Here is a 121,867-nt window from a genome sequence, read left to right on the forward strand (position 1 = left end):
TTTTTAAATTAATACATGCTTTTTTAAATGTACATGGAATTTAAAACAAATGCACTGCACACACAGAAATATCATCATATATTTACATAATTTGTGTGGGAAATGTTATGAAGCTGAGTTTTATCATGTAATTTTCTTTTTATCAGTGTAGTTTTCCATGCTGCATGTTTTAGGCCCATCGACATGTGACTGATCAGATTAAGGAAGGTGAGATCATGCCTGTGCCAGTGTGTTTAATCTGCTGAGTCCCATGCTGAGAAGCATTTCACAGTATGCTGGTAGAAGACAAATCACCAAAAGAACAAAACACTGTGGCTTCCTGTATGCAAAAAACAAAAAAAACAAATGTTATTTCACAGGGCTGACACAGACGGACAAACCTTCATGCTCACATTCACACCTGGAGGCAATTTAGAGTCATCAGTTAACTGATAAAACACATGCAAACTCCACTCAGGAGGGTTTCAACCAGGCCGTAGCCTCTGGCTCTGAAAAGTGAAGCCAGTGCACGTAAGGTTAAACCTCCATTCTTTATAATCGCCAGCAGGGGGCGACTCCACTAAATGCAAAAATTAAATTATCTAGAACACTATGAGAATATCAGCCTACTTCTCACTTGAATTATAACTTCAGCAAACATTTTCTAAATTAGTTTATGGTCTCAATTACTAGTTAAAGTCTTCTTCAATGCAGCATGATGTTCATTTTATATATGATGGTCTCATTAGAGTAAAATAGATGATAAATCATGGGTATCTTGTGATGGAAAAGAAGTTACCATGGCACACTTTTGTCCAATTTTGATCCTTTCACTATGTTTTTAAGTTAATTGTAACATTTTGGTAAAAATTTTGGTAAAATGTCCTTTTTATCATTCAATGTACAGAAGAAATTCCACAGTCGACAATCTAAATTACTGCTGCACCTTGCTAACCAATCTTGCTAGTTAGCGCTAGCATCAGTAGGTGTTGACTAATACCTTTTCAACCAAAGCAGTTTTTTCTTTTCTTTTCTTTCTTTTATATTTGACCCTCCCAAAGCAGTTTCAGGGCTGGTTCCCAGCGTTTTCTCGTGCTGCTTCGCAGTTGGTTCAACTTTTGAACCAGCTCTACAAGTCTCTACAACACATCTGTGCTGCTCATTATGATCACTATGGACGCTGAGCACATCTTATTAACACTGAACGGAAAATGTTAATGTTGGATCTTGTTATAAGCTAACGCTAGCCCGCTAATGCTAGCACGGCTGCTTTAGTTGGTTTCTCTTGACGGCAGCAAGTTGGTCGTTGTTCAGATAACCCCGCCCCCAGCGCCTGACATAAACACTTTGCGGTTCAACACCAACAAAGAGTTGGTGCCACTCTGGAACCAGTTTCCCAGCTGGGAGCCAGTTCTTTGGTGGTGGAAAAATAAAGAACCAGTACGCAATTGGGCACCGCTGGAAACCGGCTTGGTTGAAAAGGGTTTAAGATCCAGAGGTGGTTTGCAAGTTGAACCAACTGCAAACCAGCACTAGCACCGGCTCCAAAACCGGCCCTGAAACAGCTTTGGTTGAAAAGGGGTATGTCCTCCTACTCTTGCCCCACCCTCTTGTCCAAAAATGGTCACTTCTGTCTCACACTGCAAAAAAGGTGTGTCTAAAAACAAGATAAAAACACTAAATCTGAGGGAAATGATCTTGCTGCATGGACAGATAATTTCACTTGACAAGATTTCTTAAATTAAGATTGATAAATCCAGAAATAAGCATGTTGAACACTTAAAATAAGAAATTAACTCTTACAAAAAGATAAATTATCTAAGACTTCTAACTCTAAAGTTTTTTTTTTTTTTATCTTGGTAAGAAACAAATCATTTGCAGTGCAGAAAAACAAGCCTAAACCTAACCATAGTCCACAAAGACTTCACAGCCCCAATCTGCTTTCACCTTAAATCAGCATTGCAGGTTTTCCTGGAGTCACCAGTCATCCAGGGAATCAAAGGTGTAGGAATGAGCCCCATGAACTCTAGGTCCCAGCTGACGTGACTCTGCCTGATGACTGCAGAGTCCCTGGTCTTCCCCTGCTGAAGTTGGATGACATACTTAAATGCAGGATCCTGGCCTGGAACAGGTTGAACACGTTATTCTTCAGTTTGCCTGGGAGACATCAGAGCGGCTCTTCACTGCATTAAATGTCTTATGACACAGTACAGAAATAAAAGAGTCTCCCTCTTCTTCATAAAGTGTTTATTTAGATAAAATACAGCAAAAAAGAATCCAGCTCTAAAGAATATCTTCAGTATGAATTGTCTTTTTCCTGTAAGAGTGCATTCACAACATTTGACTTCTTCTCCGGTTCTCTCTGTTTCTCATGTGCGAGTCACATGTTACTAGGAATCTGATTTTATAATCCATTCAAAGGCAGCACATCCTGTCACATGACATGAAACAGTGGGAGACTCATAGTAACACTTGCCTTAAAGTTTGTCCCTAGGGGACCTTTATTTATATCATCTTATGGATATTATACCACATCCTTTATTCTTCAAAGTCCTTCAATTCAATTATATTAATTTAAATGTTCTTCTCTTAAAAACAATACAATAAAATGAGCTCAAAACAGCAATAAAAATATAGTAGTGTTATTAATGATACCTGGCCACTTTATTATTCCCTTGAGCTTATTGTGGATGTTGAGGACATAGTTTTTATGCTCAGTAGTTGCCACACAGTAACTTTTGATCATTGATGGCTGTACGCCCCTCAGGGCAGATTTGATCTTCTGTTCATAATAGAACAAACTCGTCCATGCTGCTGCTGGTGTCCACTCGCCTCCGTTCACTCTTTCTCTGGATATAAGTGATATTGTTTGTGGGTTTACTGGTTCCCTCCTCTTCCTTCTGGCTTTTTCCTTCTGCAAATATAAACATTGGGTACGTCTGTGCAGATGTGGAGAGAGCCTACAGGAGAGAAACCAATAGTTTTACAAATATTCATCATTTTATAAAGTTGCATCATCATGCGTTTGCAACAAAATATATCCATGCACTAATATGCTGAATATACTACCCTGCTCTACAAAGTCTAACTGCAGTAACTACATTTTTGGACAAAATTGAGTTATAACTAAAAATGAACTCCTTTACGTCTGTTTCATCTTGTGAAAAAGTTTTAGGTTTCAATTTTGCTTTATTTCAGAGAAATAATTATATAAAAACCACAAAATCCAACTCAAAACCAAGCAGTAATTGTACTTACCACAGTCTGCTTTGGATATATATACTAATTTAAACATGAAAAAAATAGAAATGCTAAGTTTATTTGATCGGGAAATTATTATCTAGATAGTGATGAAGTAAAAAAGTGAGATAAAATTATTTTAAGACTAAAATATAACATTTCTTTACAATATTAAGTCTAAAATACGGACATCTTTGAACAGAGTTGTTAAACACTTTTAAATACACTGATGACAAAATAAATTTGAAAATGTTTATTCACTGAAAACAAAATATAAAAGCTGAAAGAAAACAACAGCCTTGTTGTTACTGCACTTTGTTTTTGCTTTACTCTTAGAACCTTTTACAGTGATGCAGTAACTACTTTTTAGGGCCAAAAGGTCAAATAAATCATCATGATTTTTTTTTTATTTCATCTGGACATATGTAGACTGTAATTTTGTAATATACATGGTAATTGTATTTATGTTTATAATATTTATATATATATATATATATATATATATATATAGTAATTTATAATATACATGTATAGGTATTCACAATGTAATATAAATTGTTTATAGTATATGTATATATATAATTATTTATAATATTTGTATGTGACTATACTGATTATTCATATATGTATGTATATACTGACCCGTTAAGGGGTAGGACTAGATACGTTTTTTTACTTCTTCCTACCCCCTTTCGAGCCTGCAGAAAGTGTCTGTTTCTTTTCAATTTTTTTGTGTAGTTACTGCAGTTAGACTTTGTAGGGCAGAATACAGCAGCATATTTTCAAGGCAATTGATCCATGAATAGAGACCTTAAATGACCCAACCACATACCTCATTAACAACTGTGCACAGTGACTCAAAGTCCTTTTGGCCTTTAGCATAGAATCCTATGGTACAGCTGGGGTCCATGCGAGAGACAGCCATCTTCCTGGGATACTTACAGTGAAACGACTGCAAACAATGTAGAGAGGAGCCAAAAGTAATGAGCAGTGGTGGAAAGTAACGGAGTACAATTTTGAGGTACTTGTACTAGTATTTCCATTTAATGTAACTTTATACTTCTACTTCACTACATTTCAAGGCGAATATTGTACTTTTTTACTTCACAACATTTAGCTGACAGCTTTAGTTAGTTTTAGTCAGGTAGAGATTTAACATAAAAAACATGACACATTTGAAGTGATTAGACTCTTTTTTTCCCCTTTTTCTTAAAAAAAAATAGACCTCATTACAGTATATTAAGTAGTTAAAGCCCTACCTTGAGAAAATAAATGCATTGATAATAATAATAATCCAATAATGTATTAATAATATATATTTGGAATATATAAAACAAACTGTGTGGAATCATTCTGCATAACGAGTACTCTTACTTTTTGATACTTTACGTCCATTTTGATGCTGAAACTTTTGTGCTTTTACTTCAGTAAATTTTGAATGCAGGACTTTTACTTGTAATGGAGTAATTTCACAGTGTGGTATTAGTACTTTTACTTCAGTAAAGGATCTGAATACTTTTTCCACCACTGCCAATATGATACCTTAGCTTTTGATTCCCATCCTTGAGAATTATTCTGAAGCCAGCATATGCAAATATTGGTGGCACATTTTTATGTGAACCTAATTAATAGATTTTTTAGACCATTTTGCCATGGCACAACAAGCTGTAAGTTTTGAATGCAGGACTTTTACTTGTAATGGAGTAATTTCACAGTGTGGTATTAGTACTAGAACTAGCAAGTGGTCTAAATACTTTTTTCCACCACTGGTTATGAGTAATAATCAGAAAAAGGTCTCCTTAGATTTAAGATAATTTGCATGTAGGTGAATGTTATCATTTCAACATTAATACTTTATAACAACTTTATACTAAGTCAGCTGTAACACCAGCTGATGCCATTGAAAGTACATGGAAACTAGTCAGCAAGCAACCAGAGACCAGTGACTAAATAGTAGTTGAATTAGTTGTTGAGATATAGAGATAAAATAAAAGAATAAACGGTTGAAATAGTAAGCTAAAAGTAATAGACAAATTATTGAATTAGGTAACTAAAAGTAATGAAAAAATTGTTGAAATAGAGAGATAAATAGATAAAAGATAAATGGTTGACATAGTTAGCTGAAACATAATGGATAAATAGATTCAATATAGAGCTAAAGAAAAAAAAAAGGTTGGTATAGTTCACTTTAAATAACAGGTAAATGGTTGGTAATAGATAACTGGTTGACAGAGCTTAAAATAATGAATAAATTGTTAAAATATCTTAAACAAAAAGAGACAAATCGTTAAAATAGTTAGCAAATGACTATAGATAAACAATTGAAATAGCTTTAAACATGGATTAATGTTAAAAACGTCCATCTTTTGACATATGGAGTGCGACTGTCAAGTTACTACAAGCACTAAAGTTCAACCGAATGAAAAAATATACAAATAATATCTAATTATAGAACAGGTTTATAGTAAATAGTGTTTAACCAGTGGAACCGACGGTTTACATGACTGAGCACATCTGTCTCAAGAGGAAACGACAGAAAGCAGAAAGAAGAAGAGAACGCTTCCTCGTACCTCCAAGGGAAAGTTCTCCTTAGTGATATCCACTGTGGGCTGACAGTAGTGAGGGTCCAGGTACAGCAGGTGGTCCTCTACAGGTACAGGAGAAGAAGTGAAAGGACTGACATCAAACAGCTGAGCACAATAATGATGATGTACAGTGTGCTGCACATACCCTGGAAGCCGACGAAGAACAAAGAGTGCTTCGGTTTGCCTCCAATGATCCCGATGCAGCATTGTAATGTCAAGAGTTTCTACAGGAAACAGTGAGGAATGGGTTGTTGTTCTTTGTACTGGAAAGACACTTATTGTTTGCTATTGTTTGTTCTGTTATGAGCCGGCCTGTCACGATAATTACCATATCGACTTATCGTTCAATATGTAAAATGGACACAATGGTTTTTCCTCTGGACTCGTTAATTGTTGTTTACATGCGTGTTTGTTTACTTAAGCCATCAACATTTTCGGCAGTCGCACTGTCCCTCTGCTGTCTGTCACACACAGACACACACACAGACACACACACAGACACACACGCACGCTGCCTCTTAGCCATGCCACTCTTATCATGGACGCATCATAACAGACTTTTTGTGCTTTTCTAGTAATAAAAGGCTACACTGCTTTTATTTTATGTTTAAATGAGTAAATATATGCAAAGCAGAAGGCAGTAAGGGCAATTACTGCGGTCTGCTTTGGTTTTAAGTTGGATTTTGTATTTACTGCAATTTTTATATCATTATTTCTCTGAAATAAAGCAAAATTGAAATCTAAAACTTTGTCACAAGATAAAATAGACATCAAGGAGCTCATTTTTAGTTAAAACTCAATTTCGACCAAAAATGTAGTTACTGCAGTTAGACTTGGTAGGGCAGTATTGTAAAATGTCATTAAAATAAGACACCAGATATTTACTTGAATTAGGGCTCTGTGTACGATAATTACTATATCGACTTATCGTTCAATATGTAAAATGGACACGGTAGTTTTTCCTCTGGACTCGTTAATTGTTGTTTACATGCATGTTTGTTTACTTAAGCCATCAACATTTTCGGCAGTCGCGCTGTCCCTCTGCTGTCTGTCACACACAGACACACACACAGACACACACGCACGCACACTGCCTCTTAGCCATGCCACTCTTATCATGGATGCAGTACTTCAAATGTTTGACAGTAATAGGAATTGCCAAAAAAATCTCCCAAACAGCTGTTTATATATTATTTATAATATATTACAATATTATATTTATTCTCTGACTCTGTTTACAGAGCCAGAGTCTATTTTATAGTAGATTGTAGTTTATTTATTTATAATTTATTTATCTAGGATATTCTAATATTTCTTTTCCACATTTCGATTCCATTTTTTAATATTCTTGAGATTTAAAAATGCATTGCTGTGGAAAAGGATGTACTCAACGATATGATCGTTTATCGTGATAGTTTCTGGGAAAATATATCGTCCTAAAGAATGTGTTCTCGTGACAGGCCTAGTTATGAGTTACTTTATAGGTTATATGTTAAATGTTATTGCATGCAGAGTGGAGGGACTGCGTTGAATGTTTACTTTGACACAAGTGATGTAAGAGGGATTGAGATCTTGTCCTCCGAGTCGCACAGGAACAAGGATGATGAGGGACTTCCAGCACTGAGGGGCAGGCCGCTCACACAGCCTCTTCACATCCTCCAAGTAAACTGAGCACAATGGAGGAAAGAGACAGAGAGAAAAAAGCTGCATTTGCCATGTCCATCAGAGGAGAGAGCTAATTCACTGATGAAAGAAATGACTCACCGGTGCAATCTTGTGCAACATACACGACTAGATTGGGAAGGTCTGCTGATGCTGCCACCGCTTTCCTGAAACAACATGAAATCTACTGTAGGAGGTTTTATCTTGATAAAAGTGGTTTAGAATAATTAATCAATCAATCAATCAATCACACTTTATTTGTATAGCACTTTTCATACAAGAGAGATGCAACACAAAGTGTTTTACATAAAAAAGGAGAAAGTAATAATAATAATAATAATAACAATAATAATAATGATAATAACAATAACCCCACCACATCCCCAACCCTCCACCCCTGAACCTCCATCCACCCAAAAAACGCTGGAGGCAGGTTAGAAATTAATAAGATAAAAAATAAAGTAAGGTAAGATAAAATAAAATAGGATTAAAATAAATAAAAGTAAATAATAATAACAATAAAAACGTTTTTTTAAAAAGCTAGATAAAAAAGATAAAACAATAAATAAATAATTAAGAAATAGAGCGTAAGAAAAAAAAAAAAAAATAATAAATAAATAAATATATATATATATATATATATATATATATATATGAAAATAGAGAAATAAACAGTAGCAAATAAATAAATAAATGAGAAGATGTTATAACACTAAGATGCAGGAGAAATTTTTTTTCTAAAAATGGTTCAGGTAAAAGCCAAATTAAATATGCCTTGAGGTCTCACCGGAGGATATGTGCCACAATGGAAGGTCCGTACCAGTCCCCAGCCTTCTTCCCTGAGCTTTTGCCCAGCTCCACCAGCTGGTGGATCCCAAACGGGGCTGAGGGATGGTCCGCAAACCACGACACCACCCGTCTGTGTGTAGCCTCCATCGGCCTGTCCAGCAGGGAACCCAGGCTCAGTTTTCGACTCCTCTTACTCGACCCTTCCTTTACATCCAGACCGTGCTCTGCACTGTCTGTGGAGCGACTCACCAGCAGGTCCATGTCATCTTTGACTGCATGGTGGCTCACTGACCAAGTCCAACCTCAAATGATACAAAGAAAGTACGATGAGTATTCTGCCCCACAAAGTCTAACTGCAGTAACTACGAAAAGGGTAAAACGGAGAAAAACTGCTTTAAAGTTTTTTTTAATGTGTTTTAACTGGCCAGCCAAATGGATGATAGGTAGGTAAATGATATGACATTTAATTCTATCTGTATTGATGATGTCATTTTTATGCTCAAAAATTATGATCAGACGATTTATTTGACCATTTGACCCCAAAAATGTAATTATTGCACTCTGGTTTTGCATTACTATTAAAACCTTTTACAGCAGTGAAAAACAGAGTGCTGTAACTACAATGTTGTTGTCTTCTTTCAGCTTTTATAATTTGTTTGCAGTGAAGAAACATTTTCAAATTGATTTTGTTGTATTTAACCCATTTAAGGCGGGAAAGCATTATCGCATTTCTACCATTAAAACCGGGAGCGCTGTTGCGTTACTCTACCATTAAGGCCGGGAAAGCGGATACGTCGTTTTGTAGTATTTGTAGTTTTTTTCCACCTATTTTCGGTCTCTTGGCCAATGAAATGCATCAGAATCATGATCAGAATACATGCGGGAGTGTCGCAATGCAACATGGGACTTTTCCAGAACTTTGAAATCATGGCTGACGGAAGGGATCTTGATGAAAACAGCACCGATGATTATATTGCTGATCCGGACTTTGAACCCTCGGAAACAATCGACCGGGATTTATGGATGAGGAATATGTTTTTAGACGACATATTTTCACCGAAGAACAGACAGATTTGTGGCCATTTGGAGATAATAACAATAATAATACTAATTGATTGTGATGATGATATAAGAAATCAAGACTGTTTATGTCTTATATTACTTAATACGTCGTTGAGTACCCTGAAAAGTGCAATATATTAAAAAATGTATTATTAGTATTATTATTATTTTTTTTATTACAGTAGGCTAATGAGAACTATGTCTATTTCTTCCAATGGTCATATCATGTTTGCATCTTGCTAATGGGCATGTATTTGTATTATGCATAGGATTTTTATTCAGTCAAATGTAACATTTGCTGGGTGAAAGCCACGGGTATAAGCTCTCAAATACTTTTTGAATTTCTATCTGCTACAGAGGCTGAAAAATCTTCTGTTGAATTTCCAGAAAAACTTCAGGTTTAAGGGGGTTCTTTCAAAATCGGCCAGAGGTTTTCCAGGCATTTTTTCCAGACGTTTTAGGCCTTAATGGGTTAAAAGTGTTGAACAAATCTATTCAAAGATTTGTGTATTTTAGACTTAATATTATAAAGTAATGTTATATTTTAGTCTTAATATAATTTTATCTCACTTTTTTTTACTTCATCACTATCCAGATAATAATTTCCCTATAAAATAAACTTATAATTTCTAATATTCTTGTCTTCACTATTCAACACAATGAAGAAATACAAGGCTACACTGCTTTTGTTTTATGTTTAAATGAGTAAATATATGCAAAGCAGAAGGCAGTAAGGGCAATTACTGCGGTCTGCTTTGGTTTTAAGTTGGATTTTGTAGTTACTGCAATTTTTATATCATTATTTCTCTGAAATAAAGAAAAAATGAAATCTAAAACTTTGTCACAAGATAAAACAGACATCAAGGAGGTCATTTTTAGTTAAAACTCAATTTCGACCAAAAATGTAGTTACTGCAGTTAGACTTGGTAGGGCAGTATTGTAAAATGTCATTAAAATAATAATATAATAATAATATTTACTTGAATTAGTGCTCTGTGTAAACAGCTTGCAGTGCAATCAAAGGTTAGCTGAATATTTATATTCTTGTGACTGTTTGTCTCAGCCAAGTCATTTATGGGTTTCAAGTTGTGTTGAGGAGTGCAGATTTTAATGTTTTTTACAGTATCTAGTTGGTGCAAACGGTTCATTATTATTTTTATTTTTAATTTTAATTTTAATTCAATTCAACTTGTACAGAGTCTTACACATTCACAATTCTTGCTGGTTATACCACAAAACAAGACAAATAAAAAAAAAAAAGAAAGCAAGAATACAATGTACAAGCAAATTTAATATACAAAATATACAGTAATTCAAACATAACAATATATGTGTAGCAGGGAACCAGGAGAGTTACAATAGGACCTGAAACTTTTGACCTAAAGTCAGTTCTACATGGGTTAATAAACTCAACCCATCCTTTCCAGCATTTTTCAAATATATCACTCTTGAGTCTCAAGGTGAACGTCCATTAAACTGATCTACTAACACTGGTGACTCTTGGTGCAACCAGTGAACCAAGACAATTTAGACAACATGTTAGGATTCAATTAGTAATAATACATTTGTAAGGCGGTAGCTAAATAATCATAATGAGCGAAAAAAGTAAACCCAAATAAACTTGACCTGCTAAAAGCCCTTAGACTGTACAAACATGGAGGACAGTATCTGACTTAATCTGACAATATTGGACAATTTTCAGCTTTTTAACTTGAGAAATGACATTGCAGTGTGTCTGTGTGTCATCACCTGGTGGCATGAGGTGCAGCAGCAGGCCTTGTGCCAGCAGCATCTGCCCCGTGCGTAACACACAACCCCAGCCGCTGTCGGTGGTCAGGGAGCAGCCGGCCAGCTGAGAGAAACCCCGTCTATACGTCAACCACAGCAGAGACGCAAAACAGCGGCGGAAACGCTCCCTCTCCCCTGAAACAGAGACAGACAGTCCCCTTGCTTTTAGAATCACATGAGAGAGACAATTTTAAAAGACACGAGGGCTCCGCTGCTCACCGTGATCCTTCAGGTCGTACGACTGTCCAAACATAATCACAGGAGAGCTCTTGCTGAATTTGGATTTCTGCTTCAAAGACCAGCCTGAAACATTAAAGGACAAACCGTTTAATGTCACAGAAGCAGAGGAAAGCAAACACATCTGACAATATGAAACAGTAAAACACACCATATTTGACACTGTTCCATGCCGAGATCAACTTTGACTTGAGTTGGCCTCTGTCCTCTGTGTCCTGGTCTGTCCTGCTCACATCCAGGCCCTGAGGACACGCCGACTCAGTGGACAAGAAGAGCCAGTCATCCATTGGGTCATCTGCAGGGGACTGGCCCTCACAGCGAGCCGATGGCGGGTTCATAACAACCAGAGAAGAGTGAGCGTGAGGAATTGCTCCTTATCTCCATAGCGGCCTGCAGAGACAAAGAAAGAACTTCAAACAGCTTTATGTGACGCAAAAAGACCTGGATGGACCATGCAGCAAATTCTATTAGTTTGTCTTCAGCTCCTGGAACTGATGGGTTATTCTTAACCGCACAGCAAAGTCAATTATTCTTCAGGACAGTAAGTAAAGAGTGAAACCATGTGACTGCATCTTGTGACTCGAGGAATTTCAGAAATGCCAGTTTAGCTGCAGCAGGAGGTACTGGTAGTCGTTCTCACCCACATCTGGCTGCTCCCTGTTAAAACCTCATATAGGTACATACAACAGGCACATATGTGTTCACTGACATGTGCAGTTACATGTTAAGTATATTGTCAGGGGTTGATGGTACTTAGATCTTCTTTTACTCAACTAAAAATACCCAAACAAGCCTACTTTAAAACAAGTAAAAGTGGAAACATTCAAAGCAACTACACAACACAGTCTCAAATTAAAACAGATGCTTCTATATGACCTACATATGACCATCCGTGAGAAGACTGGCTGTAAAATCAGATTAAACAATTTGCAGGCTGGAAGAGTCTATCTTTACATTTGCCCAGGAAAATGTGTCACATCACAGTTATTAGTGAGTTATTACTTGAATTTCCCCCATTATAAATAAAGTATCTATCTATCTATTAGAGGTTGGGGGGAAAAATCGGTACAGCATAGTATCGGGATATTTTGCGTGGAAACATTATATTGATTCATGGCCACCAAGTAACGATATTTAGCATTCCAACCGTCACTAATTTTGCCATTTTTGTTTTTTTTCCTGGAGGCTGTAGCGGGAAAATACTGGAGATACTGGCATCATATGACACTAAGGAACCTATAGGCACCATGTGAAGTTGACGAAATAATGCTGCAAAGTCTGGCTTTTTAAAAAAAGTTTTCATTCAAAAAAATTCAGAGCAGTGAAGCTTAAAGTTGAGTAAAGTTTGATAAAATGCTGCAGTTGTTGTCGTCCATACATGTTTGATATCAGTTCAGTTCAGTTTGACTGAATACTTTGTTGGTCAGTCTGTGGGTTTGATCTCATTGTGGAGAAATAAAAAGGCTGAAGTGAGATGAATAGACTGACAGTTTTGTCTTAATTGACAAAACAATTCTTGATTTAATTTCATTTTGTGGACACAAAATGCAGTTAAATTGCAATATACTGCAGCGCAATATACTATATATACGATACTCACCATATCACAAAATGCTTAAAATCGCATTTTGCAACAAAATTGTATTAGGATTAAATCGTATCGTGGGTTCTCTGCCACCTCTACCATCTCGCTATCTATCTATGTCTCTATCTATCAATCATGGTCATGAATAGATTATTGGCTCATAGATATACATCCTACAGCTGTGTTTGAAAAAAAAATAAGTTGCATCCTTTCTGCTTCCAGGACAAATGCACGCACTAACCTAATCAAGAGCTTTACGAAACAAGGTGGTGGTGCACAGGGAAACACTACCGCCTTTGTCCACAAGGGGCGCCAAAATTAACACAAGATGAAGAGTTTCTCATATTACTTAACCTGTTACTATTCAGAAGTCCCTTGGGCGGGCTGGTGGAATGATAGGATACGCCGTATTTTTTTCCCCGGAGGCCGTATCGGGCTCAATATTAGGAGTATACTAAATATAATGATATCATATGAAACTAGAATTTAAGGAATCTATTAGAGGTGTGCCATATCGTATTGTTCACGATAATATTGGTATATTTTTATTATGGTTAAAAAAAATGCATATCATGATATTGGCAACATTCCTACTTCTTGATGTAGTGGCGTAAGACAATTAAAGTTGTTTTAATCACAAAAAGCTACTAACTCTCCGTCGCTAAACACATGGAGCTTTCAAAATAAGAGCACAGTGTGTTAACAGAATCCACCACAGAACTTACAAGAAGACTGTCAAAATAAGATGCCTTAAATAAAACATACAAGAACTTTTATTCTCCTTTACAAAATGTCATTAAAATATGCCCCCGAAATCCCTAAATGGTTATTTTTATTATTTGCTCATACTCAAGAGTCAAGAGTACATTATTTTGTATTTGGCAACTGTTGGGATTTACACTTCACACTACATTTTAGATTTTTATTTATTCATACAGACTAAAAAAAAATCCTATTTTATATATCTTCTTTAAGTATTTCATAATATCGTGAAAAATAATCGTTATCGCAAAAAAAAAGCACGTCAGGCTACCATGTAGGGAAAAAGCGCTGCAGTTAGGCTTTTTTGGCGATTTTCAAAGTGGTCATGTGACCTCTGACGTCATGCTATCTGAATGAAAATAGGTACTCTGTGTTGCCAAAAGTCTCCTCTTTACATACATGACGTTATGCTGAAATGTTCCATTTCCGCCTACTGTTTGTGAATATTTGTGCATATTGAGGTCCCTAAACAGACTTTGAATCACATATACTGGGTATGACTGGAAAACTGAGATTCTTGTGGATTCAGTGAGCCCAGTTTTATTCATGTGGGATGATGTTAGTCATCAGTTCATTGCAATGAGGTCATTTTGTGAATCTCAACCTCAGCTCTCCTAGGTATATTGACAATAACATGGTTTCTCAGCAGTTTGTAAACAGAAGTGCTCGTCATCCAATCGCTGAAAACACAGAATTCTCCAAAATGACCAAAGTTTTTTGAGCCCTATTCCCAATTCTTCTATGTTGTTCCAATGTTATATTCTGGAGGGTTTTTCTGACGATTTTTATCCATTCGCGATATGAATAAAATAGCATTATTGAGCATCAAATGTGTGTAGCAAATGGCATCAACCCAAAAATTGCTGCAACAACTTATGGGACATAGTTGAACATGGACTGGACTCGAGAAAGCGTCCCCTAATGTTATGACCCTTTATACACAATAATAGGCTTAAAATAAATTAATAATTAATTAATTAAGTCATTTTTATCAGATGTTTTCGACTAGAACAACTTGACACACAGTGATGTGCTGTATCTCAAATTCGTCTTCAGGTTCACAGCTTTCAGATGATGTTCACCACTGTCGTGGCAATTTTAACAACTGCACTAAGTTAATGGGTGAGCTGGCCAAACAGAAAGCACTCAATACTCAGTTCACCAAGTTTTATTAGCACATTCGTATTCCGTACATCGCACAATTCCGAATGGCTATTTTACAATACAACAAAGTCCCGTACACCGCTCAACTTGTGACTGTTGCACTTTTCAGCAAGACTCAATGCGGCCCTATCTTCCTGCCCTATACATCACATCAGGACAGACCCCACTGTCCCCCACGTTCCCCTCAGTCAAGGTGTTATCAGAGTTGAGTTCAAAGAGTGAGTTCCCAGAAGGCTTTGTGTCTTGAATACCAAGTAGGTCGCCGCCTACTTCCCACCATGTGGGAACTGTCCCACCATGCAGGAAACACCAAATTTCCTTCACACCACTTCTATGTGACATTTATTGTTGACCTGCTATCTCCCCCTAAACATCCACTGCCCGCAACCACCAAAAAGATCTTGAAAAATAACAACAGGTTAATTATTATCAGCAAGATGTATCCTACTTTAAACATGACAATTCAAAGTACTTATCCTACACATTAAATGGCCCCAGTGAGAGAAAAGTTTTTTCTATATATATATTCAGATTTATGTTTTGGAATTTTCTCCTATATTTTTATTGTTTCTATCAGTTTTTATGTCTTTGCCCAAATAATTATTAAATTTATTAAACTCCATTAGAGGGTTAAAGGGTGAATCTCTGGCGATACCTCACACACATCTAAAACCTGGCAAAATACTTGAACTAAATACTTTTTTTTTTTTTGTCACACTCCAGGCCAAGAACTATGTTTTGTGACGCTGTTAAAACTCTGATCCTTGCCTTTATCATCTGACCTTGTCTCATACTTTGTAGCACAATTTATGTGTGAAAAACAAACCCTGAAGCCCTCCTCTGCTCCGGTGGCCCTCTGTTATCCATCTCCTCTCACGTCATTGAAATGACAATACTCGGCACTTTCATTTAACTTTACAACATTGTTGAACTGAGCCCTTCTTTGTGTCACTTTGTTCTCTTTTCAGAATCAACTCACAAAAGGTCAAGTCAGTAGATGACAAACTACAGGATACCAACTACAGAATAGTGATTGTTTCATGTAAAATCATAATCTGAAAACTATAAACTATAGCTATCAAATACATGAAGTGGAGTTAAAACTGTTATATTTCTCTCTAAAATATAGTAAAATAGGACTATACTGCCCTACAAAACCTAACTACAGTAACTACGCAAGGGAAACTAAGAAAAACTGCTTTAAAGTTTTTTTTTTACGTTTTTTTAACTGGCATGCCAAATTAGTTATTAGTAGATAAGTGATATGACACTTATTTCTACATTTATTGATGATGAGTGCAGTAATTACAATGTTGTTGTCTTCTTTCAGCTTTTATATTTTATTTTCAGTGAATAAACATTTCCAAACTGATTGCGTGTGTATTTCAAAGTGTTTAACAACTCTACTCAAATATTTGCATATTTTAGACTTAATATTATAAAAATGTGTTATATTTTAGTCTGAATATAATTTTATCTCACTTTTTTTACTTAATTACTATTAATGTCCTTATCAAATAAACTTATAATTTCTAATATTCTTGTCCTCACAGTCAAAGCAAAGTAATTTCTCTGAAATAAAGCAAAATTGAAATCTAAAACTTTGTCACAAGATAAAACAGTCATCAAGGAGTTAAATTTTTAGTTATAACTTAATTTTGACCAAAACTGTAGTTACTGCAGTTAGGCTTTGTAGGGCAGTATAAAGTGGCATAGAATGGAAATAGTCAAGTAAAAATTGTGCTGAACTACAGTACTTTAGCAAATCTTGTTCCACTCAGTGAAACATATTCGAAAATACCTTTCCATGTCATAAATATCACACATATGTCAATAACACATATGAAATAATAATGAGAAAAGTCCATAACAATCTATGTGTGGTAAAATATTGTACTGTTAGCAGTGGTGGAATGTAACTAGTACATTCATTACTAGTACTAACTAGTGCTTGTACTTTACTTGAGTATTTCCATTTGACGTTACTTTATACTACTACTCCACTACATTTAGCTGACAGCTTTAGTTACTTTTCAGGTCGAATTTAACATAAAAAAAAAACATGATGAATTTAAAATGATTAGAATTTTTTATTTTTATTTAAACCTCATAACAATATATTAAGTAGTTAATGAGCCCTATCTTTATAAGATTAAAGTGCATCAATACAAATAATCTAATATATATACATATATATATATATATATATATATATATATATATATACAAACAATTTAAGTGGGTCCATTCTATACTTTTATTTTTGATACTTCAAGTACATTTTGATGCTGATACTTTTGTACTTTTACTTCAGTAAGTTTTGAATGCAGGACTTTTACTTGTAGTGGAGTAATTTCACAGTGTGGTATTAGTACTTTTACTGAAGTAAGGGATCTGAATACTTTCTCCACCACTGATTTTTGTTAACTGCAACAATTATTTGATTAATCGAACAATAATCGATTATGAAATTAATCATCAACTATTATGATAATCGAATAATTGGTTTGAGCAGTTTTTTAAAGACAAAAGTCCAAATTCTCTGATTTCAGCTTCTTCAATGTGAATATTTCTGGTTTCTTTTTTCCTTTATGACAATAAACTGAATATCTCTTTGGTTTGTGGACAAAACAAGAGATTTGAGGACGTCATCTTGTGGTTTGGGAAACACTGATTGATATTTTTCAACATTTTATTGACCAAACAACTAATCGATGAATCGTTTAAATAATCTACAGATTAATCGATAATAATAATAATAATAATAATAATCGTTGCAGCTCTAGAATATTCATCTATATTTTAGCTCACATCTCAGCCCTCATTCATGTTACTTTCACTCGTACTACACACATTACACTGCATGCTTCATAATACTGACAGAATATAAATCATTGGCAATTCTGTCAATCATTTCATCATGTTAAGTTACTTATAAAGATAAAATGTGACATTTAAATCACTTCTGGTTAGACAACATAGGAGGAAATGGTGGCCATTTGTCCTCTTTGACACACAAGATTAGTTACGCGATTAAAAAAGCAAGCATGCAACATTATTATTTTACATGAATTTAAAAGCAGAAACTGCGTGCACACTGTACAAAGTCAACTGCAGTAACTATGAAAAGGGTAAAACTGAGAAAACCAATTTAAAGTGTTTTAACTGGCCAGCCGAATGGGTTATAGGTAGATAAGTGATATGACACTTATTTCTACATGAATTGATTTCATTTTTATGTTAAGAAATCATGACGATTTATTTGACATTTGACCCCAAAAATGTAGTTACTGCACTCTGGTTTTGCATTACTTAGAGCATTTTACAGCAAAACCAGAGTAAAGTAACTACAATGTTGTTTTAAAAGTGTTTAACAACTCTATTCAAAGATTTGTGTATTTTAGACTTAATATTATAAAGTAATGTTACATTTTTGTCGTAATATAATTTCAACTCAGCTTTTTACTTCATCACTATCAAGATAATAATCTCCCTATCAAATAAACGTATAATTTCTACTATTCTTGTCTTCACTATTCAACACAATAAAGAAATACAATACTACACAGTGGATTTTGTACTAGTGGATTTTTGTGTAGTTACTGCAATTATTACATTATAATTTATCTGAAATAAAGCAAAATTGAATTCTAAAACGTTGTCACCAGATAAAACAGACATCAAGGAGTTCATTTTTAGTTATAACTCAATTTTGACCAAATATGTAGTTCCTGCAGGTAGGCTTTGTAGGGCAGAGTTATAAACATGATATGTAGGTTTCTCTGCGTCACACATACAAAACCGTTGACGTTAGTTTAAAGTGTGCCGTGTGCAGAAGCATAAACTGTATAATTCACAAACATAAATCTGGATTACTACGTAATATTTATAACATAAGTACTAAAAACGTTACAAGCAAAAGTCTTATTCGTCTGCGAATTCTGCTTTCTCACTTCAGCCTCTAACATTAGTCAACCAACTTCAGAGTCCGTCCACTCACTGCAGCCAAAGTAACTACCATACTTTATGGCATTATTAACGCATGACATTCATATTTTACCTGCATGTGGACGTCGTCATGTTGTCTCCTTTGTTGAGAGCGAGTCACTGAGTGAGTTTCACTGCAGATGCTCGTCTCTTTTCGTTTCTTTGGTATCTAAATAATCTCTCCGCTCGCTCTACAGAGAGGCAGCAGCGGAACGCACTTCCTGTTTATACCGGTCACCACTTTCCACTGGTGTGATTGGTCAACAGGGGACCAATCACAACCAGCCGAAAGAGCTGAATCTAAATATCAAAAATTAAATAAATAAATAAATAAATGGACTGCCTATTTTCCAGCATCAATAATATATCACAAATAAAATGATATATTAATTATATATTATATATCAACAGAGGGCCAAGAATAACGAGCTGAAAGAGTTTAAACTAAATCTTAATACACAATTAAATAAATAAATAAATAACTTTGTAATTTAATGCTTAATTTTCAGCATCAATAATATATCACAAATAAAATCATACATTAAATAATAAATGCATTTGTATATTTTTTGTTAATTCATGAAATTATATGTATTTATATTTTTTTACACATTTATATTTATTCATTACTATACTAATGTATTTATTTACACATGTTTTTATCTACAATAATTTAAACATTTTATTTACTTATTTGTTTATACTTTAATTTACCCATTATGCTGTTTTTTTAAATTAAAAATAAATAAATAACTACAAGAAAATGAAAAAGGTCATACAAAAGGAGTGTTTTCTTTGTATTTTATTACATTTCTGCACTATAGGTTTTTTTGCATTGGTTTTCACAACAGCGGCTATTTACAGCATCAATAATATATAACACATAAAATTATATATTAAATATTAAATGTATTTGTATATTTATTTTTTTATTCATAAAATTATTTGTACACATTTATTTTTATTTATTCGTACACTGATGTATTTATTCACAATGTTTTCATCTACACGATAATTGAAACATTTTATTTATTTATTTGTTTGTACTTTCATTAATCAATAGCATAGTTTTGGAGGGTTTTATATCCTTCTGGGTGATAATTTTATACCCATTATGGTGTTTTTAAAAAATCTAAAATACAAAAAATACATGAAAATAAAATGGTCATACAAAATAGGCGTTTAACTGTATTTTATTACCTTTCTGCACTATAGTTTTTTTGCATTGTTTTTAACAGGGCTAGGGTTAATTCCCACCATCAATGATATATCACAAATAAAACTAAATATTAAATATCAAATGTATTTGTATATTTATTTGTTTATACATTAAATTATATATATTTATATTTTCACACATTTATATTTATTCATTAGTATACTAATGTATTTATTCAAACATATTTTTATCTACACAATATTTTAGACATTTGATTTATTTATTCGTATATACTTTCATTTATCAATAGCATTGTGGAGGGTTTTATATCCTTCTGGGTGATCATTTAATACCCATTATGCTGTTTTTACCTAAAATAAATAAATACATGAAAATAAAAAAAGGTCATACAAAATTAGTGTTTCTCTGTATTTTATTACATTTCTGCACTCTAGGCTTTTTTGCATTGGTTTTCACAACAGTGGCTAGTAAATATGTAGCAATGTCATAGACAACAACAGTCAGAGATAGTTGTTGCTGAAATAAAATTAAAAAAAGTCAAACACTTGGACAAAGATGGACATGACAGCAATATCACAACTACAGACATATGGAATGAGCTTCAAAACTGCACACAGTGTGGTCGCCACACAGATTTGGTAGATTTCTCAGTCTAAATGTAAAATGTATAAATAACTAATTTCAGTAGTAAAGCAGAAATTCACAAACTGATGACATGAAAAAAACATTTGAATGAATAAAAAAGAATAATAAATAGAACAAATAGAAAAATAATAAAATAAATATACAAGCAAATAAAAATATTTGACACAAATTAAAGTGCAATTTTCTTACATCACACACAAAAACACAGATCCAAACATTGGGTTAATGCCTGATGACCACTACATCCTAAAGCAGGGGTCGGCAACCTTTACCAACAGAAGAGCCATTGTTGGCCAAAATAAGATAAAAATTGTCGGAATTGACCTTGTTTTGAATAAAAATAAAATCGTCTCCTGAGTCTAAATTAGCCTACCAACATGACCAATTGGTCAAAATGAGCATTTATTGATATGATTTTGGAGTTTGGAATCGAAAGCTAGACCTCAAAGCTAGACTTACAGTTGGCAAAATGTATAGGTTAAAGCTTTTTAAGATTTTTGTATGCTAAGATGCACATTTTGGGTGACTAATATGTTTTTAAAAAATGCTTTATTGCCTATATAAGCTTCACTTTCTACAACTGAAGAATACAAATTGCTTTGGGCCTACACCAATGATAAATGAAAATCAAAATGTACATTTTTTTTGTTTTGTTTTTTGTCACATCCACTTGGAGCCACTGCAGATGGCCTGCTGCAGGTTGCCGTAGGTTGCCTACCCCTGTCCTAAAGGATACTTTCAAGCTCAGACTGAAATTGATCTAAACTTGTCTGCCAACAAAATAATGAAGCATCAGAATTATGGTGTATGAAATGAAAAGATCCCCAGGTAAATTTACAGCTATCTCAGGACTTTTGGTGTAAATCTAAGACAGGTCTATCAAGATCATTTTTCTGTAACACACAAGAACAACAAGACCTCACCACTAAGATGCTCTCGACATATCTACTCCCGGCTTTGTATATAGTCTACTACTGTATCACTGACAAGAGTGCGCCGTTTTATGAAACTGGGCACCGTTGGATTGCATATTATTACACATTTAATTGTAAACAAAAAAATCACATCATCCATAAATAAACAGACTGGCACTTTCCTTCACACGTAACATTACACAATATACATCTGCATAAACAGAAAAGAGTGAGTGAAGGAGCAATTCTATCCTACTCTCTTATAAGTCTGTGTGCTTCTCTACACACTTTGCCTCCTTACCAGACACACTATTCACTTAACAGCCTAAAATATATAATTGCACATTTCACTATGATGAATGGAGACAACGTTTAAAAAAAAAAGTATTTGCTCGGCTTATTGCAACCCTTTCCTCTGTCTTCTCTTCTCGTCCGGAGCACAATGTAAACTTAGTAATTGGGGACACCAGAAAAAAAAAGTGTCATTATGAGCACATTGCATAGTGTCCCTGTGCAAGTTCATCTAATCTTCCAATTCCACCAAAAATTCAGCCCTTAAACAGATCTAAAGCACACCAGCTGATTCAACCATTTTTAGTATCTTGGTCCAGTTTCCAGTATGTTTGTTGGATTCTTCACTACATGTACAAGCCTGAACTTGTTAAGTAACTGAAATGCAGCTGAACTAAATGATGGCACTGAAGCTGATCTGAAATGCGAGTAATGCCCAGTTATAACATAATCCTGCTTGTTTACACACAGTTTGCCTGTTGAAAAGTTGTTCACAGTGTTTACCACCAGGTCTGCTTTATATTTTTCATCTTCTTTTTAAATATTCTTCCATTTTCCATGTACAGTGTTGGACATGCATTAAGACATATGCATTTTTTCCTATATACAACCATAGACTGTATAAAAAATGAATGACGTGTCTCCACTTTCTCCCACTGTATAAAATGAAGCCAAAATATCCCAAGTAGGTCTATCTGTGGGTCCACAGTACGACAGGACATGACTACTCCAAGACACAGTTTGTGTAAATGACCTTCAGCAGGGTTGTTAGTGGTGTATTTGTATTTTATAGCTTGTTTTTTATGTTTGTATATTTTGTAGGTGTTTTGCAATGTTTTGATGCTTTTATTTTGAAAAGGTGCCATCTAGTGTAAAATGGGGGCTTTTATTTTGAAACGTGACAGGAAATAAAAAGGTAGAACGGTAAAATGAAGAACGAACTGAGTGCTTCGTAATCCAAAAGTTGATATAAAGTAACACTAAGGCTTCTATAGCGCCTGACTTCTGTCATGTTTGTTAATGTTAAAACTACTTGGTTAGGATTAGTCAAAATCGTGGTTTGAATTTAAATAAATATGTTATATCTGAAGTTATCTCCAGTCGTGTGTCATGTAGTAAAGTGGGTGTGTTGTTGAACCTGCAAGATTGCAGTTAGACCCTTTTCCCAGATACAGTAAGGCCGGCCAATTAGACATAATTTGATTCATTCATCAGGTTCAATAAAGTCTAGAAGAGCGGTACAATTAAATAATTTAATCCCCATATAAGTTAGAGGAGTGCTAAACCAGAAGTAGCCGGCTCAGGCTAAGTAAGTCTATCTGTGTGTTCACAGTACTACAGGATATTCTTACCACATGACACCGCCTCTAAACCGCCACAGATTGGTTAGGTGACAAAACTACTTAGTTAGGTTTAGGGACGAATACTACTTGGTTAGGTTGAGGAAAAAACAGTTGTTGTAATTATAAAAATTAAAGTTATCCCTGTGTCTAGTAGTAAAGTGGGCATGTCGTGTAGCCTGCAAGACTGCAGTTAGACTCTTGTTGCTCAGCCGGTGGAAGGCCCTAGTGCGCTTGTGGGCCCCCATAAAGAGCCATAGAAGATATAATATTTTTATGCAAAGACATCCAAATTTTTCAGCTTCATGCGCCACTGAGAAGCTTTCATAAGCACAGTAATGAGCTGCAGTACCACCTGAAGCACTCACCCTACCCAGTCAGAGCACAATTGTAAATCATGATGACGCTGTCCTTGTTTTATAGCATCAAATAACGAGTTAAAACTTAGCAGAATAGCACCTACCAATAATGACAGAAGTCTTCTTTGGGGGAAAATGTGTTTGACATGTACTTTGAGTTTTTAATTTAGCCCTTCTGCTAACACGGAGGGGGTAGATGTTATGACCTGTACTGCAGCCGGCCACCAGGGGGCGAACAAGATGTTTTGGCTTTACTTATGGGGAGCTATCAGGCCAAGTTTTTTTACAGTCTATGTATACAACACATTGAACATACAGTACATACTACATTATGATACCACATTTTCCAACATGGCTGATGCATCTTTGTTCACATCTTATGTGTCTACATGTCACATGTCATCTATTTGGTGTTATTTCTTCAGGCATTTATGTCTCCGCTCCTTTCAAAGTCATGTTAATTCACGATATGTCAGTGTGATGCTACAGTAGAAGGCATTACATGGGAGAGTCTCTCTGAAGCTCTCTTATCACGAGTGATGTTTGGAGCTGCGACTGTTTCCTTTATCAGACTGAGCCGTGGCAGGGCTCGCTGCTGTCTGAGCCCCGCGGCGCCCGCCCCCAGACGACGCCTCTGCTTTTCCTGCTGCGCTTCCTCGCTTCTCTTCACTCGACTTGGAGCCGTCTTTGACCTTTGCCCCCTCTTGCGAGCCCACTTTCATAGGCCCGAGCACTGTTTTGGCCACGCTCGTGAGCTGGTTGACAAAGCTGCCTTTATCCCCTGGAGACATGGGGCGAGACTTGCTGTTGCAAGGCGAGGCGGCGTTAGAGGGGGGCGACATGGGATTCTCTTCCAGGACCTCCAGGTGTGGCCTCTCCTCCTTAGCTCCGCGATAACTGCTTGATACCTTCTCCATTTTGGATCTGGCAGCAGGGGGCACATGAGCTGTAGCGTGGAGGGGAACTGGCGGGGCGGGTCCTTTGACCTTAGTGCTCTCAGTTGCTTTATCGCTGCCTCCTTTCTCTCCCGGCTCCGTTCCTTTACGTGGCTTGGACTGCTCTGCAGATGATACTTTCTGTGTGTTTCCTTTGTCTGAACCTGCAGCAGGTTTCACTTTCTCCTCAGTCTTCTCCTGAGGTTTAGCTGTAGGTCCACTATCTGTCTGTACAGCCTGCTGCTTACTGTCTTGTTGTTGCAGGCCCTTTGATATCCCGGGACTAGAGCCTTTCTCACTGGGTTTACTCTTTGAGACTGCTGCTTCAGAACTTGAAGTACTTACTTTTTGAGGCTTGTCCCCTTGGCTAGGCTTGGCCTCTGTAGTGGATGAAGCCGGTACTGGACTAGACTTCACTGCAGCTACACTTGCATTAAGCTTTATAGTCTCAGAAGTGGATGTTTGACGCGATGCTTCAGTAGTCTTGGCCTCAGCTTTAGTAGCCGTGCTCTCAGTTTGCGACCTGCTGAGCTCAGACGCTGAGGTCTGGGTATCTTTCTCCCTGAGCAGAGTGTCACGGCTGAGCGGTGACTCCTGCCTTCCCAGCCTCCTAACAGGCTTCAGGCCTCCAATCTCCCCTCCCATAGGCGGAGAGGGGGAGGAGGATGATGAAGGGGATGGAGGAGCAGGTCCGTTCTCTCCTTCCATCTCTAGCAGGCTCTGTAGACTGTGCTCACAGTGGAAGGACTCTCTCCTGTAGTCCCCGTGCGACACCTCCAGGCTATGCTTCCGCAACGACACCCCGCCTGTCAGAGGAGAAGGAGACGATGATGACGAGGAGGAGGAAGGCAGAATCGGCGCCCCAAGCTTTTCCGCCGACTGCACCCGCTGCAGCAGGGGCGACCTGGGCGGCTCTGCGCTTTTGGGACGAGGGCGGGCGACGGGCGGCGAGGAGTGCAGCTTGGCAGGAAACATCTGCGTGGTGTTGGAGCTTCCGACCGTGTGGCCGCTGAGAGGTGGAGGAGAGGAGGTGGTGGGGGAGGGGGTGTGAGCCAAGGGCGATAGAGGGATGTTGCCGGCAGATTTGCAGCGTGCAGAGCGGTACTGGCGGTGCAGTTTGGGAGACAGGCCGTGCAGGGAGCTGGGCCTCATGTGGTGGGAGGCTGCTGGGGAGTTGGGGGTACTAGAGGCTGGGGAGCTGCTCTGGGAGGAGGTGCCTGAAGAGAGGAGAGAGGAGGGAAGCTTCACATCACATTATGTCAACATAGGATTTTAATTTTGTTTAGAACTTATATTTTCAAACTGAATTTCACTTATGTATGTAAGCTCAGTGGCTTCTTTTAAATCTCTTCTAAAAACTCACTTTTATCGATTGGCCTCTTAATTTCCTTTTATTATCGTTGTATGATTACCTTTTAGATTAGATTCAACTTTATTGTGCACATGTCACAAGTACAAAGCAACGAACTAATCTAACCAGAAGTGCTTAAGCAGTAATTAAGTGGATCATATTGCAATATATACAGGAATGAATTGTATAAAAATGCAGTATATATAGGTATAGATTATATAATAAATAAATAAAAATAAATAAATGCAGATCTAACTGTACATTAGTGCAAGTATATATAAGTATATATATATATATATATATATATATACATAGTAGTGTGAATGGTGATTTAAAATTTTAAATTTTTTAAGTCCAATGTCATTTCTTTTTGTGGTTTTATTTTGTTGCTGTCAGTTAATTGTATTTGATATGTTTTTTATTTCTGTCATACAGCACCTTTTAACTCGTTTTTGAAAGGTGCTATATAAATAAAGTTATTATTATTATTATTATGTATGGAAGCTCTAAGAAGCAAGAGTGAAGAAATATTCTGGTGATACATTTTCTAGGTCTGATCCATTACTTTGTTTTTGGGAGAAATAATATTTTAAAAGTCTAGGAAACAAACATAGAAGTGCAGAAACCCTTAGAGCCAAGCTAGGAAAAAATATATGCAGTCTAAGCTAAACCTTTTTTCTCTCCTGACGTTTCGGACTTAAGAACAGGTGAAATCATTTTTCTAAGTTCTCTTTCTTCATCGGTAAAACAGATTTAAGTGTTGGTTGTTGTAATACTCATTTTGGCCACAGGAGGCTAAATTATACCATTACCTCATGTTCTAAACAGGACTAAAAGCAATCTTCCAGGTGAATTTCTAACTTCTGCACACACTCTAAACACAAAGTTGTAGATTTAGAGAAAGAAGTTACAATTACTGATTACTTTTAAGGCCCTTAATGGACATCAGTCCATACTTTGAGATCCTCGGTTTGAAAAGTGCTCTATAAATAAAGATTATTATTATTATTATTATTATTATTAATAATATTAATAATATTAATAATAATAATAATAATAATAATAATAATAATAAAATTATGTATTATTATTATTATTATTATTAATAATAATATTATTTATAATAATAATAATAATAATTACGTTATGTATCAAAAGTTTGCCGAAATGAGTATTACAGCAACAAATAGACAGAAGACTAAAAAAATAATGTAAAAAAACCTGCTATAACTTTTTTTCCACCTCTTTTATCTGCCTGCTAAACAGGTGGGCAAAAAAGATTAAGAAACATAGAAATATTATCCTGACAACACTTGTTTTTAAGTTATAAATACAATAGAGAAAACTTAGATCAGAATTTAAGGATTACAAGCCTTTTTTCTTTTTCTCAGCCTCGTTTTCACACCTATCAGAAAGTCAAACTATGTACAAACAAACACATGTATTCTGGGCCTTCCATACTAACCCAGATAAGTGGATTCAGTGAGATTGGAGCGGTAACTCTGAGTGGGTGAGCGGGCGGAGAGGCTGTGGGTGGGGGAGCCTGGGAGGCTGTCTCCAGATGACAGAGAGCGGTTTAAAGAGGAGAGGCTCCGGCTGGTGTGGAGCAGGTTCGACTGCTTGGTGATTTTCCTGAACAGTGAGCTGCGCTTCTTCCTGAAAACATAAAAAAATAATACAGTGAGGAGAATAACGGCATTTAAAATATGACAGATGATGTACTCATGTTATGTATGATGTACTGATAAACGCACTCTTGTCCCTCCTTGGCTCCTGCCCTCTTGCTTCGCCGCGCCATCTTGGATTTATAGCTTGACTTCCGGGCTGGACCCACTTTTATAGAGGTGTTTTCAAATGGAGTTGTTGTCACTGTCACCTTGCTTCCACTCTGTAGATTATAAAAATATATATTACTGCATATGAATCCTATTATTATTAGGGCCGGGACTCGATTAAAAAAATGAATCTAATTAATTAGATGCTTTGTATTTAATTAATCGAAATTAATCACATTTTAATCGCATATAAATATATAATATCACATGGATTTTTAGTATAACATTGAATAGTGACTGAATACATAAGCTTAAGCAACAAATATATTGTTTATTTTTGTTCAAGTCCAACAGACCAGTGCAATTTTTGCCATTAAGTGTAGCTACCACACTCAAAATGCATCAATTTTTAACGTGTTAATTTTTGTGTAATAAATTCATCTTAATTAACGCTTTAAAGTCCCAGCCCAAATTATTATTAAGCAATTCATATTTGAGCCATCCTGTAAAAAGTCTTGTCATGTACGTATTAGTTAGTTTAGTAGGTAGGTAGGTAGGTAGGTAGGTAGGTAGCAAACTCACCTTCAGGATGAGCTCCACCACCTCTGTATGGACCAGACCATGGACTGACTCCCCGTTTACATGAGTGATGAGGTCACCAGCACTAAGTCCAGCCTCCTGGGCGGGACCTCCGTCCTCCACATGCTGTGAATAAAACAAAGGACTTAACGAAGCGTTTAAAAAACCTATTTCCATGTTAAAGTTCTAATGAGGGCTAATAGGGCAAACGCAAACATCAACAGAAACATCTAGGTTTTTCTAGGTCTGAATTTGATACTAGAGTTGTGAATAAGCAGAGGCCCCACGATACGATTTTATCATGAAACTTGAGTCACGATACGATATTATTGCGATTTTAAGCATTTTGCGATATGCTGAGTATTGTGATACAATATATTGCGATTCAACTGTTTAAATACATTTTGTGTCCACAAAATTAAATTCAATCAAGAATTGTTTTGTCAAATAAGAGAAAATTCTCAGTCTATTCATCTCACTTCAGTCTTTTTATTTCTCACAATGAGAGTCAAACCCACAGACTGACCAACAAAGTATTCAGTCAAACTGAACTGAACTGATATCAAACATGTATGGATGACAACAACTGCAGCATTTTATCAAACTTTACTCAACTTTAAGCTTCACTGCTCTGAATAGTTTCGATATGGCTGTGTCTCTGAAATAATGTTGCGACAGAGGCACATAATTGGGTTCCAGTGTCTTTAGCATCTTGCTAAAACCATCGTAACTTTGCAGCCTTATTTCGACAACTTCCCGACACGATAACCTGACACATGGTGCCTATAAATTCCCTAGATCTAATTTAATATGATACCAGTATCTCAAGTTTATTCCTAAAAGCCCACTACGGCCTCCGCAAAAAAAAAAGGGGAAAATATTGACGCCAAATAAACGCTAAATATCGATACTTAGCCGACATGAATAGATGTACTATTGCCACACAAAATATCCCATTACTATACTGTATCGATTTTTTACCCCATGTCTATTTGATACCATAGGTGGTGTTCCACAAGGTTTCATACTTGGTCTGCTCCTTTTTTCATTATACATGCTTCCCCTCATCCACAATACATGACAACGCAATTTTAAACTTCACAGCTATGCAGATGACACACAACTGTACATATTGCGAGCACCTGATGACCCCGATAGCTGAAAATGTGTAAGACATTATAGTTAGAATGTGAAACAACATTTTGAAAAATAAATGAGGACAAAGCTTTAGTTTGATCTCATTTAGTTGGCTATTAAAAGAAAGTTTATTCTTTGCTCTGCTTCCTTACCCAGACCATGTGATGTACGCTGTAAACATCACTGTCTCCTATGTAGACTCTGATGGCTCGAAGAGTGAAGCCATACTTCTTCCCTGATCGGTGGATGGTGATTGGAGAATGCAGGACGTTGACCACTGGAGAGTAATCTCTGCTGGGGGAGGAGTCACGGGAGGACGGGTTGGACGAGAGGGAGCGAGGAGACATGGGGCTCGCCAGCGGAGAGGCGACATGTTGCTCCACTGAGGACAGAGGGACAGAGTTCAGGTTACACTACAGGATTTATTTCTCAGTTCATTTTATAAAGTCATATAACCAGTGCATTTACCTGCAGGAATGATGACAGACAAAGCAGTAGCAGAAGCAGATTTGATCACTTTGGTTCCTGGTCGTGAGTTACGTTTCTCTCCTTCAGAGAGCTGATGGTGGCGAACCCTCCGCAGCACCAGGTCAGTGGTGGCCCCTCGGGGCCCCTGTGGGTCTGGAAGGCCCAGAACAGTAGCACTGCCTGGTAGAGGCAACGATGCATCAGCAGGTCTCAAAATTTTGTCTGTGACATGGGAGAGACATGAAACCCAAGAGTAAATTAATGCTCTTGTAATAAACTGCAATAAAATCACAGATTGTATAAAAGAAGTGGCTGTAGCCTCCAAGGAAGCCAATGTGTAAGTGCCTTAAACCTGCATTATTTCTTATGGCTAGCAGGGGGAAACTCCAATGGTTGCAAAAGGAGCCAGACTGTACAGAAGTCTCTGAGAAAATACCATATTTCTTACTAAATGTACTACTGCAGTTTCTCACTACTGTCTCTCTCACTATCGTCTCCTCTCACTATCGTCTCCTCTCACTATCGTCTCCTCCCACTATCGTCTCCTCCCACTATCGTCTCCTCTCAGTATCGTCTCCTCCCACTATCGTCTCCTCTCACTATCGCCTCCTCTCACTATCGCCTCCTCCCACTATCGTCTCCTCCCACTATCGTCTCCTCTCACTATTGTCTCCTCTCACTATCGTCTCCTCCCACTATCGTCTCCTCCAGACTGACGATTCCAGACTGCACTTTGAAAGGGCACGGATATCACACTTTCGCGGGATCACTATGAACGCCCTAAGGCGAAAACCCGGCACGCATCTTTTCCGGTGCGGGACCGCACTATTTAATAGGCTTTTATTTTAACCCCGTTTTATTTAGAATCCCAAGTAATACTACAGTTAATGTAGATTGTGGATGCACCTTGCTAACCAAGCTAGCTAGGGCTAGCGTTAGTTGTTAACTTAGCATCCTCTTCCTCCACACTCTTTTCCACGATTGTCCATATGGTCACTTCTGGCGACGACCAAAATTGCCAATGGGTGACACTGATGTAGTCACAACAGTGACTACATCCACTATTTTATACAGTCTATGGATCAAATACAGGTAAGGGTCACACATCAAACTGTTCAGTGACGTTGTGTTTCCTAATCCATTCTTACCTCCAGCTGCAAGCCCATTGCTGTCTTTAAGGAGTGTTTTCAGATCACCTTGAGAGGTGATGGCTCCTTCCAGGGAGGCCCCTCTGGCCTTCACTGGAGGCTGCCTGCTGGAAACAGGCAGTTCAGAGTCGACCTCCAGAGGGGAGGCCAGGCGCTGTGTATCTATGAGAGCAGAGAAGCGTCTTCGGGCTCCAGACGGCGGGCTGGAGTCGCTCTCCATGAAGGAGGACTCGGAGCAGGATAAACGCTTCCTGAGAAAAAAGGAAAAGGTCATAGGTATGACGTTTTTCTCAATGAATCACAATATCTGATAGTCATCCTCTGGCGTCTGAGTTTTCGGCAGTTTTTGAATACTTTTGATTTTGCCCTTCATGAAAAATGTTTACTATACCCATATTTGGGGTCCATTTTTTCTTCACCTATATGACAGGACAATTATTTTTTCCATTTAACCTACTTTATCAACATATTGAGCCCAAAAATACACAAAAATCATGAAATCCGAGTTTAAAAATTATACTATTTACTTCAATAAAAACCACAAATATCCTCAATGAACTGTTTTGGAACTTGAAAATGTAAACATAGGATGCATATATGAACATATAAAAAGGTAAAAATGTAAACATAATAAAACTATATACAAAAAAAGTCCCATAAAAACGCCTAAATTTTTTGGCGTTTTTTGTTCTTGTTAGCTGCAACTCTTCAAAAACAAACTATGTGCCAAATTACATATTATCATTATTATCTTATTGTCATATATTTGGTTTTACATGACTTGGGAATGTCAATGTTGAATGTTTTTTTTGTTAAACTTCACAAGAACTGATCATGACGCCATGATCATAGACCCCAGAGGGTTAAATACACACACACTCTCTGGCTAGACAGACTGTTATTGTATTATTAGGTTAAAAAAACAGATCTATTTCAACCTCGTTTGGCAGTAAACAATTCATTTTCCACTATATTTTGTGGGCTGCACCCACATCTCAGGCGATCCAGTTCTCCAGCTCTTGTCCCTGAGGGTGAGGCTACCCAGGCTTTCTCTCTTGGCCACTCGATCCTCCCTGGGGACCTTGTGCTCCCGTAGAGTCACGCCATGTGGTTTATGCTCCAGCTGGGACAGATGCTCCATACTGCTGTACACCTGCAGGCCCACACAACAAGCCGGTCAACACTGGTTTGTTATGTGGCAGCTTTATAAGCCTCAAACATTCTCTATATCGATGAAAAGAGAAGCAGGGAGTTTATATGTGATGTGACTGTCTGCTCTGACCTTGCTGAAGCGAGGGGAGCAGGAGGAGAAGCGATGGATCTCCACGGGCTCGTCGTCGTTGGTGTCATCCTCATCGTACGACTGCACATGATGGTAGCGCTCAGATCGAGCTGATGAGAAAAGGTAACAAGATATCTTAGTTTCACTATAGGCCAATAATCAGTGAACACATTTTTTGGTACATTTTTTCTTGCTACTGATCTCATGTATCATAATAACACCCATTAATAATAGCTACTGGCTGTAAGTGCCAGCAGAAGCACTTTTAATACACAAAATATAATTTTAGTTGATTTAACCCTTTGATGCACAACATGGGTTTACATGTACATGGGAGTTTTTATGTTCTATATCTATACAATTTATTAATTTCATCATTCAGTATTCCAGGTTTCCCTCAATTATCTTGTTAACTTTGATCATTATGCATCCTGATTTTTTGTTTTCATTTCTTACTTTTTGAATAAAACCCTTTTTGTATCACTACGCTTCTAATGCACAACATGGGTCAAAAATGACCCATATCCATTTTCAATGTTATTTCATGTATGGCTGAGTGTTTCTATGATACATCCTTGAAATAAATGTATTTTATCATTTATTGTTCCAAGTATTCAGTAAATGTCTTGTTTTTGTTTAGCATAAATTCAACATTGTTTTTACATAAAGATCGATTGTAATCAAAAACAAGGTATGCAAGGAATACTTGGACTATTGATATTGATTGATTTCAAAAGATAGAGCAAAGAAACACACAGCCAGACTGAAATAACATGGGCAATTAGAAGGGCTTACCATATGTTGTGCATCAAAGGGTTAATAACTTCATAATAATAAATAAGTTAGTAATAAATAAGTTAATACATTTAAGGAAATAAAAAAATAGTTATGTTCATATTTGTAGAATTAATATTAAAAGTAGCAGAACTATTGTTTTCTACAAAAGCCGGGAACGGCCATGTATTTTTTTAATTTTTATGTACTGTTATCTTGTGACAACAAATGATTTTTTGGTTATCTCAATATAACAAAGATAATTTTCTCATGATAACGAATTAAATAAATAGATATAAGGTCTGATGGAATCATATTGTGAAGAGACTGCCACATGGCTACTTAATGTTTGCGTTGATGGTTCCATTTGGCTACTTAATATTCACGTGAAGTGATCATGGGGTCTGCAGGCAGAGTAAACCTACCTAATGTGTATGTGATGCACCTGGATGCAAGAATGAGATAAACACTGCCTACTGTATGTCCGCATGTGTAAAAGTACGTACAGTGCTGGGGACAGGCTGTCAGCAGCTCACTTTAAGTTTAATTGCACTTACAGTTGGAAGAAAAAGTATGTGAACCCTTTGAAATTACCTAGTTTTCTGTCTCAGTCCCAAGTATAGACAAACAAAACGTGCTTTACCTAATACCACACAAACAATTATAATAATTCATGTTTTTATTGAACACATCCATTAAACATTCAAAGTGATGGTGGAAAAAGTAAGTGAACCCTTGATTTAATAACTGGTCGAACCTCCTTTAGCAGTAATAACCTCAACCAAACACTTCTGATAGCTGCTGATCAGACCTGAACAAGGTTCAGGAGGAATTTTGCACCATTTTTCCTACAGAACTGCTTCAGCTCAGCCATTATGGATAGGATGTCTGGTGGGAACAGCTCTCTGGAGGTCATTCCACAGCAGCTCTATTGGATTGAGTTCTGGGCTCCGATTGGACCACTCCAAAAGGTAGATTTACTTTTTTGAAGTAATTCTATAGTAGATTTACTTTGATGTTTCAGGTCATTGTCCTGCTGCATCACCCAACTTCAAATCTCATTTCATTGTTAGGACTCCAAATTTGCCAATTCCTTACTCCAATTAGCTCTTAATAGAGTCATTAGCCAAATGGTTCACTTACTTTTTCCACCATCACTTTGAATGTTTAATGGATGTATTCAATAAAGACATGAAATATTATAATTGTTTGTGTGGTATTAGGTTAAGCACATTGTGTTTGTCTGTACTTGGGACTTATATGCAGATCAGATCACATTTTATGACAAATTAATGCAGAAAACTCTGTAATTGCAAAGGGTTCACATACTTTTTCTTGCCATTGTATAGGCTATATTGTAACGTAAGTTGTCAAAGAGTTATTTCTGTTGTTTGTTTCCTGATGGTGCAGCGTTTCCATGAAGGTTTATTTTGATCCCCTCCATGCGGCCAATGAGGCAGTGTTTTATTTTCTTTTTTTTCTCTTATTACTGTTTTAATTATGTTCATGTGATAGGCGCATCCTTGCCATTGTAGCGCATATTTTACTCACTTAAGCTGTAAGCATTTAATTCATGTATTGTGTACATATTATTGTAATTGTTATGAGAATGTTTTGTATTTATGTGTTTTATTTTAGTTTTCTCGGCTCAATTAACGCCCGTAAACAGAATCCACGTTGAGTTTGTCTGTACATCTCAAGGAAAGTCATAATGACATTTGCTCATATGAGACAAAAGCAGACAGATACATAAAAGCTGTAAACTCTTCTACTTTAACAGCAGTTACTGGGGCAACATGGGAGGCTTAATGAGGGTGTTTGTGGCAAAGAAGTTGATGATTCAGAGCACCCTGAGCTGTTTTGATGAATAAGATTTTCCTAAGCTCAAAGGGATCAGTGGTCCGTGTCTGGAATCCCCAGCAGTATACTTACTGTCAAAATAACTAGTGTCTTCCTCCGACTCTAGGTGAGGAATGAACTCTGCCTTCTGTCTCAGCAGGCTGTTCCAGTTCACCTCTGTAAAGAATGAGTGCTGCTTCACTTCAAAAGCACCACCTAGAGGGCAGAGAAAAGGAGAGGGGGGAGACAAAGATAGACAGGTAATAACTGCAGCCCGTAAGCAAGCAGAGGCACTTTGAGCCAGACAGAAGTTGACTTATTTGGGTAAACTGAATCTGTGAGCCTACAGGCTGCATGACAGTCTTTGTTCTAGGTCAGTGATTCCCAAACACGGGTACTTGTACCCCTCGGGGTTCTTCTGTAGTTACCAGGGGGCAGGGGTTGATATAGTATTCAGATCCTTTACTTAAGTAAAAGTACTAATATCACAGTGTGAAATTTCTGTACTACAAGTAAAAGTCCTGCATTCAAAACATACTGAAGTAAAAGTACCAGTATCAAAATGTACTTAAAGTATCAAAAGTAAAAGTACTCGTTATGCAGAATGAACCCACTCAGATTGTTTTATACACTCCACAACAATTAGATTATTAATATTGATGCATTTATTATTGACGTTATTTAACTATTTAATACATTGTTACGTGGTTTCATTTATAAACATGTGTAATCATTTTAAATTTGTATATTTCTTCAAGTTAAATCTCAACCTGAAAAGTAACTAGAGGTGTCAGCTAAATGTAGTGGAGTAAATAGTACAATATTTGCCTCAAAATAAAGTACAAAAGTATCTGCATCAAAATGTAGTACCTAAAGTAAAAATACTTACTTTGCAGAATGACCGCACTCAGATTGTTCTATTTATTCCAAATATATTATTAGATTATATGTATTGATGCATTTATGTAAGCAGCATTTCATTTTGTAAAGACAGGGCTCACTTTTACTACTTAATATACTGTTATGAAGTTTAATAAAAAAAAAACACTTTTAATGATCATGTTTTTTATGATAAATCTCGACCTGAAAAGTAATTAAAGCTGTCAGCTAAATGTAGTGGAGTAAAAAGTACAATATTTGCCTCGAAATGTAGTGAAGTAGAAATATAAAGTTACATAAAATGGAAATAAATAAGTTAAGAAGTACAGGTACAAGTAGAAGTACAAGTACCTCAAAATTTTACTTTAATTATCACTACTTGATGGCCATGAATCGATACAATATTGCCATGCAAAATATTGCGATAATATGCTGTTTTGATTTTCCCCCCACCTCTATCAGAGACCAGGAATAAAAGTAAAAAATAACTGGTTGGAAACCGCTAATTTTCTGCAGCAAAGATACACAGAGCGCCTCTTCGGCCAATCAGCACCTACGTTTTTTTGGGTAACATTTGTTGCCACCCAGTTGCCATAGCGCTTCAGCCAATCAGCACTTCCGTTCCAGCCTCATCCATGGTCAAGCCAGTCTAACTTCTTCCTCTGTTTCGTGGCGAGTGGCAACCGGGTGGCAACACATGTTACAAAAGAAAACGGAGGTGCTGATTGGCCGAAGAGGCGCTCTGTGTATCTGCACTTGATTGCTCTGCCTCAACTACCGGCAGAAAATTGTAATTGAATTTTGCGAACTGAATTTGAAATGTGAGAACTGAATGTTCAGTTCCAAACTAATAAATTCAATTTCAAATTACAATTCAGATTCAAGTATTCAATGCAATGATTCAAATTGAACAATACAAATTAAAATGATGTGATTCAAATTCAGTTTTTTAATGCAATTACTCAAATTAAACAATTCAAATTCAAATATAAATAATTCAATGCATCAAATGACTGACCTGTGCCGAGTCGAACCAGTGGATTGGTCTGCAGAAGGGAGGAGATCAGGTGCTGGGCGTCAACAGGGAGAGCCTCATCCCCTTCTGGCCACACGATGTCATCTACAGGACACAGCAGAAGCAGAGAGAGAGAGAGGACATGAGGAACACACTACTGGTGAAGGGGTGAGGAAAGTGTGTCAATTAATACTAGTTCAGCTGAGACCTCTGACCTGTAATGACCTGCCCAAACAGTTCCTCTGTCGTGTCTCCAAAGAAAGGCACACAGCCCACCAGAAACTCATAGAGGATGATGCCCATAGCCCACCAGTCCACTGGCTTCCCATAACCCTGACGAAGAATAACCTCCGGGGCAATGTACTCTGGAGTTCCACACACCTGGAGGAAAAACAGCAACAATTGATTTCTTTTTTCTTCAAAAATAAAAATAAAAAAAATAAAAAAAACTCATAAAGGACGACTGGTGGGACTCGAACCCACAACCTTTGAATCACTTCCTTTGTGCTTATCTAGAAGTCCAATTGCTTCACAGAGCCATATTTTACTCACTTAAGCTGCAAACATTTAATTTTTTGTATTGTGTACATATTATTGTAATTGTTATGAGAATGTTTTGTATTTATTTGTGCTTTTTGTGTTCTATTGTAGTTTTCTCGGCTCAATAAACGCCCATAAACAGAATCCACGTTGTGGAAAGCAGACAGTCATACAAAAGTCCAAGAGTTGAACATACAATTTGGTATGAATTTTCATCAGGCAATATACAGTAAGTATATTTTGATACAAACACCAATCCAACATATGTACAAAGCCATACCAAGCCTTTCTTCTTTCATCAGTTGCTTTCCCTTTTTATTCTTATTTTACTTCAATGCTAATCAAACTATGCACAGATGAACAAAAGATGTCCCTTCAGCAGTTTAATGAGTTGGCATGCTAACTAATGCAAAACTGGTCTCCTTGGTTTAATGTACTGGATTTTGAAAGTTCCTTCAACGAGAGGGTTTTTAAAAAAATAAAAGCTATTAAAAAGGTGTATTTTATCTATAAAATAGTTAAAAGGAGTGGTTTTAAAAGATGGAGGCAGGGGATTCGGGCAGAGCTTGAGGGAGTGACACATTCTTTGGTCAATTAAAAAGTTAACTTAAAAACAAAAAATAAATTAAATGTGAGAATTTTTACGAGCTGATCTGGTCAGTTACCCGGAGGAGTTAAAAGGTGTAAAGATGGAGTACAATTTACAGTTAAAAAACCTTTTTATAGTGTAGAAAATAAATAGGACATAATAGAAAAATATTAATATAAAAGATAAATTTAAATTTTGATAAATAACTTAAATTATTAAAAAACATGTAGCTCTTAAATAAGTGCTACAGGATTTAAAACACAAAATTATATGTGATCAATGAGAAATTGAACCAACTACGAATTGTTAGTAATAGGGTTAGAATTCACTTTTCAACCAATCTTACAGAGTTGGGGCAACTGGTTGTAACCACTTCCTAGTCAGGACTTTCTTCCCTCCAACAAGCAATATTCTTAGTTAGTATGTGTCTGCTGTAGACTGGATATCTGGCACTATAATGCCTAAGTGTTCTGTCAGAACACCAAATGGAATAACAATACAGTTTCCAGTCTCTTTGTATTTCATGCCAATAAGAAGCAACACTTGATTTCATTAGTTGGCTGTTGGATTCAATCACCTAAAATCTTGTGAATAACATACAACCCCGCCCTGAGTTCAGATCACATTAAACCAGCTTGTCAATTTATTTTCTGCCTGTTGCTGACCCTGCATGAGAGACATGTGTATGGATCGTGCATATATCTGCCTGGCTGAGTAGATCACTTCAGAGATGCCAAGACAAGATGAAAGCCCCAGTGAGGCTTTTCATGTGCAGATGGGCATGCACTGAATGCTAACAGCTTTCTGGCCAACATAATGCATACACCACAAATAATGAGGCTTAAATTCAAAGTATGAGCAGTGACGGAGAGGCTGAATAAAAATAGCTTTACCTCGGAGAGAAATGATTATAATATCTGAGGAAATACCGCCCTTTTGTTGTGCCAACTGTTTTTATTCACACTGAGAATATGCCAATGACGGAGAATATCTTTGCATTAGAGACGAAGGCATCAAAGCATGTCACGTTTCATATTTAAACTTTTCTTTGAGTCTGCACTGCATCTAAACACACATTCCATTGTTACATTCCATATGTGATGATTGACACATTGAATGATTACGTTGAATGAAAAGTGGAGATCAATTAGAGCAACTTGTAAATGTAAAAATTTGGCTCCATGCAGGAGCTGTTTCAAGTGGATTAGGGTTTGAGTTAGGGATGGGCGTTTTGGAAGAAACCTGCCAACTCGAACATCTATAATGTTTATGATCAATTAATCTATTAATCGCTATGTTTTTACACATACTCCAGTATGTATAAAACATGCAGACATTGGCAAAATAAAATATGTATACACAGTACTCTGCAAAAGCCTGTTTTTATAACGAATGCTTTTATTTTGAAAGAACGAAAAGAGACTTCCTGTCGATCGTAAAACAAACTCAAGTGAGATGAAACAGTAAAGATAATGTCAAGGAGTTCAATGTTTTATGTTTTAGCCCCTGAAGAGGCATGCGGTTAGTTTTCACAGTAATCTTCATATTTAAATGTGTTTTGTGTTAATAATAAATAAAATAAGTTTTGGATCAAATTAAACCTAGTAATTGCAGTAATTGTAGTTACTAGTAATGCTAGCAAGGTTTGATGCAGTCAGCTAGTTTTGCTCAAATTAATCCTCTTGTATTTCTGTGTGTTTTATAATTGGTTGCAATACTAATTATAAAACACACAGAAATACAAGAGGATTAATTAACTTTCAGTTTGCAAACTGTAGCTTTATTCAACTTAATTCTCAGCTCATTGGCTTATTGACGTACGGCTGCAGAACTGAACGCTCAGCCATGTTTCAGTCCAGTGATACTGATACGCTGTCATTCTTAACGAACTGCTATCATTCCTATGCTGTCGTACCTGTTTATCCAAGAACTCCCGAGTGTCCTTCTCTATGTGTCCTTCATACAGGTTGGTGGTCAGACTCATCAGACCCATCTTAGAAAGGCCGAAGTCTGTGAGCTTGATGTGGCCCATTGAGGTAATCAGGAGGCTGAGGATAAAAACAGCAAAGTTTAGTTTAAGCTTTGTTTAAGTGTCTAGTAATGTATTGTCACACTTTGCATCAACTGTTTAACTCTTCGTCGTCTTACTTGTCAGGCTTGAGGTCACGGTGTACAATGCCATAGTTGTGTAAGTATTCCAGTGCGAGGACGGTCTCGGCAAAGTACATACGTGCCATTTCCACAGGCAGAGCCCCGATGTTCTTCAGCAGAGTGGCACAGTCTCCACCTGCCAGCACAATTCATTATTTGATTAGTTTTGCTGTTGACATTAGCAATTATCATGAATAACATGCACCACAGATGCCATCATGGGCTCTTATTCAGTTAAACTCTGCATGGTGTATTCAAGAATACCCTGCACATTAGAATTCTTTTTTCATTTCATTGGGAATTCAGATTATAGTCGTGGTTCCATTCAAGTTGAATTGAATTTTGATTTTTTTTTTAAATGTCGCATTAAAAAAAAATTAAAATTAGTTTCCATCAACTGGTTTAGAGCGAATCAACAAAGCTGCATAAACGTACTTTGGTCAGAAGATGGCAGTGTAATGTGTTGATGTAGGCTAATCTGTTAGTAAACAACTTAGCCACCCATGAGAAGAAATATGTCTAATTAAATTCAATTGGGTTAAGATAAATGTTTGCTACTTGTATTTTACATAAAAAATGTTCCCATCTCTCGTTTAGTGAAAGTAACTATTTTACAAAACAAGAAGATAAAAACCACCCCAAGCTTGCATTTTTCAAATTATGCATGCTCAAAAGACAAATGTATTAGCTACAAATTACTGTTTTCCAGTGACAACATGCTACATACTGACAACCTGCTTAGAATTAGTATATAAAGTGGATTGTGGAAGTTGACACAACATTATTCTTGTTTATTTATGCTTATTCAGAATCATAGCTAAACGCACAGAAGTTGAAAAGGTAACATCAATATCATATTTTTCCCTCTAGTTGACACGCACAGACACAGACACACAAAGAGACACACACACACACACACACACACACACACACACAAACACACACACACACACACATACAAACACACACACGCAGAGACACACGGACACACACACACACACACACACACAGACAGAGACAGAGACACACACACACACACACACACACAGACAGAGACACAGAGAAACACACACACACACACACACACATGCAGAGACAGAGACAGAGACACACAGACACACACACTCTCTTACCTTCTACGTACTCCATGACCATGCAGAGGTGCCGACGAGTTTCAAAGGAACAAAACATGGAGACGACAAAGGGATTTTCTGCAAAAGTGAGGATGTCTCTTTCCACAAAAGCCTGCTGGATTTGATTCCTCAGGATCAGATTTTGCTTATTGATCTTCTTCATGGCAAAGCGTTGACGTGTCTCCAGATGACGCACCAGGTACACGGCACTAGTGCACGCACACAACCACACACACACAACCACACACATTATTTTTATGTAGTGGCCACTGTGTTGCTTGTAAACATTATTTGTATCTCTGATAATTACAGATTTAATGTGAGTACATTTTTAATGATTTGCTCACCCGTACGCTCCATTACTGATCAGCTTGATGGTCTGGAAGTCTGCTTCTCCTGGTGGTTTCATTGTTTTAATCTTACCCTGTGGATCAAAATATCACCATATTGTGATTAAATATGACACAGTGTGAAGTTGAACAAAGCAACATGAAATAAATCACTAACATTGTCTCTTAACTAAGAGGAAACTTTCAGGTCTGAAAGGTGAAGCCAATGCAGGAGTGCCTTAAACCAGCATTGTTTTTAATGGCCAGCAGAGGGAGACTCCACTGTCTGCTGGAAGAAGTGACATTGTATAGAAATCAATGCAAAAATGTCCCTAATTCTCACTTTATTACCTCATTAAAGATTTCTATACTGAGTTTATGGTCTCAATCGCTAGTTTAAAGTCTTATATAATACAGGCTGTCCATGTTGTCAATTATGGTCACATTTAGAGTAAAGAAGATGATAAAGCAGGGTATTTTTAGGGTGTGGCTACCAGTTGACACACAGTATACTTGCACACCTTGAACTTGTTTTTGCGTGTTGTGCAAGTTTTTGTCTGGGAACACGAAAAGTTAGCTCATGAAAGTTAATTATTACATTTCGGTCATCTTTAATGTCTTGTTCAAAGACACTAAGGTGTTGGATATTCATTTTTCCATGACTATATTTGGTTTTAATGGTATTTTTGCTTGAGAAAATTAGCATCCCTGTTAATATCACAGTTAATGTGATTCCCAGATGCATAGCTACAATAGCTATTTTTTTTTTACAAAACTATGGTCTCAAAAAAAAAAAAAGACAATTTAATGTTAAAAGTGTAGATAATGGTTCAATTTAGAAGAAAACAGAAGATAAAGAATCGTATGATTTGGGGCGTGGCTACCTTTGATTGACAGGTCACTAACAAGGCGAGCCGTCATCAGGAGCGAAGCAGTACAGTGCGTATCCACGGCAACAAGACAATAAAGTTGAACATTTTGTTCAGTAAAAATGTCTTGTTCGCCGTTTGGTTGGACTAACAGACACTCCAAGGAGTCGCTGTTCATTTTTCAAGTAAGTAACGTACATTTTGTATTTGATTTTTGCCAAAATGAACATCCCAGTTAATGCTCCAGTTAATGCTAAAATGAATTAGCAGCGACTTCGCTGAGTCAGGTTGTGTCAGTGTCGCCAGATCCCTCTCGATCCTCCACAGTCCAAATATGGTCTGCTCCCCGTTTTCAAAAACAAGATCTATGGTGACAACATGATGGCTCCATGTCCTTCCAGACTCATCACAAGAAAACCTATTTTTTTCAGTTCTTTTGCCACTGTTAACAATCTGTACAGTTAACTGTAAGGCGTTTTCAATTCTACACTATACCCCCTCTCCCTCATTGAATCTTTTTTGCCTACTTTGCTTTATTTTGTCAGTTGAAAGCACGTCTAATGCTAGAGGGATGGCCCAGAGATGTAAGGAGGGGGGAGCCTTGTTTCTTTTTGTACTTCAGCATGAATTAGCTAAATTAGATGTACTGTTTGTACGCCAAGCCATTAGCAGATGAAGCAGGAATTTTAGTAACAAGCACCTTGGCAGGCCAGATTTTGCAAAATATAAAAGGGAAAGGATGGATGTGGGGATAGACTAAGCGGTGGAGAAATGACGACATAGAGAATTAATCTCACCTCTGTCGAATCATCTGTTTCAGGTGTCAGCGGCCCCTCGCTCTCGTAACTATCAAGGTTTACCATCTCTGATGAGAAGAATATGTCAGTTTAAATTAGCTGGAAGTTCACATATTTTCTAAATCTGTGTGTTGTGCAAAGTTTCTGTCTCTCTCACCTTCAATCGGGTCTCTGGTCAGTCCCAGCTGGCTGATGATGTAACGAGGAATGTCCGTTTTCATCAAGTGACCCTCCTTGGCGTGATCCTCTGCTGCCTCCAGCAGATGGTAGAACTCTTCTGGGTTAAACTCCTGGAAACCAGAGCGTTAAGACATGAGCATGATGTCATCAGGTGGAAAAATTTAAAGCTGGTCCATTAACACTGAACTAATGACATTCAATTAGACTCTGCAGGCTGGTTTAAATATAAATCACAAAATGTTTCCATGCCACAGTAAAGCCACAATGGCTGTGTTTAGTAGTTGTTGTTGATGATTCACTGCTTCTGGAGCAGCTCCAGGATCAGTTTCTGGAAGACACCATCACTGCAGTCTGTCCAGCCACAGGGGAGACTTGGCTGAACTCATAGAAACAAATCTGGACTCTGTTTTAGAACTGATATCCAGTTGTAAGCTATACTTTACAAGGTTTATATTCTGTTTAAACATACACAATTCTTGTTTTAAAGGACTAAAAAAGGTAAATGTTCCCAAGCTAATGTCAAATGTACAACAGATGCACCAGGGCTCAGTTAAATCCTTGTTATGGTTTGTTTGTGAACACTCCAATTGTACTCTGGTGTGGACCAAAACAACCGGTCTGAGACCATTTGCAAGAAGGGTCTCGGTCCATTTCCGGTTCGATTGCACTGTGAATATAATCTGAACCAATTACAGGACAATCTACACAGATCTACACAGAGTGACAGATGCAACATGACTGGGAGAGAACTGACTTGGACTTCAGCTGAAGTCTGATGCTTGATATCTGATATCTGATATCTTGACATCTGGGCCAAAGAACACATACGGGAGATGCTGAATAAAGTCCACAGGTTTATAAAATCATTCGAGATCAACCAGAGCAGAAAGGTGCAGAGTCAAGATAATATTTTCATGGTGCGTTCGGCTCCATGTTGATTTGTTCATTTCTGTGTTTACATTTTTCACTGCCAACTTTCCAACCAAAAAGAAATAATACTACGAGTATTTTTCCAGCCCTCCACCTTCGTAGACGCGCCTCTGCAAATCTTTTTTTGTAATTGGTCCGCTTACATTTCTGCACTGTCAAAGCAAACCAGACTGAATACAAAACGAACCAAAAGTATCAGTTTCACTCTGATTCAGATGAACCAAACAGACTGGGGTTGTGAAAGCGCCCTTAGACAACACTGTTTTTAACAACAGGTCACTTTTCTGCTTTATTTGTACTCTCCGTTTACATCCGACCACATTAGGCCTATATTACGCCTTCTTTTATCCTTATCTATCCTTAGGCCATTTTTTTAATACTGCATATATCTCTGCATATATTTTAATATATTTATTCATTGATGTTCATAACTACGACCTTGCAACAACACATTTAACCTATTTAACATGCTAACATATTTTTTCTACAATGTGCAATATCTGTACTTTCTGGAAAACAAACACAAAAAATATATGTTAATGTAGTAATGGAGTATGTTAATAAATGCCAGTTAGCAGAAATGTATGTATATAGTGTGTAAAGAATGTATGTATACATCTTATGTTTTTATATTCTTATTCTGTCTTCTATATCTATGTGTCTGTATCTTGTCTGTATCTTGGCAATTTCCCCACTGTGGGATAAATAAAGTAATATCTTATCTTATCTTAGACAACACTGCACCAGTGACAAGCTGTTATTATACCCTCTAAAGCAGCTATTCTCAACCTCGCGAGATGATTTCTGGGGGTCGCCAAATCATTTTGGAAGTCAGCTCTGTCTTCACTGTGTTAAAGTGTCCATGTGTTAATGTGTTTTAGTCTTTTTGGTCATTTAATGTATTTTTTGGTAATTTTGTGTCTTTTTGGGGCCATTTTGTGTCTTTTTTGGGCCATTCGTGTCTTTTTTGGTAATTTTGTGGCTTTTTTGGTCAATTTGTGTCTTTGTGTGCTCATTTTTCGTCATTTTGTGGTCAATTTGATTCTTTTTTGGGTAATTTTGTGTCTTTTCTGACAAATCCCAAAGTATCAAGTGCTTACTTTCCAAGGAGTCTCTGGCTTGAAGCTGACTGTTACACACTCAGGAGGTCAGAATGGACCTTTAAACTTATAGCAAAGGACTTAGATTAAAAGTAACAATAAAATTTAAAAAAAATATACAAATGCACAGACAGAGAGATGTTTTAGTTGTTGTCTGCTTCATTATTTGTCCAAAATTCGTCGTATCAACTGAGTTTGTATGATCTGAACTGTGAGATTGTGTTCAGTGAGCGGGGGTCGCGGACAACATGAATGTTAAATTGGGGGTCGCGACTCAAAAAGGTTGAGAACTACTGCTCTAAAGGTACAAATTTAGCACATTATTCTGAGAATATAGGTAAGGCTTACACCAGGCAGAGATTCAAAAATCCATGCTCCACCAAAGACTTTATGACCACATTTTGATGTATTACAGAGGCAGAATTAATTGATTGTGTCACCATGTTAATCCCTGGCTGCTGATCCAAACCTGGTTACTAACTATGTCAAAAACATGTAATGGATCGCCTACACTTTAATCCAACTGCAGTGATCTGCAGAAACGAGGGTGGCATCACATCCACGAATCAATTCTTCATGTCACCGCTTCAGCTGTCGCTCATAATCAAAAACTGTGGCGTGACTCATTGAGTGGGACACAAGACTGTTATACAACACAGTCACACGCATATCACCCCAGAAAAACAACCCGTTAGACAGACACACAGACTGCCTCCAACTTTAAATGATCATGGTCATGGTCCGTGTGAGTCAGACTGGAAGGCGGCCCAGCAGCAGGGGGGCGCTGCCTGCTATCACTCGTACTGAGGGGTAAATTTTAATCTAAATGCAAATGTATTCGCCATCCAGACAGACTGGACAGGCTCTTTTACTTCAATGTTTGCTTGTTTTGATTTTCTGCCCCCCGCTGTGTTATACATCGAAGTACTTAAATGCTTTTAATGGACAAACAAATGAGTATCTGTGCCTGTTTTAATCTAAAGAAAATCAATTTGTCTTTAGTCACAAGAGGGGCATGAGCTGTGAAATGTTCTGCGATAAAGGCAGCCTGTTCTCCTGTCAAAAACGTCAATATAGGTCTTGTGAACAGGCAGCGATGAACGAGCTATGTCTCCGTATTTCACCGGCTGCTGTAAACAACTTGCTGCATAGTGGTGATTGACAGCAGTGATTTTTCAAGAAAGTGACTGAAGACAAATCCAGCGACTGCTTCTTACTCTTCTTAAGAAGAGCCGCCGTTAGCAGCAGTTAGCTCTGTAGCAGTACAGTGTGTATGTGCTGCTGCAGGAGGTGTTCACTTAGCGATCTCTGTTTGTTTACACCAAGCACAGGACACTCTGTGCACAGTTAGCGTTGCCGTTAATTCACAATCACTATTATTATTATTATTATTATTATTATTATTATTAGTTTATTTAAAAGGGGACAGTGCAATTTCATAAAACACATGATTACACATGGTTAAAAAAGCCAGAGTTAGCCAGAAGGCTAGTTTTCATCTGTTGTCCCCTGGCCATGATGTAAAAAAAGCAGAGAATTACGAAACAAAAAACAAACAAACAAAAACAAAAAAACAAACAAAAAAAACCATGTACAATATACAAAATACATATACAAACACTTACGATCACTATGTTCATGATCAGCGGAGATTCTGTGCATAATTAGCCATGCTGCTTTCAGCTGCTGACGTTGTGCACAGTTAGCGACGGTGAAAACCATACGTCACCTCCAGAGTCTCTAAATCCCTCTGGAGGTTAACTTATAGTGGAGACACGCGGAGTGAGCGGACTTTTGAGAGGGTGTGGCCTGAGACTTTCCCGGTGGCCATTTTCCCCCCCTAGTATAAACACGGCTTTAACCTTACCAGGAAGGTTTTGCCCTAAACCTAGGTTAGTGGTTTCACAACATAAATCCACAGAAACTGCAGCCTTTTTTACAACCGCAAACCGTTCGTGTGTGCTAATTTTAGAACGCACTATTGTACCCAGAGCCGCTATATGTACCTACGAGCCGTAATTTGTGTTACTGACACACAACCTCTTCTGTAGTTTATGTTGGAGAACTTGTTGGATAAAGGGTGGGGTGGGATGGGGATTGTGAAAATGGCAGTAGAATAGGATGTAATCGTACCAGACACTCCAGAAGCCTGGCAGGCCGGGAGATGATGATGAGAAGCTTCTTGGCCAACTCTGTGACGAAGGCTACCTCCGAGCTCTCAGAACGCTCAAAGGCCTGAAAGAGAGACACACACAGAAAGACAGAGAGAGATAAACACAGCAGTATTTCTAAAAGTTTTCTTACACAGCACAAAGAGAGACAGAAAGACAGGCCGAGTGACAAAAGCTTCTAAAAGCTCTGACATATGAGAATGTCTGATCATTAAAAACTCGAGCAATATAATCGCACCAAAGCAGGCGACCCAGAGTAATCACAACGATCTAATCAACCCGTCAAAATGAGGTTGGTGATGAGATTGCCTGATACCTGTTATCTGCTCTAAGCTTAATTAGCCTCTTTTTAAAATCTCATCTCTCACCAAAGGCTTCACGAGTCTGTATGAAATTAGAAGACTTGAGTTGGATCTATCCTTCAATGTGCTCCCACGGCGTCACAGCAGAAGATTTGTCTGTTTTTGGTTTAATTTACCTGGTTGTGTGACTTAAAGATTTCAATGCTCATGCTAATATGCAGAGGTGGAAAGTAACTAAGTACATTTACTCAAGTACTGTATTTAGTACAATTTTGAGGTACCTGTACTTATACAGTATTTCCATTTTATGTATCTTTATACCTCTACTTCACTACATTTTAAGGCAAATATTGTATTTTTTACTCCACTACATTTATCTGCCAGCTTTAGTTACTTTTCAGGTTGAGATTAAACATAAAAACATGATACATTTAAAGAGATTAGACTTTTTTTTCAATTGAATTCTTGAACAGTATATATAGTAGATAAATGAGCCCTATCTTTACAAAACCAAAACACTGCTTACATAAAAGCATCAATACAAATATTCTTATAATACAATTTGATGATAAAAACAATCTGAGTGGGTTCATTCTGCATTAAGAGTACTTTTACTTTTGATACTTTAAGTACATTTTGATGCTGATACTTTTGTACTTTTACTTCTGTAAGTTTTGAATGCAGGACTTTTACTTATAGTGGAGTCATTTCACAGTGTGGTATTCATACTTTTACTTCAGTAAAGGATCTGATCTGCCAATCATATCTGCCAATATGATACCTTAGCTTTTGATTCCCATCCTTGAGAATTATTCTGAAGCCAGCATATGCAAATATTGGTGGCACATTTTTATGTGAAAAATAGATTTTTTAGACCATTTTGCCATGGCACAACAAGCTGTAAACACTGACATAATATCACCACATAGAGCAGATGGCAAACATGCATTCACACCAAACCAGACGCTGCAGTGACAAATGCCAGTCCTTCACATCATTTGAATGACAGGGGATGCAAAATAAATCAAATTGCCTCAACGTAGGCATTACTAAATTGGTAAAATGTGACATAAAAAGATATTTCTGTTGTTTTTATTCTCCTGTCATTTATATTATTTAATTTTTCAATAGACAAATACATACAAAAATACTCTTTAAATATATAACACATAAATAGAAAACTAAATGAATACATTTCTACAATTATTTTTTATTACCAAATAAATAAAACAAAATTAAATAGGAAAGTAAATAAATAGAGTTATTTATAAATTCCTAAATTTCTATGTAATATTATTTCTTATTTCTTATTGCCTATTTATTTTTATTACAATTAATGGGAAATGTATTTATTTATGGAACCATTTATAATATATAATCATATATATATAATACCATATTTCAAAGTTGGCAGCTTTAATCTTTCATCTACTTTTTTGTATAAAAACTAATGGTGCAGATAAAAAAAAGTTTCCTTATTTTTGCATTTATTTATTTTTTTGTCCTTAAAATTGTTAATTGATAACTGTCTTTAGTCGGTGCTACAGGCACATTTTAGTCAGCACCCAAAATGAACTTTCTGGTGGCAGTCAGGTCTTAGCTGCTCTAACATGAGTTTTTTTGGTATTACATCTTTTCTATCTCACATCATTAAGAAGCTTCTCCAGGTTCTCCTGCAGCTCAAAGAAGTAGACGGAGGTGATGAGGCCCTCACGGGATTTGGCCAGGCAGTCTCTGGACAGCTCTGTGATCTGGTGGTGAATGAAGCTGAGGACTCCGTCGGCCAGTGGAAGAACATTTTCAGGAGAGAAAGCGTGGATGAACTCAGCCAGCCTCCCCTCCATCTGTGCTGTGGCCTGAGAGAACAAAAGCGATGTGTTAGGGCAGGAAGAAAGAGATTTTGAGAAAGGGGAGTGGAGGTATAAGCAACGGAAATTAAGTTTTGGGAAAAAATTGAATTTCTTTAGAAGACCCAGAGGTAAGTGACAGAAAGTTCAGAAAGCTATTTCATTTGTAACCCTGCTGCTTTACACAGACTTCAATGCAATGCCGTATTTTTTCCCCATTTGACTCATGAAAGAACAAGCCCGAAAGAGCTTTTACCTCGAATGAACTCCAAACTATAATGCCCAATTTCCTAAGGCTCGATTTTTATCTCGTGGAAACTGTCGGCCCACTTCCTTTTGAAACCACCCTCAGAGCGCCAAAAGAGTGAAAGGGAGAAAAATGAGGCGAAAATGAAAGTCTTTTTATTGAACTTTTCAAAGTGTGGCAGTGACTAAACTTAATATTCTCTGTGACAGGGTGAACGTATCGCGACGTGCAGTGCCACATAATCTTGTTTGCTATGGTTTAGCAGCCCCCATGGCACTATTTTTCCCTTTCTTTTTTTACTGTGTTTTTGTTTCGGTTATGACTGTGTTTACTGTGCATTTGTTCAATACAAATCTCGGAACATGCTCAATCATAAATTATATCCCCTTTTTATTTCACTAAAATATGAGCTTTGACTAAATAGGATTAGAACGTCATTGTGGCTTGAAAGATTGGTTTAATGCTCTGTAGGCTTATGGATTTGCTCACTGTTGTGTGTATCTTTATTGAATATGATGTTTATCACAAAGCAGCTTTGCGTGTGTGTACACGTCTCACCTTTGGAAAGCGCTCTTTGTACACATGGTTCATCATGACTATCTCATTATCATAGCAGGAGGAGGAACGTCCCGGGCTGCAGAGGGAAAAAGAAAAACAGTTAGTAATATATGTCTCAACTATGCTTGAGATTGCATCAGCCCTGGAAATGAGCTGATAATAACCAGGTCACTTTACTGGTTTATTTGCATTATCTGTTTACATCCTACCACATTAGGCCTTTATTAGGCCTTCTGTATTTTTCCTATATTATATATGTCATACACCACTTATATATTTAGATATATTTATTCATTGATGTTCATACCACGCCACCTAAATAGGTTTAATACCTATTTAACATGCTAAAATATATTTTCGCCAATGTGCAATATCTGTATTCAAAGTACTCTCAGGAAAACAAACAAACACACAATATATTAGTAATAAATGCCAAATAGCAGAAATGTATCTATATAATGTGTATAATGTTATTCTTTTATATTCTTATTCTGTCTTACTTTGTGCCTGTATCTTGAGCTGCTGTGACAACTGAATTTCCCCACTGCGGGATAAATAAAGTCATATCTTATAAAAAGAGAAATTCTGTGGTTCATGCATATCAAGACAAGCTCAACTTCAGTACGCTTGTTTGTGGTAGCTAATATTAGCTAACGTAAGCTAGCTTCAAAACTGACATTGCTGAGTCAGTTTGTTGACTTTTTGACTCTTTTTCTCCCACAACTGTCACTTTATCTTGCATGAAAGGAGAGTAAAACACTTTTACATATAAGAATATTAATTTTATTTATGATTTAAAATGAGCCTGTAACTTTTGCTGAACTGTTCATATTGAAGCATAGTGTCATGGTAGCACAAGTCAGCTAAATGGCTGTTTAGTGCTCAATATATCTTAACAATTTTGTGATAAAAGCACCAAATTTGGATGAATCTATTTGGATCAAAACTGGATATTGGGCCATCACAAACTCAGATTCTGGTTGCCGTGGCAGCCATTTTTTCAAAATGGCCACAAGTATTTGGACCCAGGTGCAATAATGGACATCCTATAACCCTGAGAACCAAATAAATTACTCACTCACACTTTTACAGTTAATTGGTCATCTCATTATATTATAATGTTATTATATAGCACCATGAATCAGTATGTCCCAAAGCCCAGAAATGAGTTAGCATTTTTTCAAATTAAGGTTCTTTCTTCTCAAAGTCAACGAGTGTTTTTGAATGGTTGTGGTTTGATATCTTAATACAACCTGAAGGGATTTTCAAATTTTGCAGTGAAATCAGTTGTCTTCTTAAATATAATCTTGCTAAACAAAACGTGTAAGTGACATAAATGTATGTTTCCCACAAAGCTTATTTTCTGCTATATTCCTAAATTCAAAACCTGTTTGTTTTCAGGATGATTTTTTGTGGTTAGCCTAAAAAAAAAAAAAAACATCATCCCTGCAGCACTCTGCATGTGACAATGACTAAAAATTGGCTAACATTAGCCCACCCAAGCTAATGGTTTTATTGATAAATTCACCTTTTTATTTGTAAGAGGAATGGGAATGTGTCATTTCATCTCACTTTATATTGTGAATTACAAAGCAACATCCAGTTTAAGAAGAAAAATTGTTATAATTTATAATGTTAAAATGAACCCCACAATGGCCACGAGATTAGAACACAAGTTACCGGTCCAAACCAAGAAGGAAGTCAGTTACATCATCTCACTTTAATGATGACCTTATCTTGATGTAGCCTACATTTATTACCTTTCTCTATTTAGTGGTACATTTTAGGTGCTGATTTAATCTTAAGCATACTTCCGTCATGTTAGCTTTAAAACAGGTTATATAAAAGCAATAACAAGATCAAGCAGGGGCAACCCCTGTAAATCTGCTTTGAAAGAGTCCTTTTAAAAAGAGGATAGTGCTTTTGGGGCAGCTCAAGCCGCTGTTTAATCTCATGGGTGGTGCTACTGTTGCTGACCTGAGACTGCGGGAGCGCGGGCGCATGTGGGGAGAGCAGCGGCCTCCGTCGTCATCCGTGATGCTCTCGGTGCTGCCAAAGTGCTTGGATAAGAAGTGGAGCTCGTCCATGGTGGGCTGGAAGGGCAGCTGGTGCAGCCGCTCCTGAGAGGAGCTGGAGGACTGGAGCGAGGGAAGAGGAAGAGAGGCAGGAGCGAAGGGTGGAGGAGGAAGAGGAAGCAGACGTGGGTGGGGAGAGGATTAGAGGGGTGAGGGAGCGGAGGGGAAGCAGAGGGAAAAGTTGGCAGATGAGGAGGGGAAACAAGAATATTACAGCGGGTGTTGGCGGGAGTTGGACGGATAAACAAGAAAAAGTGCCAGAAAATACACGACAACAAACAAAACTCCAGCAACTGTCACCCTCCTATGAGGGACGAAAATTGATAAATAAATAAACAAATGTAGAAATAATAATTAAATAACTAAATGTATAAATGAAAATAAACAAATAAATAAATGTAGAAATAAAAAATAATAATAAATAATTCAATGTATAAATAAATAAATCAATAAATAAATCAATAAATGTACAAATAAAAAAATAATAAATAAATAAATGTAGAAATAAAAAAATAATAGATAAATGTAGGAATAAAAAATAACAATAAATAAATAAATGTAGAAATAAATAAATAAATGACAATGTAGAAATAAATAAAAACAGAAATACCTCAATAAATAGTAAAATACATGTAAAAATATAGTATTATTTATTTATTTATTTTATTCCTACATTTATTCATTTTTAATTTATTTTTTTAATTTATTAATTTATTTTTTTCTACTCATGTCCTTTTTCGTCCCTCATAAGACGCAACTAACAGATCCATTATTACAGTATTTACACGCTCCAGATGAGAAGCTGAGAATTGAAATGTTAATGAAGTCCGGTGAGCCTGCAGGGTTCAGACCCATCAATCCGTCTCACCTCCTCATTTGCCTTCATCAGAACAATGAGACCTGAACCTCTTCCACTTACTTTGCTAACCAGAAGATCGATCACTGATCAATCAAACGGGCAGACCTAAAAGGGTGGACAGGAGACGAGTGGACTGTTTTTCTTTGTCTTTTTCATGCATGACCAGGTTTTTCCACTGATTGTACAAATGTTGCTCTACCTATCCATTACTCTAACCATGGGTTTTGTTCTGCTTTTCCCAGAACTGTGACATCTTTTCTTCTATTTTCTGTTCAAGCTCTGTAAATAGCGCTTTCTTGTCTATTCAGCCAAAGCAGCTGTTGTGACCAGCAAGGTTATTATAGTTAACGAAAAACTAACAAAATAACGAAAACAAGAAATGAAATAACATTTTCGTTAACTGAAATAAAAATAAAAACGAGTTTTTAAAAAAACGATAACTAACTGAAACTGCATTGTGTGGTTACAAATCTCGCTAAAACTAACTTAAATTATAGTGAAAATGTCCTTCGTTTTTATCTTTTTTCATACGTAAACCTTTTGGTTGATATGAAATCTATTTCATCTATCTGGTTTTATGACTTAATAAACTTATTGGAGCTGAGATGGATCAGACAAATAAAGATAAAGATAAAAGAAATAAATAATTAAAACTAACAAACTCACTCTAAAAACTAATGACACTAACTGAATCTGAAAACAAAAATTGACAAAGAAATTAAAACTAAAACTAATGAAAAATCCAAAACTATTATAACCTCGGTGACCAGCATACGTAGCAGTTCATATGAATGGGATTTTAGACCAAGCATGTAAGCTATCTGTGGGTTATGTACAGTATATTGTGTACGATTGTATGATAATCATACACAAAAAACAGCTTTGTCAACAACATTTTGGTGATTGAGGAAAGGCTTTAAAAAGAAAGTATTGACAAAGGTTAAAACAAGTAATGGTTTTATGGAGAGTTATGTTCCAGGCTGTTTGTCCCTGTTTTTAGTCCTTGTGCTAAGCTAAGCTAACAGGCTGCTGGCAGTAGAATCACCCATCTGATTTAACTGTTGATAAGAAAGACAAGAACCGGGGAGAGTACCTTCACCATTCATGCCAACAGGCTATCCTTTAGTGATAGAATCTTTTGGGTGGAAATGTATTTGATTATTATTTATACCACTGAAAATGGGGTGGGGAACTGCACACCAGCTCAGTCTCATTTATAAAAGTCAGAGTATTGAATATCTATTTTCTATTAGTATGAAATATCTATTTGTTTCTAATAATAGCATCTGGCTATATTTAGCCTGTGTTAAAATGACTGTGAGGTAGAATGTGATCCATCTCATGCAAGCTTCTCCTCTCCTGTCCTCCTCCATTCATCATCTAAGCCTCAGTCCACAGCCACATGGAGAGAACAGGCCTCTGACGTGTTGTTACGCAACAAGACACACCAAAAGACACAAGGGAAAGAAATAGAAGTGGAATCAGTTTAATATACTGTGTTAGTGTTTTAAGTTAAAGATTTGGAGACAGATGACGAGGCTTGCTTTGGACATAACTATAATGCATGTGGAGTGAAGTGAAGTCTTGGCATGGTGAGAATCTGATGAATGGTGTGAATGAGACTCTAGAGATTATACTGGTGCTAATTTATTACACCACCAGACATGTTGCAAATATGTCTTATTAATGGAAATGGGTTATAAACTGAATGTTATTTCAAATTCTCAATTATATAAGGTCAAGTTTGTATCCGTACAGCTAGCTGAAGTTAGAAGCTAGAAGTTTGAGCCATTTATCTGTTTTGTTTAGCTTACTTTTTCAACAATTTCTTTACTTTTATCTAACTATTTCAGCTATTTAATTTGCCTACTTTTAGCTAACTAATTGATAGAGGTAGATACGATTTTATCCCAATACTTGAGTCATGAAATGATATAGTAGTATATCAAACAGTATTTGCAAACAGTATATTGCAATTTAACTGTTTAACTACATTTTGTGTCCACAAAATTAAATTAACCTAAATACAGAAACTTCCCAGTGTTTCTTCGACAATCCTCTAGTTTCATATGATACCAGGATCTCCAGTCTATTCCTAAAAGTGAGCCCGCTACAGCCTTCAAAAATGCTAAATGTCGTACTTGGCGACCATGAATCGATATATTTATTGCCACGCAAAATATCGCAATGCTATGCTGTATCGATTTTTACCCCACCTCTAGTAGTTGAATTTAACAGTTTCGTTACTGTTAGTTGACTCTTTTAAGTCCTTTTAGCAAATCATTTCAACTATTTGATTTGTCAACTTTTAGCAAGCTATCAAGTCTCTTCTTCTCTCAGTTTGTTAGGCATTATAATAAAGTAAAGATCAATGTCCCAACAGTTTGAGTTACTTGAGATTAGTTGTTGGTTGAGTTAAGAACCTCCCAGCGATTGCATATTGTTGTATAGGTTACCCCTGTTTGGGATTCCCTGATTTATATGATGGGTAGGCAAGGAAGTGATTTACCGTTGAGCTGGGAGTGTTGGTGCCATATCCAGATGATGGCAAAGATGCTAAAGACCATCGTCGTCCGTCCGCTCTGTAGAGAACACAAATGTTACATAATTTAAAAACCTAAAAATGCATACATTTTGTTGTAAACTCCAGATCATATAGTATTAGCATCCAGTGGTGGAAGAAGTATTCAGATCTCTTACTTCAGTAAGTACTAAAAGTACTAATACCTCACTGTGAAATTACTCCACTACAAGTAAAAGCCCTGCGTTCAAAACTTACTAAAGTAAAAGTACAAAAGTATCAGCATCAAAGTGTACTTAAAGTATCAAAAGTAAGTACTTGTTATGCAGAATGGACCCACTCAGATTGTTTTATATATTCTAAATATATTATTACATTATTTGTAAATGGTAAATGGACCTGCACTTATATGTCGCTTTTCTAGCGCTTTACACTACAGACTGCGCTCATTCACCCGTTCACACACACATTCATACTGGTGGCAGTGGCTACCCTAAACGGTGCCACCTGCCACCATTGGGAATTCATTCACACACCGATGTGCATCGGGAGCAATTTGGGGTTCAGTATCTTGCTCAAGGATACTTCGACATGTAGGCTCGTAGGGATCGAACCACCGACCCTCCGATCGGTCGGCAACCCGCTCTACCAACTGAGCCACAGCCGTATTGTTGTTTGATGCATTTATGTAAGCAGCATTTTAATTTTGTGAAGGCAGGGCACATTTAATTAATTAATATACTGTAGTTAGATTTCATAAAAAAAAAATATCACTTTGGGGAGGCTGTGGCTTAGTTGGTAGAGTGGCCACCCATTGATCGGAGGGTCGCTGTTTCGATCCCTGACCATGGCAGCCTACATGTCGAAGTATCCTCAGGCAAGGATACTTCGACACTGAACCCTAAATGAATGAACTCCCAATGGTGGCAGCGGGCACCAGTATGAATGTGTGTGTGAACGGGTGAATGAGCACGAGTCTGTAGTGTAAAACGATTTGGATAAAAGTGCAATATAAGTGCAGTCCATTTACCATTTACTTTAAATTGATCAAATATTTCATGTTAAATCTTGACCTGAAAAGTAACTAAAGCTGTCAGCTAAATGTAGTGGAGTAAAAAGTACAATATTTGCCTCAATATGTAGAGAAGTAGAAGTACTCAAGTACAGTACTTAAGTAAACATACTTACCACCACTGTTAGCATCAGAGTATTGTGTATACTATATTTAATATTCTAGAGTCTGAACAAAATATTATTTTTAGTACCTGACTGTAAGACAAAACACTGACAGCAACACATTTTCACATATCTAAACACTTCTCAATGTCAGCTACAGTAACAAAAAAAGAAAAAGAAGAAGAAAGCCCAATGACTTATAACACATTTAGTTTGTCCCAGGAGCCTATTTTCAGTGAGGAGAGCACAGAGGACTCATTCATTGTGCTTCTATGTGCCTCGATCTCACAGTGACAGGCAGGCAGACGGATCTGATAAACGAGGACAGAAGATTTACACTCCCAACACTGTGTCTGACTGAGGAGAGACAGAGGTAAATAACAGTCTAATTGGCCGTCTTCACATACATCTCTGCCTATATGCATGCAGTGACGGCTCGCCCTTCTTTATGCATCCATACTATGACTGGACCACTTTTCAGAGTCTCACACTACTGCAGTTTTCCTTAAATATGGTCTTTCTTTATGGACTTCAGTAGGGATGGGCATTTGGAAGAAATCTGCCAACTCAATTATCTATAACGTTAACGATCAATTAATCGATTAATCGCTATGTATTTATACATATTCCAGTACCGGTATGTATGAAAACATGCATACATGAGCAAAATAAAAAATATATATACAGTACTATGCAAAAGCCTGTTTTGATAACGGACACTTTTATTTTGAATGGATCAGAAAGAGACTTCCTGTCGATCGTAAAACTAACTCAAGTGAGATTAAACTGTAAAGATAACATCATGTTTTATGTTTTAGCCCCCGAAGAGGCATGAGGTTAGCTTTCACAGTAATCTTCATATGTAAATGTGTTTTGTGTTTAATTAAGTTTTGGATCAAATGAAACACTTAACGTAATTAATGCTAGCAAGATTTGATACAACAAGCAGGTTTTGCTCTAATTAACACTCTTGTAATTTCTGTGTGTTTTATAATTGTTATTGCAGCTTTCAGTTTGCAGACTGAAGCTTTATCCAACTTAATTCTCACTTTAAAATAAAAAATACACGGATCGATTAAAAATCTCAGATGATCGACCAAACTCTTAACCACCATTAATCGATCATCGATGTAATATTCCCTCTCTAGACCTCAGTATGAACAGGCATATATTTCATATATTAAACAACATTAATACCTTCTATTACGAGCTCAAATGCAAAAACACATGCTTACAAATAGATGCACGTATTCATGTCCCCGTGCCCACAAATGCTAACATACAGCGTCACCAGAGCAGATTGAATAAACACGGACACGCTGTGAATGTAATGGCTTGGCCCTGTCATACATGAGTCAGCCTGGCACACTGTGAGGACCTGTGAGTGCAGCGGGAGGCTCCCTGCTCCCCGGGATGTGAGAGACCTCGCACAACAACAGATCCACACCTCTCCTGTGATCTCTGATGCTCCCTTGTTTTCTCTCCTCTCCTCCCTTTGTCACACACTGACTTGACTTCTGTCTGTTTCCCCTCGAATGTCTCACTTTCTGCCTCTCTCACATCTCTGGCACAAACACAAGTGTGCATGTAATTACACTCAACATATGTAGTGATAAAAAAGAAGCAGTGACCTTCTGGAAGAGGCGAACGAGAAGTGTGCAGGGTTGCTGGGAGAGAAGTTTCGTGGGCTGTCCAGAGGGCTGCTCCCTGGGGGGACAAGAAGACATGCACAGAGGATGAGACACGGGGAAGGGAGACGAAAATGCTCACATTGTGACCAGATGACGACAGAAAAACAATTCTGTGGTTCAATACGACAGTGTGACTATTCATAATCATTGGGTTTGCAGGGGTAAAAGGGTGTGAAATTGATTTAGATTTTTTCTAAATCATAAAGGCCTATCATTGATTTTCAGACTGATGAAAGCTTTGCAGCCTAAACTTTATTTGCTCTGCCTAAGAGATTAGATTGGAGGCTTTTTCATAGATGAATGAATCAAGCAAGTTAACTGAAGGGAGCAGCCAAAGTAAAGATGATGTATAATCTATACGCCACCCTTCAGATTTCGGTTTTGGGGATCAAAAAGTATGTGGCGCCAACATGAGAGCAGCTTAGTCAAGTCCTGGACATTGAAAAAAAAAAGGTCAAAACATGGATTCTATAAATTAATTGGACAAAGTAGAGCAACGTTTTGACGCCTTGAGTTTGTAATTTTTGTTTGTGTTTTTTAAATCAGAAGTGACACTTTTTAATGAGAGGGTGGAGCTGAGGCAGAGGACATAAACTCATCAGCTCATGCAGGCGCTAGCTTGGTTAACAAGCTGCATCCATATTTCAAAAAGAGTTTACTCTAAATGGGACAATATTTAGCTAAATTAACATCATGGTGTATTGAAGAACACTCAAAGCTACCAACTGAGACCATAAACCAATTAAAAATATATTTACTAAGGTAATAAATCAAGTGAGAGGTAGGGTCGTTTTCTCATAGAATCCTATGGAGTCTGACTTTTTTTGCAACCAGTGAAGTCGCCCCCTGCTGGCCACCAGAAATAATTGACTTGACGTCACTTTATTAAAGGAGCTGCTGTAACCTCTAGGATAATCACAGCCTCATGAAACTTTACAACCATTAACTAGAGACCAGAGCATTCAGAGGATGTCTGACTTTCATAGGTATATTGACAATAAGGGGGTTTCTCAGCAGTTTCCACGACAAAAGTACATGCCATCTAATTGCCAAAAAATGCAATTCTTGCAGAAATGTCCACAATGTCAAAGGTTTTGACACCAAATCACAGCATGGCTTCTGTCTCTGGTGTTCCTCAAGGTCTTAGTGCAGACCTGGGCATTAGGCAGATAAATAAATGGAAAAGTGAGATTATGAATGGAATTTGTAGTAGTGATTTTTTTTATTTTATTTTTTTTACTTTTTACTATAGTTAACTTACTCCACATTAACATAGTCTTATCACATGTATTCTCACAAGTAGCAGCTCTAAAACATGTAATTCGTTGCATTTTAAGTGATGAACTTAATATTGAGCAGAATTAAGTTCAGAGTATTGGTCCGGCCCTCCGCTCCTCCCTGGCTTAGAAACTTAATGTGTTTTTTGGAGGGATTTTTGAGCATTTTGAATCTACCAACTCTCAAAAATGGTAAAATACATTCAGTGGTGGGAGAAGTATTCAGATCATTTACTAAAGTAAAAGTAATAATACCACACTGAATTTACTCCTTTACCTGCATTCAAAACTTACTGAAGTAAAAGTACAAAAGTATCAGCAACAAAATGTACTTAAAGTATCAAAAGTAAAAGTAATCGTTATGCAGAATGAACCCACTCAGATTGTTTTATATATTCCAAATATATTGTTGGTGATGCATTTATATAAGCAGTGTTTGAGTTGTCTCAAGGTAGGGCTAATTTGTAACTACTTAATATATGAGTTTTAATTAAAATTAAAAAAAGTCTCACTTTCAATTCATCATGTTTTTTATGTTAAATCTCGACCTGTAAAGCAACTAAAGCTGTCAGCTTAATTTAGTGGATTAAGAGTACAATATTTGCCTCTTAATGTAGTGGAGTAGAAGTAAAAAGTTACATAAAATGGAAATACTCAAGTAAAGTACAAGTACTTAAGTACAGTACTTGAGTAAATGTACTTAGTTACTATCCACCACTGAATACAGTACATTTGTGTAAAAAAATGGCATCAACCCCAAAACTGCTGCAACAACTTATGGAACATAATTGAATATGGGAATGTTCTTAACCCATATACCCTCTAAACTTTCAATTTTGGAATAGGCGCCTAACCAGATTTATGAATAGAAAAACTTTACACACAGCTGCATCTCAAATAATCTTCATGCTCCCAGTTTTTAGATGATGTAAACCTCTTCTCCCCCTAAATATCCCCAGTGACAACATCCCAGCTGAGGTGTGATGCGTTACTATACGTACCGAGGTGTCCAGGTAACGGTAGAGGGGAGTGTGGGCGAGGCAGCGTGGGGGAAGTGGTGGTCAGGATAAGACTTTTTCTGTTGCTTGTACGGCAACTAAAGAAAGAGAGAAAGATGCTTGTAAACATGAGAAGACAGTGATGGACTCAAACTGTTTGAAGGGCAGGGGTGAAAGAATAAAAAGGGCACTTTCTGCACAACATGGGACCCCACCAGCATGCAAAAAGCTATGATGCATAATGTATGATGAAATATTAGCATTAAGTTTAAAGGAGATCCAGATCAAAGTAATTGATGATATGGTACTGAACCAAACTGAACCATCTAGGGGGGTCCGGGGGCATTTTATTTTGATCGTATTCTTGTAAATTCTGTGGTGGATTCTGTTAACACACTGTGCTCTTATTTTGAAAGCTGGCTCGCGAGAGCACATCATCATAATTTATTGTATGAAGGGGCACCCTAGAGGCAATCAATCATTTTTTTTATGTGTAAAGGGCAGCCAATAAGGCACTTTCTCCTGTTTTCACCATCTAGAGAGCAATTTAGCCACAACTTTTCAACCATGGAGGTACCAGAAGGGCAGACGGGCAGTAGAAGAGCACTCATTAAGGCACGTTATCTAACATAATTTTACATAATGTATGCACTGTACATAATATATTGTACAAAGGGGCACCCTAGAGGGCACCCAATCATTTTTTCCACGTGTAAAGGGCAACCAATAAGGCACTTCCTCTTGTTTTCACCACCCTTGAGGGCAGTTTAGCACGTTTTTTCAACCATGGAGGCGATTGCCCCCCCCCTGAGTCCGCCACTGTGAGAAGATACTGAAATCAAAGTTGTGTGTCTGTGTCTCTCTGCACTAATATGTGCATACTGTAGTAGCTGCATGCATCGGTGCAGAAGAAGCAGACACATGCACGGCTCACTGCAGGAGCACAACGGCGATAAGGAGAATTCAATTTCCTCAGTCATCCATCCCTGTCTGCCTCCTCTCAGCCAAGATAAGAAATGAGTATGGGACAAGATGAGAGGGAGGCAAAGTTAGAGAGAATATAAGAGAAAAGACAGGATAGCTGGTAAGACGTGAACATCATCCACTTTCCCATGACCTCAGTAATTATGTTTTGAGCGTTTAATAGCAGTCACCAACACACTGAGTCATCCCAAATCTGCCTGTGGACTCCACACACATTCACACCACACACAGTATTACTGTATCCAACTCACACACTATTGGGTTTCAGCTTTTTGTATTTGAGGCCCCCCTTATTTTGGTAGAACGCTCACAATGCAAGAGTGCAATTTATTGTGAAGGCTTTTTTAAAATATGTGCCACACAATGTGCTTTGGTTTCCAAGGTATTGAGAGGCGTGCAATGCATAAATGCAAATAAAAAACCTGGGAACAAAGAGGAGGGAACAAACAAAATGCAAACAGTGTCTCGTCTTCGCTGCCGGATGGAGAGAATGGCTGGTTTCCTTTCTCTCTCTCCCCTTTCAGCCATGGTCACATGGGTTCACATGTGAGCAGCAGGACACACTAACCCCGCACACACACATTTAGACCCTCATTGACACCTGCAGTGTGGAGATGTGAGCCGGCTGGGATGGGATCGGGGAGCTGAAGATGCACTGTGTGAGACACTGAGAGGCAGAGGATGCACTGTTTCATAAAAATACCTCTGACGTTCATATGTTTTCTGCTTCACATCTGAATAATTATCCAACAATTGAATTAATGACTGATCTGACAACGAATTTGCTGACACATAAAACTAAGTAAATTACTAACAATAGACCAAGGTCATGCTAGTTGGCAAAAACATTTTAAATTCAACTTAAAAACGTGAAAACAGACCACACTGCACTGCAAAAAAGGTGTGTCAAAAAATAAGATAAAACACTAAATCTGATGGAAATGATCTTGCTGCATGAACAGATAATTTCACTGGACAAGATTTCTTAAATTAAGATTATTAAATCTAGAAATAAGCATGTTGTATGCTGAAAATAAGAAATTAACTCTTAAAACAAGATAAATTAAAGCTGCAAGCAGCGATGAACTTTCTAGATTTAACAATCTTAATTTAAGAAATCTTGTCAACTGAAATTATCTGTCCATGCGGCAAGATCATTTCCCTCAGATTTAGTATTTTTATCTTGTTTTTAGACACACCTTTTTTGCAGTGTGCAGCTCCACTTGTACACTCCAATGCTTTCCTGTAGGTGGACACACACTGTCTGCTGTGTTAACACCTGTCATAGTTACTTGCTGAACAGCTCTAAGCCACCTTGACAAGCTGTCAACCAGACCATCTAAGAAATCAAACATTTTCATCCCTGCACTGGGGGATGGAAAAAGAAAGCTTCTACCCATGTCTGCTTATGTTGCAAGGATTCTGTTTGCTTCTCCACAGGCTAGAGAGACACATCATTATGTCTCTGTATATGTCTCTGCTCTCCCAGAAACACTAGCTCCAACTTCAAGCATGATAACAGCAAATGTTGCCTCTCTAAAAAATATGTTGCTCTTCTCTTTGCAAACACAACTGGTACAACACATTTGTTCTCCTCGTCTTGAGCTTTGGACGTTCTTATTAACACTGAATGAAGATGTTAATGTTAGCCTTTGTTGTAAGCTAACGCTAGCCTATATCTATCAGGTTGCAGTTAATCATTCATTGATTATCCTTAACCTTTTATCCGCATTCGGGTAGTGGGGGGCTGGAGCCGATCCCAGCTGACATTAGGCTAGAGTTGGGGTACACCCTGTACAGGTCTACAGACTAATACAGGGCTGACACATAGAGACAGGCAACCATTCACGCTCTCATTCACTCCTACGGAGTATTTTAGAGTCACCGATTAAACCTATGTGAATGTTCTTTGGACTGTGGGAGGAATGAGTAATGGTAAATGGACCTGCATTTATATAGTGCTTTTCTAGTCGCTTTGCACACACATTCATACTGGTGGCAGAGGCTACCCTAAACGGTCCCACTTGCCACCATTGGGAATTCATTCTCACACCGATGAACGCAGCATCGGGAGCAATTTGGGGTTCAGTATCTTGCTCAAGGATACTTCGACATGTAGGCTGGTATGGTCAGGGATCGAACCACCAACCATCCGATCAGTAGGTAACCCGCTCTACCAGCCGAGCCACAGCCGCCCCAGAGTACCCAGTGACAACACGCTGACACAGGGAGAACATGCAAACTCCACACAGAAGAGCCGCAGGCGGGAGGCGAACCAGCGACCCTCTTGCTGTGAGGCAACCACTACAAAAAAACTGTAATTTAGACTGAGTAGCCCCTTTATTTTTATTGTGTCCTTGTGACAATATGGTATTTCTCCATTAATTTTACATGCATTTTTTAAAATATATTTTTACAGTAAAACTGTGTTTTCAAAAGTTTTGTACTATCCCTTGATTTACTGTAATTAAAAGTGTCTATTATGGTGATATGCAATTTCTTGTTTTACGCCCTATTTCTGATGCAATTTGACAGTGTTTTACTGTAATTTCTACAAACATTTTTTACGGTGCAGCCAATCAGCCGCCCGCTTGTCCATCTGCTAATACAACTGATCGAGGTTGTGACATTGCTAATCAATAAAGGAGCTACATTTTTAATATTTCCGCTTAAAAAATACAATAACTCCACAAACCTGAGCCAGCACCATCTCATTTATCTGTTTCCTGCACACAGGATGCCCCAATCGATCAGATCTCTAACCAGACTTATGGTTATTGATCACGTATGCCAATAGATTGGATTTAACATTCAGGCCTGATAGCAGCTGTTGTGCCATTTCACACTTTCTAAACTGGATCAATTATATTGTGACATTGTTCTATAAGCTTAAACTGTTTGTATGAAGCTGCAGTAATCACACTGTAACACAGTCGCAGTGATACCAATCACCTCAAAAAGTGAACATGGTGTGTAAGGTTCAACATAGCTTCACTTGCTTTTATCACTTTGGAAAGACGGAGAGTAGCCGAGTCAAACCGAGGGCTATTCTTGTTTAATGGATTCTCAGTGCTGCAGGAAATCAATGGAGGCTGGCTGTAAACACACAAAAACACACAGCGCTTGGCCTTGAATTTCCCTCCTGTAATGCTGGCGGTGCTATGTATTAACGTTTAGACACTAAACTGGCGTGTATTTACTTAACAAATCCAAGTATGCTGCTGATGCTGAAGCAGAGTCCAAATTTCAGAGCTCCGATGCCCGGGGCCTGTTTCTTGCTCGATGGTCATTCAAGATCAAGAGAGGGGAGGGAGAGATGCACTCCACTGCACTCAGTAAATCTGGATTGTACGTGCTGTTGCCGAGGGCTGGGGGGAGGGAGGGGGGGGGGAGGTGTGGAGGATGAGGGAGGAGATGTGCAGAGAGATAGGGGTGTTAGCTGGTGCAAGCATGACATGAAAGCGAGATGAGGGAATGTTTAGGGGCACAGGATGACTGCAATCTTTTTTATAAAAGAAGAGAAAAACAAGGATTAGAGATTGAAAGCGCTCTCAGTGGTGCTCATCACCCACACAGGAGAAAGGTAAACATGACCCAGTTCTTTCCACCGTTCACACATATGTATATTCACACTGCACAAACACAGCAGAAGCCACACGAGGGAATATTGTTGACTCCGAGCAGATGACACAGGGGGGAAAGTGTGGCTCTGACAAAAGCCAGACTAACAGGAGCCTTCATCCTCTGCATGTTCATACTCCTCCCTCTCCTCAACAGCAGGGGAACCATTAATATTGATCAAACCGAACCGCCCATTCATATGAAACCACACCAATGTAGCAAAGTCAGATCTAGGCATAGACGGGGGAGGGATTGGGGCAAACACAGAGAGAGATAAGAGGAGAAAGTGAGGCTAAAAGCGAGAGCACTTCAAAGAGAAGAAAGAGAGAGGCGGAGGTGGAAAGAAGTGCTGATGAGGAGTCGGGGAAGACTGGTGTGTTTACCTCCACAGCATGAGGGGAGCAGTGACTGAATGGGAAACGGCTAGAAATAGAAATAATGGTGGTGAATAAATTAGAGGAATGTTGGTGGAGAAGATGAAAGAGACTCTTCAGGGAAGAAACAAAAGGAGCAGGAAAGGATTCAGAAACAAACAAAATATCGCATATTCAGTGCTTTTAACTGTATTCTCTTGACACGTGCATCAGTGCTGTACTGTGTCTGTGGTAAAGTTTCATGACAGCGTAAAAGACGGGAGCACTTTATTCCAGAAACAAAAAACCAGAGGAAATTTTAGTTGGCGTCTCCAACCCTGGAGGGGATGAGAGAGGAGGGAGCCACGGTCACATGATGGCTTGTTGCTATGCAGCGTGCGGCAGGGAGGCTTCTGATAACGCCGGCCGCGGACCGCAGAGGAGAAGAGAGGAGAAGGAAGAGAAATGCTGCTCGTTAGAGAAGTCACTCAAGTTCACTGTTGGAGGACGGAGAGGGAGAGAGGGAGGCAGACACTCAATAAACCATTTTTAGTAATGGTGACAAAATGTGGAATGTCAAACAATCACCTGGCATCAGGTAAAGGAAACTAATGGCAGGGTAAAGGAACTCATCGGGCCACTGACAGAGTGACACTAAATAGCCGAAATCTCACAGGTTCCATCAGTGACACAAGAACATATTTGTTATTGACTGTATTAAAACATGGGTATAGTCTTTAGGTTTCTGAAGGTCCAAAATGAAGCTCAATATGGTGGTTCTGGCGGGCCGCCATCTTGGCAGTGCTTCTCCTATCTCTTGGCTAATCCAAAAATGGGTAAAAAGGTGGAGCGTGGGTGGAGCTGAGGGATGCCGGATTAAGCCTGGTTGCTAAAACATGCCACCTGTGATGGCTGCCACCTGTCAAAGCGGCCACGCCCCATTATGCATTGTTAGATAAAATTAGTCCCCGTACAGTTTTCATGAATGGGGAAATCAGCTATCTATACCAAAACTGTTTTTAGTACCAGACTGTAAACATGGTTATATTTGCTCTGAAGTTGGGCATTTTTTACATAGGGGTCTATGGGGATTGACTCACTTTTGGAGCCAGCCTCAAGTGGACAGTAATGATGAGTAAGGATTGTAATCATAGACTGTATAAAGATTGTAATCCATTTTTTAAATCTGATCTTGACTGATTTAAGACTAAGAAAAGACAGTCAGGGTAAAAGATTTTGTAAATGTATATATACATATGTATATATATATATATATATATATATATATATTATATATATATACATATGTATATACATATGTATACATACATACATATGTATATGTATATACATATATATATATATATATATATATATATATATACATATGTGTATATATATATATATATATATTGCCACACAAAATATTGTGATTGTTTGTGATTAAAAATACTCAAAGTCGCTTAAATATATATATATATATATATATATATATATATATATATATATATATACATATATATGTCTTGCATAGCACATAGTGCAGTTTATAATAAAATCAATGGCAGATTAAGCACTTGAAATTGTTTCAATTAATTGATTTAGCAATTAATCAAATAAATGGTTTCAGCTCAGGGATGATATCAAAGTGCTGTATGTACAGTACAGGATGAAGACGTATTGATTCCTATTGGGCCATCCAAGTCTCTAACAATACTGTCCATCGGGTCACATGAGCAGCAGTGAAAGGCCAGGACAGAAGCCAAAGTGGTCATGATGAGGGCCTGAGGGCCAACACTGTCACCCCTCTGCTCCATCACACCTCCACTCGCCTGCACAGAGCATTGTGTTTAATGTCAAAATAAACCCCGGGCCTTAAACACAACGGGCGGGAGAGAAGCCCACGGACACTTTGACCTTTTCACCTCTCTCTCCTTTCGAGGTTCTTTAGCTCTTCTGGGTCCCAAAACATCCCTGACAGCACTTCAGTTGAGATTAAAGGCCGAATTTTCTGTAATAGGCTCAAAATCTTCTGTCTCAGTCTGGGGGGTTACATAGCAGCTGACAGTAGCAATATCTATCAAACTGGGGTAAATTTAGTGCTGTTGAGAAGCTAAAATGTGTTTTCCTGTAAGAGCAGACCTCAGAGGGAGACGATGAAGGAGAAGGAGGATCAAACAGAATAAGAGTCCCATTACTCTAAGAGGAGAGGAAAGTCAGAGGCCCCTTACTGAAAGCTAATGGGAGATTTAGCACCTACTGTATAAGCGTGTGTGTGTATTGAACCCAGCTAGGGCTCCTCCAGGGGAAAGCTGCAGCACTTAGAAGGAGAGACTCTTCAGTCTGACTCAGGTGTCGTGGCCCCCGACTGACCTCCTTTGGTTTGCCCGTAATTGGTTAAGTGAAGTGTAATGGTTTATTTAGTTACAGAGGAAGACTGTTTATGAGCAAAAGAGGAGGGTTGTGTGTGTGTGTGTGTGATTGTTGTGTGACTCTGAGCTGACTTCACAGCACAGTGCACCTGAGCCAAAGCACCTGAGGGACGCACACTAAATGTTTGTTCCCTTGGATTATTGCACCTATAAATCACAGCCTTACCACTCAACCAATTGATACTCTACTTATCCCCTTAAGTTACTGTGACTACCTGTCAAGCTTTCCATTGTGACCCCAAACATCATCTATTTTAATTTGTATCAATTCTTATTTGTCACTTGAAATCAAGTGGAATGCAATCCTGTCAGGACCTTCAACACAGATCCAGATCACAATCTGGCACCATCAGGTGAAGGTACACTCCAGGATTCAGCTGGCTTCCAACATCCACAATGTTGCTTGTTTGTTATCATAACTATTTTTTCCTTTTCAATACAACAAAGATTTGTGCAAAAAGTAATTATAACTTAAAATATTGAGTCAAATAGCAGGATTCATTTGAGTTAACTCCATTGTCTTTATTGTCTTGACATAAAATTATTTTACAGCATGGACACTCAAATATTTAAGTTGAAACAACAAGTTGGGTTTTACAGTGCAGCTGGAAACGAACACAGGCACGGAGGCCACCCATCTCCTCATACTATGTGGTCAGGATCGTAGCTGGTGCCCGTCCTCTCAACTTTTTCCTGTGTGATATCCCTGAAGAGTGACTCATAGTCAATCATATATCATCATAGTCCAATGTCAATCACAACAAAAGCCCAACCAGGCAAACTCTGTCCTTCCGATGTCCCCCATGCAACCTTGTCAAAAGCAAACAAGTCTAATCATTTTTGGATCCCAGTTGAATAGTGCTGTGGATTACACACATGATGTTTGTCAAGACGCAAAAGTCGAGTAAAGCATTACTCAGACAGTAATAATGTAATGTGACTTATTTCTTTTTAATGAGTGTAAATAGTAACTTGCAATATATTACATTTTGGAAGAAACTTCCTCAACACTGGCCAAGATATCTCTGATATGGCAGCTGCCATCTTGTATTGGAGGTCCCGCTCAAATCACCCGACCAATAGCCAGGCTATATCACAAATGAGATATAGTCTGGAGACCACCTATTAGGAGGTATAGAGGAGGTGTGGTTTACGATCGTCCAGAGCCGTTAATTGGGCGATACGAATGTTTATCATAAGCGTCTGTACGTAGCTCTTAGCCAATTGCTAAACCCCATTAGCTTAGCCAGTAGCGGGGCTAGTTGGTAGATTAGGCTTTTGCCAAATACTGTTGGAAGCAAGGCTAAAGCATCCTTTTTGGTGGTGATAAAAGCCAAACATTGCTCTTCTTTTCAAATAAACTTTGGCTCTAAACTATCTAGAACACCGTCTACAGCTAGATCCAAAGAGGGCTTCCCGTCTGCTGCAGCCTTGTAGGATCCGTAAGAAAACTACAAAACTAAAAGCTTCCGTCTGTCGATTAGTACGCGTAATTGTCTCTCCATCCCTCCCCGTTCTCTGATTGGAAGCCAAAAGCAGGGCTAAGAAAAGGCCATGGACACCATGTTGTCTTGCAGCTTGTAACTAAATCAAGCATGCAAGGCAGCATGGGTATACCCAGGCTAACTGACCAATCCAATCAGATCACAATGCCAGCTGTCAATCACGACGTTACAACCCCATTTTAAAGCATGAAATTACTAATGAAAATCAAAGTTATCAGGAGCATAACACTGAGAAAACATCAGCATGATAAGAACCTAAAATGACAGAAGTATTTGATTATTTAATGTGTACTTTGAGTTTTTAGTTTGGCCCATTGGCAACACGAAGGGGGCGGGGTTTATGACAGGTACTGCAGCCAGCCACCAGGAGGAGATCCAGATGTTTTGGCTTCAATTTTAGGGAGCTGTGAGTTATATGCACTACAGGCCAAAAGTTTGGAAGCAAGATCAAATTTGTACTAAAAAGATCATAGTTTCATTGCTAAACTTTGCAACAAAATAAACATGATTATTATATAAAGAGTCACTTATTAGAACACATGTTTACTATAATTATCAGGCCTTTGGGTTTTTATTGCTTAGACTTTGTGTATCCTTCTTTCCTTAATGTATAAATCTGTTCTATTGTTTCTTTACTCAGCTGCTTCAATTTGAGCCATTTCTGTGGTAGTTTGTCAGAGATATGAACACACTTCAAAAGCCAAAGAGCTAAAGCGAATAATGCAAACTGTGATTTGTTTTTTACTTTTGCACTGAAGTTGACTCTGAAGCTGACTCTTCTAAATCTTCTCAACCATAAAACTAAACCCTTCTTTTCCTTTTGTTAACATTTATTCAGCAATGGTCTGGTAACATCAATGTATACCTAAGGGTCAATTGAGGAAAATGGTTCAATTCAATGAAAGTAAAGTATGATCATGCAGTAAACACATCCAACAATCCAAAGAATCCATACTGGTTTTTAAGAAAGCCATTGTGAACAGAAAATTTAAGTTGCTTCCAAACATTTGGCCTGTAGTGTATATATCCCCCTTGGTCTTGGAGGTAAGACTGGTTGCTACAGTGAGATGCTGGTTAGCAGGGCATGCTAACATTTGCAGCTTTGAGCAGACAAACACTGTTTTATCAGTTGCATACACCTTTGTTCTTTGTTTGTTGGCTCTGGAAAGGAAAAAAAACTGAGACACCACCATCCAAACTCAGACCCGCATGTGGAGAAATCCAAAGCTTGAAATACCTGCCTAGCCTTGTTATGGTTGCAGAGCTATGATTTCACAATTGTTATTCGACAGATATTATTTTGCTGAGGGTCGATTTGTGAAAACACACACAAGCAAAACTAGTCCTAAACAACTACACACATATATTGGACAAAATAACAGTTATGCCTGGCAACATTTAGAAAGAAAGGAGAAGGAAAACAATGAAAGAAAGTGAAAGAGAGAGGCCAAAGAAAGAAAGAAAAAGCAGTCAAAGCTAGAATGCGTGTCTTGCATGCTCACGTAACCTTAGTGAGCTGGTCCCTAATGGAAGCGCAGACACAGATATCACCCCAGGGCCCTGCTCTCCATCTCAGCCTTGCCTCCTTTCACCTCTTGCACAACCTCTCTCTTTTTCCACCTCCATCATGTTAATCACGCATTCACTTGCACTTGCATCACACATTCACTGACTGTGGTTGTTAGCTTTTTAGCAACCAGACAAGAAGTAATTTTGGGCATTTATCTCTCTTTGTATACTGAAGCCATGCTGCTTTATGCACATTTACAGGTTTTTCAAAGAGATTCCTCCTGGGTTTGAGTACCACTGTAGGAGCGTGCCAGGCATTACAGAGGGGGAGACTTACACGTTATTTCCATCTGTCTGCCTGTGTGTCCGGGCTCAGGTGTGCCATAGCGAGAGTCTCTGCTGTAATAGTAGCCGGTTTAATCCCTGATCAGCAGGGGAGAATGAAGTCATTCTGAGAGACTCAGCATGACATCCACTACTGCCGCCGCCTAAAATAAAACCCCCAATGATTGAATGTCAGCTCAGATTTTCAGGCTGTTGACATCACTGTGATTAAAGTATCAGTTATAAGCACAAAGGAAAATACTGCTCATTTATTCAAGGAATGGGATAACGTGTTAGTCCATTGATCCCTGCAGGAAAATTATTTCTGTGCTTGCAGTTGCAGCGATTCTTAAACAAGAAAACTTCAGCTGGAAAAAAATGTTCACATAAAAAACCCAAGAGATCAGCCAACTACAGAAAAACATCACCCTCTCCAGAAGTGAATCAGACTGCAGAAAAATCCATGGAAAACGTGTAGTTCTGTCTGACTCATCTTTGACTCATGTAATCATTGATTGACCACTTCAGGCGGTGAATCAGTCTACCTGCAGGTCTGCTGCAAAATGTCACTATGATGAGTCACCTTTTCAATAACTTAATGTTCTCATCAGAGTCAACAAAACCATAACCTGGGTCAAAGATATTGTAGAAAATAAATCTCATTCTCAAGGTAACCTATGACTAACCCTTTTCATCCATTTAAAGGTTGCTCAGTTTATTTCTTGGAGTTATTTTTATCATTTGGGTGTTAAGAATCTAATGTATGATGATAGTGTCTGGACATTTCTGTGTATCTTGGACACATACCTTGGTCAAATATCAAGACTAAGAGTCTACAGTGATGCAGCAGTTTTGTGAAGCTGTACTTTGGCACAGCTGCAATACACAGAGGTTGAAACCAAGGTTATAATAGTTTTGGTTTTTTCATTAGGTTTAGTTTTAATTTCGTTGTGGTTTTTTGTTTTCAAATTCAGTTAGTTTTAATTAGTTTTTAGAGTGAGTTTGCTAGTTTTAATTAGGTTTTTTTGGGGGAAAATGCTTGTAATGGGGTATTTGTTGGGTGCAAGATTCAATAAGGTCACAATAATGCTGCCTTTATTTCCCCATAAGCCCCAATAAGTTTATTAAGTCATAAAACCAGATAGATGAAATAGATTTCATATCAACCAAAAAGTTTTGTGTATGAAAAAAGTTGACAAAGACGAAAACGAAGGACATTTCACTATAATTTTGGTTAGTTTTGTAACTTCACAATACAGTTTCAGCTAGTTATTGTTTTTTAAAAACTCTTGTTTTTATTTTTATTTCAGTTAACGAAAATGTTTTTAAATTCTAGTTTTCATTATTTCGTTAGTTTTTCGTTAACTATAGTAACCTTGGTTGAAACTACAGTTAGTTTATTTGCTCCAAACCATCTAGTAGACACAAAGCAACACTAGCTTTCATTTAGAGTCCTGATTCGGGCCACCTGACGAATGGAAGTCCAATATTGACTCTCTTTTAGCTCCGTTTTTGGTCACTACCAACTCTTGAGGGAAATATTTGCTTCTTTAACTGCTAAATGCTCACAAACTAGTTGCTCACTTTTTTTTGGTGCTGAGCAGGTAGTGTACAGTCAGTGTTTGTTTTTTTTAAGCTTATTCTCTGAAAGATGCTAGCATGCTAAAGAGAACTACATCAGCTTTGTGAAGCTGTACTTCAGCACAGCTGAGCTTTGTGCTAAATGTTACAACATTCATGTTTTTGTTGCTCAATTAAATAATTACTTGTTCAAAATTCCCCAGCTTAATTTCCCATGGAAAGTTTCTGGAAATTTACCAGAAATTTTCTACCCCTTTGCAACTCTATTCACAAGTTAAGTTAATAAGGAGATTATGTTGTTGTTCTATAGGGTATCGATTGAATCACTTATAAGATACGGGATTACAACTTGGCTTGGTAACCTGCCTGTAAAAAGCACAACTGCAGAATCTGATTGGACGGCCGGGAAAAATAATGGGTATGCCACCCCGAACCTCCCTCCAGGAAATCTTTGAGGCGATGGTGAGGAGGCAAGGCCGCAAAATATGAGCTGTTGCCCGGAAAAAGGTTTAGGGTACCAAACTGCAAGTTAAATAGATACGAACTGTCCTTTATAACTATCTCCATTAAATTATTGAATAGTACAAGATAGTGTGTGTGTGAGTGCGTGTATGTGAGTGAGAGACTCATAAAGGGATTGTGCAATAAAAACGCTGGTATAGGGAAGTGCAATAGAATAATCAGTGTAATAGAATTAATGATGTTTTATGGGTATATGTGTAATAGGAAGAGCGTGTGCAATAGTGCAAATGTGTGTGTGTTCTGTGCTGATATGAATTTATGTGATATGTAAACAGACTTCCTTTTGTGTGTGTTTGTGTTTTGTGATGTGCTACATGAGAACATGTGACATTCTCTTGTGTCCAAAACAAATTTCTCCTATGGGAGACCATAAAGCAACTAACTAACTAGCAAGTAGCCAGTTAAGCTAAGTCAGCAAAGTTAATGGAAAGTTAAATTCCTTTCAGACGATAGCTGATCGGTTCCTAGATTACATTCAGCCAATGCATTCCAACGCTACTGCTCTCCACAGGGACTGTTTACCCACCCAAACATGATTCGTCAATGCTACTTAGACTATAAACGGACTACACATAAAAACCAGAATGCTTCTGACATCACAATATAGTCCTGTTGCCTACACATTCTGCATTTATATACAGAATCTGTTACAGATCTAATACAGAACCAACAAAATGGTGGGCTTACTATAGCAACACATTGCTGCTTTTCTCTTGAAACAGATGTTAAAGTGCTGTAACATTACATTGACTTGAATGCACTGCATCATTCAACTTTCGCACCTTTTGCTGATGCTAAACAACCTGATCCACACACAAAATGTCACACAATTAGTGTTACAGTAACAGTACTCTGTAATACACCTAAAATCACTAAGGCTCAACATGCACACTCAGCAGGACAGAGCAGGGCAGACATCTGAAACCAAGTTAGACACACAGACAAACAGTGACCTTACACACTAGTCACACTGTCAACTCCAGCCTCTTTGTGTTGTCCACTGCAGACGCTGTAGACTCACAGAGAGGGAAAGAATCAGATGTGGAAAGAGAGAGGAGTAGTGCTAGCTCACAGCGCCACTACACCTCACATCAAAGAAACCAAATCATCACTGCTCTGCCTGTTGTTGTACCTTTTAGTGCGTCGGAACATGCTGCTGGCTGGATATCTAGGCGTAGCTCTGAGCAACAGGAGCAGCAGCTGAGCGGTGAGGGAGAGCAGTCAGGAAGCAGCAGGTCTCTGGGAGAATGTCATCGCAATGCAACACAGACGGTAGCTCCTGCAAGCTTTAGATGTGCACTGGTGTTTGGGCAAGTGTGGGCATGAACCAAAGGAGAGAGAGAGAGAGAGAGACAGAGAGAAAGAGAGAGAGAGAGAGGAGGGGGGTGGGGGGTAGGGTGGGTCCGTCTTTTAGAGAGGAACAACAAAAGTAGATTGTGGGTTGTTTTCTCAAGGCTAAGGTGCCATGGTACTAGGGTTGTCAAAAGTATCGATACTCAAAAAAGTATCGATACTAAAACGTTGTATCCGGATACAATACTCATTTTCAAAAGTATTGAGTATCTGAAGCTTGTTATCATAGTTGCAGTTTCTTTTTGCACAACTGTTTTTTATTATAAATATTTAACCTGTGGTTCTGTTCATTTTTACATGTTGCATTTTTCTTCTTAATAAAAATATTTCTGTTAAATTTTGGGGTCTTTGTTTTTATCCTGGTGGTATCGAAAATGGTATCGAGTATCGAATATTATCCTGAGTATCGGTTTATGAAAATTTTAGTATCGTGACAACCCTACATGGTACAGAGTGTTATTTTGTGTTTTCCTCTTCTTTTTTTTTACCCTGTGCTCTCAATGCCTGTGCAGAGTTAAAAGCTTTTCTACTGCAGGCAATGGACACCATGAATGAGTGCAGCAAAGGGAGGTTAACCAGCAGAAAGTGAAGACATGTTTTAGGGACAAGGTCACAGTTACATAACTGTAAAACAGATGATGAATGGAGTCAAACATTAAAAAAGCATAACTGATGACGATGCATGCCACAGACACGCATATTCTAAATGGTGTTCACCCCTGAGTGGATGCAGCAGGCAGATTGAATGTGAAGCGAACTACACTGAGCTCATCTATAATAGATGGGGGGCTGATAGTGTCCTGCGGAGGGAGACGGAGACAGGCCGTGTCCAAATGGAAGTTTTCTCAAGAGAGAGGGGGGGCATGGTGGTAAAAATGAGACGTATGGGTGGAAAGTGAAAGACAACAGTGAGATGGATAGGAGAAGACAAACAAGAGTTGGTCTGCAGCTTCATTTCATGTGTGATTACCCATGATGGCTTGGGACGAGGGGGCAGTGAGGAGAAGATGGATGGGCCAGGGGGACAGGAATGGAGAGGAGACAGAGGTGGTGGGCTGTGACCACACACACACACACACACACTCGTCTTTGCCCCTGGGGGTTCTACACTGCTGTAAAAAATCAGGTAACATACAAACAGACAATAGACAAAAAAATCCCAATCACATTGTCTCCCTGCCAGTTTTTTGGTCACTTTTCAGGCCTGTTTCTAACATACAGTACTTGTGAGGTCCAGTATCATACACACACACACACATACACACACACACACACACACACACACACACACACACACACACACACACACATTTCTTGTTTTTATATCTTTGCAGGGTGTTAAGTTACTATCTGGGGCCCATTAATTGTTTCTATTGCACATAGACACTGACTGCATGAAGGATCTATATTTCCAAATTAAATTCTCTTCTTCCTTCATCCCATCTCTATTCCTTTTACACCTGCAAACTCACATGCCTTGTTAGCTCATTAACTACTGTATGTGCTATCATCTTAACAAAAGATCATCAACTACCTAACTAACAACATTATGTGCAATCGTCCACATTTCAAACCTTCTCTCTCTTTCACTCTCACACTCACACTCACACTCACACACACACACACACACACACATACACACACACACAGGATAGGGTCCGTCTTTGGTCACCACCAACTTGTAAGAAAATATAAAAATATACAACAGTGTATGTATTTAATCCAATAGAGTGTGTGTTAATCTTGCTGAGCAAAATGTATGTGTGTTACAAGTAGGGCTGGGCAATATATCGATATAAAAAATATATATCGACATATTTTTAAAAGGGATATGGAATTAGACCATATCGCATATATCAATATAGTTTTTTTTAAAATTCTTTCTTTATATATAAATGCTGCCCTTACTAGGTTTGTCATATTTAGTTATTTTGTAATGTTCGTTATTCTGCTCTCAAAAATCAAAAAGATTGGCCTACTTTATTTCATAGGCTATTTTTTTATTATTTTTTATTTAAGATGTTTTTCTATGTAAATGTGCACTTTAAGAAGCTTTGATTTAAAAAAAAAAAAAGGTACTCCTGTTGTTATACAGTATTTATGTTCACTTAAATAAACGGTTTCAATAAAACTACTTGTGACATGTCATATTAGATTTTGACTGAACATTTGCTCTCACTTTGCGATAAAAATATTGGGATATATATCGTATATCAATTTTCAGCCTATATCGGGGTATGACTTTTAGTCCATATCGCCCAGCCCTAGTTACAAGTAAGATCTGTAACTTGATATGCAAAGAGTAATCACTGTGAACCAAAGCAGAAACAGAGTAAAAGTATGGAAAAAAACTTGATATGTTTTAAAGAACTTGCAAAAGGATGTTTGTGAAAGTTATGATACTTTAAAGAATTAAAAGCCCTGAGCAAGCCACTGGAAAGTACCTGAAAAATCCCCTCCTTTAAAATCAGATGAGATCATGCACAAAGTCCTACCTAACTGGCCCATAAAAACACCAATATTGCTGGAAGTTAGAGATTAGAAGTTAGTTTAGTTTTTATTAGTTTTAGTTTTTTTGTAATACGCTGTAGGTCATAATACATTTTGCCTTTATTTCCTTTGGTTTATCCATCTCAGCCCTAAAAAGTTTATTAACTCTTACATTTCCGGGTGTTTTGAATTTTGGTTTCTTCATGTTCACTAACCAGCAGCTATTTAGTTGGAGCTAAATAAATACATTTCATACCAACCAAAAAGGATTTTGCAGTGTTGCCCCTACATGTATTCTGCAGCCGCTGCTGGATTTTCACTTGCACACAGTGAAAGCTCAACATCCAAAGTTTACAGAGTGTTGCGCCGGCGACACTTTTACCATAATAACTAAACGGTTTGCACTATCGGGAAAATTCTAATTTTTTTCTGAAAGCTGAGAAGTTTCTCTTTACAGCCAACATGGTGTCATTACGGTAATTTCACTCACGCTTCTCCTGGAAGCCCACAAAGCAGGAATACACACACTCAGCTCTCACACTTTTATTTCAGTTAACAAAAATGTATTTTCAATTCTAGTTTTCGGTAACTATAATAACCTTGGTACTCAGTTGGCTGGAACCTCACCGCGGATGCCATTAAATCTTACACACTGGATCTTTAACTATTACTTTATCTGTAAAAAAAATTTTTAAAATATAGTTTTTCTCTTTAATATCTCAAACTGGAAAGTACATTGAAATTACAGCTGTCAAAAATGTCGCTAAATGTCGCTCTGTGTCAGGGGAATATTCTTTCATTGCTTTTTAAATGTATCCACAGTTGTTCTGTGTGTGTGTGTGTGTGTGTGTGTTTACTTACTATTTCAATCACTATGTCGGTTTTTATAGCTTATTTTCTATGCTTCTGTTGCCCATGTCTGTGAAAGCTGATTGCCAATATACTGATAAACCAGACAAACTCTAAGTGTGTGAGAGGGAGATAGAAATAAGAGCAAGAGGATGGATTTAGAAAATGTGGATAGGTAGAGCTGAGCTGAAAAGCTGAGGGTTGGAAATGAGAGGGTAATAGAAACAGATTAATAACTGAGCAAAAGGAAGAGAAGAGGGGAGATAAAGAGCGAGCAACCGAGCGACTCCAAAAGGCAGAATGGCTTTCAGCACCATGGACAGCCTCCAGAGCTCTCGGCTGGCTTTAATCAGACTCCGACAGACTCCCAGCATCCCTCCAGCCGACCTCCTCGTCATTCACACAAGGACTACACACTCCACACCATGCATTCTCAAAACACAATGTGCAAATCATTCTCAACAGCTTCTCTCAGTGTTTTTCTTCTTGGAGAGAGCCAGTCTCTCCCCAGAGACGAGGGAAAAGGCAGGAGGGAGGGAGGGAGGGAGGGGTGAACGAGGGCAACACTCACCTGCTGTTCTTGCGAGGCAGTGGTAAATCCTTCTGGAAGAAAGGCAGAGAAAAAGAAAAAAAGAGAGATCAGGTACAAAAAAATATACACTTTCACTGAGCAATAAAGGAAAACAATGGGCTTTGTGTGTAAAGTTCCCTTTAAAGTCGCCATTAGCCAAATACTTAGAATTCAGACGGCTGTTTTTCTTCTCAATTTTAGGAATATACTGAAGAAACCAGAAGATCTAAGGGATCTAAAGACCCCAAGCATGTCAGGATATCGTGTCGGGAAGTTGTAAAAAAAGAAAAAAAAACGCTGCAAAGTTAGGCTATTTTGGTGATTTTCAAAACGGTCATGTGACCTCTGACGTCATGCTATCTCAATGAAATATGGTCTCTCTGGGTTTCCACAAGTCTCCTCTTACATACATGCCTATTTTATGCTGTTATAACATGCAGTTTAAGGCAAAAACCACATAGTTTTTTTTCATGTAGTGCACATTTGCAATTTCCGTATCTTTATACGAGTTCCTTAAACAGGCTTTGAATTACAAAAACTGGGTATGACTGGAAAGCTGAGACTCCTGTGGATTTCTTCATGTGGGATGATGTAAGTCCTAAATTTGATCAAATTGGTTCACAGCTTTCAGATCATGTCACCACTTCTATGTGGCATTTATTGTTGACCTGCTATCTCCCCCTAAACAGCCACTGCCCACAAAAAAGGACATTGAACATTAAGTGGCTAAGGAGCATCTTTCTTCTTAAATTTTGAATAAATGTAAAGTTTAATTTGAATTATCTTAAAACAGGATATTGGGAAGCTAGACAGAAATACATAATCTCACTTAGTGAAGTGAAGTTTTTACACAACGTCCCAACTTTTGGGCAAAAAATAAATGTTTGATGAGTCAGAACTGATTGTTTTTGTTGTGTCAGCAATATTAATGTCTGTTAGATTTGGTTTTGTCAGACTTATGGAATAATAAATCATCCATCTTTTCTCATAAACTACCCGATAGGAACTTTTAAAATGCAAAAAAAATTGAAATTACCAGCTGTCTTTTTGGTATCTGCAATTACAAACAAGTCATTGTCAGCACTGGCTGTAAAAATCCACATTGTGCATCCTTAGTTCCTTAATTCCAAGTATGCAAAGACTAACTAGCTCTACACTGCAATACAACCAGGCTGTTTTTTTATTCACATGGCTACAATGAGGCCCCTGGAGAAGTAGCCATCTTGTAATCCAGACTAACGAGGTAATAAAAGCCATTTGAATCTATCCAGGTTAACACTGCATGTATGCACATCAGCTATTTGCATCTGTGTTTGTTTTCAAACCAGGCTGTTCATTTCTGCCAGTGGTTTGAGCCAGGGCCCCTTCCTTCTCTCTCTCTCTCTCTCTCTCTCTCTCTCTCTCTCTCTCTCTCTCTCTCTCCTTCTATCCTCCCATCTCCTGAGCCCAGATGGACAGAGTACATTTGGACGCAGCAGCACACACTCACTGCACCGAATGAAAACAGTGTGAGCAGAGCCAGATCTCATGCCAGCACAGCCTGGCTCTTTACAAAACCCTGCACGCTGAGATAGGGAGGGAGGGAGGGAGGGAGGGAGGGGGGGGAGGGGGGGGGGGGTGCAGCGGAGGTAAACAAGGGTGGAGTAGAGGGTGAGAAAGAGATGGAGAGGGGAAAGAGTGAGATCATGCTTTCATGCCCACACTGTCAGAAATAATGGGCTGAATTTGTACCTTTAGTAGTGCAACGGCCTGTTACTGGAACAGCTCCCTCTAAGAGACAGCTGCTTAACACCGGCTACAAAACATATACTGTATGTATCTTTATGGCACATAGTTAGTTAAGGTCCAATAATTTGCTCTCTGGGTTACATTAATGTAGATTGAGCAATGTGCATGTTCTCCATGTCAGTGTGGGTTCTCACCGGGTACTCCAGGCCTCCCACAGTCCACAAACAATTAGTGACTCTAAATTGCCCGTAGGTGTGAATGAGAGTGTGAATGATTGTCTGTCTCTATATCTGCTCTCTGATCTGTCTGGTAACCTGTCCAGGGTGTACCCCGCCTCTCACCCAATGTCAGCTGGGATCGGCTCCAGCCCCCCACGACCCGAGTGCGGATAAGCGGTTAAGGATAATGAATGAATGAATGAACCTTGGGGTACAAAATTGTAGTCCACAAACCAAAGAGTGACATCGCGGTGGTATCCACTTTTTATACTGATGACCCAGCAGGTATTCAAGTAAAACAAACAAAAAAAGCCATGTTTGGGGCGGCTGTGGCTCAGTTGGTAGATCGTTCGTCCAGTAACCGGAAGGTTGGTGGTTCGATCCCCGACCATGGCAGCTACTTGTCAAAGTATCCTTGAGCAAGATACTGAACCCCAAATTGCTCCCGATCGGTGTGTGAATATATATATGAATATGTATGAATTCCCAATGGTGGCAGGTGGCACCAGTGTGCCCTGGTAGCCTCGGCCACCAGTATGAATGTGTGTGTGAATGAGCGTAGTGTGTAGTGTAAATCGCTTTGGATAAAATCGCTATATAAGTGCACTCCATTTACCAAGTACTTTGTTTGGAAAATCAATGCTGATTATATCATGCTAGGCTAACTAGCACTCAACTTCCCAAGTAGAAAACTAGTTTTTCACCAGCCAAAATTACCATCCCAATTAGAAGTAGACCGAAACCGATATTTGCGTTTTTTACTTGTATCGGCATCGGCCGATATGCGCATGCCTTCACCAATCAATTAGCCCATTTCACTGAGTCAACAGCGGGCAAGGCTCGGTGCAACATCTGCCATTCTCTGGTGAGCTGCTGCTGATACCAGAAAAAAACCCCACATCAAATATGTGGATCATCTGAGGCGCCACCACCTCCAGGCCTACAACACATTGTTTGCTATCCAACTGTTAATATGTTTTGTTTGTTTAGTTAATAAATGTTTCTTTTTTTGTTTAAATTGAGACCTGTGTAACATTTGTTATCATTGTGTCATTTTATCGTGTAAATGGAGGGAGAAAGGGCAATATCGGCTTCAAGAATCGGCCCAAAAAAAATTGGCAGCACATATCGGGATAGGTTAAGACTGATGTCAAAATAATCGGTATTGGCATCGGCCTTAAAAAAAACCCCATCGGTCGACCACTAATCCCAATTACTTTTAAAAAATATGAAATAAGGATACACCTTGCTCATAGCTAGCCTTAACGGCCCGCAGTCATCCCTAGACCCACACTCACCTCCAAAAATGCTCACTTCTGGTTTAAAAAAACCCAAGATGGCACGGCCAAAATGCCAGACTCAAGGCTTCCAAGTCAACAAACCAATGTTTGACATCACAGTGGCTATGCCTACTTCGTTTATACAGTCTATGCCAATGACTCAGCAGGTGTTTACATAAAACAAACAAAAAGTAACATCTTATGAGAATCACTGCTAATGCTAGCATGCCACGTGACCTAGCTTCCAATTTAAAGGTAAAAAGCTAACCTAACAGGCCCCCTGTATGTTGAATGTTTGAAAGCACACACAGCCTAAATTGCTTACAGTGCCTTAGAGGGTGCTGTCCCAGCTGCACACTATTTCTGAGAGTGCACAGCCTTAACCTTGAGCCTGAGTATTATGGCCTTCGGCGCCATGTGTGTCTGTGTGTGTAATAAAAATGGTAAATGCCATTTCACACAGTATATAGCAGGAGATGCAATTAATGCATTAGCAGCCTCACGCCTTCTCCTGTCACACGCAGGGTAACGCTGTTAACGTGCTGTTAGCATCGCATCGACCTTCTTCTAACCACAGTCAATGCAGTTATTAGGTTAACAGACAGTTAAAGATTATGTGTGTGTGTGTGTGTGTGTGTGTGTGTGTGTGTGTGTGTGTGTGTGTGTATGAGAGAGAGAGAGAGTGAATGAGCATGTGGGGGTGTGTAGACCAAGGTTATAATAGTTTGGGATTTTTTTTCATTAGTTTTAGTTTTAATTTCGTTGTGATTCTTTGTTTTCAAATTCAATTCGTTTTAATTAGGTTTTAGAGTGAGTTTGCTAGTTTTAATTAGTTTTTATTTTTTGTAATGGAGTATTTGTTGGGTGTCACAATAAATTTTGCCTTTATTTCCTTTGTCTGATCCATCTCAGCCCCAATAAATTTATGAAGTCATAAAACCAGATAGATGAAATAGATTTGATATCAACCAAAAAGGTTTATGTATGAAAAAAGTTGACAAAGACGAAAATTATGGACAATTTCACAATAATCTTACTTAGTTTTAGTTCGTTTTGTAACCTCACAAGAAAGTTTCAGTTAGTTATTGTTTTTATAAAAACTCCCGTTTATATTTTTATTTCAGTTAACGAAAATGTTTTTTCAATTCTAGTTTTCATTATTTCTTTAGTTTTCGTTAACTATAATAACCTTGGTATGGACTGACCCACTGCTGCTGATCTCCATTGAAGCACAAAATATGTATTATAGTGTGGTTGCCTGAAAGCTCTGTATTACCAGGACAAATCTCCAACACGGCAAAGTATTTTTATGTTGTCAGTCACCATCCATAAGGTTAAGTCACGGATAACAATAACCTCTAGAGGAGAAAGCTGAGAATGGGAACCAGAGTGGAAAACACTCCACCGATAAGAAGAATAGGAAATAATAATCTTGACTTCTTGACTTAAAAGCCGGTCACAAGCTATTCCACCACTTGTCTCGAGGGTTTAGGTATTAACAGAGAGACAAATCCCCTCCTTACAAGGACAACTGAATATTCAACCTATTGATCCCACTTCACTTTGTCCTTCATTGATCAGGCTAATTGACCCTGAGCCGTCAGAGCCGAGGAGAGGACGACTTAGAGCAGCGAGAGACATTAAGAAAGGCTTCCTACTGATGAGGAGGGTTAACTATACAAACAGGCCCTGACTAAACCTGACAGTCAGAGCTTCACAGAGCAGCTACACAGTCCAGTGGAAACACAACCGCATAAAACCTCATCATGTCACATGAAATTAAATCTATTTTCATGTGTACACTTCATAACAAACTGTACACGGGGGCAGTGTCAGCTAGGATTTTAGAAATACTGAGCTTATCAGTCCAAAGTGACTAACCAGTTCTGATTTATGTCAACAAAATCAACCACGATTCCACTGGTGGAAAGTAACTAAGTACATTTTCTCAAGTACTGTACTGAAGTGCAATTTTGAGGCACTTGTACTTTACTTGAGTATTTCCATTTCATGTAAATTTATACTTCTACTTCACTACATTTTGAGGCAAATATTGTACTTTTTACTCCACTACATTTAACTGACAGCTTTAGTTACTTTACAGGTTGAGATTTAACATAAAATATATGATCAATTTAAAGTGATAAGACTTTTTTTAAATTAAATCTTATAACAGTATATTAAGTAATTGAATGAGCTCTGTTTTGGTCAAATTAAAACACTGCTTACATAAAAGCATCATATATCATACATTTAGAACATATAAAACAGTCTGAGTGGGTCCATTCTGCATAACAAGTACTTATGCTTTTGATACTTTAAGTACATTTTGATGCTGATAATTTGTACTTTTACTTAAGTAAGTTTTGAATGCAGGATGTTTACTTGTATTGGAGTAATTTCACAGTGTGGTATTAGTACTTTTATTGAAGTAAGGTAGCGGAATACTTTTTCCACTGCATGATTCATAAGATCATTCGGTGATGCAAACAGGTCAATCATTTCTCTGCTTTCTCCAGGAACTGCGTCTGGATGACTGCGACTACTACATTAGCATGTGTCCAAAATACATCGATTTTGCTGTGATTTTAGAGAGTAAAAATGAAGCTGAAATAACTACATCACTGTGGCAATTTGTGAAAAGTCTTAATTCATGCTTTTTGGAATACTTGTTATTTTAATGGAATTCGGCTCAATCTGGGCTTTTGTACAGTTTTCAATTGAATATACCATATATGACAAAGGATTATGAAATCGGTCCAACGTCAAGAGACAAAAATAAATTAAAAATGCACAGCCTTATTGGTGGAATCCAGCAGACTGCTATACCTTTTTTGTATCTGAATCCAGACCTGTGAACATCTGCTCCCTGTCTGTCTGATGTCCCTCTGCGGGGCTCTTTAATGTTCAGACATGTCTAGACAATAAAAACAACCAGTTGGCACATTAAACAAAGTGCAGCCATCCATTGGTGCCTGAAATAATAAATAGGCACCATGAATCTGATGCTCCGTCTTCCCTTCTTCACATGTGGCCTTTCCCTGCTTCAAGGTTGCAGACAATAAACAAGAAAATGCAGAATAATAGCTGAGTCTACAGTGTGCAGTGAATCAGGAGGACTGTAGATAATATCCCTGCTCAATTATTAAATCCTCAGGTGACATGACCTTTATTAACCCAGTAAAAATTCCATTAAAGTAGTCCTCTGTCACCCTCTTTTTATTATAATTCTAATTAATCAGTGTCACAAAGTATCTCCCAGAATTTACCCTCAATTCCATTTTCATTTGTAAAGAGGCACAAAAGAGACAATCCAATTCCAATCTAGACATTGTTAGTGGTCATTATGCCAGGAGACCAGTCTGCTGCTAAATCTGTCGTCGTGACTCACAGTGCAGCATTTCTGCAAAGTAAAAAGGACAATGTATCATTAGAAAATATTATTCCGGCTCCTACGACATTTTTTGAAGCCTGATTTCTCTGATTTCTCTAATTCTCCTGTGGTATAATTAGTGTGTCAGAATGCTACTGTATTGGTCATTGCATGGCTGCATTTCCCACGTCACAGCACACACTGTCTGAGGCTGACGTGTTAGCGGGTTTAGAGCTCTTTGAGTCCCATTAATGAAGTCTGACGGTGGCGGAGGGTGACTGACAACAGATGGGAGGCTCTGTCACAAACATGACATGCCCACCGATCACAGATTAGAAAGCAACACAGTTCCACACTATATATTTGCTTCCTTCTCTGACTGGAATGACTGCTCTTTTCATCCAGGTTTAGCATCATCCTCTGGGGGAGTGAGCTGAGGTTTAAGCTTCTAAATGATGGTTAGTCCTGGCCATTGCACTAGAGGAGTGTTATGTGTGTTTGTGTAAAAGAAAGAAAGAATGAATGTTCAAATGCTGGAGGGTGATTATGCCAATGTCTGGTAATGTCTCTGGTTTGTGTATAAGCATTTTGCCTTAAAATTACTTTGTGTTTACAGACATAGAAAAAAAATGGGCTTTTTAGCATCTGACATGCAGATGGCCTATTTCTGTCAAAGCATGTTGATTTTGACGACAAATAACCTTGTTTATGGTTCAATAGTAGCACTCAAACAATATATGTGTATGTACTGTGTGTATGTGCTTATGATTGCCTCATGTTCTGAGTCACACTCGATGCATCATTTGTTAATACATTCAGCCTTAGGCAACAAGAGATGAAAAGGATGGTGAAATTCAAGTTATTTTCATAAACCTTATCTACATAATTCTAATGTAAACATTTCTCCTTTGTGTTCTTAAACCAGTGGACAGATATTAGTTTTACCACAATTGTAGAAATTCACTTGCCACAATTAGCATACCAATTCATTTGTTAACATGAATCACTGATGCACTTTGCTAACAACACTACCTAGCTAGCCCTAACTATAGCTGGAGAAACATCATGGTATACCGATGACTCTGCAGTTTTCAAATAAAACAAACAAAAAGTAACATGTTGGGGAAATCCAGGATAACTAGAGTCCCCCAAAAATGTTTGTCACTAGCCAAAATTAGCATCCCAATTATTATGTTAACTCGCCTTAGCTAGTTAGCTAGCCTTAACATTACGGGGTCATCCCTATGTTACCCCGGACCTATGTTACCCCGGACCTATGTTACCCCGGACCTATGTTCCCCGTTTTTCCCAAAAATGGTCCTATATTCCCCTGTAGCAATACATACCGGGGAACATAGGACCCTTTTTCAGAAAAAGGGTCCTATGTTCCCCACTGTTGCAGGGTTAGGGTTAGGGTTAGCTTGAGACCTGCAGGTTTGCCACCCCTGACCTAATCTTTCCTCGTCTAGGCCTATTTGCATATGCGCGTCAAACAGCCCATAGGCCTACATAGACCTATTTGGAATCTGAAAGTAATAGTGGAAAAAGCAACAGTGCGGGGAACATAGGACCCTTTTTGGGAAAAGCGGGGGAAAATGGTCCTATGTTCCCCAGTCTCATACAAAGAGGGGAACATAGGACCCGGGGAACACCACGCTCAACATTACCTGGTAAAAAAAATTGTTTGTCACTAGCCAAAATTAGCATCCCAATTAATATGTTAACTAGCCTTAGCTAGTTAGCTAGCCTTAACATTACCTGGTAACTGATCATTTAGCTTAGCACTCACACCCCAGCTCCTTGCATCCAAATATGGTCACTTTTGGTTCCAAAAAACAAGATTGTGACTGCCAAAATGCCACTTGAGGCTTTAAGGCCACAAACCAATGGTTGAGGTCACAGTGGTTATTTCACACAGTCTATGCCAATGACTCAGCAGGTAACAAAAAGTAACATCTTGTGAAAATCACTGCTAATGCTAACATGCCACGCTAACTAGCTTCCAAATTCCAGGTTCAAATACAAACAAGACAGGCCTACCAAATGTTAAATGGACAGACAGATTATATTGTTAATAGTTGATAACTAAAACTATGTGGGCTTGTAGTAAATAACTGTCAACACTCATGCATGGGCTACATATGAATATGTTACGTTTGCAATAGCCAAACCCTTTGCATTTCTTGTTCCCCATTGGTGGAATGCACTACCAGTTCCTTCCAGAGCAGGGGCGTCCCTCTCTACCTTTAAAAAAAACTCCTGAAGACCAAGCTCTTCAGAGAGCATCTTCTCTCCTTGCACAAATGCGAAAATTCTACCCCTTTTGTCACTAGCACTTATTGCTGCACTAATGGCCCTTATTACACTATATCTTGATTGTTCCCCTTTTTTCCTGTAAGTCGCTTTGGATAAAAGCGTCTGCTAAATGACTAAATGTAAATGTCAATAGAACATCCAAAGGCCTGAAGCCTAAACAGTGTTTTGTAATCTGATGCAATAATGTACAGAGATGTAAAGGATGTTGAAATTCATGTCGTTTTTTTTTATAAATCATTTTGCAAGGTGAAGTCAGCCGGTGTGCTAACCAGTGAATCTATCAACCATCCCTCCATCCATCTATCCCAATCCAATCCAATTCAGTCAACCATTCAATAAGCCAAAGGCTAAACATGTTGATGTAGGCAGTAAACCATAACTCAGACTCAAAGTCCATTGAATTCTGTCTCCTGGTACACATTTCCCTGCCATATGATGAAGCTGTTAAAAAGGTCCATCCCTGTTGTGTCCTTCAAGTCATCTTGCCTGCACTAAAAGAAATAAAATCAGCCCTAGTAATAATGAAATGGCATTAGCTGAGCTGCTACCTATGAACCATATCTCTGTCTGTCTGGGATTAGCCAGCCAGTCAAAATCATTTTGTGGACACACTGCAAAAGAAAAATGGTGGGGAGTAGGGCTGGAGATGAACAAGGGGGATCAATCAAGGATTTCCCTGCTGCCAAAAGACAGTGAGCGGACCAGTCATCATCCATAGTAGTGGCTGACTGATGGGAAAGGCTGAGAGGTGTCATGCATACTAGATGGTCTGGTGCTCCTTATTGTGCGGCCATTTATCATATTTGTTATATATGAATGGCATACCTGTTATAACAATGAAGAAAACTTCAACTTCAAAAAGTTAGTTTTTTTGGCTAGAAATCAGTACACAATGCCATGGATATATGGCTTTATACACTTCTATCCCAATTGACTGGTTGCTGTGGTAACCATATGTCAATCACAAGGTAGTCCCGCCCTAAAGCATTCCCTGCTTTATCATCTATTTTACTCGAAGTGGGACCATCATTTACAAAATGATCATCTTGCTGCATTGAAGAAAAATAGTGATTGAGACCATAAAGTCATTAGAAAATGTTTAGTGAGGTAATACATCAAGTGAGGAGAAGGGAGTGGCTACCTTTGATTGACAAGTCGCTACCATGCCACCTTTCAATTAGAATGAAGGTGTACTGATGCATGTTCTATAAAAAAACTCAAAACTAGACTTGAAATTGACAAAATTTAGAGGTTAAGGCACCGGGCCATAGGCTTTCATAAGTGTTGTAAGCTATGATGCAGATTTTAGTTGACGCCATGAATGCCATGCCACATATTAGCTGCGCGTTTTTACAATTCAAGAATACAATTTCCAATGGACCGACGCCAATGATAAATAAAAATGTACAAATATGTACAAATATTTTTTCATACAAATATGACTCCTCCCAAATGTAAAAAGTTTAAGGACAGACAGTAAGAATTAGCTAACAGATGACAGCTAACTCTATGTGGGGCATTAATGGACTATCGAGGAATATGACATGCTTGAGACAATAGCACAAAAAGTGTTTGTTTTCATATACAAATACATATACATTTTTTTCCTCATCTGGATCCTCAGTGCCTTGCCATGTCTCTACACTGTCAATCAATATGTGCTGTGTGTGAGTCTGTGAGTGTGTTTGTGTGCATGCGTGTCTATGTGCGTGTGTGTGCATGTATGTGTATGTGTACATACAGATGTGTATGTGGGGAAGGGAGGGGTGGGTTTTGTCATTTTTATTGTCTGTTTTTATTCTTTTTTTTTTGTAAAGCACTTTGTGTTGAAAAGCGCTATATAAATAAAGTTTGATTGATTGATGCAATATATACTTTAGCAGCAATTTCATGCAAACCTAATAAGAATAATTATTTCTAAATATTTACTTTGTATGGTATGCATGCTAGTGTGCATACTGTATGTGTGTCAGCGAGCAAAATGTGGTGTCACAGATTGCAGCTGGCACAAAGATGTTCATTTCATGTTAGTCATGTTGAAGCAATGCATCATGGGTGTGACCCCTGACCCCAATTGCAGGGAAGTGGGGTGTGTCACCATATGGTGCTGAGAGAATGATTGTGTATGTGTGTGTGTGTGTGTGTGTGTGTGTGTGGGGGGGGGGGGGGGGGGGGGGGGGGTTGTGTGTCAGAGAGCGAGAAAGAGAGGGAGAGAGTGACGGTTGGGATGATGAGACCCAGGGGAGTGACATGGCACACACACACACACACACACACAATAATGAGTATAAAACTCCTTGCAGATAAGATAATTGCATACATCCCATGAGTCTCTGTCTCTCTCTTTCACACACACACATTCACAGGGACACCAAATCATTCAGCTGGCCTGCCTATATCTATAAAATGCCAGAGACTTTGTGAGTCGGACTCTATGATGATTAATTCCCTCGCAGCTCCTGTCATACATCACAGCAGCGGAGCAGTGAGCTGAGCTCTGTGGATGATGAGACATGAAACCATCAGCACACCTCACTATTAATCCTCCTTTGATTCCTTTATACCCCTCTTCCCTATCCCTCTCTCTCTGTTCAAAGTAATAGGGGTCAATTTAACTGCAACCCAGCTGATAATTCTTCATTTTTAGCCATATATTAACCACCATATTAAAGAAAATAAATGCACATAGACTTCTCGCATGCACTCGTGCCTGCAGGAGGCTGCTATCCGCCCGGCCTGCAGGCTGCTCATCTCCGCTCAGTTCACTTGACTGAATCACACAAAGATGGAGGGGGGTGTATGACCCGTGGTTAAGCAGGCTGCTTCATAATGGATGAACACAGTCATTTGGACACGTCATTTCAGTATGCATGAGTGACGATTCATTACCAGCATTTGGTTTAAAAAAAAGACTGTATGTGAGCTAAACTAACTGAAATGATCATAAAGTGAGGTTTATAGTCATGATTGGGGAACATTGCAGCAAAGCTGAATATCATATGTGCATGGAGGGTATTTATCAAATATATGGGACCATGATGTTGCAATGCACTCACCACCTGAGACATGTGATCCCATTAGGAAACATAGAGTTTCTCCTACAGTCATAATGCAATCATAGCTGAGACAACTGGTTAAATTATCAATCTACCAAAAAATAATGGGCAACTATTAATAATTAGGTCAATTTTTAGCAAAAAATGCAAGGATTTGACACTTTTTTCAGTCTTACATTACAATAAAGTGAATATGTTTGTACTTGGATTACTGGCACAATAAATAAAATCTATTTGATGACATTGTCTCTGTCTCTAAGAAATGTTGATGTTAATTTTTCACTATTTCCTGATGCTTTAAACACCAAAGACATATTTGAATATTCAAGAAAATAATCAGCAGATGATATTAACTGCAATACAGTCTAAGATCACATATCAAAGTGTTACATTGCTATACTTTTTAGACAGCTGGTGCCATTCGTTTTTGTGACAGTATGAATAGCTAATAAATACCATGATGTCAGCCATGCTAAGGTTAGATCAGCTCCATTGTCTTTATATTGTCATGATGTACAGCCTACTGGGGCTTTCAATACTGCTACTGTAATAAAGCAGGAGTGGTGTCAGGGCTGACAAAACAAATGTTTAAAAAGATGATTGAATCGAATCGAGATTTACAATCGAAAGTAATGGAACCGTGGATTTCGAGAGTGGTGTTAGTAATGAGTTAGTTGGCTGTGTGGCCCACAGCTGAAAGTACAAAATGAAATGTTTGTGTTTAACAGGAGCAGAGTCACATCAAATCACAGGATGATAATGTCCAGCCTGCTGTGTGGCCAAACCAGCTCACCTGCAGCCTCCGGCGCCGGATTATCCCCGAGTCATCCATGGCGTAATGAGGAGCGGCGGGGCTCCTGGTGGGGATTTCCCCTCACTAAAACAATCTCTTGACCCCCCTCTCCGATCTGTCTTTTAATCTGCGGCACCCACCGGTGCTCCAGTTCACACCCGAACCGCACAGCAGCAGCAGGGTCCTGGCGCACTCTGAGCCAAAAAGGGCGCACACAGTGTCACGTAGAAGAAGCCCAGGAAAATACACAAATGTCAAGCAGCCCCATTCTGTCTGTCTGGGTTAAAATGTCTCTAAAACAACAACTCTTCTCTCAACCCTACTTCTGACCCGTGTCCTGTGTCTCAGGGTTGCCAGTCATGCTGCTCTCTCTGCGGTCTGCGCTCCCTGCCGGAGCATCCTTGACATTTTGCCAGAGGTTTTGTGCGCTTCGATGCTGTCCAGCCGAGAGACAGGAGGCCTGAACAATCGCTGCAAACACAATGTACATGCAGGATCAGCCGGACCGGAGTTCTTCTCTTGTTGCACAGGAATCTCCTGAAGAAACGTGAGCTTCTTGGTCACAAAGGACAACGTGTTCAAAGCTCAGCGCAGGCGAAAACAACCAGGCGATGATTTTACACACTACTGCACCGTAGCTATAGTTGAGCCGCGTTGCTCCGAGACGCGCTTCATCCTTGAGCCCCTCGGTCGGGCTGACATTGCCGCTGATTCGCCGCGGAGGAGCCTGTCCGGTCCCGTCAACATCAGCGGGAGTGAGGAGAGCGAGTCCCGTACTCTTTAAAAAAAACACTTAAAGTTGAAACTCTCGTCCGTTTCATTCACCCAGTCGTTGCTCCTCAACCTTCACTTCCTCTCAAACTGGTGACTGGACGGGGCGACAGCAGCAACGCGATATTTGTAACCCCTTCCTGGGATTCCCTCTCGCCCCTCCTCCTACAGCGCTCCTCTTCACATGAATGAAGGAGCATCGACCCGGTTCCACACAGCTCACACAACATGGGACCAGGCTCTTTAAACACACCATGAAGAGCCATTATTCAGTTCATAGTTCAAGCTCACATTTCGAGCTCTTCAGACGACAATGTGCAGATTAATATAATGTGTGAATATGTGTGTGTGGAGGCCGGTTGGAGCCTCGTTCAGCACCACAGACAGCGACACGGAATTTACTGTAAACCGACACTTGCTGTGGGAAAGTTGCCTTTCAGTAAAATGCCATTTGGGAAGAAAAGGAATAGAAACATGAAGGGAGAACACCATCATTAAAAGACAAACAACAAATAGAAAGATGACAGTATATTCTATAGTTAATTTAAGAACCGTTTCCATAACCATCTGGAGTCCATCTATTTATTGAAAATACACATGTTTTATTTACAGTAATAACTTTATTTATATATCATATGTAGACAAGCTGAGAAAGCCAGTTAAAGTGCAAACATAGGAGCTTTCACAGTGCGCCATTTATGTTTGTAGACAATTTTTAAAATGTGACTTTTCTTTCTACAATGAAAACTATTACTGTTTTTAATCTACATGAAAATAGACTGTCTGTAGTTTTATTATTTATTATTTTTTTCTGCTTATTTTGTGTGTATAAATGGTACATTTCCATAGACGCTTGTGTCTTTTGTTTGTATTTTGGGTTCCTGGCAGCTTTATACTTTGTTAATTAAAATAAAATGAAAAATCTGACCGATAGACAGTTTGTGTGGAGAAAAAGGAGCCATGCATGTGATGTAAGGACAGACTGAAAGATGCTAAACAGAGACAGAAATTAATGCAGAGGAAGTTGACAAATTTGAACCAAAATCTCCTGGACTTCAGAGGTTTAAAGTGTATACGTTACAGTATGTAAACAGTTTTAAGAATAAGATTTCCTTTATTAGTCACAAAAATAGTGGAAGTAAGGAAAAAAAGTCAAAACAACAGGGAAATTTCAAGAGTTAGAGCAACAAAGCGGATAGCAAAGTAACAATAAATAGTAACCAGCAGTATACACTAAGCAAAAATATAATAAAGTATTAACAATTAAAACAAAAAATAAATTAAAAAACTTCATGAACATTATATACATTGTAGACAGAGTCAGCAGTTGGATATGGACCATTGCACAGAGAATATTGCACATATAAATTAAATTATAGAATATATATTATTTTGTTGAATTATAACATACTTACTTAAATATATAATGATGATTAAAAAACATTTTCAAGAAATGTAACATTATGTGCAAGCCATGGATGTTTCATAGAAGTGGATATGGTGGCACCAGCCCACCCTAACTCCCCAAATACCAATGCTATGTCATGGCTTTCAGCACAAGGCTAACCCATTAGCTTAAAGGGTTGGTTTGGGATTTTGGACATTAAGTTGTACGAAATACTTGCCAGTAGTGTGATGGATGCAAAACTGTTATTTTACATTCTGAGCTCCGGTTGTGATCATAGAATAGATAGTTCCAGCTAGCTGGAAGGGTTACAATAAGACTACAAAGTTTTACTCCACAAAACTATGTGTACACTTAATGTCACCCATTCCACCACAAAAAAGAAATATTTCTATGTGCTGTAATTGTATTTACTTTCTCTTGGTTTTGGTTTATGATATTCACGAGGACCATTGTTTTATGGTGGAATAGGGGACCTTTTAGCTAGTTAGCTAGCCTTAACATTACCTGGTAAAAAATAGTTTGTCACTAGCCAAAATTAGCATCCCAATTAATATGTTAACTAGCCTTAGCTAGTTACTTAGCCTTAACATTAGCTGATAACTGATCATTTAGCTTAGCACTCAGCCCCCAGCTCCTTGCATCCAAAAATGGTCGCTTTTGGTTCCAAAAAAAAACAAGACTGTGAATGCCAAATGCCACTTGAGTCTTGAAGGACCACAAACCAATTGTTGAGGTCACAGTGGTCTGCTTATTCCCTACAGTTTAATGATTCAGCAGGTAACAAAAAGTAACATCTTGTGAAAATCACTGCTAATACTAGCATGCTATGCTAACTAGCTTCCAATTCCTAGGTTCAAGACAGGCCTACCAAATGTTAAATGGACAGACAGATAATATTGTAAATTGCTGATAGCTATGTGGGTTTGTAGTAAATAACTTGTGTTAATATTCATGGACTACACATAAATATGATATGTTGCAGTCAATAGGACATCCAAACCAAAGTACACTAAATGTCACTAAATTCCACCACAAAAAAAGTAATATTACTACCTGCTGTCATTGTATTTACTGTCTCTTCTCTTCCTGTCTTTTGGTTTCTGATATGCACAAGGAACATTGTTTTATGGTGGAATAGGTGACCTTTCAGTGTGGTTATGTGGAGTACACCTTGTAGTTTCATAGCCCTGCCTATTCTACTATCAGAACCGGCCACAACTCCGACAGCATAGCTCGCCAAGTAGGCTAAAAGCTTTGCATCCACTACACACCTGGCAAGTATTTCATGCAACCTAATGATGCTCACTATAGAATAAATTACATAATGTAAAAGGCCGACGCTCCTCTAGGGCTGATGAGTTGGAGGAGGACAACAGTGTTTGTGTCTTGTGTGAAACCAAGAGTCACTGCTGTTATTTGGATCCACCTGTGTAACTGCCTCCAGTAGTTTATTGTGGAAGTCATCTTTTTTAAGCAAAACTCTGTTCTTTTACCCTAACCTTAGTCAAGTGGTTTTAATGCCTCCTGTGGACACATAAGTTTATTTTGAAAAGCCACCATGCATATACCTAGCAGGAAGTGACTCACAGTCCCTGACACGCCCCAAACTGAATCTTCTTCAGTAAAAGATTTTGACAGTTGGGATGAGAATGGCAGTCCCACTCAGGCATGCTGCCATTGTCTTCCAGTGGTCACTTGTGCAAAACTTGAACAAAAATGTGTAGTAACACACATGTATTTAAATGATGTTTTGACTCGTCTAGAAATCTACCTGCATCTGTTGTAAAAAAAAAAATATTTTTCACACCGAGCTGACATAATCATGAGTCACATTCATCATAGCTGCCACCCTGAATTGACTGAAAAGAGGTTGCTGTGCATAAACACAGACCCAAGATCCATACTTTACTATCCTGGATGCTTATACCTACTCATTGTATGCGTCACAAAGTGGTAAAAATATTGTGCATTTTGGCATTACTGATCATACAGAGGGCAAATGGTTGTACAAAAGTAGTAATTACTGTATTGTAGCATGTGGAGAATAAATGCATCTGCATCAATAGTTCACATATATCTGTATGAGGTATAATGTATCTAGATAAACAGAATGTATTTATAATGAACAAATGTTTATCAATCTGTAGTCATATATCTGTCTAAAAATAATAAACAATATATCAGATCCTCCAGATAGATAGTTTGATACAACTCAAAACAAAACCTGAGGCCAGGAAAAGCAAAGACAAGGGTCACACTGGGCAACGCAGTGTTTATACCCATGACATTACTTCTGTGATTGACAGGCGCTTGGCCCTTTGGCAAAGTCATTGCATAATTCCTTGCTGTGGATTAGGACTTTCACACAGTTTTTATGTAACATATGGTCCAAGCTGCCCACACAGCCATGACCTCATCAGTGCCAGCCACAGCAAGAGATCTGCAACAGAGCGTCCAAACCCGGCCCACGCTGACCGATCCAAAAGGAAATGGGCAGGAAGGCTGCAGGGTAGCGGTTGGTCTGCATTCAAATGACTGACAAACATGTTTTTTTGTAGAATAAAAAATAAATAAATGCAAAAAATAGGCCGTCTGCAAAGCAATCTTTGATTGACTGAGAAAAAGTGGCCTTTTGATATGCTTTTCTCCTTATCTTTACCTCCACACATGGCAAATGCATTTTTAGCCATATGAGCAACCGACCACCACTTTGGTCCAGACCATAGATTGTATAACATATGGACATAGTCTCCATGATGTAATCCATAGGTTTCTAAAGAGCCAAAATGAAGCTTAAAGGAGCTGCTGCCAAGATGGCAGTGCCTCCTAACTCCCAGATAATCCAAAATGGGCAAAGAGATGAAGCGTGGGTGGAGCTGAAGCAGGCTGAATGCAGTTAGCCACCTGTGAAAAGGCCACGCCCTTATTTATGCATAACTTTAAGCTTTAATATTATTTAAAAAGTGACTTAAATCAAAATTAAATTATGAACGGGGAAAATAGCTTTACAGACCAAAAGCATTTTTATGCCATGCTGTAAACATGTTTATTTCTGCTGTGAAGTTGAGCATTTTAACATGTGGGTCTATGGGGATTGACTATTTTTTTTTTACTTTTAACTTTACTTTATCTTACAGGATAGATAAATGGTAAGAAGAGTGTAAGCAGGGGAAATAGTTGCTACATCACAGCCTCACCTACAATAGTTTTCATTAGGCTGATTTATGTTAAGGTGTTCTTTGTCCTAAAAGGTTATATTAGCTATGAAATAGGTGTGTAATGTGCAGTAGGAAAGTATAACACAAAATATGCGTTTGTTCTGGTTGTGTGTGTTAAGCAAGATGAAAAGCAGTCATTATCATTCTTGGCTTATAATGACCAAACTGTGTGTGTGTTACATGAGTCATCACTGTAAAACCAGACCAAAGCAGAAGGGAAGTGAGAGGAAAGTATGGTAAAATCTTGATATGTGTTAAAAACCATGTTAAAGGATGCTTGTAAAGGTTGTAATAATTAAAGTATTTTTTTAAAAGGAACAAACCTCTCCTACAGAAATATTGGTGACAGGCAGCAGATATTCTTAACGCCCAAATAAGGTGTAAACTGATGACACCAATAGAATTGGATCCTGGAAAGTACCAAAAAATCCACCATTAGAATGGGGCCAACTTGGATGAGATCATGCACTAAATCATTGCCTAACCAGGCAATAAAAAACACCAATATTTCTGAAGGTCAGAGGCGGTGCTTTTGGAAAAGATGGGCCTAGAATGCCCACCAATGAGAGAATAAGAAAGGGAAGGCTGAATGGTATAAAACCAAGTGTCTTGGTGTGTTTTTGTGGGAGCGGGGGAATATACTCGGCTTGGCTGAGTCTCTAAATTATGAACCGGGTTACTTAATGACAGGACTGGGTCATTTAAGGATAGGAGAGGTCAGAGTTCAGGGAAGGTATACAGGGGGGAGAAGCAGAATAAGTGTGAGACAGGATGTGAAAGCTTCAGCAGCCAACACAACACGCACATAAAGTTTGAAAGGTCAGTGAGATGTTAAATCTCAAGATGCTCGGTTAAGGGGGGGGGGGGGGTAACCATGGCATCCCACAAACAAATTGACCAATTGCGTTAAAGAGCCCACCCATATGTACAGGGTGCCCAACCCACGAAGAATATATGTAACATTAAGGAAGTTTGTAATCACTCACACTTGTGGTGCCATCGGGGTCACATTGCAGAGTCCAGCGCTAAGCATTGCATATGGCTATTATTCTTTCAATAAATGGTTGACTTTATTCATTTGTCCTGAGTGTTTTGTTAGACAAAGTTTAGGAAAAAGAACCCGGGTGAGAGTTGGAAGCTGTATAAGCTTTACGCTCTAACATTTTGTTCCGGACCAAAGAACGCTCAAGGGGTTTGATCTTGACGAGATTAAACTCCACTGCTGGAAACTCTAAACAAATCTCCTGCAACTGTTTGTCTCTATCATTTTTGAGCCATAGTTTTGGAAGATTTGGTACATTTTTTTTGGCAAGTCAAGTGATCCATAGCCATCATCTGGCCCAGGCTTTGGCTGCTTGATTTGCCACAACAAACGTCATGATTGACAGCTGTAATTGGCTCACAATTAATCTGCAGTCAATTGGCGGGGACTCAATACTCCACTAGCAGATCACGACCAGCCGACTCTGGCTTAAAATTACATCACCTGTGCAAAATGGTAGTTTATGGGCTTAAACATGTGCCACCAGAAACACATAATTTGAATTTGTATTGTTCAATTTGAATCATTGCATTGAAAAACTGAATATGAATTGTAATTTGAAATTGAATTTATTAGTTTGGAACTGAACATTCAGTTCGCAAAATTCAATTTCTATTTTCTGCGACGAACATCCGGGTAGTTGAGGCAGAGCAATCAAGCGCAGATACACAGAGTGGCTCGTCGACCAATCAGCACCTCCGTTTTTTTTTTGTATTTGTTGCCACACGGTTGCTCCTCGCCATGAAATGGAGGAAGAAAGTAGACTGGCTTGACCATGGATTGGCCGAAGAGGCACTATGGCAAACGGGTGGCAACAAATGTTACAAAAGAAAACAGAGGTGCTGATTGGCAAAAGAGGCACTCTGTGTATCTGCACTCGATTGCTCTGTCTCAACTACCCGGAAGTTCGTTGCAGAAAATTTAAATTGAATTTTGCTGAATTGAAATTGTGAGAACTGAATGTTCAGTTCCAAACTAATAAATTACATTTCAAATTACAATTCAGATTCAGTTTTTCAATGCAATGATTCAAATTGAACAATACAAATTCAAATTATATGATCCAAATTCAGTTTTTAATGCACTTTCAAGTTAAGCAATTCAAATTTAGATATAAATCATTCAAATTCAGTTTCTGGTGGCACATATTTCAGCCCATATTAGTTCCAGTGTATTCTGGTGTGGAGACACTTCATCCATCCATCATACAGTCTGTGGTTTAAACAAATGTGCCATTCTTGTCTATACATATTCCTAATTCTTTGTTGATAAAGTATTGAAAATGATGGATGAACAGACAGGCAGACAGACAGATAGATGTAACAAAACAAATAAGACAAGATATCACAAATATCAGAGGAGTGAAATCAGAAAGCATTTCCCTTGCTGTAGCAGAATGTGTTCAGAGAGGCACAAATCTCGTCAGAAAAACAGCCTCAGTAAGCAGGCTGTTATTTGTTAGATTAAATGGAGCTGTCAGGGCCGTCTGGCTGGCAGTCAGAGAGCCAGATCGTCTCAGTGCTGATGGCAGTACTTTGTTCTGTAGCCTGTATGCTGTGTAAACCCTGACAAACAGACAAAACTCTCGCAGCACTGCCGACTCCCTTTCATGCACACAAAGCCTTGGTGTCTTCCCGCTCCGCTCAGCTGTCAAAGTGTGGAGCGCTTGCTTGTGCCGCAGTGGAGCTGGTGGACACATGGCAGCAGGAGAGACTATTGATTTGTGCTCCGCCACCAGCTAAACTGAGCTGACTGTGAAAAAGCCAGCACAGGTGGAAGCCTGGCTGGGGGGAGGGCACACTTGATTGAGTTTTATAATGTCGTCATTATGGCTGCTGGAGAATGAACTGCTGGTGCTTATGAGCGGCTGCTGAACACAGAAGTGATGCTGCTTTCATATCCTCTTACATAATCATTTTGTAATCCCTTTGAGTTTGGTGACAGATGCTCAGTTGTGTTTGGGACAAGAGTCGATTCTATTAATCACTGCAAAATTCAAGGACAAACTGACCCTGTTAATATATTTAAAACAAATGCTCACATCTATCTGAATACAGTCTCTGTATATGATAGGGTAACCTACAGAGAATTATCACTGGACCCAGTAGTCCAGTCCTGCAGTTCCTCTAATTCAGAGCTGCTAAATTAGAATTCAAACAGGTTCAGTTTCTGAAATGCCCTCACAAAAAAGGTCCAAAACTCATAATGTCTCAATTCCATCCTATTGCCTGCCCCTGCATCTCGGAAAAATTCAAAAGCATACATTATATTTGAATCTTGGCTTAAATGAAGTTGGTGCCATTCTTTTCACATGTGTCAGTGCTCAGTGGTGAGTCTGGAAGAGTATTCTGCAAAAAAGGTGTGTCTAAAAAGGGAGGAGGGAACTTAACTTGCTGCATGGACAGATAATTTCACTTGCCAATATTTGTTAAATTAAGATTATTAAACCTAGAAATAAGCATGTTGAACACTTAAAATAAGAAATAAACTCTTAAAACAAGATAAATTAAAGCTGCAAGCAGCGATGAACTGGCCTGAGCAGAGTGCACTGACAATTATTTGTTTCTTACCAAGATAAAAAAAAACACTTTAGATTTAGACGTTAGAACATTTATCCTGTTTGTCCATGCAGCAAGATAATTTCTCTCAGATTTTGTGTTTTTATCTTGTTTTTAGACACCCCTTTTTTTGCAGTGTAGGCCAACTGGGTTTCTAATGTTCATAGTGGAAAAAGTGAACTCAGCTCTAGCAAACTGTGTTAACTTGGTAAACAATTGATCTTTATAAAAATGTAAAACTGTGAAGATTGTGATTTATTCTCATTGAATTTATCAGAAAGCTGTCATGGGTCAGATGGAAACGTTCGGGTTCGGTTTTGGTTCAGTCTGGGTGTGAACTGCAGTCCACCACTGCTCTAACCTCTATGGGGCTTTTAAGTGTCTTTTAGCTCATTGTTTCGGTTTTAGACCCACAATTTTGCTGTTTTGGTTCAGTCTCAACTACAACTCCACAGTAAAGGCAGCCTGGGAATTGGTCATTTTGCTGTCCTAGCACTTGTTACTCTGTTCAATGACAATAAAGTTGAATCTCATCTCATTGCAGTGAGGAAAGACATGTCCTATTGCCACTGGAGCCATCCAGCCTCCAGCTGCTGCTCAGCCTCCTTCAGAGCAGCCATGAGCTTGGTGCACTGCAAAAAAAGGTGTGCCTAAAAACAAGATAAAAACACTAAATCTGAGGGAAATTATCCTGCTGCATGGACAGATAATTTCACTTGACAAGATTTCTTAAATTGGGATTATTAAATCTAGAAATAAGCATGTTGAACACTTAAAATAAGAAATTAACACTTAAAACAAGATAAATTAAAGCTGCAAGCAGCGATGAACTGTCCCGAGCAGAGTGCACTGTGAATGATTTGTTTCTTACCAAGTTTAAAAAAAACTTAAGATTTAGAAGTGTTAGATAATTTATCTTGTTTTGTGTATGTGTATATTTGTTTTAAACGAGGGTTCTGAGAGAAAGTAATTTCAGTTCTCTGTATGTGTACACGTGTAGCAGAACTGACAATAAAGTGACTTTTGACTTGACTTTTGACTTAATTTCTTATTTTAAGTGTTCAACATGCTTATTTCTAGATTTAATAATCTTAATTTAAGAAATCTTGTCAAGTAAAATTATCTGTCCATGCAGCAAGATCATTTCCCTCAGATTTAGTGTTTTTATCTTGTTTTAGACACACCTTTTTTGCAGTGTGCAGTGAGAAAAGACATGTCCTCTTGCCACTGGAGCTGTCCAGCCTCCAGCTGCTGCTCAGCCTCCTTCAGAGCAGCCATTAGCTTGGTGCTGAGCTAGATGGGAAGCCTGTGATGTTTCTTTGCTGCATTCTCCTTCCTGCTTTTTCTGAGCTGCAGCTCCTGAGGTAGAGCCCTTTCAAACACCAACTTTTCTGCTTTCCAGCCCTTGTTACTGGATATCTGCTGCTGAAGATCTTTCCGAGCGATTTCAAGGTAGCTCTCCAACTCTAACTCCTTGATGCTTTTAGCCACTGAAAGGAGCTTTCTTTCAGCACGGATCTGCACCTTTTTTTGCCTCATCTTCATTTTGAAGGGCCTCCTTGTGTCTCTACATCTGCTTCAATTGGATGTGCAGGTCCCTGGTAATGGACATCTGCTGCTTGAGATCTTTCTGAGCTTTGTGCAGCAGTCCTATATTTCCTCTCCGGGGCTTGAAACACTGTCTCCTTGGGTGAAGACAACTTTTTTTTTTTAGCCTCATCCAGCTGAGCTTTCAGGTGACATATCTCCCTCTGCTGTCAGCTAAATGAAGTGGAGTAAAAGTACAATATTTGCCTCTAAAATGTAGTGAAGTAGAAGTATTACGTTTCATATGTGGACATATTCAATTCACTCAAAATTGTACTTTGGTTGAGTAAATGTACTTAGCTACATTCCAGCACTGCTCCCCACTGAGTCATTCCAGGGATTATATGCCTTTAAAATGATGAAACACTTTAAAATCCATCACAACAAAGAGAACAAGTGTCCTTGATTCTGGTAAAGCCGACATGGTGGAGATAAGGTTTTCATTTTGTATTTTTATTTTGAGGGTCATGAGAGATGTTTTCCAATCTTTTGACCCCGAGGAATTAACTCACACACATGGTGTTGGTATATGTCCCCCACCCACACACACACACACACAGAAGCAGAGCAGATGGGAGCAGCGCTGCTTTCCAGATCACTGAAAAACAGCCGTACAGCTGGCAATCCTCAGTATATCAAGTATAAGCACAAAACAGTGTAAACAATATAATAACGTATAAGGAAATCTATAAAACAGGCTAGTTTATGCACTGGGTGACACTCAATGCTGCAACAGAGAAGAAAAACGTGTCACATATAGTCATCATCTATCTACGAGGAGTGACTTTTTTCAAAGCCCATGATGTCTCTTGTTGAGAGGCTGAGGATTTGATATTCTATAATCAGTGATCAGTAGTTTGTGTTGCAGTAAACAAATATGTCTGTCAGTAACAGTATCTGTAGTAAAGGATAACTAAAATTTTACTTAGGATAACTTAAATTAATACCATCATTAATTTCATTATTGGCAAAACTTTCCTCCATCAGATCATTTTAAGGGATTCATTTTTTAACTGTCACACCAGCAGTCCAGGCTGCATCTGAAGTACTTAGGTCTCATCCAAGACAAACATTTGAAATTTGTCAGGTTAAGTACGTCTTTAATAAGGTCAAACCAAATCTTAACCATCTGCAGTCCATGAAAGCGCCGGAGCACGACTTCTTCACAACGTAAAAACAAAGCAGCATGGAGTCCTGATGTCAGCTGAACTCTAATATTTTGGCTTTTCCACAAGTTTCCATGTACAATTTAGTGTGTCAACTGTTTTTCAGCAAAAGTTAAAATCTCCACGACCAAGTGTAACATGATGTTACTTTTTTTGCAGAGATTTTGCAGTGTGCATTTCAACATTTTTAATGCAATCTTTTTTTTGTTTACTATTTATTTTTTGTGATTTTGGGCAATTTTTTGTGTGTTTTTATCTGTGTTTTTTGTGTGTGTTCTGTGTCTTTTTATGGGTTTTTTGTAATTTTTTTGTGTGTTTTTGTGTGTTTCTTGTGTGTTTTTTGTTTACATTTTTTTTGTGTGTGTGTGTGTGTTTTGTATTTTTTTTGAATGTGTGTGTGGGGTTTTTTTTGTGTGTGTGTTTCAAAATGTTGATCCAGTAAGTCAAAATTACAAAATAATAATCAGTTGAGGTTGTGCTTAAAAAGATGACACCAGCATGGCATGGTGATCATTATTTAAGTTGCATATACAGGCAGAATGAAAAAGAGTCAAAAACAGCCCCAAACTCCAAAGGGTTAATGCATAGGAAGTTGACAAATTTGGACTTTAGAGGTTTAACTGTTTTCGTTTTATCAGAAGGAACCTGTCACACCAAGCTGCAAAACTATACATGCATGCTATGATTCTTTCTCATTTATCATACTGCATCACATCATGGTCACAGGCTTCCACAACCACTATGAAACCTATGCTCTCCATATAAAAGCAAGCAATAAAAATCATGGACCACAAACCAATGAAATGGCATCACTGCCGCATCTTAAGGAAATACAACCTTCTCACTTTTGAAAATTTGATTAACCTCAGTATTCTAAGATTCTTTTTTAAATGTTTAAATAATCATGTGTCAACACTGCACTGTAAAAAAAAGATAACAATATCTACTCAATAAAATTAAGGCAACAGATTGCATGCAATTTTATTTATTAAATCTAACTACTTACAAGTTGAGTTAATAACAACTTAACAGGAAGTGCCTGTCAAATTAAAAACTGACTAATTCTATTGTGTTGGATTTATTCAAAATTCTCTTGATTTAGAATTACATACACATAAAGATTATATTTAATGTGATCAAAATAAGTAGATTCTATCTCAAACATTTTTATATTAAAGTTACTTAAACAACTGCTTCAAAATCAAGGACCCACACCAGCATCCACTTGTGGTGATTGTCTCATCCCACAATGCAACACTTCTTTCTGCCAGTCTGCTCTCTTTGTAAAGGGCCACACTTTGGAACTCTCTACCCACTGAGTTAAAATTAGAGACCAATAGTAAAGCTTTTAACAAAGGACTCGAACAGTGGTTAAAATCTAATCAACAGTGCACACATGAATAGTTCTTAACTGGTTAACTGCTTGCTCATCTTGCCTTTGCCCTGTTGCTTATGTTCCTTATTGAAAATGGCTTGTACTCCTTTGACTTCTTTTCCCTGTTGTTTTGGTGCTGTTTTTTTTCCTATCTTTGTCTGGTCCTTCCTTTTTCACTCTGTTTTGACATTCATCTGCTGAAGAGTAACGTTTCTCTCTGTGCTCACCTTAAATTCGAGTTGAAAGACGTTTTTTCACCATTGTGATGTGAAAATCAAATGCATTCTAATCCCAACTAGTCAGATACCTTTGCTTTGTCACAGCCCTCGGCCCTCCTGCATCAGTTTTAAATGTGTAAGGGAGAGCATGTCATTTTCTGCTAGTTACATGCTTTGTGGCTTTGTCTTCATAGTTAACTACAGGCAATAAAACAACTTGACCAAGGTTAGGGTAACAGAACAGGGCATTCAGAGGATGTATGGCTTAGGGAAGGAAAACAGGCTTATGGACAGTAAGGAGGTTTCTCAGCAGTTTTCAGAACAGGAGTGCTCACTATCCAATTATCAAAACATGTGATTCTTGCAGAAATCTCCAAATGCCAAAAGACTTTGAAATCAAATCACTGCATTGATTTTTCTATGGTGTTCCTCAGGGTTTTAGAATATTTAAGAGACTTTGACCATTTTATGCCTTCTTGAGTGGTCAAAAATAGCCAACAAATGGTATCAACCCAAACATTGCTGCATAACTTATGAGACATAATTAAGCATGGAAATAGTATTCATATACTCCCATATATTACAGGTTTTTATGGATGCATTATGCACTTGAAAAGAAAAGTCAAAGTCGTTTTGTGTTTTGTGTTCGGTAAAGTTGGAAAAGATATTCAAATTATATACAGATTTGTTGTTATATACAGCATTGCTTTCTATCTGTTAGATAGAACAGAACAGTTAGATAGACTGCAAGCTACAACCTGATTTTCATCAATGTCATAAAATGAGCAATAACCACAATATTTAAGTAGATTAAAATTTTATTTATAAAGCCCAAAATCGCAAATCACAGATTTGCCTCAAAGGGCTTAAGGGTTTAGTATTACTAAAATCCGCCGACACATAAATTAACTATTCTTGATAGTAGCTTACCACGACTATTGTTTTGGGGAAATCTGCTTTTATGTAATTTATGTGAATTTTTTTAGACTTATATTAGACATATTGAGGAAAATCAGGTTGTAGCTTGCAGTTTACTTTAATGAATTCAAAAAGTCGTCTTTATTCTCTGCATTTCGACTTTTTAAGGTGCAAAATTATTATTTTTTGTCCTGCTCTCATTATTTTTTTCTCCTAGGTGGCCCTAATACTCTTCCATAGACTTATGACTAGGACAACTTGACAGCATCTCAACTTGAAGCTGCATCTCAAATAAATGTTCACGTTCCCAGCTTTCTGTTTAATGTATACCACTTCTACCACTGACCTACTGTCTCTGCCTTAAGACCCCTGTCCCCCATCCCTGACCTTGTTAAAAGGGGGCAAACTGCTAAGGAATTAAAGAGAAAGGCACTTAAACAGACCTTTCAGACAGGGACAGTATATTCAGACACCCGTATGAGAAACATTTTGCGTTTTTTTTTAACCCTAAAGCAGGTAAACGTTCTAGTAAATGTTTGAGAAGAAACCCAAAATACAAGTATGAATGTCCCCTTTAAACTCTTAACCTTTGCCATCTCCAAACACATGTTTAAGCCCTATCTATTGAAGCACAGTTACTGTTATCATAGACTCTGAATAGCAACACCTTAGGGTTAATGTGCACTATTATGACTTGGTATGATCCTCAAACACAAAATTCAATATCAATTGATTTGCCTTTTCAAGCCTCTTTCAATTCATTGTGGCTCAGTGTTTACAGACACTTTATAAAGGGAGAGAAAGGCTCTTTAAAGCTGCTGTTTCTAATATTTTGCAGCTTCAACAACACCAACTGAGTCGTGTGCTCCACGCCAAACACACAGCACAAACAAACCTTTTTCTAATGTGTGTGGGTACACATGTAAACAGACTGACACACACACACACACACACACACACACACACACACACACACACAATGCCTGTGTTTAGAGAGACCTCTAGAGGATCACCACAACATGGAAACACACACAGCCAGCAAACAGAGTGTCCGATGTCTTCCAAGGAATCAGGATTGTAACAACTTAAACACTGAGTGTGTGTATGCATGGTGTGTGAGTCAGTATTATGGCATCATTGTGCATTATTTTAAATCATAATAGCTCCTTTTGGCTTGTTTTATCCCCTGCCCTGTCGGTTTTGGCTGCCGTTGTTTGGTTTCCACCTGTCTTGTTATATTATTACACATTAGTGTGAAGCTTTTTAATTTCCTGAAGGTAACTCCTCCTTTCACCTCCAATAAATCACAACTGTGACTTCTGGTGGTGAGAGGTGGTATTGCAAAAGAGACATTGCACGACCCTGCATAGTAAATTACAGTCATGGAAAAATTATTAGACCATTGTTTTCTTCAATTTCTTGTTCTTTTTAATGCCTGGTACAACTAAAGGTACATTTGTTTGGACAAATATAATGATAACAACAAAAATAGCTCATAAGAGTTTAATTTAAGAGTCGATATTTAGCAATTTTCCATGGTTTTCTGGATAATAACCAAAATTATTATTATTATTATCATCATTATATTTGTCCAAACAAAACCTTTAGTTGTACCAGGCATTAAAATAAACAAGAAATTGAAGAAAACAAGGGTGGTCTAATTTTTTCCATGACTGTATGTTGCTTTGTGTACCTGTAAAGGAAGAATTAAATACTAAATGTATGTAATAATTATGACCCCCCCCCCCCCCCCCCCCCCAATAAACAGCAAAAGTCAGTCCCCTATTATAATAATAATAATAATAATAATAATAATAATAATAATAATAATTATTATTATTATAAATATCCTGCACTTGTAAATATATTCAGGGATATTTTTGCACCTGGTTGATTCATGATTGATTCCTTGTGAACAAGCGGTGATGCAAAGACTATGTTGGAGCAATGTTTTGATTGATTTCCACATGCATTCATAAGTACACGTTACTCACGGTATGAGATCAATTAGCGTGAGGACTGGAAGTGCCACTTAATCTGTAAGCAGATTACAGGGTTATGATAAGTTCAGAAGTAAACAGAAACGCACAGGCTATAGTGTAAATGAAGTTAAGCTGTCAGGTGTTGTGCCAAACACTCTTAAATCAGAGGTGTTTGTGTTGTTGTTCCTGTCTGGAGAAGAAATTATTTGATTTTCATAGTTCTTATCCATCATCTGCCTTTCATTCCCTAATACAGTTTATGAAAATGTTTCCATTTCATTCTTTATTTCCTCTGCATCTCTCCGTGCCTGCTTCCTGTCTACGTGCTCCAGTCTTTAATTACACACCCACGGACTCACGTCACCAATTAGAGGGCTAGACAGTGGCAGCGAGCATTGTGGGTAATCCTTTTGGCCACCGTGTCTGATTCTGAATCAAGAGGCTCCTCTCCTGCTGGCAGCCCAAGGGCCTGACCCAGCAGGACATCCCTAAACCGTCCTCAGCCTCCACCTCACACTGCTGCTCCTCCTCACACATGGACACCTTAAGAGGATTGCTCCATTCACTAAAACCCACACAAATGAATTAATGAACGCCAACCGACACAAACACAGTTGCCACAATCAAAAGCTCATGCACACAAGGTCGGCACATCCTGACATGTCATGGGGAAATAATGATAGAAAAAGTGCAAAGGGAACACACTGTGGGTGATCGGGCAAGACAGACTTATCTATATAGCATCGTTCATACATGAGGCAGTTTACAGGTGATAAACAGACATTTTAAAAGACTAAATAAAAGAAAGAATGAGCATTTATATGTGGAGGCAATCAAATATGGGCTTGAGTCATTGGGACTTGTTGACTCAAGTCTGTTCTGACAACTTTCAATTTGACTTGACAGAAGATACATTAGACCTGAGACTTGACTTGGACTTGGAAGTTACTACATCATCAAACTTTGTTCGTCATTTGTAGACTCATTCAGATCAAGGTTATAATAGTTTGGGTTTTTTCATTAGTTTTAAAAATGTTTTTAAAGTATGTTTGCTGTTTTTAATTAGTTTTTATTTTTTGGAAAATGCTTAGTTTTAGTTTAGTTTTTATTAGGTTTTTTTTTGTTGTTAGTTTTAGTTTTTTGTAATGGGGTATTTGTCTGGTGCCAGATTCAATAAGGTCAGAATAAATGTTGCCTTTATTTCCAGCCCCAATGAGTTTATTAATTCATAAAACCAAATAGATGAAATAGATTTCATATCAACCAAAAACGTATGAAAAAAGTTGACAAAGACGAAAACGAAGGACATTTTTATTATAATTTTAGTTTTCAGTTTCAGTTTCAGTTAGTTATGTTTTTTTTAAACTCTCGTTTTTATTTTTATTTCAGTTAACAACAATGTTTTTTCAATTCTAGTTTTCGTTATTTTGTTAGTTTTCGTCAACTATAATAACCATGATTCAGATCAGAAAGTCTGTTAGCGCTGATGTTAGCTAACATTTGCCAGATACAATCTGTGCTTGCACAACTCTGTAGCTAACTAACATTGATTGAATAAAATGTTTGCATTCTAATGATGAAAATTGAAACCCAATCCCTTAAGCTACGTTTCAATGTTAATTCTATTTCTTTTAATGCTGCCTTGATGATGATTTTGGTTATTATCGAGAAAACCATGGAAAATGTCTAGATATCAGCTCTTAAATCAAACTCTTATGAGCTATTTCTGTTGTTATCATTATATTTGTCCAAACACATGTAACTTTAGTTGTACCAGGCAATAAAAGGAACAAGAAATGGAAGAAAACAATGTTCTAATAATTTTTTCCATGACTGTACGTCCTGTCTCCTAACTGGCCGTGGTTGCCTCTCCCCACCACTTGTCCAGAAATATTGTGAATATCAAGAATAATTCATTTATATTTCTTTAACATTAGCTTTTTCCACAGCTAACAGATACATTTAGCATTACAAAAATGATTTAGCTAGGACATTCGTAAACGACTTTGGCATGGTTTAGCTAATGCTGTCTGCCGTTCTTGAGAAACTTTGGGTAACGCTAAAACCATCTACGTTGCCAGATCTTGAGAAAATGAGTTGGTGAGACAAATTCAGATGTCATATTTACTTTGGTAACTCTGGGACATCACTGTATATCTGTATAGAACAAACATACCAAAGAAAATAGGAAATTATTCATTTAGTTGAATAGTCAAAATAGTTTTTCTAAATAAGCATATAATGTTGTTAAAGACTGCCATTGACTGTTTCATCCAAAACACATTCATTCATTCATTCATTCATTATCCTTAAGAGCTTACACTGTAAAAAAAGATAAACAATAGCTACTCAATAAAATTAAGGCAACAGATTGCATGCAATATTATTAATTAAATCTAACTACGTTACAAGTTGAGTTAATAACAACTTAACAGGAAGTGTCTGTCAGTTAAAAACGGACTAATTCTATTGTGTTGGATTCATTCAAAATTCCCTTGATTTAGAATTACATACACATAAAGATTATATTTAATGTGATCAGAATAAGTAGATTCTATCTCAAACATTTTTATATTAAAGTTACTTAAACAACTGCCTCAAAATCAAGGACGCCTTTATATTTAATACATTTTATCAAACATATTAAGTAAAATGAAATGACTACAGAATAATTTATTACAGTGTATTTGCACTGTGGTCATGGGGGGCTGGAGCCGATCCCAGCTGACATTGGGCGAGAGGCGGGTACACCCTGGACAGGTCTCCAGACTATAGACTTATAGATACCATAGACTGTATAAAATATGTCACCTGTCACTCAGAGCGGGGACCGCTTCATTATGCAGAATTTTCAAAACTTAAACGAGTGAGATATAAAATGATTCACCCCCCTCAGAGTTGTCATGGAAGGGGAAATCACCTTTGAGAGTAGAGACATCGTTTGAACCAGGCTGTAAACACGTTTATTTCTACTGTGAAATCGGACATTTTAACATGAGAGTCAATCTAAGTTGCTCCCTTCTGTGGCCAGCCTCAAGCGGCGAGTGGAGGAATTGCAGTTTTTGGTACTTCCGCGTAGGCTTCACAGCTCCGGACTGGATAAATACAATCACACGCTCATTCACACCTACGACTAACCTAGTAACCAATTAAACCTAAGTGCATGCAACTGGCGACCCTCTTGCTGTGAGGCGAGAGTGCAAACCACTAGACCATCGTGCAGCCCACCCAAAAAACAAACAAGCAAAAAAACATGAAGGAGTTAAGTTCACCTCTTCAAGGGCATAAATAGCAAATCGCTCCATATTAATTAATGTGACTCCTTCTGCAGTCTGATTTATAAGTGGGTCTTCTTGGTTTAAGGCAATGTGAACAACAGTGATGCTGAGAGAGCTTGAGCTGTTTGTGTGTAATCAGTTGATCTGCTGAGGAACAGAAAGATAAAACCGAGGAGAGAAGAAATGAGAAAAGAAATGACAGGAAGTTTGTTGTATTATTCATTATTACTTAGCTAAAGCAACAGGAACACAGAACAGTGAACAAAGAGACGATAAGAAGTACAAAGACAGATGTTATCACAGCAAAGGGCTTTTAGAGAGCGAGTTGATGGATTGATTAAAGTGGAGGCATATTTTCCATATATACGTGTGTTTGTGTGTGTGTGTGTGTTCTTGTACTTCCTACATAGTGAGGACCGGGACACATTTTTAACCAACAGAGTGAGGGCATTTTTGAGAAGTGAGGACATTTCGGCCGGTCCTCACTTCTTTAAAGACTTCTTTGAAAGTTCAGACTTTTTTGTAGTGTTAAGGTTACAATTAGGTTTATGTCATGGTTAGGGTTGTGTGTGTGTGGGTGTGTATGTGTGCATGCGTGCGTGTGTGTGTGTGTTTGATATCAGTGATAATTGGGTGCAGCATCAAAGCAGCGTTGGCAAAGGCCCAGCCAGTGTTTGTAAGTCGCTCAGACAGTTGACAGATGAAAAGACCTACCTACTCACACCCACACACACACACACATGTACACACGCACATACACACACACACACAACTAAGCCTATTACATTGACGCAAAGAGTCCTGTAAGAGAACACAACAACATCCAAAAAGTAGCACACAGCTGCGGCTTTGTGCCCAGACTGATGCAACCGTCACTGACCTCTTACATGCGGACAAAATGCTGATGCGACTGTCACACTAGAGTCTTGATAAATAACTTATTTCTTTAAAATTCTTTTAAGTCACTTCTCAAAACACATTTTTACAGACTTGCATTCATGTGATGATGGTCCTTCTAACTTGTGCATAACTTGTGTGTGTATATATACAGTATATATGTGTATATATATATATATATATACACACACACACACACACACACATATATATATACATATACACATACATGCATAGAACATATATATATATATATACATATATATATGCATGTGTGTATATGTATGTGTGTGTGTATATATGTGTGTGTGTGTGTGTGTGTGTGTGTGTGTGTGTGTGTGTATATGGATATATGGATATACATATATATATATATATATATATATATATATATATATATATATTATTTTTTTATTCTTATTATTATCATTTATTTTTTTATTTATTCTTCATTATTGGTTTCTTATTGGTGTTTTATCCATGCTTGCTCTGTCAAAGCACTTTGTGAACACTGTTTTTAAAGGTGCTATATAAATAAAGGTATTATTATTATTATTATTATTTGATCTGAATGTGAAAGTTTGGAATATTAATGCTGCAGACAGACCGGAGAACAGGAGTCTAGCAAAAAAAAAAGAGTGGAAGCGAGGTTTGTTTATTGATCTGCGTCCTAAGGTGTCATTTCAGCAGCAGAGTTATGGGACAAACACTGCTGTTTGTCGGGACATTCTTCTGCCATCCATCTACGGCCACAGAGCCCGAGCGTGTAATACAAACATGAATCTGTCTGGGCAGCCTGTCATGAATGATGTCTTCCCAAAGGTGCACCCACACAGCTCAAGCATTAAGATTGGTCTCTTGTTTGCGTCCCCTTATCCCCTCCTTAATGTCAAAACTCAGTCTGATCATGACTCACAGATTCTTCCACTCCATATGTAGTGTTTTATTTTTCTAGCTAGTGATTTCCTTCTTATGTGAGTAGAGGAAATGAGAAACGATAAACAACAGGCTGCATCCCAGAAAGCAATAATCTGGATATGAGAGAGATGATGATGAAGAACAACAACAATGTACAGAAGCAGCTGCCGTGAAGTCGGTTTTCTTCCAGACGCTGATTTTCATATTTTTCACATACATATTTTTTGCATTTCTTAGTTCCTTTGGGCACTAACAACAAAAAAAACATATATTATTTTTTCATCTGACCCCACAGTTTCTCATTGTGAGCCTCCACAAAATTGTTCATATGCTACAGTTCCTATCCTTCCAACCGTGTGGACTATTCTCTGTTCTCTTATTTTCTCCATTAAAGTGAAACAAATCATCTTCACATATTTAACGGAAGAGAAATGTTTAAAACCCAAAATGTAAAACATTTTACATATACTATACAATTGTTTTTATATATTACGATAATAAATTATATAACTGACTAAAAGTCCATTGAAATGAATGATACATTTATTTTTCCTTCATATACAAATCAATGCTGACTTTCATTTAAACATATGGATGAATTTCTTGTTCACTCCAATCTGGACAGATACTTTGATCAGAAGTTGTGCCGCTGACTGAAGCGGTCAACAACTATTTATGTGATTATATTTGTTTTTGCCGAATTTATATGAGCATTGTTGACTAACTCCACTTATTTCTGTAAAATTAGGTTAAAGAGTTTGAATGTAATATAAAACTATAGAAAAAGAAAAATGTTCAGTTGTATGGACATCAGTGGTGGAAGAAGTATTCAGATCTCTTACTTAAGTAAAAGTACTAATAACACACTGTGAAATTACTCCACTACAAGTAAAAGTCCTGCATTCAAAAGTCCAGCCAGTCATAATATACTTAAAGTATTGAAAGTAAAAGTTATCTTTATGCAGAATGAACCCACTCAGATTGTTATAACTAATTCAAATATACTATTAGATTATTTGTATTGATGCATTTTTGTAAGCAGCATTTTACAGTTGTGCAGAAAGGGTTCATGTTATCTATTTCATACTACTTCATGCTGTTATGTGGTTTAATTCATAAAAATGCATAATTATTGCTCTTTTCTACCTGAAAAGTAACTAAAGCTGTCAGCTAAATGTAGTGGAGTAAAAAGTACAATATTTACCTCAAAATAAAGTACAAAAGTATCTGAATCAAAATGTAGTATGAAAAGTAAAAATACTTATTTTTGCAGAATGACCGCACTCAGAATAGTCAGATCAGTTTTATATATTCCAAATATATTATTAAATTATTTGTATTGATGCATTTATGTAAGCAGCATTTCATTTCGTACAGATAGGGCTCACTTTAACTACTTAATATAGTGTTATGAAGTTTAATTTAAAAAATGTCTAATCACTTTCAATTGATCATGTTTTTTATGATAAATCTCGACCTGAAAAGTAACTAAAGCTGTCAGCTAAATGTAGTGGAGTAAAAAGTACAGTATTTACCTTAAAATGTAGTTAAGTAGAAGTATAAAGTTACATGAAATAGAACTACTCAAGTAAAGTACAAGTACCTCAAAAATGTACTTAAGTACAGTACTTGAATAAATGCACTTAGTTACATTCCACCACTGATGGACATAAACCTTTATATAATAAGCAACATACACAGTCGCCCATATAGTGGAAATCATTGTGTTTTCAGACAAAATCCTCAGTTTATTGTGGTTTCATTTTCACTGTGATATGGATATGTGATATTGGAAGAGATTGATTAATAAAGTTAGGAGAGGATATACACTTACACATCTGTTAAGAATAACTCACAATTATTTCATCATTTACTTTATAAGCAATACATTGTGATGTAATACGGCATACATAATCTAGTCATTTCTCTGTACAAGAAGGAGAAATAAATGTAATATATTAATATTGGCATAATACTTAACAACGTACAACATCAATTTATATATAATGTCTGTATTTTGGTTTAGGTTGTTTTCTTCAGTGATGGTCTGGTATTTTGGTATTTTTGGTATTTTTTTTTGGTATTTTTGTATTTTTATTTATTTAACCTTTATTTAACCAGGAAGTCCCATTGAGATTCAGAATCTCTTTTTCAAGAGAGACCTGGCCAAAATAGCAGCCAAAACTAAAAAAAAACAAACATTTACAATAAAACAAGTGCAATATAACACAATATTAAAACATAATGAGCCTTATTAAGACAAACAAGCACATTTGGGGGGCTAACACACTTTCTGACTCACTCCTTGAGTCAGAAAGACACAATAAGATACATCCTGTAACTATAATACTTGAATACACTGATAGATGGCTGGATCAGGTGCTGATAGGTTTCGTAATACACTGAAAAAAGTGAAACATGCAGTTGTTCATTCAAACTAAAACCAGCCATTTAAAAGAGGATAAAATTATTGATTTGACTGTAAAACAAATTATTTTTGCATTTAGAGACATCAAGTTTGATTTATACTGAACTAAATATACGTCCTAAGGACCCAAAACAAAGTCGAAAGCACTGCGCACTGCACAGTCAGACCGTGTATGTAATATGTTGCATATGGTTTATATGTTAAAGATTAATAAATACATTTAATGTAATCTGTTGGCCAAGTGTCTTTTTTCATAGAGTTTACAAGGTGGGAAACAAAAATGAGTTAAGTCAAATAAAATGTGAAAAATATAGTTTGGGTATATGTAAATAAATTAAATGGTGTCAGTGCAAACATGAATTCAGTTAAAAGTGGATATATTAGGTTGGTTCAATTTAAATGTATTAGTTTGGTTCAATAACTAAAATGTTAAGAAAATAATTCAAGGCAAAGAATTAAGGTTGAGTCAAGTTGCATTATTATTGTTTACATCAAGATAAAATAATCAGGTCATAAGAAATGACTCAATTTAGATTCTATGAAGTCAAATATTTTAGATGTGATATCTGGGCAACATTTTTTTTAGTTTGGGCAAGGTTATACTTTTTTCAGTGTAGGTATTCTGTATTCAGGGTTTCATTCCGTGCCTGATGCTGACCTTGGTCCTGAAATACAAGGAAGGTCAGACTGAATGACTTGTGTGGGTTCTATTATTGAGCACCGTCTGGACATTTTGCTCTGCAGGCAGGCGTCCTTGTTCGTTCTGTCAATCTCCAACAGGTGCTGTTGACGTACTCTGGCACCCAGCTGACTCTGAGGATTTGACGTGTGCCAACAAGGCCGAGTAGATAAAGAAGCATGTGTGGAGCAGGAAACCAGGTGTTCTGAGCTCTCGACAAGAAGGACGCCATCCATCCTGAGAGACAGACAGCAGCGCTGATATCTCCATTCATCAACACTTCCAGGAGTTAAAGGAGCTGTCCGTCTCAGCTGCAGATATGGAGCCCGTCGTCCAGACAGTCGAGGCAGCAGATGCTCAATTACAGAGGCGAGGCTTGAGGTTTGTGGCGAAGCGGGGAGCCTCGTCACAGTTTGTGGGGAGCACCATCATGGTCTTGTCCACTTATGCCGTTGCTACTCTGACTATGAACTTGGGGAAAAACCTGCAGGAACGAAGGTTGAGACCAAACGGCAACTAGCAACCAAGATCCTCTTCTCTCTAACAATGGAAGAAAGAACTGAAAGGAACCGAAGTGTCTTGTCTCATTTCAAATGGGTCACTTCAACTCATCTCATCTCAACTATTGAGACTCATTTTTACCAAGAAGACCATATAATCTGGTTTCAAAGTAAGTCTTTTACATGACACAGAGGTCCTGGCCATACAGTAGATGATACATATTGAATGGGCATGAATATTTTTGTACTGTATGCAGTGCTGCCATGTCACCACAGGGTGGAGAACTGGGACTTCCTCACTACCTTTTTGATTTCCAACAACAACAAACCACAGGCTCATTGTCTGCCACCTCAACAAGACAGGACAACAACAATACTGAAGACGTCCAAATTCATTACTGATGACTGATATGTGATGTAGAACTAGACCTTTTCATTTTTGTCTATGTGCTTGTTTGTTGTTGTTTTTTATCTTTGTCATAAAATGCTCTGTTGATGTTTAAAAATGCCTCTTGGTGTCTGTTGGTTGTAGATTTTCTAAATATAATGTCATATTGCTTAATGTGTGTCAGCTGATTGTACAGAAAGTGACTTGCAAAAGAATCCATGTTGGGTTGAAACAGTGTCTTTGAATAAATGGTGAAATATATTCTATTGTGCAGATTTGTTGTCATCCTGTAGCAGATGCCCAAGCTTTAAGATACAAAATAAAGCTTTAAAGGTAAGGACTGCAGGCAGATATACATAGACAACATTAGCATCTACCTTTGGCTTTAATGTTGTTTTCTTCAATAGAAAAACATAAATCTTAGTCATTGTTCCTATTTATCCAACAGTGAGCCTCAGACTCCTGGTGACATTTGAAAAATTCCTTCTTAGCAAAAACCTTAATTAGCAGCAAAAACAATCTGGTATTTGACCAGTGACATTTCTGTCAACTAAAAGGTCAATGAATTTGACCTTTCTTTGAGTGTAGCGTCTACACTTGCAGTAGTGGTTGTTTTAATGTTACAGAGTAATAGAAACTATGGCTGACTGAGATGAAATGCAGAGTAATTTTCCAAACGACCAGATAGCCTTTAATAAGCTTTAGGGGGTCCCCATGTTTACACATACACACTGCAAAAAAGGTGTGTCTAAAAACAAGATGAAAACACTAAATCTGAGGGAAATGATCTTACTGCATGGACGGATAATTTCACTTGACAAGATTTCTTAAATTAAGATTATTAAATCTAGAAATAAGCATGTTGAAGACTTAAAATAAGAAATTAACTCTTAAAGCAAGATGAATCAAAGCTGCAAGCAGCGATGAACTGGCCCGAGCAGAGTGCACTGACAATTATTTGTTTCTTACCAAGATAAAAATACTTTAGATTTAGAAGTGTTACATAATTCATTTAGTTTAAAGAGTTAATTTCTTATTTTAAGCGTTCAACATGCTTATTTCTAGATTGAATAATCTTAATTTAAGACATTTTGTCAAATGAAATTATCTGTCCATGCAGCAAGATCATTTCCCTCAGATTTAGTGTTTTTATCTTGTTTTTAGACACACCTTTTTTGCAGTGCAGGCTGATCTCAGATTTCCTCTGCATTGGATTTCTTCATGGTAAGGAGAAGAAGAATATCCTGATGTCTCTCTGAGTTTCACATGCAATACACCAGTAGTCCCCCAGTGCCACCTAGCATTTCATGCTGCTAAATAATTAAAGGCCATATAGTTACAGTAGCATAAACGGTCGCCCATAAAGTTGTAATAATTGTGTTTTCAGACACAATCCTCCATTAATTGTGGTTTTATTTTCATTGTGATATGTTTGGACGAGAATGATTAATAAAGTTATGAGAAGATATACATGTTATCTGTCAGTAATAAATCACATTGTCACAATCATTTCATGGAAAGAGGTTTGAAAAGTATTTTATTTGAACTTTATGTGCGACCGTGTATATCGTCATGGTAATGGTGGAAGTTTCAACCTTCAATTCATTACTTTATATTAATGATTTCTAACTAATGCTATAGGTTTTAACTGTTTATTCGTTGCTATTAGACAACTATTTACTACATTAAGCGAGCTATTTTAACTTTATGTATTTAGAACTGGACATTGTGGCTGGGGAGAGGGGCGCCTGGAATGCCCTGCTTACCCTGCTGCCCCCGCGACCCGGCCCCGGATAAGCGGACGAGAATGGATGGATGGATTACTTTAAGTGGACTACTTCAACTGTTTATTAACCACTGAAATAGATAACTAAAGGTAGGCTAGCTCAGTAGGTTACTTTTAGTGAACTATTTCCACTGTTTATCTGTTACTTTTACTTTAGCAATTTATCCATTCATCCATTACTCCTTCCTAACTATTTCAACCATTCATCCATTACTCTTACTTAACTATTTCAGGCTACTTTAAGCTAACTATTCCATTGGTTTATCCATTACTTTTAGCTACCATTTTCCATTTCTGCTCTCTTCCTAAATATTTTTTACACACTTAAAAGTACTTAAAAATGATTACAAATTTGCATCACAACAATTTGTAACTCAACTGAAATAATAGCAACTTTGATGTAATTAAAAAGTCAGTTCATCAAAAAAGTTAAGCTGTCCATGTTGCATGGGCTTAAACTGATATTTTACTGTATTTTGAAGAAAATGATCAGACACAAGTCATCACCACAAGAACAAAGTAACGTAAATATGTAATTTTAGAAAACACGTATTTGACTTTTTGACACACCTACAAACCAACCCACATTTTTGCTGTTGTTTTTGTTGTTGTTTTCAAAAAAGAGGCTGAAGACCCAGCTCTTTACTGATCACCTAAATACATAATCAACACACAGCACGCACACACGCAAAAACAACAACAAAAAAGCCTGCACTTGCGTCCCAAAAATCACTTACATACTCAGGACTCAACGTAATATATGTCACTTATTCTTGCTTATTCATGTGTTGTTTCTTGACTTCATCCTTGCTTGTGTTGCGTTATCTCTCAAATGTAAATGAGAATTTGGATAAAAGCGTCTACTAAATGACATTGTAGATTGTAGATTGTTTCTTTTACTTTTCTTCATTCCCTAAACCTAACATGACTGAGAAGAGATCGCCTATGTAAACACAAACCATATCCATATCCATCCATATTTTGTTATCCTGATGATTCTGGCAAATGAATTAAAGTGAAGCAGCATAGAGTAACAGTCAAATCACTTTCGGCATTACTGATCATACACACAGGAAAATGATCATAGGAATATGATAATTATTATGTGCATCGCTGGCCGTGAGGTTGGCTGTTATATCATAAACAGCTTCTTGACAGGTACTCTACTTCTCACCGCTTTTTTCCACAATTCATGCAGATAGTTGAAGTGTCTGCCACCCTGGAGAAATAGGTCAGTGGAACATCAAATCAAAGAAAGTCTAACTGGCGGAAATGAATGACTGTCAGTTAGTGAGTGGACAGGGATGGGTGACCAGCTGAGGGCCAGCCTAAGGCCCAAACTCAGGCAATGACCCAACCCTGTTAAATGAGAACGACAACAAGGGTACACAGAGACGACCATGGCCTGCTTTGTCCTCCATCTCTCTGTTCCCTGAATAGCTCTCACACAAAGGATATCGTTATTCCTCCTCTAATTACCAGATGGAGAGCTGTTTTTCTGCCCCTCGCTCCTCTGCTCTCACCCCCAGAAATAAAGTCCTCTGTGGTGGTGACCTTAGTAGTTATGAAACAGTCTGGTGGACAACAGGGCCCCAGCTACACTCAAAAAAATGTTCGGTTGAATGAACATAATTTTATTATGACAAGTGGTTGCATGAATAATTAGGGACCGAGCACTGAAGGTGCGAGGACCCTATTGTAATTGGTCCGTTTTTTATTATTATTATTATTTTTCTGGAATTGTTATCGCCTTTTTGGAGCCTTTCTCATATTCCCACACTCACCATATTTGGTAAAAGATGAACTTCCGGTGTAATTTACGTATTTCAGTGGCTTCGAGAATGGGCGTGGCAAAATGACTCAACAGCGCCCCCTGAAAAGTCAAGAAAATTAAGCCCCTCGCACAGGAATGTCGTACACACACAAAATTTTACACGTACGTGTATCATGGGAAGATGCTCCGAAATGTAACAAGAACCCATACCCTAAAACTTCAGGAAGTCGGCCATTTTGATTCGAAAATGGCATTTCCTGCTGTTTTTGGCCATTTCCATGTCACATCCTTTAACGAACTCCTCCAACAAATTTTATCCCATTGACTTCAAACTTGGTCAGTACCATCACAAGGCCTTGTGGAACAACACTTGTCAAGACCTTTACTGACCTTCACCCTATGTGGGCGTGACATGGCCGCAAAATATGGCGTCTCGCCATAACACCCGAGACCCTATAACTTGACCGTACATTGTCCTATTTGTCCCAAATTTCTCCTTTTTTTATTAAGTTGATTCTAATTGAATATTTTTTAGCTATCGTACATGACAGAGAACCACAAGATGTGTAGACCACCAACTTTAATATGATACAAACAATACAACACAAGAAAGCAGAACTTTTTTTCTTGTAGATTTGCCACTTTAATCTAGTAAATGTGCAACTTTTTTCTCGAAATATTACCTGAAGTTACCAAATATAGTTCTTTGCCTGATAAATATGTTTACAGTGCAGTAACTTAACATATTTCATGCTCAAATGTATAACAGTATAAATAGGAATACCAAAGGTTTGAAGCAAATAAAAAATAACCATTGTGATTTCTTTTTTTTAGTGCAAGTCATTTTGTGCATTTTTACACTGCACTTTTAAGATTTCATGCCCAAATGCATGTAGTTGTACTGAGGGCCACTTCAAATGAGGGTGCGGGCCTTATGAGGCCCCCGGGCCTCCAGTTGCCTATCCTTGATTTATGCGATGGCCAATCTGTCCGGTTCCTTCCTGTCCCTGCGTGGTTTTGTTGCCAA

General features: G+C 37.9%; 2 protein-coding genes across 2 annotated transcripts; both read right to left on the bottom strand.

Moving 5' to 3' along the window:
- Positions 1–2,211: 2,211 nt before the first annotated feature.
- Positions 2,212–19,054, bottom strand: LOC131984109 (cysteine protease atg4da-like). Its single transcript, XM_059348989.1, has 11 exons — positions 18,914–19,054; positions 11,494–11,732; positions 11,325–11,408; positions 11,067–11,240; positions 8,254–8,557; positions 7,569–7,633; positions 7,344–7,471; positions 5,950–6,028; positions 5,790–5,866; positions 4,052–4,171; positions 2,212–2,939 (listed from the first exon to the last, which is right to left on the bottom strand). Exons 2-11 carry the CDS (start codon positions 11,678–11,680, stop codon positions 2,766–2,768), a joined length of 1,392 nt encoding a protein of 463 aa, XP_059204972.1. The 5' UTR covers positions 11,681–11,732; positions 18,914–19,054; the 3' UTR covers positions 2,212–2,765.
- A 1,366-nt stretch (positions 19,055–20,420) lies between these two features.
- LOC131983103 (microtubule-associated serine/threonine-protein kinase 1-like) lies at positions 20,421–92,795 on the bottom strand. The gene is made up of 27 exons (XM_059347702.1): positions 91,950–92,795; positions 79,186–79,214; positions 61,095–61,189; positions 58,757–58,832; positions 55,938–56,010; positions 52,472–52,632; positions 50,495–50,570; positions 49,489–49,698; positions 47,503–47,604; positions 43,317–43,449; positions 43,160–43,227; positions 41,512–41,588; positions 41,165–41,373; positions 40,029–40,167; positions 39,796–39,928; positions 36,967–37,132; positions 36,755–36,856; positions 34,951–35,073; positions 32,245–32,354; positions 31,955–32,115; positions 30,963–31,213; positions 29,815–30,036; positions 29,499–29,728; positions 28,213–28,335; positions 27,610–27,743; positions 27,321–27,511; positions 20,421–25,721 (listed from the first exon to the last, which is right to left on the bottom strand). Exons 1-27 carry the CDS (start codon positions 91,986–91,988, stop codon positions 24,100–24,102), a joined length of 5,055 nt encoding a protein of 1,684 aa, XP_059203685.1. The 5' UTR covers positions 91,989–92,795; the 3' UTR covers positions 20,421–24,099.
- Between the last annotated feature and the right edge of the window lie 29,072 nt (positions 92,796–121,867).

Source organism: Centropristis striata, chromosome 13 (assembly GCF_030273125.1).
Source record: "Centropristis striata isolate RG_2023a ecotype Rhode Island chromosome 13, C.striata_1.0, whole genome shotgun sequence".
In the NCBI taxonomy this organism is placed as follows: Eukaryota; Metazoa; Chordata; class Actinopteri; order Perciformes; family Serranidae; genus Centropristis; species Centropristis striata.

Coding starts and splice junctions, on each gene's coding strand:
- LOC131984109 (XM_059348989.1), bottom strand. CDS start 11,680: ATGAACCCGCCATCGGCTCGCTGTGAGGGCCAGTCCCCTGCAGATGAC. Junction 5,867..5,949: donor GTTCTTCGTCGGCTTCCAGG/GTATGTGCAGCA, acceptor CTGTACCTGTAG/AGGACCACCTGCTGTACCTG. Junction 2,940..4,051: donor TGTGCACAGTTGTTAATGAG/GTATGTGGTTGG, acceptor TCTCTCCTGTAG/GCTCTCTCCACATCTGCACA.
- LOC131983103 (XM_059347702.1), bottom strand. CDS start 91,988: ATGGATGACTCGGGGATAATCCGGCGCCGGAGGCTGCAG. Junction 32,116..32,244: donor GCTCCCCTCGCTTCAGCAAG/GTCAGAGCAGAC, acceptor GTGGGCCTGCAG/GTGTACAGCAGTATGGAGCA. Junction 25,722..27,320: donor CACTGAATCCACTTATCTGG/GTTAGTATGGAA, acceptor TCCTCTCTTCAG/GCACCTCCTCCCAGAGCAGC.